Source organism: Eulemur rufifrons, chromosome 14 (assembly GCF_041146395.1).
Source record: "Eulemur rufifrons isolate Redbay chromosome 14, OSU_ERuf_1, whole genome shotgun sequence".
Lineage (NCBI taxonomy): Eukaryota > Metazoa > Chordata > Mammalia > Primates > Lemuridae > Eulemur > Eulemur rufifrons.
The window spans coordinates 22077892-22187921 of NC_090996.1; the positions used below are offsets into that span (position 1 = coordinate 22077892).

Below are 110030 nucleotides of genomic sequence, written 5' to 3' on the forward strand. Positions count from 1 at the left end.
ATTCACAAACACTTAGACTTTTTCTTCCCTCAAATGAATCATTAGAGAGAGACGTTAAAAATGGAACAACAGAGTCACAAAGGGCCATATGCTTTTCAGTATAAAGCATTCTCCTTCACTAGGTTGCTATCACAGTGCAGACCTGACTGCCTGAATATGCTCAGGAGATTTAGTCAATATTGTCTGTATTTGGTTATGGAAAAGGCTCTCTTTTTTTTTTTTTTTTAAATCCAAAGTGCATAGTGAGAACAAATCAAAGCATTTTTTTTCCTTTTCAGCATCAGTTTCATCTAAGCATCTTCCTATGAGAGGACTGCTCAGATGCCTTGCCTTTGTCCTCCCCACCCTCCAAAAATAAAAAAATAAAATAAAATAAAAAATAATGAGAGTCAAGCAATTTAAACATTCATCAGCCTGGTAAACAAACTTTGCCAGCAAATAGAAGTCCTACTATTGTAAAGAAAATGGATAAGACAAAAAGTACATATGATGACCCAACTACTGTGTTGTTGGGTAATTTATAAGGTTGACCTCCGACTTCATTGATGTAAAATCCTATTGGAAATATTAGGGCAGCCATACAGAAAAGGATCACTGTAAAACAAACCAAAACACAACATTAGTAACATGGTTTGATGATTAAAAAACAATGAAAATTTGCCACAAAGGAAAGTTTATAAGAAGGGGTATGGATTGATAACATGGTCAAACCTGCTAAAACATGGATCACTTGTCAAAAGATTTGCATATATTACAGGTTACATAATATCCCTGAAGTCTAACAATTAAATACAGTAAAAGCCAGATTAGCCTTTCATATAAGGTTTAGGACAATTTCGAATATCAGGATTAAGAAAGGCCTTCTTCAAACCTACTAAGTACTCATATATGCTTTTCCTAACCATTTAGAATAGTAACCAAGGACACTAGCCAGATTAAGACAGGGGCTAACTTCTGGCTCTACTACATACTAGGCTGTGTAATCTTAGGCCTCTGGTTCCCTTCTGAAAACGGGGGAAATACTGCAAGGATAAATAAAATAAGGTCAAGTCCCTGACACAGTGACAGTTAATAGTAAGTGCTGAATAAATGTTGCATACTATTTATTTTCACTATAGTTATTCTGCTACTTCTCTGTTCCTCTCAGTATTAGTTAGAAGGAATAAGAGAAAAGGTACAGACAAATGAGTACCATTTATCTTACTCTGATTTGAAATCAGCCAGGTGAAAGAACCTCAGATCTCTAGGATGAACAGTAAATTGTCAGAGTGGTTATTTCTTAGCATGGACAATATTCTAAAAAATCGGTCAAGTTTCTGAATATACAGAGAGGTTAAAGTAGGGAAGGGTGGGAAAACTTCTTTGAGTTTTATATATAAACACAATGAAATATTATTTGCTAAAATGTTTCTAGAAAGATATCAGAAAACCCAGTGTCTGGTTAGAAGTAATTCCACAGACCAATGTTTTGGCAAACAGTGTGCTCCCCAAGCTACCAAAGAAATGCTCTTTTTAGTGAATGAAAATTACCTACAGATAGGATAGCCTTTTTTTTTTTTTTTTTTTTGCTTTTTGAAAGCGTATTGTTCAAATGTTCATAATCCTTCAAATTTCTTTGGAAGCAGAAACATCTCTGCAGTGTAATGTGAAGACAAATTACTAGTCACTTTATATGAAGAGTTGAAGCTTTCTATTATTAACTGAATGAGAAACCTCTTCCTAGTTAAACCTATCCCCAGGAATACTGACAGAGCCCTGGATAAATGTATCAATTGACACTTGTCTCTACATTTTTTTTGTGTGTTAATCAACAAAATTTAATATGAGAGTCCTTAAAAAGCCAATTAGGAATTCTTTCCTGGAAGGAATGTCTCTAGCCAATATACTAAAAAATAAAATTTGCTTAAGCAATACACCAGCTTAAGAAACACACCAGCACTCTTGTTTGTTTTGCACAATTTAGGTAGATTATTTTATATTATACATAGAGTCTATTTCAGTTTGGGTAAATGAACACACCAAATAACATTATATAAGCAAACATGGATTTCTTCAGATAACTACTATTGAACAAATGAAAAATTCAGGTGTAAAGTTTTAGAGTTTTCTGGCCTTTTTGTTGTACAGTCAGCAACAAATAACTTTATTAGTGCTGCCAATCAGTGTTATCTGTCACCAATTTCTAATGGTTCTTATGGCTTAATATGGTTTGGTAAAATAAAACCCCTATCTAGCTGTATACAATCAAAGAAAAAAAAAGAGGACAAAATTACTGTTTTTAAAACAGAATTTTTTCTTAATGTTGACTAATGTAATCTCCAGAAACAAATAATTTAGAAGAAAAGTGCTTTAAAGATGTGTAGATATTGGCCGGGCGCAGTGGCTCATCCCTATAATCCTAGCACTCTGGGAGGCTGAGGCAGGAGGATCGCTCAAGGTCAGGAGTTCAAGACCAGCCTGAGCAAGAGCGAGACCTTGTCTCTACTAAAAATAGCAAGAAATTATCTGGACAACTAAAAAAATATATATAGAAAAAAATTGGCCAGGCATGGTGGCTCATGCCTGTAGTCCCAGCTACTCAGAAGGCTGAGGCAGAAGGATCACTTAAGCCTAGGAGTTTGAGGTTGCTGTGAGCTAGGCTGACGCCACAGCACTCTAGCCTGGGCAACAGAGTGAGACTCTGTCTCAAAAAAAAAAAAAAAGACGTGCAGATATTAAATTTGTCTACTCTGTTAATTGATGTGCCAACTTTATTCCCATTGTTTCCTATTTTCTACTATAAAAATCTATCCTTTATAATGGAGTAAGCTTTTAGTGACTATAAAGTATAATATTTTCAAGAGTGAAATATTTTCCAAATTGGTTAGAAAAAGCCTAATCGTATTTTAAGGGTACAATGAAGTCCTGTTCAGTCTAACCTTGGTTTTAAATTCAAGGAATTAGGTTCTCTATACTTCCTGGGGAGCAGATTTAACAGAGGTAGATGACTTTTTCTTTTAAGATATTGTGAACTATAAAGTTACTTTAGATCTTAAAATATTATTAATGCAGATAATATCTATCAACCTTTGAAGATTAAGTTCTGGGTCCTAAATGAGCTTGTAAAGCCGTAATTTTGTATCTTCCATGGCACAGATTTCTTGGTGGTGAGAGTGAGATACCAGGTGTGCTGACAGATGAAGTTGTAGATCAGGGTGGCAAGGGAAGGAACAAGGGTCAGACTTGAAGGAGACTCATTTTTGTTTCTCCTGCCCTCATAGGCAAGTCCCATCAGGGGGGACTCTACTCTGAGACATATTTCCCCACTGTGCATAGCCATCAGAAAATATTACCTTCACATTATTACGAAAACTGTAGCTCAACTGGACTAGGAATATATGCAATAGAGATAAAGTATCAATACATTTTCAAGAACTGAATAGACTGACTAGAAACACTAGGGGGAGCCCAATCCCTCTAAGAACTGCCGCCCAACCGGACTAGCTTTGGTAACAAAAACAGTATACTAAGAAAGCTAAGAGTAAGGTAGCACTATGCTTGCTTAAATGAAATTAACTCCAAGATATATTAAGTAAAAAACCATATAGAATAGCAAAAAAAAAAAAAAAAAATTTATATAAGTAAGTATTTATAGAACACACACACACATATATGTTTCTACGTATACAACACCTCTAGAAGGAAACTCCAGGAACTCGTAACAATGGTTGCCTCTAGGAAAGGGGTTATTGGATAGTTGGGTGACAAGGCCACACATGAGGCTTTTCACTTGGTTATCTTTTCATAGGCGTCGACTTACGTATCATATGCACATATTATTTCAAAAAGTTAAATTATTTAACTAAAAAATAAAGGAAATTTATTTTTGCATTTGGGGGCAATTATAAAAATATTCTTTGTTGAAGAACAATGAAAAAGATAATCCTAGTTCTTTCCCTTTATTGGGTCCTAAGAACGAATAGTTCATGTGAGCATCTTAATGCTTTCTTTGACTCATTCTACTTAGCTAAATTATACTTTAGATTCTTGGTATTCAGAGGATATGCATCCTCAAATTTCAACTAAATCCAGAAACTAAATCCTTCTTTGATATTATTTTACGCCTTGAAGAGTGAATTCTTTCTGGATAAGTGATTGTATCTGTGAGTAAAAGATTAAGAATCAGATTCTCTTTAAAATCCTCATCAATACACGCAAATTTAACAGCACTGTCTCTACAACTACTTCTAGACCCCACTCTCCAAAAAAGAACTGTCTCAGGAGGTCTGTCTGACAGCAGAAAGATCATCAACTTGTTTCACACTGTAACAAGGATGGAGGAGCTTTTTTTATGACAAAGGCAATTTGATCTAAATTTAAAAATTAAGGGTGATATAGTAACAAAAATAAACAGAGTCAGAAACATACACATTAAAGTTTCACAGAGAGACAGAGAGAAACAGAGACTCATGAAGGAATATCACTATCCTATAGCCTTTAAGGATAAACTGAGTTTTAATTTTAACATTAATAGGGATACACAGGATTATCCCTTACCCCAATCATACTAGTTCTAAAGGAAAATATCAAGTGAAAGTGAGCTGCGTTATAATACTTAATTTTAAAAAATTTATGTAAACCTAAGATGATTTTAATGCACTGACTTAAGTCTCACAGTATTTTTGCATATGTATTGTTATATGGTTTCTTTACAGCAGGGTTTCTCAACAGTGTACTACTGCCATTTTGGACCAGGTAATTCTTTGTTATGGGGAGCTATACTGTGAATTTTTAAGATGTTTAGTAGCAACCCTGGCCTCTAGACATTAAATGCCAGTAGCATCCCCTGTCAACATTTGTGACTATCATCTGTGATTATCAAAAATGTTTTCAGGCCAGGTGTGGTGGCTCACGCCTGTAATCCTAGCACTTTGGGAGGCTGAGGCGGGAAGACCGCTTGAGGTCAGGAGTTCGAGACAAGCCTGAGCAAGACTAAAACCCTGTTTCTACAAAAAAAAAAAAAAAAAAGAAAGAAAGAAAGAAAAGAAAAAGTAGCTGCGTGAGGTGGTGTGCATCTACAGTGCCAGCTACTTGGGAGGCTAAGGCAGGAGGCTCACTTGAACCCAGGAGTTTGCGGTTACAGTGAGCTATGATCACACTACTGCACTCTAGCCAAGGTGACAGAGGAAGACCCTGTCAAGGAAAGGAAGGAAGAAGGGGCGGGGAGGAAGAAGGGGAGAGAGAGGGAGGTGAGAGAGGGGGAAGAGAAGGGGGAGGGGGGAGAGAAAAGAAAAGAAAGAAAGAAAAGAAAAGAAAAAAAGTTTTCAGATATTGTCAAATGTCTCCTGGGGTATAAAACTGCTTTAGAGAGAAAGAAGCAAGAAAGCAGAATTACAGAAGTATCTTTTCTTTTGCATTTTGTTTCTTTTAACTTCAGGTAAGTTTGTGATGTGTTCTAAAATTAAACCAATTTTGCAAAGTACAACAGAATGTGTCATATATAAATTTATCACACCCCTGGGCATAGCTTAATGGAGTAAGAAATGTTGATAATTATTAAATAACCAAATGTGTTGATTTTTCAATGGTTATACAACAACATACAGCAGAAACTCAAACTCAGTGATATTAAACAGCGTATCACCTTCATCCAATTTATATTTTTTATATATTTTTTCTAGATTTATCTTTATTTTGATAGCAGATACCAATACCTTCAAGAAGAAGAAAAGACTCAGACTAGTGGTTAGCCTGAGTCACCAAACCGGAATACTTATGTCACAATCTGAACAAAAATAAAATTCAATAAAATACGATTTCATACAAAGCAATTAAGTTGTTGATGTCCAGGTCTTGTAAGCGTTTTGAAGAACTGATGGGACTGTATAGAGTCCATCTCACAGCCATTTGTCAGTGGTGTTCTTTGATGATTATGGAGTCCTTATTACTGATTCTTGGTTATCTTCATAAAAATACCAGTGTGTGTGCCTTCTAGACAAATTTAGTAAGCATAGGTTACTTACTTCCAGTGAATGCTATCCACCGAGCATATTTTGTAGCTTCTCTTCGCCAGTGGGAAGCCACCAGCAAACCACATGTGACAGTCAATGAAATGATTCCCATGATGATAAAAAACAGTGTGGTGACCCACTCCGGGGGAAGCCGGGGAGGGATGCACGTCCGGTCTCGTCCATGGATTGTTTGACATTGTCGCACAAGGCCCACAGTGAGTGCTCCTGAGGAGATGCAAAAGGTGGGAATACTTTAGTGGGTTTGGGATACCCAGGGAACATTCCCCACCACTACCTCTTTAGTCCTTAAATCCTATTCGTCTCTTCGTGGATCATTCAAGCATTTAATTCCCCTGAATCCTACTCAAGGTAGTTCATAATGTAGTAACACTTGGCTTAACACACAAAGTGAACTTAAAAAAAAACCCCAAAAACCCAACCTCACAAAAGCCATAAAAGGCAGTTCATTCAGTTATTCATTAAACGAGTATGTTTCTGAGTACTTATGTCAGGCATCGTTCTAGGCTCCAGGGAAATAACAGCGATCAAAGTGAGTTTCCTGCCCTTGCTGAGCCTGCACACTAGAGGAAAGAATTGAGTTTTTTCTATTCCCAGATCCCAGACTCACTGTATATTTACTTTATTTTGACCGAGGAGAAAAAACTAGTAGGATTCCCCCCTCCATTTGGTGAATTCACCATTTTTGTGCATTGTACAAGTGTACAAGTGTATACTGCCAAACTATTACTGGCATGCTTCAACAGAAAAGCACAAAGGCAAATTACAAAGGTAATTTTAAAGTATCCCCCCATTTAAATAACATCAATGTGATTTTTGTAAAACATCAAGTACTATTTTTCTACAAACATGTTCTCATGTCAAACCCAAGGACACCTCTCTATCAATTTGGGGGGAATTTATAAAAACTTAGATCAGATGTGTGAAAGAGTAATTATTTCTCTTCTTCCCCACTAAGAAGAATGATTAAAATGTTACTTCTGAATAAAAACTGCTTGTTTTCTCTTGCAAGGGCAACTGCAAATGGGAAGACGGTTACCAAAAATACAGAAACAGAAACTTCAGAAGCCATTGAAAATGTAATAGTTTTTTGGGAGGTCTTTTTTTGGTCTGCATTATTTTCTCAATATAAGCACAAATTAAAAATAAAAAGACACTGACCTCAAAATCATACCACTTGCCATGAACAAGCTCGTTCTATGAGGATAGTCAATTGCTAAAATTCCTAGAGGCATTTTGGGAAGCTGCCTTGATGGCAGAAGACAGAGTAGGGCTGGATCTGTGTGTCTGCATTAAATGCACAGTGGTGGGTGGGGGGATGTTGCTGTTGGAGGGAGGGTGCTTTCCTCAAACTTGCTTGCCTTTTGCCATTGATACATCTTTAGAAATAAAGCAACATGTTGAAAGAAAATGAAACGAGAAATCAGTTCTGCTCTCAAACTTGAGTTGGAATTTTTTCCCCTCTAATGCTAACTCTATCTGACCATGACTCTACGTAGAGTAGAAGATAAATAAACAAGCTGTACTTTTTCTCCCAAATCATCTAATAATTAGGTCCATCTGGTGATCCCTGCATAAGTGCAAACAGCATTGTAATTATAGGGTTGTCAGAGGCAGGATGAAGGCAGATAGGGGACGGAAAGGGACCAAACCTTCATGCCACACACTATGCCTCCCATGAGCTGAGAGACTTCATAGGCCAAAGAGAAGTAAAACAGTAAAAATTTTCTGACACTATTGCTAACCTTTAAAGTTTCACGGTAATTGCTTGAAACCAGAAGAGGGGATGGAGTAGGGGTGAATAGGCACCAGGGAGTTGCTTGTTCTTAAATGGAAACATTAAAAGTCCTTGAAAAGAAAACTTGTGGTGGAGGGAGTGTCTTATTATAATAAAACATTTTATTGTAATTTTGGAAATAAAGAAGGCATTCAAAGCAGTCCCAAGAACTCCTAACAGGAAACTACTTTTGATCATTCAGCAAAAGACTTCTAACAAATTACCTTCTTACAGTTCCACATTTATAAAAGTTGTAACTGCTATAAGAATAAATTATAGGCAATGAAAGACCCTCAGACAAAATGCAGTATTAAGGATTCTTATTATAGCAGCAACTTTCTTCACAACTTAATTTAACACACAAAGAAAGTTTCATTAGTAACTGTATGTACCTAGCGGACGTAGATTTACACTCAAGAATTATTTTTTGCTGGCAAATATTAAACATTATAGATTCAGTAAATCGTAACTAAAATATCTCTCCTTCGAAATATTTGAGTATCATTATGTTGCCTCTCTTATTCTCCCTTAGCAATAGGGATGAAATTTAACTTAACCTTCTGTGCCTGTAGATTGTTAAGCTTTATGAGGATTACTTTTTTTCCTCCTCTCCTGTCTAGCATACCACACCAAGTAAATACAAATAAAACAAGAAAATGAAAATTATAGCTATACTTCCTACAAACACACTGGAAATAACCTGACAGATGTTCAGCTTTAAAAGAAGAGTTATGTTCCTGTATTTATTTTTTTGCTTTGTTAGAGACAGGGTCCATGTTGCCCAGGCTGGTCTCAAACTCCTGGCCTCAAGCAATCCTCCTCCCTTGGCTTCCCAAAGTGCTGGGATTACAGGTATGAGTCAATGCTCCTGTATTTATAAAATTCCATATCACAATAAATCAAGACAAAATATTCAGCAGCTCTATTCTGGAAGAAAAGAAAGCTAATGCTAACTGACAACCAGAAGGAATACTTTATATAAGTAAATCAATAAACAATATTTTACTGAGTGTCTCTCATGTGCTCAGCACTGTTGTAGCAGTTAGAGATTCCAAAACTAATACTCTGTCATGTATTTGGTGGAAATAGACTTTCCTTAAATATATTATACAAGGGCTAGTGGAAACAGTGATTGGTCAACACCGTTGTTCAAATTCATTCGTTTGTGTAAGACTCTAAAATCAACAAAATTTATTTATATTATAGTCACATATTTTCCATAAGCTAACTGGGGAATCTGCAAGGGTAACTGTGCTGCTACTATTAAACCTTGTAAATTCAGATACTGTTTGTACACTAACTTTCACCAGACCTTTAAATTTCATATTTTACTTCAATGAATTATCTTCTCCCTGTAGATTAAAATCCATCACATGCATTGATAGTGAAGGTCTTTTACTTCCTCCAAATTCTTCTTAACACATTTAGCCTGATTCACACAATCATGTACTTGACTTTAAGGTAGCATGAACTTTTCAGAGAGGGAACTGCACCTTCTACTTCACTAGAAACTCCCCCAATGGCCTGTAGCAGTGGAATTAATAAGCATCTGGTGAGCTTAAAGGAATTAAAAACAAGCTAAATTTAAGATCACATTGCATTAAATAGGTTCTCCTGTAGAGCTGTCTTACTCAGTGTGGTTTCCTGCAGCACACTTATTAAGCATAAGCTCAGCCATTCACTGATTTTTGTTTTATCCAACAGGTCTTTCTGCCTCTTGAAGGTGCCAGTAATTACATTCCCCAAACAGCCAACCCATCTTTACCCCACAGCTGTTTCCTAGGTAACCAACCCAGCCAAATAAAAGACATACATAGCAGGAAAAAGGAAACCAAACTAGAAACTATAGCATCCCATATGCCTCTCAGAGTCTCACCTGTGTATCATAAATATACAAAAGTAAAAGTCGTAATGAGTGAGTCTTACCCCACTAAGTGGAGGTATCTTAAGTAAAGAAGTTTTGGACACCCATCATCTGTAGATCCAGACACTGCTGAAATGATTTAACACAGCCAGTCTGGGCATGTCTATTGCCACAATGAGGATGATTATAAAGCATGTCATCACTACATGTGAAAGCAGTGTCACAGAAAATCTGCAACACAGGGCTTGTAAAGCAGAGAAGCACAGACCCACCAGAGTCTGTCAGAGCAAACCATGTGAAGTGCTCATCCACCTGGCCAGAGAGGTTTTCCCATGCAGGGTTGGACCTGAGCAAAAGTGGTGAAGGTAAAATTTGCTATTGCCTTCTCCTATGTCCTCTTTAAGTTTTCCTGCAATCCACGAAGTTCTCTTCCTCTCATGAGGCTCTCCTGTCAGCTCTAGGTATTGTGACCTTGCCTGGCCAATCCCTACCATCAATGGGGATCTCCAGCTCTATTTTCTTTGTAGGGATATAAAAATCTGTTCTTGGCAAGCTATCTTCATTAGTTACAGAGACCAAACAAACACTTTCCCACAGATGTCTTAGTGACTGATAAAGGCTTAACATACTCCCTTCCCAATAGCATTTGTATTTAAGCAAGGGGCAGTATTCCAATTGAACTGAAATTAGAGAGTTTCATGTTTTAGTGACAGGCTGGCTGAAGAAATTTAGGAGAACTGGAGGAAAGATGAGGAGAGGAGGGGAATAGGAAGGGGGAGGGCCCCAATGCAGTGTGCAGTGATGCACACCTCCCTGAGTAAGCCATACTCCATAAGCTCATCCTTTAAAGTAGGTGCACAAGCACAGAAAAGGAAAGCCTATAGGTAACTTAAAAACTTTACATACTTAATTTTTTCCTCCAGGAACATAGCTAGTGGTGATGATTTTTATCTGCCACGATTTCTCGTTCCTACCTTAGGATATAAGTGAATATAAACGGTGAACTGACCAAAAAGAGTGAACAGGTAAAACAAAGAACCTTAATGAACCACACGTGGACAGTATCTGAAAACCTGAGTAACAGAATAGGTTGAGGCTAAGTCTTAGTGTCCACTATAGCAACAGCATTCCCTCCTGTTACCCTTAGCTGTTCTTACACCTCCCTGGCATTTCTAGTCAGTGACCACAGACTGTCTCATCTCTCACTTTCCTATTGTCTTCACTTCTTTCTCTATCTGGGCTAGAGTCTATGATCTATCATATTACCACTTAATTTTTATCCCTTCACTGCACCCACCTGGCAAAAACCATAGCCCTGATTCAATAAAAATTTCTCCCTTCTGCATTTACCTCCAGGCTGCTGAATGCTGATGGAGAAAATCTTAAATTATAGCAGAGGGGTGCTACTGCAAATTTCTAAATTTCAATCTCAGGGCCATCACCTCTGTCCAGAAACTAGTTAGGTCCCCAATCCAGCACTTCCCCATTTTTTACTGTGTCTATTCCAAGTCTCCTGCACTCTCCTTAAATATCAGAACCACCTCTCTTGCATTTAGTAGGTACCAATCTCTACTACTTCTCAGAAAAAAGAGGCCATCAGATTGCATCTCCGCAAGGGCCCAGCATCAAACTTGTGAAGTTATCTGCACACATTCATTCTTCATCCTACTGATCCTCTCTCACATTCTTCGGGATCTTGTCCCACTTATTTTCTTTCTTGTCTCGTATCTATCCCTCTTCTGGATCTCAAAAGTGTGTGAATGTGCTTAAGTTTGCCCTATCACAAAATAAAACTATCCCAGCATGGCTCGTCATCCTCCAGTGGCATCAAGCTTTCTGTTTCTGTCTTGCTCTGCCTAACCTCCCTTGCCCCCAGCTCTATCAAGATGTCCTGCCCCCACTACCCAGAGTCTCCTTTACTCTTTAACCTACTGCAGCCTGGCTTTTGCCCCAACAGCTCTTGCCAAACTCGCTCTCTCCATATCGCCAACTCTATCTAATGGATGCTCCTAAGTCCTTGTCTTAACATTTTAGCAGCATTTGATGCAACTTCTCCAAATACATTTCCTTTGATTTTGGTGATTCCCTCCATATTCTACTGGTTTTCCTCCTGCCTCTTTAGTTTTGTCTTCTCTACCTTTTTTCACACACACGTTTTTTCCTGCCATTCGTTAACATTTGGTGTTCTTTAGGGATCTTTCTGGGATCTGGTTCTTCTACACTCTCTGCTCTAAGTCCAACTTCTTTAAAATGGCCTATAAAAGTCTAGATGATATTGCTTCTACTTTTTCTCAAACCTTACTTTTAATTACTTTTCATACTGGATGCTCAAATTCTTAAATTAATTCTTAAATCTTATGTATCTTTATATGTATCATATACACATACATACACTGACACACATACACACACTAGGCCTTCATATATGCTGTTATTTCTGCCTAAATACTTTTCCAAACCTCTTCTCCTGGCTACTACCTATGTCTCAAAATTTCAGTTGCAGCTTAGAAGTCACTTCTGGGACACCTTCCTTGACAAGTTCTTACACCCTCGTTCTGGGTGCTTCCATGGCTCCTATCAAAGCACTAAACTGAACCTGAGGGGGTCAGTCACGGGAACCCTTGAATTTACAGCTAGTCAGAAGGGCAGGTAGAGCGGAGACGCTCTGAACTTGTAGCAGCATCTGAATTGGGGGCAGTTTTGTGAAGGACTGAGTCCTTGCGAGGTCTGTATAACTTCAGGTTATTAGTGCAGGAAGTGAATTGCAGTGCAGTCAAGGTTGAAAAAGAATACATATCTTTACACAAAAATTTGTAAATGAATGTTTATAGCAGCATCATTCATAATAGCCAAAAAGTAGAAACAACCCAAATGTTCATTAACTGATGATCCATACAATGGATTATTTTTCAGCAAAAAAAAAAAATGAAGTACTAATACATGTTACAACATGGATAAACCTTGAAAACACAATGCTAGTGAAAGAAGCCAGACACAAAAGACCACATATTGTATGATTCCATTTAAGTGAAATGTCCAGAATAGGCAAATCCAGAGAGACAGAAAGTAGATTAATGCTTTCTCTTTCTTGGGGTGATACAATTATTCTGGAATTAGATATTGGTTATAATTGCACAATACTGTGAATATACTAAAAGCTACTAAATTGTACACTGTATTTTCTTTATTTTTGGAGACAGGGTCTCTTCTACTGCCCGGGCTAGAGTACAGTGGCATGATCACAGTTCACTGCAACCTTAAACTCCTGGGCTCAAACAATCCTCCTGCCTCAGCCTCCCACGTAGGTAGGACTATAGGTGTACACCATCATGCCCAGTTAATTTTTACATTTTTTTGTAGAGACAGGGTCTCACTATGTTGCTCAGGCTGTTCTCAAACTCCTGACCTCCAGAGATTCTCTCACCTTGGCCTTCAAAAGTGCTAGGATCACAGGTGTGAGCTACCATGCCTGGCCTGAAGTGTACAGTTCAATATGGTGAATTTTATATCAAAAGCAACTCAGCAATCTAGTTTAGATTAATACCAACATAAATTTAGTAGCATAGAAAAACTTTGCTCAGCATTATTTTTTCCTTCTGTTCCTAAACTGGGATAATCTCAATTGATGTGTCTTCAAGTTTGCTGGTTCTTTCTTAGGCCAATTCATTTCAGCTATTGAACTTTTCAACTTCTGCATTTCTATTTTAAAAAATAATTTCTATCTCTTTATTAGAGATATTCTCTATGTGGTGAAACACTGTGTTTTCATATTTTCCTTTAATTCTTCACACATGGCCTCCTTTATTTTTTGTAGCATATTTATAATAGTTCATTTCAGCTATCTAGTAAATCCAATGTCTGGATTACCTCAGGGACATTTTCTATTGACTTCTTTTAATTTTCCTGTGTTCAAGCCATACTTTCCTGTTTCTCTGCATGTCTTGTAAATTTTAAATAATATAATGTGACAACTACAGAAATCAGATTCCTCTTTCCCCCAGGATTTGTTGTTGTTGTTGTTTATTAACTTTCCTGGAATAATTCTGTAAAGTCTGCATCCTTTGTTGTGTGTGGCCTTGGAAGTCTCTGTTAGACCATTTTAGTAGTCAGCTGATGGTTCAAATGAGATTTCATTAAAGGCCTCGAACCAGTAAGTTGCTCAGCTTTTGCTAAGGCACTTCCTGTGTGTGTTGAAGCACATTCATTATCAATGCTCCAAATGGCAATTTACAACTCTGCCTTGGCCCTCACTTCCTGCTTGCAGAGAGCCCCAATATCAGCTGACGTGAGAGTTTAGGGCCTTCACGGTTCTTTCCCTGGGCATGTGGACAGCCCTGAACATGTGTGTTGTTTTCTAGATTCCAAGGAATCAGTTGAAGCTTTTCAAAGACTCCTATGGACAGTCCATTCTCCAGTTTTTCCGTTATGCTTTTTCATCAGCCTGTTGTTTTAAACAATTGCTGTCGATTGTCTTTAAAAATGCCCTAGGGATAGAACAGAGCAAGCTATGAATCTGGTTAAATATTATAAAGATAAGCCCTGAAAATGGAGATTTTCAGTGAGCTGCCAGACAGCTCAAATAGTAACAATTCTATGAGGGTGGGGCTTTAAGGATTACTAAATCCTCTGTCCTCTCAATTGGTTGCTAGGCTGCTGTTTTTCACAGCTACCACAGTTGTGAGGCTACTGACTTTCCAGGCTACCAGGGACAGGAGGATAGATTTAGCACAATTTAAACTGTCACAAATCTTTCTATTCTTACAAAAATTCAGGCAATTTTCTTGAATACATTTTCCTTGGATTGCTGCAAGCTTTAGTTAATTTCCAGAGTTCTGAAAAAGTTGATCTCATAATTTTTTGCCAATGTTCTTGTTGCTTTTATGGAGGAGCAGATTTTTGGAGGTCCTTACTTCGACATTCCAAAAGTTAAACTCAACAGGTCACAATTTTACTCTCAGTTTTGCCACTAACTTGGGTGAGTCATTTAATCTTTCTAAGCTTGCTTCAGCAGAAAAATAATACAACATACCATTTGGATTTGTGTGGGAATTAAATAAGATAATGAGATAATACCTGGAAAGTAACTGGAACTGTAAGTACTGAATAACAATTACATGTTTTCAGGATAGGAAATAAGATATTGTTTTGGTTAAAAATATATATATACACACAGAACAGGAGACACACTAATTTAACACAATAGTTTACTCATGAAATTCACATTCCAAAATAAAAAAGGGTGACATTGATGGTTGCTAAGGCTGTTAGTCATAAAAAGTACTCAGGACATTATTTCCCTGTTCACTTGCTTTGGTATATCATTCAGGTTGAAGACTACACATAAGGCAAGTTCAGACTTGTTGAAATAAAAGCTCTGGGGAAGGATGTCACAGGAATAGCAATGCTGGGAACCTTGGAATTGAGGATGCTTTGCTAATACAATGAAATCACAAAATGTTTTATTATATAACCAGTAAAAAAAAAAATCATTAACCTTTAAATTTGATTTTCTTCCCTTACATCCTACTGGCTGTTCCCTCTATCCCTATTTAAAGGACAACTATTACCAGCTGTTTGTAAGCAGGTAGTAGTAGTTTGTAAGCTTCTGTAGTACAGAAGCCATATCTCATTTTACAGTTGACTAAATCATACCCAGCACTGCCCTCTCACTATAGCTTATTCTATCAGCTCTTGCTCCCCAAACTGGCCTTGAGTCTAATCTCAGAAAGATATTAAATACAAACCAGCAGTGAATCTCTATTTTAAAATCTGCTTTATTGATAAGTCCAACATGCTACCAGAATCTGTCCTCATTATGACTGTGCTAATCAATGAAGTTCTTAACATATAATGCATGAAGAACTCATTAAAGAAAAGCTTACCACATTTAAGCTGTCCATATAATGTGTAGAAAATACGTGGAAGGATATCTATCATACTGCTAAGATTGGCCTACTCTGATTGAGAAGAATTGGAAGTGAAGTGGGGAGTTGGATGAGACCTTTGTACTTTTTACTCTGTCTTATCTAAGTGTAGATAAATCCATACAATTCTGTCCTTAAAAAAGAAAAAAAGAAAAAAAAAAAAAACACCCACACATTTGCTTTATATTTTAAAATTCTAAAATGTTTATAGAATATTACACATTAAATTTAAGTAAAATGTGCTAACTGCATTTATATTACACACTGTGAAATTTTTCAATTATGCATGAATTTAAGCACATGGTTTGGATCTAAAAGAAATGAAGATTATGCCAAAGAAAAGTAAGCCAAAGTAGATCAGGTAGAGAGCTAAAATAGAATTTAAATTACAATGTCTACATCTTCTATTCCATTTCAATTAGGGTATCATGAGAAACCCCCAGGGAGGAATTCAATAATATCATATTGGATACTTATTGTTGCTTCTCTGATCGATTTGACATGAGAAACACATTTATGGCCGGGCGTGGTGGCTCACGCCTGTAATCCTAGCACTCTGGGAGGCCGAGGTGGGCGGATCGTTTGAGCTCAGGAGTTCGAGACCAGCCTGAGCAAGAGCGAGACCCCATCTCTACTAAAAATAGAAAGAAATTATATGGACAGCTAAAAATATATATAGAAAAAATTAGCCGGGCATGGTGGCTCATGCCTGTAGTCCCAGCTACTCGGGAGGCTGAGACAGGAGGATCGCTTGAGCTCAGGAGTTTGAGGTTGCTGTGAGCTAGGCTGACGCCACGGCACTCACTCTAGCCTGGGCAACAGAGTGAGACTCTGTCTCAAAAAAAAAAAAAAAAGAAAGAAACACATTTATTTCACCTGAATGAATAACCTCCATGTTTTGTATGTAAAACTGAGCTGGCTTATGGTGATTCTGGTAAAGAGAATAAAAGTCAAACAAATTTGGTAGGTCATATAATTTTTGTGGGCAGAAAAGTCCTGTGCAATTATTTGCAAAATATTTTGATGAAAAGGCTGAACATTAATGACCTCACAGCCTCACAGAAAAGGTTTGCCTATGGACAATGATCAAGAAACAAGCAATGTAGCAGATAATAGCAATTCTCAATCATGCAAACCTCCTGGCCAAGAGCTGTCATAAAATTAGGAAATTTAGGCCAGGCGCAGTGGCTCACAGCTGTAATCCTAGCACTCTGGGAGGCCGAGGTGGGAGGGTTGGATCAAGCTCAGGGAGTTTGAGACTAGCCTGAGCAAGAGTGAGACCCTGTCTTTACTAAAAATAGAAAAATTAGCTGGGCATTGTAGTATGTACTTGTAGTCCCAGCTACTGGGGAGGCTGAGGCAGGAGGATCCATTGAGCCCAGGAGTTTGAGGTTGCTGTGACCTAGGGTGATGCCACAGCACTCTACTCAGGGCAACAAAATGAGACTCTATCTCAGAAAAAAAGAGTGAGGAAATTTAGAGCTGGAAGGAATCTCAGAGATCATCTGTCCTAATCTCCCCAAATTAGGGTTCAGAGAATACTGAGGCCCAGAAAGATTAAATGAAAATCCAGGAGTACAAAGTAGCAGTGCTATGACAAAAACCCAGGTTTTCAATTACTCACTTCCAAACTATTCCTATCACACGGTGCTAACTTCCCTGAACACCATTCACTGAATGAAGAAAATGAACAATATTCCTAAAAATACTTCCAGGAAGCATTCAGATTTGCATCAAAGTGGACTTAATTACAACTTTGTAAGCATAGTGATAGTGAGTCTAAGAGGAACTTTCACAGGAGGTCAAAAAAATGTACAAAGAAAGAGATGCCATCTTTGGGTTCCTCCTGTTAGTTCACAGGAGTGACTCTCCTGGGTTCTGTTCACTATAAAACGTAACCCCCTCCCACATTAGCCACTCCTTTCATAAATGTTCAAGGAATACCCTACTGTCAGCTCATCTCCTTAAAGAAAAATCCCAATTTCTTTGTTTCAAGAACAAAAGGATTCCCTGCATCAACTGTAGGCTCTTATCCTATTTCCAAGGAAACTCGGCTATTTATAGTCTACTCTCAAACATCAAAATGAAAACTTCTATTTGTCTTACTTATTTGCATAGTCCAGAAAATGTGCACCACCATCTTCTCACAAAGGAATCTGTAGGGTTAGTCACAATAAATAACTTCCCTGAGGGTATAGCAAAGATTCCATTTTATGATCTCCAGGTCTGTCAAAATAGCTGTTCTTTTTCAACTAGTTGATATCTCAATACTAAACAACTTTAAATCATTTCTCTAATAGACTGTACTCCGTTAACAATTTACATAAGTACAGTAATTCTCTGATACTAAATCAAATTCTAAACTCTTCAGTCATATATCTGTTACCTTAACAGAGAGGCAGTGTATCAGCCGTTAGAGTTCAAGTTCTGGATTAAGACTGAAGTCCAGGCCTACCATTTACTGACAGTGAGATTTTGGGCCAATCAACTTCTGTGTACCTCAGTTTCCTCTGTAAATGCAGAATGACCTGCTAAAACCATGTGGATTAAGAAAGAAAATATACATAAAGCACTTAGAACAAAGTAAGAACTTGATAAATGCTGAATGTTAATATTGTTAATGATATATTGCTATTTCAATAGATGCACTTTTACTTTAAGGAAACAAATATTGAGCCAGCATGGTGGTGCATGCCTGTAGTCCTAGCTACTTGGGAGGGTGGATATGGAATTGCTTGTGCTCAGAAGTTAAAGTCCAGCCTAGACAACAGAGTGAAAACCTCTTTCAAAAAAGGAAAGAAAGAAAAGAGAGAGAAAGAAAAAAAACGAGAAAGAAAGAGAGGGAGGGAGGGAAGAAAGAAGGGAAGGAAGGGAAGGGAGGGAAGGAAGGAAGGGAAGGGAGGGAAGGAAGGAAGGGAAGGGAGGGAAGGGAGCGAAGGGAGGAAGGAAGGCAGGCAGGAAGGAAGAACACAGTCTGCAGGATTCCACCTTCCTCTTAAATCTATTGTTTTCTCATAGTACCTTTGAGTTCCATACTTTCTTGGACTAAGGTGAAAAAAAATCATAAATTTGTGTTCAAATTATGTAGATCAAATTATTTTTAAATGAATCAGAACTGTAAAAGTTTAAAGCCTCACAAATGAGGAAAGTGAGTTTAACACCGAGACAAAAGTGTTTATTCTGTGCCATTAGTATGGTCCCTCAATTACAAAGAGGATGGATTTAAGAGTGGAGAGCTTTGGAGAAAGACAAAAGTTCTGATTCTGACAGCTGTTCTTCCATTTAATCTTCAAGAGGAGCTGTGTGTTCTCATTGTAGTTAACTTTGGTTTCAGATTAAAAATGTAAGATGATATTTCTCTCAACTTTAAATATCAGGAAATACTACCTAAGCTTTTGCAGAAATATATGAAATCAATCCCTTGTTAATTAGCTTACATTTGTGGTAGCTGTGATCTCCTAAGCAAAGAGATAGTGGTCTGGGGAAATCATACATTAGAGAAGGTCTGTGATGAATCTGCGAAGCTTGGCACCATGCCATGAGAAATGCTTGACTTTTCTGTCCAAGTCTGGCAGGCAGCATGGGCTACACCAAGCTTTCATTCATTCAGCAAATATTCACTGAGCACACAATCTGTTCAATACAGTGTGGGATGTATGAAGAATATATACATGATTCCTGTATTCCAATAACTGATTACATAGAGAGCCAAGAGGCACATCCACAGAAAGTTAAAAAGCATGGTACATAGCAAGAAGTGATTTCATGCCAAGGGAACTGTGCAGCCTCCTGGGACCAGGAATCTGGAGATAAGCACTCTATTCACAGGCACACTATTCATGTAATTTTGAGCAAAAACTTCACTACTGGCCCATTTTACAAACGAAGTGTTTCTTAAAAGGTTCCTGATAACCCTTCACAATTGTTTAAATTAGCTTTATTGACGTATAATTTAGATATAATAAAATTCACCATTTTAAAATGTACAATTCAATGATTTCTGACAACTGTATGCAGCCATCTCAATCATAATACAGAATATGTGCATCACCACAAAACAGTTTCCCAGATTCCTTTGCAGTTAATCCCCTCCCTCAAGCTCCCAAGATAGCACCAAGGGTGGCCCCTCAACCGAGTCCAAACTTCACAGAAAAATCCCTTCATTAAAAGGATCTGTTCTGTAAAATTTGGATTCAGTCAAAAGGCACTCAAGGATCCAGAAGGCCACATGTGGCCCCAAGGCCACAGGTTTCCCACCCCTGGCTCTTGTAGAATTTTACATAAATGGAAACATACACTGTTTGCTATTAGGAATAAGGCGGCTATAAACATTTGCATACAGGTATTTGTGTAGACACAATTTCATTTTTCCTGTGTTTACACCTAGGAGTGAAAAATGCTTGATCATATGGTAACTGTATATAGAAAAAATTAGCCGGGCATGGTGATGCATGCCGGTAGTCCCAGCTACTAGGGAGGCTGAGGCAGGAGGATCGCTTAAGCCCAGGAGTTTGAGGTTGCTGTGACCTACGATGACGCCACGGCACTCTAGCCTGGGCAACAGAGTGAGACTGTCTCAGGAAGAAAAAAAAAAAAAAAAAAAATCCTTTCAACAACTAGCCTCCAACTACTCAGTTCGCTTCCCTTGAAGCAACACTGTTATCAGTTTCTTGTGTATCTTTATAGGGAGCGATAATGTATGCACGCATATACACAAGCATGCGTGTGTATCCTTTATTTAAAAAATGACCCACACAATCATGTTAATATATATAATGTTCTACACCTTGTTTTCAACATTTTTAATTAAATAATTAATAAATATAAATATTTATAAAATTACCTGAGGTTTAAAAAGTCCATAATATAATGAATATCCATGCACCCACACACCAGTTTAAGAAAAATATTACTTTTTGAATCCCCCATGTGCCCTCTTCTAATACCTTTCTCTCTCCCCTGAGGTGATCACTCTCCTTGATTTTGTGCTTATTAATTTCCTTGCTTGTAGTTTTACTATGTTTTTTCCCTAAACAACATGTTTCTGAACTTCATAAAAATAGAATCTTCTTTTTTTATTTATTTATTTATTTTTTTTTATTTTATTTATTTATTTTTTTGTTGAGACAGAGTCTCACTTTGTTGCCCAGGCTAGAGTGAGTGCCGTGGCGTCAGCTTAGCTCACAGCAACCTCAAACTCCTGGGCTTAAGCGATCCTACTGCCTCAGCCTCCCGAGTAGCTGGGACTACAGGCATGCGCCACTATGCCCGGCTAATTTTTTCTATATAGATTTTTAGGTGTCCATATAATGTCTTTCTATTTTTAGGAGAGACGGGGTCTCGCTCAGGCTGGTCTCGAACTCCTGACCTTGAGCAATCCACCCGCCTCGGCCTCCCAGAGTGCTAGGATTACAGGCGTGAGCCACCGCGCCTGGCCAGAATCTTCTTATATGTATTTTTCCACAACTTGCTTTTCTTGTTCAACGTGACTGTTAAATGGCACTATGAACATTTCTGTCTCCTGGGAAAAATGAGCAAGAATTCCTTTAGAATCTATTAACAAGTAAACCTGCTAGGTCACAAGGTACATATACATCTTTAAATTTACTAGATAATACCAAATTGTTATCCAGAGGTATTGTACCAATTCACTTTTCTGCCAGCATTAAGCGTTCCAGTTGCTCTACATTCTTGCCAACACCTGCTACCATCTGCATCTTGCTGTTTTACTTAATAATATATTATAGAGAACCTTACAAATTAGTACATACAGCGCTGCCTCACTCTTTTAAATAACTTCATTATAATTTTCTATTGAGGCAACAATCCATCCAGTGTTTCCTTTTATTAGATTATTTCCAGTCTTGTTATTTCAAACAATATTGCAATGGACAGCCTTATAAATTTGCTACAAAATTTATTTCACATATAAATTGTATCTGTAGAATAAATTCTTAGAAATAAAAATTCTAGGTTAAAGAGCATGTGCATTTAAAATTTTGATAGTGCCAAATTATTCTCCATGGAGATTATATCAATTTACCCTTGACCAGCAATTAATTCCTATTTCACCATACCCTCACCAATATAATACTTACCAAACTTTTTGAACTCTGCCAATATGATATATGAAAAATAGTATCTCATTTTAGTTTTAATTTGTATTTCTCTTACCAGAGAGGCTGAAACACTTTAAAGGTAATTTGTAGAAACTCTACTATAACCATCTATTCATATCCTTTGCTTTTTTTTTTTTCCTATGTCCCAAGTCATCAAGCAACCCTTGCTTTTTTTATCGAGTTGTTGGTATTTCCCTTACTGAAGTACAAATGCTCTTTAAATATTACGGAAATCTGCCATTTGTCTGGGATTTGAGCTATAGATATTTTATCCTAGTTTGTCATTTTTCTTTTGTTTGTAAAAAATTTTTCTTTTGGTATGTAGCAATTTTATTTTTGTGTAGAATTAAATTTAACAATCACATCTTTAAGGCTTCTAGGTTTTGTATGATACTTTTGGAAAGGTCTTCTCCCACTCCAATATTAAATTGCCCGTGTTTTCCTCTGTGTATTTATTAAACATACCAGTTGTCAAACTAGATTGCACTAAGAAATGAGTTCTTGGTTTGAGTTTTCTCTACAGTAGCGTTTCTCAACCTCAGCACTACTGACATTTTGGATCAAATAATTCTTTGTTGTTGGGGATGTCCTGGGTGTTGTAGGATATTTAGCAGCATCCCTGCCCTCTAGCCACTAGAAGCCAGTAGCATGCGCTCCCTGCAACAGTTGTGACAATCAAAAATGTCTCGAGACACTGCCAAATGTCCCAGGGAGATGGGACAGCCAAAATCATGCCTGGATGAGAATCTCTTCTCTAGGGATAGGTTTACATTCAATATTTCCCTTTAATCATAGAAATGATTGGATCTTAAGAGTAACATCCAATTACATTTAACCAGAAAAGTGTTCCTTAAACACTGAAACTGGCTGGCTTTCCCTGGGATACCTAGCATAATAGCTGGAATAAAAGAGATGCTCAATAAATAATTCATTGATAAAATACAGAAAGATGTGGCCGGGCGCGGTGGCTCACGCCTGTAATCCTAGCACTCTGGGAGGCCGAGGCGGGTGGATTGCTCAAGGTCAGGAGTTCGAGACCAGCCTGAGCGAGACCCCGTCTCTACTAAAAATAGAAAGACATTATATGGACAACTAAAAATCTATATAGAAAAAATTAGCCGGGCATAGTGGCGCATGCCTGTAGTCCCAGCTACTCGGGAGGCTGAGGCAGTAGGATCGCTTAAGCCGAGGAGTCTGAGGTTGCTGTGAGCTAAGCTGACGCCACGGCACTCACTCTAGCCTGGGCAACAAAGTGAGACTCTGTCTCAACAAAAAAAAAAAAAAAAAATAAAATAAAATACAGAAAGATGAGACAACAGTATGTGAATAGTCTGAGAAAAGATAAGCATCCATGTGAGCAATGTAAAGAGATGTATTTAAGAAAAATAATCCCTGTGTATATCAGATTATAGCAGCGCCAGAAATGGGAATGTATTACTGTGGCTAAAAGATTAAAATGCTGGGTATCATCAGAGTTTAATGAAAACAAAACAGAAAACTTTAAAATTCTTACTATTCATAATTGTTATTTGTTCTCATGAAGAATATGCAGTTCTATGTGCCATGCTAGCAACCTGAAAGGCCTAATGGAGTTAGAAGACCAAAGAAACAGAGGAAAAACTTTTCATATATTAAGTTTCTAATGCTGTATGCCTTTAATTATTCATCTGTACTAGGCAATAAGTTGTTTTCATTAGAAATTGTTATTTAGTCAATAGTCCTACTGTTTATTTTATCTTATGTATAAAAAATATTAAGTGGTTGGACTGTATCCTACTCAATGCAGCACGGTATAAAAAGGAGTATGGGATATAGAATAAGACAAATGTGGGTTTGACTTCCCACTTCTTTGCTCTCCAGGCATCTGAGCCTCAGTTTCCCCATTATAAATAGAAAGATTCTACTGTCTATCTCACAGAATTGTTGAATGTATTAAGTGGAGGGTAGGATAAACAGCACAGTGCCTAGGGGCTCTGCCCTATGTAGTTCCAACTGACTCCCATTTACACAAACCTGGTGAAAACTCAGCAGGTTGGTTTCCTTTGCCCTAACCCAAGGCACTGCATTTACTTGGTGGCAATTAGGTAATGGAGCACTGGCAGGTACCTTTTGGTGCCCAGCTAAAAATAAAAACCCTCAAAAGGGCTGGCCTTAGACATACCAAATTGACTTGTGATCAAAATTCATAAAAACTCAAAGAGTATGGAGAGAATTAATATAAATATGAAGAGAATGAATATAAATATGTTCTGGCAAATCACAGACAGTATCTTTTGAGTTGAAAGGTAAATTTTAGATACTCCATAGAGTAAATATATGAAGTTCATTATTCTATGAAGTGGCATAGACTGAAAACATCAAAAAAGATTTAACTATAGATGATGGAGCCAGGATGAATTATCAAGAGAAGATACATGTTTTCAGGACTATTCCTCACTTAAAAAAATGTCAAATACTGCGGACTGGGTCCACTATAAACTCATGCCACCTACTTAACAGAACCCTAACACTGCTCCGTGATGCTTATGTTCCTCCTCTGCTGACTCTGATGCATCCCCCACAGCAGCTGTTCCAAACCTTTTCACACTCTCCAAGTTCCCTCATGTCTGCCCAGAGTAGATAACCTCTCTTCCCACTTAAAGGAAAAAAATCAAGGTCATGCAAATGAAGCAACCTCATTTGCCTTCCTCTCCACCTGAAAACTGAAAACCTCTCTGAAACTCAGTTTATCATCTCAAAACTTCTCTTATACCATCTCTCTGTTTTAAAGAAGATGAACTCATTCTCCCTCCCAAAGCTTAACCCTTACACTTTGTTGTTTTCTTAAATCTAATTCCCTTCCCACCCGTTTCTATTAACTTCAATTACTCCCTGAAGCAGCTAGTTTTAGTATGGTCTTAGTGTTTAACTATGTCAGAATCTCCTGGGTGTGGGTTGGGGGCTGGGCGGTGGTGGTAGGCTGTTATTTGTTTAAAAAATGTCTTGGTCGCCAGACCTACTGAATAAAATTTTCTGTAAGTGGTGCTAGCAAAATGCATTTTAAACAAAATCTCCAAATGTTGTTCTTGTGCATACTAAAATTTGACAGTTGTCTTTGATTATGGATCTTTCTCTACAAAATATGCTTCTGTGTTTATAAAAAACAAAACAAGGCAAAATACACTTCCCTTAAATGACTCTACCTCAGATTACCATAGTATCTTTCTTCTCTTTAGCTTTGTGGGTGAAGTTTATCCTCATTGTTCACCCATTCCTCACCAACCTTTGTAATGTGACTTTTACTTCATCACTCTATTTAAATTGTTCTTTCCCAGATCATTCATGTCCTCTCAATCTCTAAATCCAAAGTTCTTTTCTTTTCTTTTTTTTTTTTTTGAGACAGAGTCTCACTCTGTTGCCCAGGCTAGAGTGCTGTGGCATCAGCCTAGCTCACAGCAACCTCAAACTCTTGGGCTCAAGTGATCCTCCTGCCAAAGCCTCCCAAGTAGCTGGGACTCAGGCATGCACCACTATGCCCAGCTAATTTTTTTATATTTTTAGTTGCCCAGCCAAATTTCTTTCTATTTTTTAGTAGAGATGGGGGTCTCACTCTTGCTCAGGCTGGTCTCAAACTCCTGAGCTCAAGCAATCCTCCAGCCTCGGCCTCCCAGAGTGCTAGGATTACAGGTGTGAGCCACCACGGCCAGCCACCAATCTAATTTTCTAAGTATTGGCTATGGATTCTGCTTCAACTAACATTTACTGAGTGATTAAAAGGATGTTATCAGGCATAGTGCTTGGCATTTTTTCCCCCAAAAGATACCTAACTGACTATTCCTAACAAGTACTACAATATCCTTTTTGTAGATAAAAAGGAAAGAAACTAAAGGCCACCCAGCTAATAAGTGACAGGACTGGGTCACAAATAATAAAAAAGCTACTGTTAACATTTATTATGTGCTAAACTATGTGTTAAGGGCTTTACTTGTTTGTCTCATTTAATCTCCATTACTGAAAGAGACAGATATTATAATGATTAGGAAACTGAAGCTTAGAGGTTAAGTAATCTGCCTAAGTTACTTAGTCAAGATAAGATTAAAACTGAGAACTGTCTGACTTCAATGTCTATTACAAATCATTAAGCTTAGTTCATTCATTGCTCTTTCTCCTATGTGGGACAAACCCCACCCTTGGATCAACACAATGGTCTTCTTTTCCCACATCTCCACCCAGATTGCTGAACTCTGCTGGGGAAAAAACACATACGCTAAGATTGGCATCATTAAAAAATGTATGCCTTACAGGCTGAACTAGGCCCTCATCACAACCTAGAAATCTTTGTTTTTCTGGCCAGCTCTTGTTTGCTCTCTCTTTCTCTACAGCAGCTAGCTCAACCTTTTTTCCTCTCTTCAAATTTCCTACCTTATCACTCGCTTTTCACTTCCAGCAATTGCCCCTCCTGTTATCTCACAGAGAAAATATAAGCCATCAGATGTAGACTCCCTCAACTTTCTTCCAACCTTTCCATAAACTAACTTAACGTAGATTCATCCTTACTTCCTTTCCTCTTGGCACAAAGGAAAGCGTTTCTTGCTCCCTAAAGTCTACCTCTCTGGTATCGTCAGAGTCCTTGATTGATCAATAATTTCCTCCTTGGTGCATTATTAATCCCTCCCTCTCCACTGGCTTCTTCTCATTATCATGGAGACAGCCCAGTTCCTATCCATCTTAAAATGACCCACACTGGACCCCACATTATTCTCTAGTTAACTAACCTCCCTCTCCCTTACACAGGTAAAATTCCATTTTCATTGTCTTACTTTACCTACCAGTTATTTCTCATCCACATTGTAAGGCTCCTACCCTACTACTTTACTGAAACTTCTCTCACCAGGTTATTAAAAATTTCCTTAAAATCAATATACTTCTTGATTTCATCTTGTTATATTGGGAAATATATATTTAGTTTTTTTTTTTTTTTTTTTTTTTGAGACAGAATCTCACTCTGTTGCCTGGGTTATAGTGCCATGGCGTCAGCCTAGCTCACAGCAACCTCAAACTCTTGGGCTGAAGCCTCCCGAGTAGCTGGACCTACAGGCATGAGCCACCATACCCGGCTAATTTTTTCTATATATTTTTAGTTGTCCGGTTAATTTCTTGCTATTTTTTTAGTAGAGACGGGGTCTCGCTCTTGCTCAGGCTGGTCTCGAACTCCTGACCTGGAACGATCCTCCCACCTCGGCCTACCAGAGCGCTAGGATTACAGGTGTGAGCAACCGTGCCCAGCCTATATTTCATTTTCATCTTGTTTCCTGACATAGCTCCTAAAATCCTTGGGATCTCCAGAGTGATAAGAGTGTCTCTTGTATGCTAATGAGACGTATGCCAGCTGATAGCTGGCAGTTCCTAAGTAGCTTCAGGATGGGGGCTAGTCACAGGAAAGACCAACGCATGATTAGAAGGTTGGGGCTGGCCAGGGCCTACAATCCCAGCATTGTGGAAGGTTGCGACAGAAGGATCACTTGAGGCCAGAAGTTCGAGACCAGCCTGGGCAACATAGTGAGAACCTGTCTCTACAAAAAGTTTTTTTCCAATAATTAGCTGGGTGTGGTGGTATGGTTCTATAGGTACTTTGGGAGCAGCCTAGGTAACAGAGTGAGACCTTGTCTCAAAAAGAAGAAGAAGGAGAGAGGGAGGGCAAGGGGGAGGAAGAGGAGGATGATGAGGGGACTTTAAGTCCCACCCCCCAACCTGTCCGGGGAAAGGAGAGGCTAAAGGTTGAGCCGATCACCAATGGCCAATGATTTAATCAAACATGTCTATGTGAAGGTGCTCCCATAAAAACCCCAAAATGACTGATTTCATAGAGCTTCCAGATAGCTGAACACATTGGGAGGTTCCTAGAGGATAGAGTATACAGAGACACAGCATGGAAGCTCCGTACCTCTTCCCACATCCCTTCCCCTACGCATCCCTTCATCTTTGTAACACCCTTTGTAATAAACCAGTAAACACAAGTGTCTCCCTGAGTTCTGTGAGCAGCCCTAGCAAATTAGGTGAACTGTGGAGGTGGTTATGGGAATGTTGATTTATAGCTGGTTGGGTCAGAAGCACAGGTAAAAACAACCTGGAGCTTGTGACTGCCATCGGAGTTAGGAGCAGTGGGATCTGACAGTATCTCTAGGTAGATGGCATCAGAATTCAGTTGAATTATAGGACACCCAGCTGGTGTTCACTGGAGAACAGCTTGGCGTGTGTGTGGAAAACCCCACACATTTGGTCACAGAAGTGTTCTGTGTTGTGAGAGCATAGTAGGAGAAACTAAATTTGTTTTTTCTATTCACATCTTAATTCCTTTTCGGTATCACTGCTGATGATTTCTTTCTCCTTAAAAACACTTTTCCCCATGGCTTCTACAAAATCAGATTTTCCTTTGGTTTTCCTTTTTTGTTTTTTTGAAATGGGGTCTCACTATGTTGCCCAGGCTGGTCTCAAACTCCTGGCCTCAAGCAATCCTCCTGCCTCAGCTTCCCAAATAGCTGGGAGTACAGGCATGAGACACCATGCCTGGCTTGATTTTTCAAATTTATGATAGTGTGAAATACATATTCAGTAGAAACCATACTTTGATTACCCATACAACCATTCTAGTTTTCACTTTCAGTCCAGGAGTCAATAAATTACATGAGATATTCAACACTTTATTATAAAACAGGCTTTGTGTTAGATGATTCTGGCCCAACTACAGGCTGACATGTTGTAAACATATTTAAGGTAGGCTAGGCTAAACCATGATTTTCAGTAGGTTGGATGTATTACATGAATTTTTGACTTAACAATATTTTTAACTTATGATGAATTTATCAGGATGCAACCCTGTCATAAACCGAGAAGCATCTGTACTTCAAGCTCAAGGTCAACCATTAAAAATGTTTAAAAATAAACACAAGACTATGTGTACACTGAACACTACAAAATGATGCTGAAATTAAAATAGATTTAAATAAATGGGAAGACATTCCATACTCATGGATTGGAAGACTTTAGATAATACTTCCAAATTGATGTACAGATTCAATGCAATTCTTACCAAAAGCCCAGTTAGGTTTTTTTTGTTGTTGTTGCAGAAATTGACAAACCAATCCTAAAATTCATATGGAAATAAAAGGGACTCAAGAATAGCCACAAGAATCTTAAAAAAGAAGTTGGAGTATTCATACTTCTCGATTTCAAAACCTGCTACAAAGCTATAGTAATCAAGATAATATAGCATTGGCACAAGGACACAGCAATGGAAAAAAATTGAGAGTCCAGAAATAAACGCTCACATTTATGGTCAGCTGATTTTCAACAAGGGTGCCATGACTATTCAAGGGGTAAAAATAGTATTTTCAACAAGTGGTGATGGGACAATGGAATATTCACATGCAAAAGAATGAATCTGGACCCTTACCTCACACCATATACAAAATTAACTCATCAAGCAGATGAGAGATCTAAATGTAAGAGCTAACACTTCTAGAAGAAAATCTGGGAAAAAAATCTTTGTGACACTGGATTGGGCAATAGTCACTTAGATAAAACACCAAAAGTGCAAGCAATACAAGAAACAATAGCTAAACTGGAGTTTATCAAAATGAAAACCTTTGTGCATCAAAGGATACCATCAAGAAAGTGAAAAGACAACTCACAGAATGGGAGAAAATATTTGCTAACCATACATCTGACAATGACTTGTACCCAGAACATATAAAGAAGAACTCTTACAATTTGATAATAAAGACAAATAATCCAATTAAAAAATGAGCAGAGGATCTGAATAGACATTTCTCCAAAGAAGATATAGAAATGGCCAATAAGCATATGAAAAGATGCTCTACATCATTAGTAATAGGGAAATGCACATAAAAACCACAACGAGAAACTACTTCATACCCAATAGGATGGCTATAATAAAAAACACAGACAATAAGTGTTAGTGAGGATGTGGAGAAACGGGAACCCTCATACTCTGTTAATAGGGATGTAAAATAGCATGACCACTTTGGAAAACAGTCTGGCAGTACCTCAAAAAGTTAAAGATAGAAGTACCATATGACTCAGCAATTTCACTGCTAGGTGTGTGTGTGTGTGTGTGTGTGTGTATATATATATATATAAGAGAGATGAAAACATATGTCCACACAAAAATGTGTACATGAATGTTCATAGCAGCATTATTCATAATAGCCACAAAAGGTGGAAACAACCCAAATGTCCATTTACTGATGAAAGGATAAATAAAATGTGGTATAGTCACACAACAATATATCATTTGGCGATAAAAATGAAGTACTCATACATGCTACAATTTGAACCTTGAAATTATTATGCTAAGTAAAAGCCAGTCACAAAAGATCACATATTATACCATTCTATTTATATAAAATATCCAGAATAGGTAAATTACATAGAGACAGAAAGTAGATTAGTGTTAGGTCATTAAATATGAAATGTCTCATTTTGAATCAAAAGTTTTTATCTCAAATAAGAAGCAGTAAAATTAATCAAAGTATGAGCCTGAACTATCCACACAGTTTGCCAGCTTAACGGTAGCTTGTTTATGTCAGCAGCGAAGAAGCCTGGAGAGCAAGTGGCAATGAAATTGTGAAAGGCATTTTCCACAGCCTGTTGAGAATTGAATATTCTTCCTTGCAAGAAGTGGTCCAAAGCCTGCAAGAGTCAGTTGGTGCAAAGTCTGGTGAAAACGGTGGGTGACAGAGAGTTTCCAAGGCCAGAGTTGTTTTTTGCAACATGTGGTCTTGTAAGAGGATTGGCCTGTCTCTACTGACCAATCTCAGCTGCTTAATTGCAAGCATCCTCATCATTTTGTCCAACTGGTTGTAGTAGAAATTTGCTGTAATTGATTGACCAGGAAGCTGTAGTGAATACCAGTGCTGGACCACCAAACAGACACCATTAGCTCTTTCTGATGAATATTTGGTTTTGGACTGTGTTTTGGCACTTCATCTTAATCTAAACAAGTGCTGAAACTTACAATTGTCAGAAAGAATCCATTTTTCATCACATGTAACAATAGTGAGGAAATGGTATGCCTTTATGTCATGATAGCAAAGAAAGGCAAGCTTTGAGACGATTTCTCTTCTGTCGTTTAAATCATGAGGTACCCATCTACCCAGCTTTTTTACCTTGCTGATTTGTTTCAAATGGTCCAATATTGTTGGAATAGTAACATCAAACCTTGCTGCTAATGCACGCGTAGGTTGAGATGCATTCACTTTCACTATAGCTTTCAGCTCATCATTATCCACCTTGGTCTCAGGTCACCCGCATGGCATATTTTCAAGATTAAAATCACCAGAACAGAACTTCTAGAACCATCGATGTACTATGCGTTCATTAGCCACATCCTTCCCAAACATTTCACTGATATTTCAAGCTGTTTGTGCAGCACTCATTCCACAACAGAATTCATATTCAAAAATAACACAAAGTTTTGACTTATCCATGGTTTCACAGAAGTTGCTCTAAAAACAATTTGAAAGATACTCACAGGCCAAAAACCACGTGTTTGAAATAATGAGAATGTACCTTCACAGTAAAAATAAAACAAGAAATGTCAAAGTGAAAATGTCAGAGATATCAACTGTCAAACTTAGTACTTAAGGAAATCGGACATTTCATACTTAGTGACCTAACAGTTGCTTAGGGCTGGGGTCCTTGGGGAGGTGATAGCTAAAGGCACAGGGTTTCTTTTTGAAGTGATGAAAATGTTCTAAAATTGATGGTGGGACAAGCCCGAATATACTAAAAAACATTGAATTATACATTTTAAAGGAGGGAACTATATGACATGTGAACTATATCTCAATATACTTTTTTTTTTACAAAAAGGGAAATTGGAAAAATAAACTTCATGATCTAGTCCCCGTTTCCCCATTCAGTGTCATCTGACACCATTTCTTTCTTCAAAATATTACTGCTTATAGGCACACTGAGCTTCCAGGTCCCCTACATATAATTTTTTTTTTTACTTTAAACCTCTGTGGATTTAAACTTGCTTTTCTTTCTACCTGGAATATTCTTATATCCCTTCCTTCTTCGGCCAATTCTTATTTGTTCGTTACATCTATGCTTAGATGTCATTCCTCCATGTAGTCATTTCTAACCTTTTAGCCTGAGTTAAAGGCACCTCTGATATGCTTCGACACCAATAAGCACCTACTACTATTTTAGCACTCTTCTCACTGAATTCCAATTAACTGTTTAATTGTATCTCTCATTAAAACTGGGTATTATTTATTGTATCATGGCCTAGAGAAGGTAAAAAATACTTTTAGAATGTGATAAACCATAAATCATTTGTGATCATTTGTCAGCTCAAAAGAATACTTAAAAAAAAAAAGAGTTCCAAACTATTAGAAATATTCAATTGTAAAGAGAAAAGCACTGATGTACAATTTGCCTAGAAATATGCACGAAGCACTTAATGTTCAGACACTGTGAGTTCTTAAGTGGAAAAATAATGACACTGTCTTATCTGGTTAAGCTTTGTGCAGACATATACATGTTTAATTTGACTGTTTGGAAAATACAGTTTTGATTTTCAAATACTTTGACTGTATTTGAATCACTTTCCGCGGTGACGCATGATGGGCTCTGGATCCCAGTGAAGATCTATCTACAGGAAAGCTGTAAAATCAGACCCAAGAGAGCACTATGGCTCCATGCATTTGTGTCAATTCTAAATCAGAATGAAGGTAGAAGAGATAGTATAGATTCCATCTAAAGTCTAAAATAACATGGTGACACCCTTTGTAAAGTTCTTCTTAAGAATGGGATTCATAAACAATTTTGCCAGGAAATTTTCTGAATTGGGGGAGAAGGGTAGAGAAGCATGGATTTAGGGTGGGAGGAATCTGAGAAAACAGTCTTTTCAGATTCCTATTTTGTGTGACGTTGTTTAGCAATCTGATAATTTAGAAATTTCCACAAGAGATCAAAATAACTGCTTAAAAGCCTTTAAGAACAGCAGATGTAAGTGTTTAAAGTTCCAGGTCAGTGACTGTTAAGCCATATTTTGGTGACAAAAATTAAAGAAGAAAAAGCTTTAAAACAGGAAAGAGAGTTCTGAGGAAAAGGAAAGAATTTTCTCAAACGTAAGATTTACAATATATGTGACAGTAAGGTTTGCTGGATTTATTTCCCAAGACAGATGACAAGGCCAGAACACTCTAAATGGCAACTCAAGAAATAACTACAGGCAACCCTATTTCATTTCATGAATCATACATGTATCTAACAGCCCAGATAAAGAATGCTTTCAAAATTGCAGGTATTTAAAATGTCAAGAATGTACATTAAACAATCTGCCTTTTATGACATTTTAAAATATGAACATACCAGAAAGGATAAAGGAAACAATGCTCTGAAGGTCTGTACTCATTCAAGTATATGAGAGCGAGGGAAAGCAAAGTGGAATATAAATGTAGAACATAAAATATGTAATTTCCATCACTTTTGGAAAAGTAAAGTTTTAGAAAGAGATAAATTAAAGAAAATATGACTAAGTAGATTATATGTAATAATTCCTAATAGGCTTAGGAAAAGGTCAATTAAAAAAGAAAACAGTTGTCCTAGAAATAAGTTTAAAACACCCTTCAGATATTTACAGAGTATGTACTTTCAATGTTAAGATCCTTTTTCTAAATTCCAGGATCCAGCAGCTCCATCCATGATATTGCTAAAATTACTATAGTAAAATAAATATTAAAACTTCTACTTAATGCAGCTGAGTAATCACAATAAAGTTACATTTGTATGTGTGGGTATACACAAATATGCATACATGTGTTTGCTGTAATGATTATATTCTGAAAACCTGAAGGGAAAACTCTAGCAGTTTAACTGAAAATAATTATTTTTTTACTGATTACCGCCTACATACTTAAAATTTTCTAGATAGAAGGACATACATCTCTTTGAAATGGATGGGCACAACCTAGAAAAAGAACTTGATCCCAGTAATTTAAACCATACAAATCTAATGACCTCAAAAATTACAGCCTTTAAAAATGGAAACTGTATCCAGATGTTCTTTCAAAAGGTTACGGTAAGCTAGCCATATTAAAACTCCTGGAGCTTCTTCTGTTGCTTCAGTGAGGCAACACTCTCCAAAGGAATATAGACATTTTCATATTGAGGCAGAGGAATTGAAGGCAAGAGCTAGGGGAAGGAAAAAAATCAGAAAGTCAATCTTCTTGCTACTGCACAAGTGGAGTAGGTGTTTAGCAGTTTTCTTTCTCACTTCCCAAACAGAATCTTAAGTGTTTTGGTTCAGAAAAATCTAGTTTTGTTCTAAACTCTACTTCAAAACCCCGAGATTAAAATAAAGGGCACTCTTATAAGAAATTTCCTTTCTCTATCACTCATAAATCTAAAGGAGGAGGAGAAGGAAAAAGGATAAGTAGTAATAGCTGCCACTATACTGAGTGCTTACTTAGTGCCAGGTATCATATTAAGTGCTTTACATATGCTCATTTCATTGTCAAGACAATTCAATGAGGAAACTGAATAACCAGCTAAATGACTAGGCACTAGCTAGAAAAAGCTGAAGTTAAGATATAAAACAGGTAAGATTCCACAGCTGTGCTCACAGCTGATAAATTGTTTACTATTTAGGAATATTTTTGTACAGTACTGAAATTTTCCTTGAATGTTTGTCAGAGTAGGGGTGGGGAACATGCGGCCTTCTAGGTCCCTAAGTGTGGCCTTTCTACTGAATCCAAATTTTACAGAACAAATCCTTTTATTTTTATTAATACATTCTTGTTTGTCTTTTATATATTTTTTATTTTTAAAATACCAAAGAATAAGTAAGTTTCAACAAAATAATCCTCCCAGATTGACTGGCACAATTAGAACATTAGTAAACCACAAGGGCTAATTGACAGCTGCTACATTCATGATTTAGTTCTAACTTCCTCTGCCTGACTGGCACCACGACCACACAAGGCTGGTTGGTGAGAATTTACTGGGGTCAAGTATACCAGTCTGTTATCAGCTTTTGACAATGGTGCACTGTGTTCCTGTTTGAAGTGGAATTTGTGAATAGTTGCACAGCTTGACGGTATTTTTTAATTCTGTCTGCTTAACAGCCTATCATGTCAAAGAAGACCAAGAGAACACTAAAGGAAGAAAACAGATTTTTTAATGAGGCTTGGGAATTGCAATATTATCTTGTTTCTGCTAAAGATAAGATGATTTGCTTGCTTTGTGATACTGCAATATCAACATTAAAGAAATTCAATGCTCATCAGCACTGTAACACTCATAAGGACCACAAATATTTTAAATTAGAGGGAAAGGTGCAAAAGGTTGTACTGCAGAAATTAAAAGCAAAAGCAAAGACAATTCTTTCAAGCAGCAATAAGACCTGGCAATAATGCCACTGATGCAACTTATAAAGTAGCTTACATACTTGGGAAAAAAGGGAAGCTATGCAGTTATGCAGAAATTGTGAAAGAATGCATTGTTGAAGTTGTAGGATATTTAGACCCCGATAACATTTCAAAGTACAAATAACTGTCTTTTCAAGAACCATAACTCATCGGCAGCATGAATTAGCCTTCAACTTAACAGAACAACTTCATGCAATACTTCAAAATGAAAATGTACATTATTCAATTGCTTTGGATGAATCAACTGATATTACTGACTCAGCACAGATTTTACACTTCACTCAGATCACAACAGATGATTTTCTTTGCTATGAAGAGTTACTTGCTTTTGGCACTCTTGCAAACAGAACACGGGGAATAGGCATCTTTAACAACTTTCAAGATAAATGTAGTGAAGTTGGACTGAATTTGGTAAATTTAATGAGTGTATGTATGGACAGTGCAGGAAAATATGAAGGGTTTATTGCACAGATAAAAAAATATTAACAGATCCAGATGTTCTCATTTCTTTTAATTGTATCTTCCATCAGCAAAATCTCTGTGCTAAAGCTACTATTTTAAGTGACACTTTGCAACAAGTTATAAGTATTGTTAACTATATTCATGCAAATGCAACAAGGCATCATCAGTTTCATAACATACTGAAGTTGAACGATGAGGTATTCAGTGTGGATTTGCCATATCATTCTAAAGTGTGTTGGCTATCACAGCGACAGGTGTTAACAAAAATATCTCTGTGAGAACAGATAGTTAAGTTTTATGAAGAACAGAATCAGCAACATGCATTATCGAAAGAAAACTTCTATAGGAATGCAGCATTTCTGTGTGGTATCATGTCAAATCAAAACTTGAGGCCGGGCGCGGTGGCTCACGCCTGTAATCCTAGCACTCTGGGAGGCCGAGGCGGGTGGATCACTCGAGGTCAGGAGTTCGAGACCAGCCTGAGCAAGAGCGAGACCCCGTCTCTACTAAAAATAGAAAGAAATTATATGGACAACTAAAATATATATATACAAAAAATTAGCCGGGCATGGTGGCGCATGCCTGTAGTCCCAGCTACTCGGGAGGCTGAGGCAGTAGGATCGCTTAAGCCCAGGAGTTTGAGGTTGCTGTGAGCTAGACTGACGCCACGGCACTCACTCTAGCCCGGGCAACAAAGTGAGACTCTGTCTCAAAAAAAAAAAAAAAAAAAAAAAAAAAAAAAACTTGAATATTTCTTTGCAAGGTAAAACTAAATCTATATATGATATATGGTAAAAATCCAAGCATTTTGAAAAAAGCTATCTTTTTTCAAAACACTTCTTCAAAAGGAAATTTCGGATGAACATTTTCTCCAGTTGGCAAAGGTCACTGATGAACAGGATGATATATGCAAATCATCTGAAGAATATGCAGCTATTATAGACCCATTAATTGGAGAACACAGTGAAAGTTTTGCTGACTTTGAGAATCATGACATCATACTCAAATTAGCATTTCAGCCTCACCTAGTCGATACCACCAAGGCACCTAAAGAACTACAGATGGAATTGATTGAGCTCTCAGTAGATGACATTTTAAAGTCATTGTTTGATGCTGAGAAAGATCCAGTTGAAATACGGAAAAATGCAGTAGAGTATCCATGCCTTTGGCAACATGCCTGAAAAATGCTTTCTTGCTTTTCAACCACTTATTGCTGCCAATCTACATTCTCCTACCTAACTCAAACCAAGATGCCCTAAGGTCACAAATGACTGATATTCACCTAGAGCAGTGGTCCCCAACCTTTTTGGCACGAGGAACTGGTTTCATGGAAGACGATTTTTCCATGGACTGGTGCGTGTGGGGAGAAGGCAAGCGACGGGGAGTGGCTGTAAATACAGATGAAGCTTCATTTGCTCATCTCCTGCTATGTGGCCCAGTTCCTAACAGGCCAGGGACTGATGCCGGTCTGTAGCACAGCAGTTGGGGACTGCAGATCTAGAGGATCAAATGAAACTACAGAGCTCAATACTGCAACCAAATAGTCATATGCTTTCCAGTAAAAAGCAGACATAAAAAAGTCATTAAAAGGTTAATTAACTTTAAACTTAACCAATAGTTTTCATTTTTTGAAATTATTAAGGACATAGTAGTTACATTTTTACAAAATAATGTACATTTTAAAGTATATCTAATTGAAGTTTCTTGAATGCAGACTTATTTGATTAAAGCTAAATTAATGCAGCCTTCCAACATAAAAGTTTCCCCACTCCTGGTCCAGAGAGTTAAAACTTTAGAAACATCAACAAAGATGTCTCATTAACACTGATTTCCACAGACAAGTGCCACATTCCCCATAAAGTTATTTTGGACAGACAATACTAAAATAATTTTCTTTATGTGTTTAGAAGCTCAGTTAATCTAATAAAAGGACTGTAACACATTTCACATTCTTAATTCTAATAAAAAGCACTTTTTCAGATTAATATGACTGCCAAACTTACTTCCTTTTAAAATTATACCAAAATTCTGGACCTAGATCTTCTTGACTATTTCTCTGGTATATTATATTAAATTAGATTTTTTATAAAGTCACACACAGGAAAGACAGTTCAGGAGTGATTTAAAAAATAGAATTCCATTTTGATTCTCCTAATTAAGAAGAATCAGGTCTTCAAATGCTATAATTTTAAAAAATGTGTAGAGATTTTCTACACAAAGTATTTTAAACAAGATCTAACTAAATTCCTGAAGAGTTTAATTCCTCCCATCATTTTTACTCAGCAAAATTTCAAATAGCAGCTTGTGTACCCAAGTTATTTACATATTTTCTTCTTTAATCATTCCCTTTTCAAAGGACATAGAGTTCATTTAGCAACCAGTTATTATGTCCTAGTTTCATTGCTATATTTATTTGCCTTCTTTAATGAATGAATCATTTCAAAAATCAAAGTTTATAAAGTAATACTTATTTCTACTATTTCATGTAAAAAATGCCAGGTCCAACAATTTCATTTTTTTTTTTTTTTTCTTCAAGACAGAGTCTCACTCTGTTGCCTGGACTAGAGTGCCATGGCGTCAGCCTAGCTCACAGCAACCTCCAACTCCTGGGCTCAAGCAATCCTTCTACCTCAGCCTCCCAAGTAGCTGGGACTACAGGCATGCGCCACCATGCCCGGCTAATGTTTTCTATATATATTTTTAGTTGCCCAGCTAATTTCTTTCTATTTTTAGTAGAGACAGGGTCTCGCTCTTGCTCAGGCTGGTCTCGAACTCCTGAGCTCAAACGATCCACCCGCCTCGGCCTCCCAGAGAGCTAGGATTACAGGCGTGAGCCACCGCATCTGGCCCCAACAATTTCATTCTTTACCACTCTCCCCCTACATGTCTCACCATCAAATCACCCTAAGATACCTAAATCACAAATAGATTAATGTGTTTAAAAATGCAGCTCTCTCATATACAACTTCCAGGCTTAGTTATCAATATAGACTTTGACACTAACTAAAATTCAGGAAACTAGTTATTAGCAAATTTGGAGGAATGAGAATCTAGAAAAAGAGTTGTCAGGTCATCTTAGAATTTGTAAAGAAAAGAGTGGATAGAGTCAAATACCCTTTAGGAAGGCAGATTTAAAAAAAAAAACTAGGCATGATTACATGGAATCAAATTCTTGGAGAAAAGGAGACTCAAAAGGTTAGGAAGATATTGAAAATGTGCTCCTGACCAATAATTACAGATGATGTCAATAAAAGGGAGGTACCTAAACAAACCAGGGTGGTAGCACAGGACTCAAATGAAATACATAAAAAAAAAAAAAAAAGCAGTGTGGGATAATGAATCCAGCATCATTTAATGCCAGGTAAGTCATTCCCCTCACTGAACATGCTTCCTTCTCAGCAAAATGGGACATTTGCCCTGCAGAACTGTTGTAGGGGGTTTGCTACGTACTAAGTTCAGTATTTCTTTGCAGTTCTTTCTGTCCTTAGGCTATATCCCATTAAGAGAGCACAGTAAGAGTTCTACTAATATGTTCAAAAGTTACTTGAGTTAATTCTTTTGATAGTTACAGTATCAATCTGATATACAGTTATACCCATTGATTTCAATTTGTATGCATATTAGAATTTACTTTTTTTTATTATTTTTAATTTAATTTTTAAACTATGTAATTTCGTGACTATACCTAGTTCAAAGACTACTCTTCCCACTTCATTGTAGTAGTGGTACTATTCTTCATATAAAGTAAATTTTGGCTCATTGTGCATGACTAGAATCTATATGCCAGTATGGTAACATTGACATCTACAATTTAAAAGTACATAGTACTTATGATCAATTTTGAGATAGTTGCTTATGGCTATTTAAAAGATTATAACTAAGAATCATCACAAGTTAGTCCCATTAATTTTGGATGTCACACAGCACTATGTGCCAAGCTTTTTTTTTTTTTGAAACAGAGTCTCACTCTATTGCCTGGGGTAGAGTGCAGTGTCGTCATCATAGCTCACTGCAACCTCCGACTCCTGGGCTCAAGCGATCCTCCTGCCTCAGCCTCCCGAGTAGCTCCAACTACAGGCACGTGCCACCACACCTGGCTAATTTTTTCTATTTTTAGTAGAGACGAGGTCTTGCTCTTCTTGCTCAGACTGGTCTCAAACTCCTGACCTCAAGTGATCCTCCTGCCTTGGCCTCCCAGGGTGCTGGGATTACAGGTGTGAGCCACCGTGCCCAGCCATAATTTTCACATTCTTAATACAAATTTCAAAGATAGCAATCAAATATAGACTAAATCTCTTACAGATATTTGTAAATTCTACTAATATTTAGGCCAAATCAACTGCCCTGCCCAATTACTGATTTCATTCATTCAATTAACATTTATTAAACACCCCTGGGAAGTGAAGTGAGTCACTTTACTTTCCCTCTTTTTCCAAATCCCATTGAAATGACCAAACGTTGGTGACCAATCTGTAATTTTATACAATATACAAGAGAAACTGTCAAAAAGATCTAGGTCCAGGAGTTCAATACAATTTTGAAAGGAAGCAAGGTTGGCAAATCATATTAGTTTGAAAAAGTGCTTTTTATCAGAATTAAAAATGTAAAATAGTGTTACAGTCCTTTTATTAGATTAGCTGAGTTTCTTTAAAAATAAATAAAATTCTATAACAACACAGGAAAATGACAAGAATACCACCAACAAAACAGAATCACTAAAGAATTTCTGTAATATATACAAAGAGAAAATAGGTTCACAAAAAAGGAGTTAGTACTTCCATAATCTACATCAATGCAGTCAAAAAATAGTCTTTATTAGACAAGTGGATGAATTCTCCCAAAAAACTCAGTAAAGCCCCAAGCTCAGAGAAACATGAGCTGAGCAGAGCAGTGGGCTGTGGGTAAAGTCAGTGGGAACCAGCCATGGGAAATGGCTGATGACATATGCACTCTGGACTTTTTTATCTGGATATGAGCTGCTTGAATGGTCAGGCTGGGGAGCTGCCACAGCGGGCTCCTGAAGAGGGAGGGCAGGGGGAGCAGGAGGTGACAGGTAAGAGATACCATATTTTAGTTAATTCTAGGTGAACAAAGAGAACAAAGGCACTGCCCAACAACTTACAGAGGCAAAAAGTAAATAAAAGAAATAGCACAGAACAGGAGACACCCATAATGTACCTAACATCCCTGATAACTGTGAAGATATCACAATAAAGGATAATCAAATCTTAAATACAGGGTATTCCACTTAAAGAAGACATCTCACACAGCTACTGGTGTGATTCTAAATGGTTACTAGATGATAAGTAGGCAGATAACAGAAATAGTCCTCTAAAGTTCCCAAGATTGGTCCTGTATCAGCAACATGTCAACAAAAAAGAGTCTGTCTTCTAATCCTAATCCACTATATCATATCTAGAGTGGGAGTCCAAAAGGTGAGCTGAGATGCTGATATATGACTGTCTACATTTGTTTTAAATATGAATCATTGCTATGGTTTAAGTGAATTAATTTTTTAAAATTTAAACTCTCAAAGTATATTACCTATGGGATAAAAAAATACAAGGAGTTTCACATTTTATTTCATAATAAGAAAACAAATACGAAGATACCAAAAATTATTTCACAGGCTACCTGTGATTATCAATCATCCTTTACTTTAGAACACTTTATCTACACTTGGTTACTGTCTTAGTCCATTTGGGTTGCTGTAATAAAGAACCATAGAAGACTGAGTGGTTTATAAGCAATAAAAAATCATTTCTTACAGTTCTGAAGACTGGAAGTCTGAGATCAGGATGCCAGCATGGTCAGGTAATGGTAAGGGCTCTCTTCTGGGTTGTATCCCCACATGGCAGAAAGAGGGCTAGACCTCTTTCTAATCACCTCCCAAAGGCCCCACTGCCTAATGCCATCACTTGGGGTGGAAGTGGGGTTAGGAATTCAACATATGAATTTAAAGGGGGAAACCACAAACATTCAGTCCATTAACAGTCACTAACCTCAACTAATGATGTTAGTTAGGGTCATGGTTTATATACTTAGCCAGTTGGAGGAAATCTACCCTAGGACCACAGACTACATCCATAATCCACTTAGCAAATGTTAGCTGGCATAAGAAGGTTGAAAGAATGCTAATGGCAGGGCTTCATCAATACTGGAAAATCCCCCAATACATGTTACCTTTGATATGTAGAAAAGCACTTGCAAATGAACATTTGGATAGGCCATCTGGTACTCTTTTGTCTTAGTGCACTAGGGCAGAAGAAGGTAGCAATCCAAGTATCAGGGGCATGGTTACAGCATATACAGTAAAAATGATATGGCCAGGGGCAGTGGCTCACACTTACAATCCCAGCACTTCGGGAGGCCAAGGTGGGAGGATCCCTTGAGTCCAGGAATTCGAGACCAGCATGGGCAACATAGTGAGACCTTATCTCTACAAAAAATAAGAAAAATTAGCCAGGCATGGTGGCACCCGTAGTCCCAGTGACTCAAGAGGCTGAGGCAGGAAGATTTCTTAAGCTCAGGAGTTCGAGACTGAAGTGAGCTACGATGCTATGATGATGTCACTGCACTCCAACCTAGGTGACAGAGTGATAGCCCATCTCTTTAAAAAAAAAAAAAAAGAAAGAAAAAAAGCATAGGTAGCCAAGTATAACACAATGACATATACTAGTTTAAAAATAGCAGATTGCTTTCAGTGACTGCAAATAATCAATTTCAATATTTATATTCTATGTATCAAATGTGATAAGAGATTAATCCATTTAGTTGCTTAATAGCAACAGTTACCATATGTGCCTGTACTGTGGTAGATGTTTCAGGTATATTAACTTTCATTCTTACAACCACCCTTCAAGGTAAGAGGTGTTATCCCCATTTGCAGATGAAAAAAAACTAAAGCTCAAGGAGGCCAACTAATGTGCCCAAAGCCACGCAGCTGGTAAATGGCAGAGGCAGAATCCAAACTGAATTCTAATTTCAACCCCATTCTTTTTCAACTATAACTTTCTAAATAGAATATTTTTCTAAGAATTCAACATATCATATACACTCACTTTATTTTAAACTAAGAGACAGGACTCATGAGGATGAAGCGGGGACAGGAACTATTTTCAGTTGGGGAGAATAAAGAATAAGAATTTAGGTAATTTTTCAGGTATAAACAAAACATGTACAGCAAAGCCAGAATTAGAACTCAGATTTCAATATAGGTACTCTTCAAGTTAAAAATATTCAATTTGCATTGTATCATATCCAAACTGGTATATAAAATACTATTTTCCTCCTTACTCCATCCAACCATGGGGGCCCCTCAACAAATAGCAATCATATTAGCCCATATTAACAGCCCCTCCCATGGGCTCAAACAAGGAGCACGGGATCCAGCGTCTTCTGTTATCATCTTGCTTCCTCAAAAGAGAGATCACTTACCCATTACAAGTTCCTCATCTTCCCCAGGTCCACCCCCACCATAACACGCTACACATATCGCAGGCACATGCATGCCTCATCTCCACAGAGCTAACTCTACCTCCGGTTATTTCACTTCAGGAAATCTCTTAAAATATACATTCTCTATAATGCCTTTAATTTCTTTCTTTTCTTTTCTTTTGCTGGTAGCGCAATTTATAAGCTTCCCCCTCCCTCCCAAAAAACCCCTAAAATATTGTTGACAAATATAAGAAGAGTCTCAGTGAAACACCTATATCACATAGGAGGAATGTTATAAGCTTTGAAGTCAAACAGATGAAGAATTAGAGAAATAAGCTACCCTCTAATTCCTTTGTATCTTTTAAAAATGCTATTAGTAAAGCAACTATATTACTTTCTACTATTTTACTGTTGTTGCAGAAGTAAATATTTCAGCAACAACATGGTCTCATGTGCTAGCCTAGAAACCTAACTTTTGTACCGACCCACAGAATCAACCAATCAACCTACAAATTACCTTTCATCTTACAATATTAAAGTTGGGAATGACTATGCAGTAGCTGGACCTCATTTTCCAAATGAAAACCAACTGATACATCTCAAAAAAATTAAGACTGAATTCTGAGGATATGCAGCTACTGAACAATAATTTGATATATGTAACAATATAAGTATCATACTTGTGAAACGACTGAGAATGCCACATTTTTCTGTCTGCTGAGCTGCAGTCCCTCTCACTTGCATATTATACTCTCACCTCAAACCAGAACACGTCTAAACCAAACTCCTCACTTTTATAATCACCTCACTTTCCAAAATTCCCAGTTCTATTCCCTTGCCCAAGTTCAAAATCTTAGTGTCAACCAGAACATCACTTTTTTCCTGCCACGTACAAGCTTAGACTAAATGCTACCTAAAGTGCAAAGATAAATCATATCTCCTGTTCTCAAGGAACTTGAAAAATCTATACTAGAAAAAAAATATGCTAGAATATAGGCAAGTACCACACAAATAACCAATGACACAGATATGCTACTATAAAATGTGTAAGGTGTTACCAAAGGGGAAAAAAAAATCACTTTAGGTAGGGGATCAAAAAAGGTGTTTATAAAGATGGCAATTGAAATATGCTTAGAAGATGGGTAGGATACTGATAAAACAGGGACTGGGAAGAGTGAGAGGGCATCTCAGGTTGAGAATAAACAACACAAGCAAAGACTTAGAGATGAGAAAACAGATTTAGGCAATAGAAAGTAAGATAGAAGGGGCTAGAATGTTGATCCATGCAGAGAAGGCAGAGTCTAAAGTTGGAAAGGTAAGTTAGAGCCATACTGTAAAAATCCTTGAGTGCCTTTTGTTCTGTGGAATATGAAAAGTCACTGATGGTTTCTGGTACAAGTACATGCAGTGGTTAAGAGCCAGGATCAGCTGTGTGACTTTGGGCAAGTTGCTTAACTTCTCTGTATCTCTGTGGGGCTAACAGCAGCACTTACAGAGGGATGTTGCAGGGACTGAATTAATTAACATGCGTCAAGTGCCTAGAAAAGAATGTCACAAAGTAAATGCTATCTAAGTATTTACTATCATTATTCTATTAGTCGTTTAGAAAGATAAATTTAGCAGCAATGTAGAGAAATGGGCTGGAATGGAAATTTCCCTGTCTTCTCTCTGCCTTTACTCATGCCATTCCATCTACAAGGACAAGTACTGCCCAGATTTTCCTCATTATTAAACACATCATTTGTTAAGCTCAAATTGCACCACCTCTCTGACCACCTTGTCATATATATATAATTTTATTTTCCCAGAGAACAGGTACCTCAAGAATAAAATGTTTTTTTTCGTTTGCTTAAATACAGTCCCTCTGAATATTCAGTACAGGTTCCTTACAGATCACAAATACTTCAATAGCATTTGTTGTGAGACAGTCTGGAATGAAGTCCAGTGGTATAGGATATACTTATGGGAAGATATAAGGAATATTCATAGTAAATTAAAGATTTATTTTATCAAACTAATGGTACTCGATAAATGAAATGGTCACATCTTTGATAGTCTAAAGGGCCTTAATTTTTTTTGCCTTTGGAAGTTAGTTGACTGGTCAGCAGAACTGGTATGAACAGGGCCTATTGTTGAAAAGAACCTCTATTATTGTAGCTAAAAGTAGACCCAACAATGTTCCAGGTAAACAACTTAATGTGGATATGTTGCAAATGGGAAGAGCTAGTGAAATTTCGTTCTTCCCTTCTCCTACTTGACCCACCCAGCTACATTTTTCTTTACTCCTGCTTAATCTCTAACTATAGCATATGATCCCAGTTGAACAGATCTATATTAAAAATCAACAGCTGCCTTTTTGCTCAATATATACAACGGCAAGTGTCAAAATGCCAAATGTGACGTTTTATTTATAGCAAAGCTAGTATAACAAGACACTAGTGCAACCTTTTCCTAATGAAAAAAAAAAAGCAGTGATTCAAAGAAATGTCAGCTTGCTTCAATACTGAATTGGAGTCATACACTGAAACTTCACATAAGCAAACTGTACATGTTGGTTGGTACGTATTCACACATACGTGCAAGTATCACTGATAGCAACACTCAAAGCCATATGCTCTTTATTTTGTCAACTCCTGAAGCAATAAATCCCAAAGGAACATCACACTCTACTTGCTCATTGCATATCTGGCAAGGATTTTCTTCTGTGTAATTTACAGTTTACAAGAGAATATACAGTAAAGTTTATATACACAGAACGTATAAACAAATTACATAGTAAAGATAAATTACTGAAAAGTGATTTTGATCCAGGTATTTATTTTTAGGTGCCTTGATATTCAAAGATCTTTAGGTTTCTTCACGGCTGTTATCTAATCTCTTTAGTGTTTCTACAAGAGCTTTCCCAAACATTACTTTTTTATCAGTCCACAGTGGATAAAGGATGAAATAACCACTATTTCCAATCCGGTTTACCAACTGGATCAGGTTTTTGTAATTATTCAACTTCTTAGTAGCTAGCTGCTTAGTTGGGTAAGGAATTAGAAAGTATGTGGAACAAAATGTACAGCTTCAGAACTTGAAAATAAAACATTCTGACAACCAAATTTAAGATATGAATGTCATGTTTACATAAACCATAACAGGTAAAGCTGTAAATGTGAAATTTATACCTATATAATGTCACTGCTGTCACTGTACAACCTAATCTCCTGGGTTTACTTACAGGAGGATATCAAACAAGGTCACTAAATAAATAATTATCCATTCAGGTTGCATCATTAAGCTCTTACAATGCAACACAATAATTTTAAACAGCAACACTTATTACATGTGTAAATTTCTCCTATAAGATTAAGGAAGCTGGCCCTCTACTTAAAGATGTATTGAAATGGGGTATGGGAAAAACAAACCCACAGTTGCATTATACAAGCTAAAGATAACTAGAAAAAATGTTATTCCAATAAACTAAATCTTCAATTATACTGTTTGTCAGGTTATAAAGAAAAAAGTATCTCACATATTTCAAACATATTTTCAGACTTTGAGGTGAGACAAATTGACGTGATACTCCAACTGTAAAGTGTTCCAGACCACCAGCTATTAGATATATATTCCTGTAAAAATAACCTCAACTAAATGATTTTCACAATTTACTGTGGTTAATACTCTAACCTATAGGAGAACAGAATATTGGGGTCTGAACCTGCATAACTACTGGAAGTGCTGAGAGATGTCTTAATCAGGTCTGAGTGATATAATTTATATTAGTTAAAAAACCCTCGAGTGCAACTTGTTTAAGATCAATTACATGGCTAGTTAGTAGTCACAGGGACTTGACTACATGTTGGTTTGCCCTAAAACCTGTGTGCCCTTTCCACTATGCTAGGCTGTCTTTCACTTAGAAAACCTCTTCAATCTGTTCCAGAAACATATAAACTTGATGTGCTCCTTAGTTTTGGTACTTACATGTGTCCCATTAAGTTTATATTACCACTACAACTGACTATGCAGTCTCTCTTTCCAGATTGGACCCAGCTGGGTTTCAGGAATATTCAAATACAGACACACCATGTTGCCTTAAATACTTTTTTGGAATAAGGCAGGGTATAATAAGACAGATAATACAAAAGGGGAGCACTAAAAAAATTCAGATGTCTTGATCTTTCATATAATAAATAATAACTATGACTAACATTTGAGCATTTACTATGTATCAATGTACTAATCCTTTATATGCCACATTTTCTCACAATTATCCTTTGAGGTGAGTATATCATCTCCATTTTATAGCTGAGAAATCAAATTATATGCCCCAAATCATAAAGGTGATAAAAAGAGAATCTGAGAATCAAATCTAGGTATGTCTGACTCCAAATCCCACAGAACCATTTTACGATACTGCAACTCAAATACAAACACAGCATTTACCAGGAAAGGGATTACAATGACATTGTTTTCAGTCACACTAAACTGAACGGTAGAGGACTGATGTATATGACTATTACCAGGCTAGTTCTGAAAGGGGCTCTGGCAGCCATAAAGAAGGATTCAACTATGGCCAGTCTAATGAATACATCGAGAGTCATCACTCCGTAATTTCTTTTTCTGAGTTTCCTTCTTTTAATGATTTCCATTTACTCATGCCAGCTGTTTACATTCTTAGTCCTAAATTCCCCTTCTTCAAAACCTTTCAACCTACTAGCTTATACCCTTCATCCTGAAGTGGTTATATTATTGTTGGTAAAGGTAAAAAGAGATGACTTTTGGAACTAAGGTTGTAAAAGAAATATTAATGCTTTGTTCAGGAAATCTAATCTTGTATTGGAAAATCTGGCCTACACTGTGAAATTCACAGTATCGTAAATGATTTCAAGCTTTAAGCATGTCATATGAATCCCATAAAAAGATTGGTTTTTGAATTTTTATTGAAAATTCTTATTACTTGGTATGCTGAAATAAACAATATCAATAACATCACTTTAAAAAAAGTTTAAAAAGTCTTTGTACCACTTTACTATTAAGGAATTTTATTCTTGGAAGAAATCAAATGGTCCAAATGTCCACCAATTGATGAATGGATAAAATGTGTTCTACCCATAGAATGGAATATCATTTGGTAATAAAAAGAAAATATAGCTGGTGTCAGTGTCGTACACCTATTGTCCCAGCTACTCAGCTGAGCTGGGAGGATTGCTTGAGGCCAGGAGTTTGAATCCAGCCTGGGCAACACAGTAAGACTCTGCCTCTTGAAAAAAAAAGAAAAGAAAAGAAAAATACTTGCTGTACTCTCTCTCTTTCTTTCTTTCTTTCTTTCTCTCTCTCTCTCTCTCTTCCTCCTCTCTCTGTCTTGCCCTTTAGCCTGCTGTCATGGGATAACGCAGCAAGGAGGCCCTTGCCAGATGTAGGTCCCTGGACCTTGGACTTCCCAACATCCAGAACTGTAAGCAGTAAATTTCTTTTCATCATAAATTTAAAAAAAAAGAAAGAAAAAAATACATGCTATAATATGGAACTTTGAAAATAGTAAGTGAAAGAAGCCAGTCACAAAGGACCACAGAGATTCTGATGATATAAAATGTCCAGAATAGGCAAATCTACAGAAAGTAGATTAGGGTCTGCCTAGGACTATGAGGTTGGGGGGTGACGGCTAAGAGGTATGTGGTTTCTTTTTGGAGTAGTGGTAAAATTGATTGTGGTGACAGTGGTACACAACTCTGTGAATATACTAAAAGTCATTGAATTATATACTTTAAATTGGTGAATTTTATGATTATGTGAATTACATGTTAATAAAGTTATTTAAAAAAGATATTTACTAGAAATAGATGCAAAAGGCCAACGAAGAAATTTTATTAATACTTTTTTTAAATTAAAGGAGAACATAATCTCAAAACTTTTGCTCTCTGAGGTAACTAAAATCTATCTTTCTTTAGAAGGCATATCCAAAGTGATTAACAAAATAAAGTTCTAGATAGGTTTGTGTATCAATTCATGTTACAGAGCTCCTTCATGCCAAAGCATCTTTGAGATCAATGAAGTTGTCACAATTCAGGGAAAAGAGATTATTTAATAATTTTCTAGCATTTAGTAAATGGATCTGCTTGGGCAGCTTGTAACTTTAATATTTCAAACCAGGGATCCTAAATTTGTAAGCCAGGATCTACCTGCAGATCGTGAAACCTTATGAGACAGATGCCAAGCACCACAGTCCCTTGTCTGAAGTTTGCCAAGATTTCCTGTGGAGAAGATAGTAGGTAGCAGAACGGGAAATGACACTTTCACCCCAAGTCTTCCACATCCCCAAGTGCCTGCCAATCTTTAGACTTGAGGAAAAAGAAAGCTCTTCCTCACAAACTGTCAGACATTTCCTGGGTTTTAAACAGGTAAAATTTTCTCTCTATTCCTGATTTTTCTCTCCATGAGGGAGGGGGACCAGCAGGAAAGGAGAGAACCCTGTTACCATAATACTCTTAGCTTATTTGTGTCTCCTTACTCAATCCTTCCCAGGTCAGGAAGAGTGACTTCATTTCACTCGCAGGTTAGGAGACAAAACTGGGCACATGCGGTGTTTGCCCTTGGAAGCATTCATGTCCTCTGTTCTGTCATGCTGGGAGTCATGGGGGCAGGTCTCCCAGTTCTGTCTGGGAAGGGATAGTTCAAGTTTGAAGTTCAGGGGTAGGAAGTTTCTTGCTTCCAAATACAAATGACATTCTCCAATATCCTTTTTATCAATAATAATATTTTAGCCCCTAAATACCTTATTTTTCCCCCTCAACTAGTTCAGAATATAAGCAAAGAAGAGGGTGTCAATTTTTGAGACTCTTAAATACTAACAGCCCATCTAAACAATTTTAAAGAGAACAAGAACGAAAATATTTTCAGGAAGAATACACTAACCTTAACTTAGTTATGACAGACTATACTGTGAATGTGATAACCACTCTAGAGAAACTGATTGGACATAAGGGAGAGTATCATTTTAAGACTGAAACCCAAATCTCTTTTTCCTCTTCTGTAATCTGGCAAAAATTCCAGCCACTGAAGAATTTGAACCTCATTTAAGATAAATAAAAAGTATGCATTGATAAGATATAGGTAATACTTCAATGAAGAGTTTTCTTGAAGGGAGTCTTCACAACACTGAAATAAATCTCATGTGCAAAGCATTGACATGTGGGAAAAAATGTGGAAATGACTATTTTACATCAGCCAAATATAAAAAGCCTAAGGAATTAGATTAAGTAATGGATGTCAAAGTGCTTCAAAAATTATAAAGCACTATATAAAATGAAAGATATTGCTATTCACATCAAGTTCCAGTAACCAGCAGAAATCTGACCTCAGTATAACAGAATTATGTAATTTTGCCATTATATTCATCCACCATTTACTATTTTTGGTTACACTAATAGAAACTGCTAAGGGTACTTATTAGAGTGCCTCCCCCATGTATTCCCCATACATATAAAACCTATGTTTCATCATAGCTTCAAAAATTGTGCATGATCCATCAGCCATTTAGAAAAAGTGCATGAAATATTACCACACATAATAAAAAGAATGTACTTTCTCTGTGTTTGGACCAGTACAATAAAAACAAACTAAGAACTCTGCCAGTTCAGAGTATGGTCCATACCACAGTTTATCAATAGAGATTTTTAAGAAGTTATTCTAGTCAGTTTTTTGATGTTGTTATTTCATTCCCTTCTGTGGTAGTTCAAGTAGAAGCTGAGGAGGACAGAGATTAAAGAACATGGAGATAACAGATTGGAAGATGAGAAACAGTATGGGACTGATGGAGAAAGTCCAAAGCCAACAGGGAAGACATTTATTTCACGTGTTCTAAGCCAATTGCGTCATTTCTCATGGTAACAAATTCTGGGTTTTAATTTCAAAACTCACATTCTGACACCTGTTCTAATAAACTAGAACAATATCTTACTTTTATTGGTGTCAGGTACTGTTCTAAATGTTGTATGTGGACTATCACAGTTAATTATCACAATCGCACATTGAATGGGTAGTACTATTATCTCTATTTTACATAGGAGGAAAGAGTACAGAGAGGCTAAGGAATTTGCCCTGAAGTCACAGAGCTAGTAAGTGATCAATTTTGCAGCTGAAGGCCAGCCCATAATCCTAGCATTCTGGGAAGCCCAGGCAGGACCACTGCTTGAGCTCTGAAGTTCTTGAGCTCTGGAGTTTGAGACCAGCCCGAGCAAGTGCGAGACCCCATCTCTACTAAAAATAGAAAACATTAGCCAGTGGGTTGTGGTGGTGCCTGGAGGCAGGAGGATCCCTTGAGCCCAGGAGTTTGAAGTTGCAGTGAGCTATGATGATGTCACTGCACTCTAGCTGGGGCAACAGAGCAAGACAGACGTTAGCATTTGAATTCTGAAACTTTCCCTTAGTAGTTTGCTGCAGTGGTTTTCCAACTGTATTCTGCAGAACCCCTCAGCTCCAGGAGTTCTACTTGCAAAATATGTTTTATCCATTTAAAAAAGTGTAATGAAAACATCACAATCAAAACTTTTATAGACTGAATATAATACACTGAAGGGAACCAACACATTAACTTTATATGCCAGGATAAGTCACTTTTGTGCAGACCTTGGAATAAAACTAGTCCTGTCACCTCTGGGATCTTATATGAACTTCTTATAAATGTTTCAATGATTTGGAAGGTGTAAATTTATTTTATTTTTTAAACTCAAGACTACACCTGTCTGCTCAGGTAAAACTGTACAGTGAGCACAGAAGCTCAAGCAAATACCAGGCAAAGTTCAGGTGCATCTTATCACAGCGCAAGAGCACAATAGTGAACAAAAGAAAATATTACCCTAGTCGTCCCAAGTTTTGGGAGGTTTAATTGTCTGACATATTTAAGGTAAGAAATATGAGTTAAATTTGATGTTGAAAAATTTCGTACTGTTCCTACTATCTCCTATTATTTCCCTTTCTAGCTACAGAATATTTAACTAAATAAAGGGTATCCTGAGATGGCAAGGGCAACTATTAGAAAAAAAAAAACATCACTCCCTCCCCCCAGCTTCAGCTACACGTCCCCACTGCTACACTCTGGTCCTTATGCCCACAGTCCCCTGCCATTCTACTGTGCTGTACCAATCACTCCCACTCTGACTGGTGTTCAAGTTTATTGGGTCCACTATTTCACTGACCATATACCATCTGCTATTCAACTGACCAAGCCATTTGCTCTTTCCTTTATTTACTTTCACTCTTTATCCAGATATTCCAAGAGCCATCACTACAATACTTTGGCCAGTACCCTAAACACCTTGGCTGCTCTATCTTTTTGTTACCATGTATCTGGCAAACCCCAGTCCTGAATAAAGTCTTCTGTTGGCATTCAGATTATTTTCAATGGTTCCTGATTTCCAAAAACATCTGGAAAATTCACATACCTCAGCTATACCAGTACCAAAGTAGCTGAGCACTACTAGAGAAGGTCAACAGGGCAGACGGGTTATCACACTATATGCTCATGACACCAACAAGGCTTCAGTGCTATTTGACCGGTTGGCATACTCTCTCTGCAACTACTTACTTTTCCCAAACATTTTCTACTTCCTTTAAACCTTGAACTTCCGTCCCTCTCATCTCTGTAGCAACTCACAGCCGATGACTTTGCCTACATATCTGAAGAAGCTGTACTCACTCATTCTATCCTTGCTTTCTTTTGAATATAAGAGGAGTTTGCCCTTTCCCATCTTCTTATGAATACCATGCTACTACTTATCTTTTTTATATAACAGGTCCCTCTCTCCACTATAACTTTCCCACGGATATTTAGTCTATTTTATCTATTAGGATTCCACCTAAAACTTCTTTGCAAAAAGGATCTTTCTGCTAGAACAGTGAAATCCCTTTGCCCTTAAGTACGTAACGCCCCAAATAAAGTCTCATAAAGGGAATCATACACATATAAATAGGATAAAAAAACAACGGGTCATGAACTGGATGTCATAAGTATATACAGTTATATATAGGATCACGAAATTCTAAGCCATCCTGACACTATCTTTATATGCTTTACAATTAAGAGCTCTGCTAAAACTCCATAGGCAAGAAAAGTAGCAGAATCCTTTAGAGTGTTATTTTAATAACCAGCAAATCTGACAGCATGATTTTGTGTTACTAGGTCTAGATTGGGGGAGAGAAGGGAGGGAGGAGGAAGCAACAAATGTCCCAGCTACAGCTTTTTTTAAGAGCTAAAAATATTGCAGGATAAATACAGAACCATAAGTGATACTTAAGAAGTAAGTTTTGACAGCACAGTGATACGTTTTTGTAACAAATTATTCACGGAGGGAGCTTGACATTCCCACCCAATAGTCCCTTCACCTGCACCGAACAAGCAGTTAAAAACAAGACCATTCCTTAATTCAGAGCAGCTCTCCTGACAGCTGTTTACATTAATTAAAGGTTTGGTCTCACAGGTCTGAGAGGGAGGAGGGAGAGGGGAGAGAAGTGGCTCTGGCAAGAGAAAAATCTTGCAAGCGCATGCATCTGGGATACCCTTCAGAAGGATGCCAGCCTCTTTCCTGAGGGCACCACCTTGTCTCTCCTGCCTACAGCTCCGTGGTGTTACAGCAGGCACTGCCACTGATGCTGGGCTGCCTGCAACTCTGATGTGTTATTTAATTTTGTAACTACTATTAAGCTCTCTACAGCATTTTTGTGATGCGCTGGAATGAAAGATGCTCCATAAAACGAGGTTTATTATTAGTATTATTATAGCTCCCGGGCCTAAAATAAAGCAAAATTATAACCACATACACTTCAAAAGGAAAATCCGAAGCCACAAGCGTCTCAAACACTGCCAAGCGGGTAGGGGACGGGCAGGGGCGGGGGAAGCGGGGCTCGGATCTGGCGCCCCTCACCCCCTCTCACGCCCTCCCACCCCCGGCCAACCCCACCGCTCTCCCGGCACCAACCCTTAACCCTGCCTCAGGGGGTCGGCGCCCGCAGCCCCCGCACCTCTCACCCGGCGCAGCGTCCCCGGGTGAGGGGTCTGGACTCGGACCTGATCCCCCTCGGCCTCTCCTCGCCCACCAGCTCTCTGGGTGGCTCTTGCATTGCCCCACGGGCTGCCTCATTCGCAGCCCCAGCCTCGCCGCCTGATTTCTAATTCCCTCCCAGGAGCCTCAGTTTTCTCCCGTCTCCTACCATGACTTTTTTTTTTTTTTCTTAATCCAAAACGTAGCTTGTTCCTCCGCTGTCCCTCAGCTCGGGGTACTGTCCCTCCATCCCGCGTCCGGAACCCACCTGCCCAGCCCAGGTCTCCTCGACCACTTTTCACTCGGCCTGGGGCGCCCCTCCCCTCAGCCTGGGGGTCCCGCTCGCGACCAGCCGCTTCCTCGTCTCCGTCCCCCTTCCCACTCAGCCCCGGCTGCCAGTGTCCCCGGCCCGGGTCTCCTCTCCGCCTCCTTTCTCCTCAGACCAGCCCCAGCCGGGGACCCCCCGGCCTCGGTTTCTCCTCAGCCCGGGGCTCCCTCCCTCCCTTCGCCCTCAGCCAATCCCCCGCCCGGCCCCGCGCGCCCGCCGCTCACCCGCGGACTCCCCGGTGTTGATCCAGTCCGGGTTGGCGATGCTGGCGATGGCGAAGATATCGGCGGCCAGAAAGAGACATCCTGAGATGATGGTCAGTTTATCCATCTCCCCGCCCCGCTCCCCCCACCCCCCGAGCCCCGGGCAGGCCGCGGCCTCACGCCTCCCGCCCCATGGGCCGCCGCCGGGGCCCGGAGTCCCCGCGCCGCCGCCTCGCGCCCCCTCGGCCCCCGCGCGCCGCTCGCGCCCTCCGCGCGCCCGGGACAAGCAGCCGCGGCGCGGCCCGCACAGCCGGAACCGCCGCCCGCCCCGGAACTGCTCGGGCCGCCCGCCCCTCACCCGGAAGCGAAGCCGGGGCGCGGGCGAGGCCGGCCCCAGCTCTCCGACAAGCGGGCCCGCGCCCAGTCCTCCTGGCTCTGCTGCCCTGCGCGCCGCCTAGGCCCGCGGCCTCCGTCCCCAGCCCGCCTCGCTGCACTGAACCCGACCCGACCGCCCCGGCCCCGGTCCCTGCCCCGCTCCCGGCCCCTTCGGCAGGCCACGCCGCCTCTAGGCTGTCTTCCCAGTAATAATACTATTGTTGTTGATGGTTGTTTGGGCACAAACAACCCCCCCCCCCCCGCCCCGTAGCCTTTCAAAAGCGAGACCAGAATGAAGGAGGAGGGAAGCCGCCTGTCTTCGAGCTGGAGACGGCCCCGCACGGCCCTTGTCACCTTGTATTATCATTGCCCGTTCCGTGGCTGGCGGCTCTGAGCATTGCCCCATTTAGGAAATAGCTCTGCGTCAGGCTCTATAGGTGCTGGGGTCACTGGAGTGGACAGAAACAAGGTTCCCGCTCTCGTGAAGCTTACATTCTGGTGGGGAAGAGACAAGAAATACATCAGGAACCTATCTTTAAAATAAAGATAATTTCAAGTGCCGATCCATTAATTAAATGGGGGTCGGTGTGATCAGGGTGTTGATACTTATGGTGGTCAGGGAAGGATACATTGCCACTGAGATCTCCACGATTATAGAGACCTGGCCTTTGAAATCCTGCAGCCGGACCAGACAGAGGGAATAGCCAGTGCAAAGATCACTGGGGAGGAGGGGGAGGGAAGAGATTGGCCTGTGCAAGGAACCGCACAATGGCCTATGTGGCTGGAGAGTGGTATGAGAAGAGGCGGGCAGGGGCCTGGAGTAGGGCTTTGGGACCATGATAGAGAATTTGGCTTTGTACTAAGTGCAACGGGAAGGCACTGGAGGGTTTTCAGCAGGAGAGTCCCATGATCTTAATCTGTAAAGATCCATAGTGTAGCTTGTAAGGGGGAGGGGTGAAAAAGAAAGAAGAGACAATAGTTGGGAGGACAGCTAATCCAGGAGAGAGAACTATAGCTTTGGCTGGGGTGAGAATAGTGAAGACGGAGAAAAATGGACAGATTGCATGTTTTGTAGATAGTTAAAGGGCAGCACTTGCTGATAATGGGGGAGGAGTTGAAAGACAGAACTCAGAAATGACTCCTAAGTCTTTGGCCTGAGCAACCAAGTGTTTAGGAATCCTGTTTGCTGAGTTGAGGTATGGGGAGAGTCTTCAGTTGGATGGATAAACAGGAAAAAATATATATAAGGCATTTGCATAATTTGTTAGCAATACAGATGATGCATCCGTGTACAATTTTGCTATCTAGTAGAGGTTTTCTTTCCTTCTATGGCTCATGGGCCAAATCACTATTAACCCTGACTTTGGATCCAGCTCTCTTTCCCAGACAGTACTCCATGCAGCAAATGGAGATGAGACACTCACTTTCTCATTAAATGCCACATAGGTCATCTCTAGAAAGACCTAGAAGAGTGACATCTGTCTCTATTTTTGGAATGACTACATGTCCACAAAATTCAGCAGGTTTCAAATTCCACCAAATCCAACAGCCTTGCAGAAATGAGCAGAGTATCCATGTCACTACATAAATTGGGGAAGCAGGGCTTTGATTGCTAGTCTATAGACTTTTCTGTCCAAATATTGGTCTCTTGAGGGGGAGGAGAGCTTTTTTTATTATACAATTTATTTTTCCTCTGCCATAGCAATTGACACAAGATGATAAGGATCTAGATATAATGCCTATCACATTACTGGAAGAGGTCTTCACTTTTTTTTTTCTTGTTTTAATAAGTACTGGAGAAGTTCAATAAAGTCATATTCTTGGCTTCTTGTCTGCTGTTTCCATTGTTCACTAATAGAAGAAACCCTAACTACACAGGACTAAATTCCTAAATAATATCCACTGATGTTCACTACTGGCCAACTGATGAGAATCCTAGGGTCAAATGTTAGAACAGTTTGTACCTATTCTAACTCCAGCTCAGTGGAATGATGATAATTTGATTCTTGTGTTTAAAAAAATACACGTATAAATTCTTCCTTTTCCCCAGGCAGTCCTTCCCAGCCCCTCCTGTGTCTGTCCCTCCACAAATGGTTCTGGATCTTAGATTAAAGAACAAAAACAATCAGTGTTGAGTTAACGGAATTTAAAAGAATTTTATCAGATTAATGACTGCACATCACTACACATAGTAGTCACCTATCTCATCCCTTCCTACCAACCAGGATAGGGGTGGGGTTGGCAGGGGCCAAATACACTATTTACAGATTTCCCATTAATCCTTGTTTTTAGTCCCATATCTTATCCTTGCCTTCCAACTTACCTGGTGTTTCAAAGTTCCCAGTCTCTGAGATGTACAGGACATGTCAATTCCCTTCTCCTCTATATCCCAGTCTAGATTTCGGTAGAGGCAGATCCTAAGGGTTTGGGAGAAAAGCGGTGTGCTGGAGCAAAAAGAATACAAAACTATGTACTAGTACCTGCGTGCTACTTACTTGACCTTGAGAAAGTCATGTCACCTCTCTGGGCCTCTTTCCCCTATCTGACGTAACAAACTCCCAGAGTCACCCTGTCTCTGTAATAGAAGCATCCCATCCTCTGACCCACCCCTAAACAAAGCAGCTGGAACTTTTCAGAGATGAGCATGAGGCTCCTTATGGCATAAAGTCCTTGGGGACCCAGAAGAACATAGAAGGCCCCCAGGAGGGAACTATGCTGGCAGCCCGAAGTCATAAATAGCCATTCTGCAGCTGTTAAAGGGCCGTGAACATGGCATGTTTTATTGTGATGGATGGTAAGCCTTGGCCAGAAGAGGCTGAATCCAGATGGGACTTCGGGGAAGGGTATGGAAGGGACTGTAAGATCACTCGTCTCTTTAAGGAGTATCTTTGGCCTGACAGGATAAAGAACACACACACTACCTCCCGGGGGAGGGGGAGGGGGGAGGTGGGGGCGGGGGGGGGGGGGGGGGTCAAGTTTATCACGTGGGCCAAGAGTGTGGTGGATGTACCACACGTGTGTACCTGGGGTTTCTGGGGTTAGAGAAGACAAAGGAGCTAAATCCAGAGGTTAGCCATTTGTGGCTGGGGCTTAAATCTCAGTTTGTCTCGGATCGGTTCCCTTTGAGCTGACTTGGAGACAAGAGACTATCGATTAGTGTACAGGAAATTTATTAGAGAGCCTCTCAGGATCAACTCCTGTGGGGGAAGGGAAGGAACGCAGGATTGGGCAGAGAGAGAAGTCAGGCTGGGATGCAGGCACAGAAGGCTTTGGCAGACCCCAAGGGGAGCTCTGAAGCTGGGATGGCCACCCTGAGTTGCTCTGGGTTGGGGAAAGGGGTCAAGCCTTTACATCCCTGCACTGACGGGTCATTGGATGCTAGCTACCCCAGGAATGGGGTGTGACCTTGGGGAAGGCAGCTCTCTTCAGACAAAGACAATTCCTCAACAAGGCTGGCTGACAGCTGAGATCTGCCAACCTACAACCCTCCAGTAGCTGGGGAATAGTGCTGAAGGAGGACCTAGGCAGCACAGTGCAGCATTTACAGCATGCCACCACAGTGCTGTGCAGATCATCTGCTCCTTCGGAGTGTGGCACCTTCAGGACCCTGGGGGGCATCTTTTCCTGTGGGAAACTTACAGAGGAAGGTTAGTGGGACAAACCACAGCTCCTGCTACTGCTGAAGCTCATCCTGAGGCATAAACAACATACTCATTTTTTCTTTCTTCTCCTATCCATCCAGGATTCCTCTCACCCTCTGCCAGCACCTCTGATGGTCTAGGTGGCATATGCGGTGGGGTGGCCTAGACCTGCATGCCTGAAGAGTTTGAGCCCCTGGTTGCCATGTACTTCTCAGATTGTGGCTGCTGTATTTGTCCATTTACTGTAAAAACAGGACAAAGGAGTACTAAAAGACACCCAAACGGATCACATGGGTGCCAAACATTCCTCCCTCCCCTTGTATGTATTTGCAGCTGGCTTCCTTCCCCTGGTTTGCCATCCCATTTACTACTAGTAGAAAATTTAGCAATCTTAGAGTTTCCCTCTGCCAGAGGCTCCTTATGCTCCTCTTCTACCAGGGATAGGGTCCTCATTATTACCTGAGCATTGGGTGATCCAGCTCCAGAGTCCCATCTTAGCATCCACTCTTTCACATCATTGGCACCAGCTGTTGTGGGCTGGGTTTTCTAGGAAGCAGATTCTGAGCTGCAGGGAGTTTATTAAGGGAGTGTTTTTGGAACTCAGCATTGATGGGGAGAGGGAAGGAAGCAGGACAGGGCAGAGGGCAAAGTTAGCCTGAAAGTACAGCCATGACAGGACCTCAGTGGACCCTGTGGGGAGCTGTGAAGCTGGATGGCCCTGCATGGACCAGTCATTGGATGCTAGCTGCCCAGGGAAGGTGTGATCTTGGGCAAGGGACTCTCTTCAGGTGGCAGCAGAGGTGGGGCTTGGGGGTTGGAGGTGTAAATCTTTCAGCCCTTAAGCGGATCTGGGCAGCACAGCATAGCATCCATGACAGTTTGTATCCTGCAATTCTACCAACCAGCATGGCCCTTTCAGCCTGGGATGGAGGGAAGGCTGAGGGACTCTCTGCATGCCCGGCACTGATAGGCTCCCAACACAGGACCTCCAATGCTGATGAGCTTTATTCCCACAAACTTTATTCCCCTTCCCTACTGATAGGAGAATGGTGGAAAAGGATGTGTTTATGATAGCATTAAGCTGGTATCTGGGTAGACCCTGCCAGACCAGGAAGAGGAAACAGATGACCTAAAACAATAAACCACTGGCAGGAGACTCTTTGAGGTTGAGAGTAGCCCTTTGTATAAGCCTCTGTGACACGGGATTTACCCAGTGAGAAATCAACCCTGGCTTATTGTCTGGGCAAAGCCACAGAAACAGAATAATAAGCTGGGAACTTTGCACAGTGCCCGACACCTAATAGGTGCTTGGTTTCCACTTGTTGAAGGGATGATTGCCCTGGGCCAGGTGTTTAGCCTCTCAGTTGCATCAGAGTGGTGATGCCAATAAGATCTACCTCATCATGTTGTTTTTCTTCTAGAATTTAATTTTGATGATTTATATTTTCCTAAAATTGTCCATTTCATCTGTTCTTTAAATCTAAGTTCCCAGAGGACAGAGCCGTTGTCTGTCTTGTCTACTGTGGTGTCCCTGGCATCAGCACAAACCCTAGATCGGCTTCCTGTAAATACTGGTTGTGTGAGTGAATGTGTGTGGGAGGAAGGATTACTTTGGAGAAAAGAAGGAAGCATTAATAGTGCCTCTCCTAATAGTGACTCATTTTTTTTCAGGCCACCCTTGAGCCCTTTCTCATTCAAAACATCCATGAAAAAAAGTGCAATTCCAAAGCGATTGGTGTAACAATATTTTAAAAATACCACTATTAGGAGCGCAGCAGGGGATACCCCGTCCCAGGTATTCCACGATCTCCGACGATTCTTCGAGCGTCTCCTGTGATCTTCCTCTGCCCGCCGCCTCACGTCTTTCAGACACCCTTTTTCCCTCCCCATTTCCACGGTTCGCCAAGAATGAATGAATGAAGAGCTCACTGTGAGTCGGGCACTGCGCAAGTCCCCACGGAAGTTTTGTTCTTCTCCACCGACGTTTGCACACACTGCACCGGAGTGCAAACCCCACGCCGCGTTTTCCAGGGTGCTCTGGGGCCCCGCGCTGACCTCGCTGTTGCTCAGTTCTGGGCGACGGCGGCGCAGCGCCCCCTGGCGGCCATCTCGAGGCGCGCAGCCCACGGCCCCCTCGTCCCTGCGGTCAGCTCAGGGCTCGGGCGCCTCCAGGGTTCCAAACCGTTGGGAATTGGACCGACTCCAGCCTCGGCTCCGGGAGGCCCTCCGGAGCCGCCCGCATTTCCGGGGCCATGGAGAGGTCCACCCGCAAAACCAGAAATGGTACCTGGGGAGTGGGGAGAGGGCGATGCCCTGGGGACAAAGCCTTCCTCACTGTTCCTCCTCTGTAAAATGGCAACGTCACACTCTTTGCCTGGGAGGTGACCTCTTGTTTATCAAGGTCTAATTTCCATACAGTAAGATCCACCCCCATCCCCCACATCTTTTAGAGCACAGCTGTACGAGTTTTGACGCGCATACAGCCACGTGGAACCACTAACTCAATCCATAGGAAACAGTTCAACCGCCCCCCAAATCACCTTGCCGCTGCCCCTTTGCAGCCAACACTTCCCCCACCCCAGCTTTTCATACACTCCCCGTCTGTTTTTATAGTTTTGCCTTTTCCATGGAGAAGGTCGTGAAAATGCATTCATATAGTAAGGAGCCTTTTGGGTTTGGCTTCCTTCACTTAAGCCCGCTTATTTTTGAAACTGGGCTTCCCAGGAGGTGACATCATGAGCACACTGAATTTGCAAGTTGGGGCTGGAACCAGTCAGAGCCTGCCTAAGATGTGACTTCTCAGTATGCTTAGAAACCAGGCGCTCCAGAAGGGCATGGCCTGCCCCAGATCCTCCCAGAACCCTGAAGGGTCCCTGAGGATAGTATCTTTTTCATACTACATTGTTTTATTTTCCAGACAGAGAGCATCTGTGGTTTGGGGGAAGGTGAGGGTTGGAGCTGGGCTAGGACCTTTGTTTTGAGGAAAGGGCCATAAGTCCCGCCAGCTCCCCACAGCTGGGGGCCAGGATGTGGGGGAGTCCCTTACTCAGTAATGGCTCTAAAAACTCCACAGTCATGTAGGCTTGGCAAGTTGTAGTTGTCAAATTGTCACTTGTCCTTATGGAAAAGAGTTGTGTGTGAAATGCTGGCAAGGTGTGATCTCCCCAGATGCCTCTTGGGTACTGAAAAGGATTCTCCTAGAAGCTCCCTCTCTGGAAAATAACTTGTTGTTTTAAATCAATCCTCAGTCCTTGAAACTTTCCTCGTGAGATTTGGTTCTATAGAAAACATTTTTCAACTCCTACAACTACCCATTGTCCCCAGGGCTCCAGGTGTCTTCCCAAGTGCTTTTTGGTTCCATCTGCTGTGCACCTCTCTACTGTCACTGCCATGACACATGCCATGGCCCTTTCTTTCTTTCTTTTTTTTTTTTTTAAGCCAAGTTAAACTTCCAGACCCCTTCATTTCATTTCTTTTCTCTCTCTCTCTCTTTTTTTTTTTTGAACAGAGTCTCACTCTATCGCTTGGGCTGGAGTGCAGCGGTGTCATTATAGTTCACTGCAGCCTCAAACTCCTGGGCCCAAGCGATCCTCCTGTTTCCATCTTTTGAGTAGCTGGAACTACAGGGACGTGCTCTGTTGCCTGGCTAATTTTTCTATTTTTAGTAGAGACGAGGTCTCGCTTTTGCTCAGGCTGGTCTTGAACTCCTGACCTTGAGCAATCCTCCCGCCTCGGCTTCCCAGAGTGCTAGGATTATAGGCGTGAGCCACCTTGCCGGACCGCAATAGCCCTTTAATGGTCCCATTTAATTCCCAGAACAGCTCTCTGAGGTGGACATTTCTTATCCTCATTCTACCGAGGAGGAAACAGGAATAGGGAGGTTAAATAAATGCCCCAGGGCTCTGGCTTCAGAACCCTGTTGACTACTGCCGTGCTGCTGTCTTGGTGAAGGACTGAAACAAGCTCCCCTCTTTCTATCAGAAAGACAAGTCAGCCTCAAGGTCAAGGCATCTGTGCACAACTTGAGCAAAACGCAGCAGACCAAACTCACCGTGGGCAGCCTGGGATTAGGCCTGATCCTCATCCAGCACGGGCCCTACCTCCAGATCACTCACCTCATTAAGAAAGGGGCTGCAGCGAAGGACGGGAAACTACAGCCAGGTGACTGTGCTCTCCGCATGCCTCCCTCCCATCTGCCTTCAGGGAGACTTGAGTCATGAGGTTTCAGTGTAACCATAAGGACATGACGACACTGGTTGAGAACTTTCTATGGGCCAGCCAATTGCATCACTTGCATAACTCTCCCTATTGGGTGTATTAATTCACTTAATTCTTATAATAACCCCTCAGGTAGCAATGTTATTATCATCCCCTTTTATAGGTGAGCAAACTGAGGCTCAGTGAGATTAAGTTCCTCATCCAGGTTCACCTGCACGTTGCGCGTGTTATACAAACACAGGCACGGTGACTCCAGAGCTTATGGCTCTCTGTGCATGCAGATTTTTTTCTTTTGGAGGCAGTATTAATCACTGCTGACATTTAGATGCATGATCTCATTACATTCTCACAACCTCTGAGGGAGAGTCTGCATTAAACCATCTTACAGACAAGGAATCAGGTATTTAGTAACTTGTCCACAGTCACACTGAGGAGCTGGGATTTGAACCCTCTCTGTCAGACTCTAGAGCCCATCGTCTTTACCAATAGCACCCTGCCTCTCTTTGGGTGAGTGAATTTTCCATCCAGTTCTACATGTGTTTTCCGAGTTCCTGGCCTGAGCCTAGGGCTGTGCTCTGAGTGGGGAAGCCACAATGGATGGTGAAGTGGTGAGAAGGAAAAACTGTTTTATGTTAGCTGGCCTGAATTCAGTCCCCTGCCCTGCCACTTTCTAGTTCTCTGACCTTGGGCAAAGTCACTTAACCTTTAGGCCTCAGTCATCGCATCTCCAAACTGGGATAATCCCATCTTTGTCAGATGTTCTAGAATTTGATGAAACAATTTTCATGAAAGTGCTTTTAAAACTAAAGTTTAAAAAGCTATAAAATTATTGGCAGTAATTTCTGTTAGGCTGTTATTACTTACAGATTCTCTAGACTTGTGTCTTTTTTTTTTAATATGAAAGATGACTGAGATATAGGAGTCCCAGTGGATTAAACCACTGGTTTGCAACCCTAGTTACCTATTAGAATCACCTGGGAAGCTTTTAAAACTAAGACACCTGGGCCCCATGTCCCCAGAGGTTCTGATTGGGATAGGGAAGCTCATGTTTTAAAAGCTCCTTATGTGATTCTAATTTGCAGCTAGGTTGGAAGCAATAGATTAAAGAAGAAAGTAGATAAATTACGCTTTTATGGAACAGTTTGCCTTACCTAAAAATTCAAAGCGTTTCCCCCACATATCACTACTTGGTGCTGGGAAACATTGCCAAAAGGAGAGTTCTGGACTTCCTAGACCAAGAGAACTCCAGGACAGATCCCATGGGCTTTTCTGCTTCTTTTCCTCAGCTTCTCTGGGGTCAGATGACAGATGCTGGTGGATGATCCAGGTACACAATCCCAGGTGCTCGAGTGAGACAGGAGTATGCCTTCATGCCTGTGCCACAGAATCTCACGTTGGAGCCACAGTTAGTGGGCTCTCTGAAGTCAGAGGCAGTCTCGAATTAATCTTTTAAATCCAGGACTTAAGGCTGGGTACAGTGGTTGGCACCAGTAATCCCCATCACTTTGGGAAGCCAAAGTGGGAGGGTTGTTTCAGGCCAGGGGTTCAGACCAGCCTGAGCAAGAGCGAGACCCCGTCTCTACTAAAAATAGGATAATTAGCCAGGCGTGATGGCATGCACCTGTAGGCCCAGCTACTTGGAAGGCTGAGGCAGGATTGCTTGAGCCCGGGAGTTTGAGGTTGCAGTGAGCTATGATGATGCCACTGCACTTTAGCCCAGGTGAGAGAGGAAACCCTGTCTCAAAAAAAATAAAATAAAATAAAATAAAATAAAATCCAGGACTTATCTACAGTACTGGTACATTTATTGTGTCTGTGCTTAATAAATGAATAATAAATGAGTATTTGTCCCGGCCACTGTGCAAGATGTTTTCTTTTTTTTTTTTTTGAGACAGAGTCTCACTCTGTTGCCCAGGCTAGAGTGAGTGCCGTGGCATCAGCCTAGCTCACAGCAACCTCAAACTCCTGAGCTCAAGCGATCCTACTGTCTCAGCCTCCCGAGTAGCTGGGACTACAGGCATGCACCACCATGCCCGGCTAATTTTTTCTATATATATTTTTAGCTGTCCATATAATTTCTTTCTATTTTTAGTAGAGATGGGGGTCTCGCTCTTGCTCAGGCTGGTCTCGAACTCCTGAGCTCAAACGATCCGCCCACCTCGGCCTCCCAGAGTGCTAGGATTACAGGCGTGAGCCACCGCGCCCGGCCTGTGTTTTCACATCTATTATCTAGTGTTTGCAACACTCCTGAAATATAGATAATGAAATATAGGCATTGAGAGATGAATTAACTTGTTTTTCAATATACACAACTAAGTCTGGGGTCGGAGCTAGGATTTGAACCCATGTCTGCTTAGAAAGCCCATACCTTTCTAGCCAATTGCCTAATAACTAGAGATGAGATTTTAATACAGAAATCCAGAGCTCCACGTCTCTTTGTGACAAGTCCACCCCTCCAAAGTCTCTGTAATTCAGTCATTTTTGACAATGAGTCTGAGATTTTGGGAGGCGATAATCATAGAAACTTGCTATTTCTTTGACCCTACTGCCTCCCATTATTTCTCATCCATGTGCTTTAAATTTCTCCCCTTTGGTGTTTGCTGATAGGGTTTCTTCTTGATTTCCTAATTTAGTTTAGTGTTAGCGTATTCTAGCTAAACTTCAAATTCCTTTTTGGTCAGTATGGCTTCAACAGACTCTAATACCCAAAAAGTCTTAAGAAATGAATGTGGCTTTGACAGTAAATACAAGTCATGTACTGGCTACTGCTCTTCCCAGGCCACATGCATCCAATAAGCATTTCCTGAATGCCCGCTGCATGCAGGCACCCAGCTCGGCACTGAGGGTGTAGTCAGTGGTGAGCCAGGCAGATGTGGTCCCCACCCACAGGCAACTTAGGGATCTTACACCTTCATTGGGAGAGATGAAGAAAAATAAATAAAATCTGTTTTTCAGCAGTGGCTTGGCTGCTGCAAGGTTGATTTAATATACATAACTGAGACAAAGTTCACATAATGTCATTCCTACAGCCCCTTAAAACAGAAAACAAATGTGTAATGAGGTTGGTGTTCATAAATACAAAATTGGTGTATCTCTATGAAGGGCATTTTTTTTTTTTTTTGAGACAAGAGTCTCCCTCTGTCACCCTGAGTGCAGTGGTGTCATCATAGTTCACTGTAACCTCAAACTCCTGGGCTCAAGCAATCCTGCCTCAGCCTCCTGAGTAGCTGGGACTACAGGTGTGCGTCACCACGCCTGGCTAATTTTGCTATTTTTAGTAGAGATGGGCTCTCGCTCTTGCTCAGGCCAGTCTCACAACTCCTGAGCTCAAGACATCCTCCTGCCTCAGCCTCCCGGAGTGCTGGGATTACAGGCGTGAGCCACCTCGCCCAGCCCTGTGAAGGGCAATGTTAATATCTATTGCCAGGGTAATCACATTCATACGCTGACACGTTTGGTTTACAGCCAGAACGGTCAGGGAATTAAGCTGTTTATTTTCTGCCCTCTTGATAAAAGTCACCCTATTACAACATAATTAAACAGAATGCCAAGCCATAGCTTTCAGCTATAAACACTCCTTTTAATAGTAGGCAAGAGCTCCTCTAGTGAGGGTTTTTTTTTGCCATTGTAATTAACCTCCCTAGGATGAGCAGCTGTTTCATGCCGCACAATCTGCAGGTAGCCTTGTTTCATTCTCAAGTTAGCTTTAGATATTTGGTGGATTTTTTTTTTTTTTACCCCTAGCTACTTCTTAAAACCAAAGTAGAAGGTTCTTTTCCACCCTTCTAAGTATTCACTTTCTTGAATTCTGGGAACTTTTGTTTCTGGTCGGATTTACAACTATGGAAATTTGTCCTTGGCATCCTTGGAGGCTTTTTTGGGGAGCAGTGCAATTCCTGATTTAAGCCCAGTGTTGCATCAGAGCTGGTCCCTCTCTGTCCTACATTGCTCTAAAGTAGGGGACCTAGCTGTCAAATCCATTCTATCCAGGACAGTTCAGATTATAAGTGGTTTTTAGCCTTTGTCACACCAAGAACTTTGGAAATGTCTCAAAAACATAATGTCTACCATCACACTGCTATTAAGAAACATCTTGCATGCATTCTTCATTATGCACAGGCCACTCATATTACAGAGATGAACATCTTTATTAAATAAAGGTTGATGCCTGGTTTTGGTTCAAAATTAACCAAGAATATGAACCCATAAAATACTTCACAGTAAAGCCAAAGATCAATATCGCCCCTTTCAACCATTATCTTAGTTCTGATAATTTTTTTTTTCACTCTTCAGGTGATGTTCTGATCAGTGTTGGCCATGCCAATGTATTAGGATATACTCTACGGGAATTTTTAAAGCTCTTGCATCATATCACCATAGGAACAGTGCTACAAATCAAGGTTTACCGAGATTTTATTGACATACCCCAAGATTGGCAAGAAATATACGATTTAATCCCGGAGACCAAATTCCCAGTACCACAGTAAGTAGTTCACTTTAGGAATTCTTTGTTACAATACAGAACCCCAGGGGTCTATGAGGTACAGGGTCCTGGTTTAATGTGAGAATTACCTAACGGTAAGGACCATGGTAGGAAGCGTTGGTGACACTGCCGGAATAATTTGCTGGTTTTTGGAAAGGACAATCTGTGGGATCTACTATGAGGCAGCATGATAAAGGCACCTTGGAGTTAAACAAGTCCCCCACTGGGAACTCTGTCCCCACACCTACCTGCATTGTGCCCCTCTTTCCCAAATCAGTCCTTAAAACGTTAGTTGTGAATCCTATTTTCTCTTTTGTCTTTTGCGTATTCAACTTTTTTCTTTCTGGGTCCTTCCCAATAACATTTAAGCCTTCCTTTTAAAGCCTCTCCCATCTTAGCAAACCCTCCCTCAACTCCACTCCCTCTCCCTGCCTGCTCCAGCCACTGCCCTGTCCCTCGCCTCCCCTACCATGCTTGTTGGAAGAGCTGGATTAGACATCTCTGTCTCCTCAGGACACATCAGTGTTTCCCAGACACTCCCCAACCCAGCTCAGTCTGGGCATGGCTTTCACCCCTCGCCGAGAGGCCTTTTCCCAGGGCCACCCACAGCCTTCATACTGCCGATCCTAGTGGACCTTGTGTCTTGATCTTACTTGGCTTCTGAGCAGCCTTAGACACTTTACAACTTCCCACCCTGACTCTTCTTGAAATACTGTCTTCCCCAGGCTTCTGTGATGCCACACTCCCCTGATTCTCCTGTTGTCTCTGGTCATTTCCTCTTGGTCTCCTTTTACCCAACTTTGGGGTTCCTCAAGGTTTTGTTCCCTCGGCTCTCTTCTCTAAATTCCCTAGGCAACCTTCTTGACGCCTGTGGTGTCTATAAACTATCGATACACTAATCACGTCCAAGTTGTGTTATCTCCAAACTTGCATATTTATTTTATTTTTTTAGAAACAGGGTCTCGCTGTCTGAGCCACGCTGGAGTGCAGTGGCACAATCATAGCTCACCGTAACCGTGAACTCCTGGGCTCAAGGATCCTCCCGCCTTGGTCTTCCAAAGTGCTGGGATTACAGGTGTGAGCCACTGTGCCCGGCCCAAACTTATATATTTAAACACCTGCTTGACATATCCATATGGTTGTATCATAAACAACTCAAATTCATTATGCTTAAAATCAAAAGCGAGCTCACCAGTGATCTATCTACCTTCCAGTGATCAAGCCAGAAATGTAGGGCTTGTGCTTGATTTCTCTCTCTCTCCTCCACCCCCGCCCCCACCAATCACCAAGACTTGTCATTTTACCTTCTGTCTTCTCACAAGTGTCTACTTCTCTCCCTGGCCATTGTTACTGCTCCAGTCAAAGCCACCATTTGGTCTCTCCCCACATCTACTCTTGCCCCGTTTTTATTCTCCACACAGGATGATCCTTTTATTGTTGAGCCTAAGAATACTGAGTTGTAGAAATGCCCCCTGTATTTCTGGAGACAGGATTTGATTTCAGAAGTCAAATAAGGCTTTGCCTTAAGGAAAAAATAAATGTGTTAGTTCAAGAGCTGCCTCATCTCAGGAGGGCATCTTGCTGGTCAGTAGAAGCTGCATCTCAAGGAGACAGCTGTAAACTGGGCCTTTGGTTCTCACCTGTTTTGAAAGACAAGGCAGGCCTCCCTTAGGACCAAAGATTGCCGGTGCTGCTGACAGGTGGACCCCCGGAGATGAGAGCTAATCAGATAGATATGCTATTGCCCAAGCCGGGCCCAGATGGAACCATGTGGTTAAAGTAATTAACACAAAGCACAGCCCATGTTGACTTCTGGGATCATCTCTGTCTCCAAGAACACAATCACCAGAGCCAAGATGTCTCTGTTTGTTGCTAAAGTAATAACCTTATCATAAAACTTAGAAGTTTGCCCCAAGACGATTTTATAACCCATTGTTCCCCTGGTTAGAGTTAGTTAAAGGATCTGTAGTAGCCTTTTAGGAGACTTTGACCCTAAAGCAAACTGCCTGTTAGTATCAAAATCCCGTTGCCCTTGGCAACCGGAGCCTGTATGTACCCTATATAATACCTGTGTGGAGTTTCAGTCGGGGAAATATTTGATGCGGGTAAAATATTTCCATCCGGATACCCTCCTTTATCTATTTTCATAAACTTTTACTTTATAAACTATATCTTTGGCTCTATGTATTATTATTGCCATTACTTTATATTTTTATTTCTGTTTCCTACTATATTTTTCATCCTTTGCGATGACCCCTGCCTGAGAGACCTGATCGGAAGAAAAAACCTCTTTGCAGGGAGCGTAGCTAACTCCCTGCAAACTGGCGTAGTCAACTTAGAGATCTGATCAGAACAAAGAGAAAAGGACCTCTTTGCGGGGAGCGTAGCTAACTCCCCGCATTTTATAATGCAAATCTCATCATGGCATGTTCCTACAAAAAGACCTTTTTGTTCTTAGGATAAATGCCAGAATCTTTGTATTGGCCTACAACTTCTCTCCATGGTTCTGCTGGCCTCTGCATACCATTCCAGCTTCATCTCATACTGCTCTCCCCATCCCTCTCCAGCCCACTGTAGCTTTCAGCTTTCTGCCTTGTGTTGCTTGTCACCCCAAGGCCTTTGAACTTCTTTTTCTCCATTTGAAACATGCTTAGAACTCTGCCCCTCAGTACTCATCCTTGAAGGTTCACAATGCACTTTCTCCAAGAGGCTTTCCTAAAAACAGGCCCATCTGTCATATGCTCTCAGCACTCTTGTGTATCTCCTTCACATTTACCCCAATTTTAATTAAATCATCTGTGTAATCAATTGTTTACTGTTTTCCTGGGAGAATGTAAACTCCACGTGTGCAGACTGAGTCTGTCTTGCTTAGTCAAAACTCTCATAGGATTTTCATGTGGTCGATGGCTCATTTATTGAAAGAGTGAGTGAAAAACTGAAATCCAGCTTTGAATCTCAGCTGCTTCTTTATATGTAATGCAGAAATAATAAGGAATCTTCTGAGGATCAGATATATGAGGAAATGTTCCATAGAACATGAGAGCATGTAGAATTTGAGATCCTTTTCTTACAGTGACAAATTCCGTGCTCTGATGCAAGAGTGGCTCTTAATAATTCTTTCAGGATTTCTGAGCACTATTGCACATTTGCTTAGTGGGATGCACTAGAAGAAATATCTAGGGACTTGACAAAGACTAGAAAATGACCCGTATTACATAAACTTACTTCAGAGACTCCAGCTTGTGGCCCAATGGACTGATACGGCCCACAGATGTGCCCTGCTCAGCGCCCACAGAATTTTAAAAACCCGTAAGAGCAGTCACCCATAGAGAGCAAGGAAGATACACGGGGACCAGGGGCCAGTAACAGTCTATTTCTTGACCTGGGTGGTGGTTACCAAGGTATTTATCATTGTTTTCATTAAACTGTTTTTCATACTTTTCTGTATATTTCAGAACTTTATAAATGAAAAATACTTGTATTAGTTGCCAAATTTACAAATCTAAGATTTCAGGGAAAGAACCCGGATGGATGTCTGGTTTCTCCTGAAAAATCAGAAGATGGGCCTGCATTTCCACGTGGTGAGCGTGGGCCAGACCCTGGGTATCAGCTGTCTCCTTCAGATCAGACTGAGGAAATTTTTTCTCCCAGTGACCAAAGCTATCCTAACTTGATTAAAAACCATTAACGATAATAATGAACACATATTCATTGCTTACTATGTGGCGGGGACTGCAACAAATGCTTTACAATACAGAAAAGGAAGCCGAAGCCCAGAGAGGAGAGTGTAAACTTGCAGGTGGCACAGGGCTAAATGGCACAGGCCTGTCTCTAGAGCAGCAACGCTCAGTAAGAACTTCCTGCGGTGGTGGCGACGTTCTTTCTACATCTGCGTTGTCCCATATGATGGCCACTAGCCACACGTTGAAATGTCGGGACTGCAATGGAGGAGTGTTAAATGTTATTCCAGTTTAATCAATTTAAACTTAACAGGCCGGGCGCGGTGGCTCACGCCTGTAATCCTAGCACTCTGGGAGGCCGAGGCGGGTGGATCACTCAAGGTCAGGAGTTCGAGACCAGCCTGAGCAAGAGCGAGACCCCGTCTCTACTAAAAATAGAAAAAAATTATATGGACAACTAAAAATATATATATAGAAAAATTAGCCGGGCATAGTGGCGCATGCCTGTAGTCCCAGCTACTCGGGAGGCTGAGGCAGGAGGATCGCTTGAGCCCAGGAGTTTGAGGTTGCTGTGAGCTAGGCTGACGCCACGGCACTCACTCTAGCCTGGGCAACAAAGTGAGACTCCGTCTCAAAAAAAAAAAAAAAATAAAAAAAAAAAAAATAAACTTAACAGCCCCTGTATTGGAGAGCACAGCTCTAAAGCCTGAGCTCTTAACCGTTTGATTATAGAATAACTATGTTCTAAGCATTTTCATTAGACAGAGGAGTTTGAGATTCGTAATATTAAAATCTAAGGATGGCAGACTGACCACTCAAAAGCAAAAAGATACACACAGAGAGAACAACACAACTTCAGTATGAGGCTAAACCCACCAAATTAAGGAACAGTAACACGCACGTTCTGAATCCCTTTCTTAATTAAGCAAAGTACTTCTATCTAACGCACTTCGGTAACGTATGTGGAAGGTGACAGGGAAAGGGAAGAAGGGAAAGGAAAAGGCTTTTTTTTTACAAAGTCGGTATGATCTTCTTTGAGAGAAAATGGCACTCTGTGCACACTGCAGAGAATATTCCATACAATGCTCTAGGCAGGCCTAGTGGTATAAAAACTTGTTTCTAGCCAACCCTGACCTCTGCTGGCTTGTGGCTTTATTACCTAATGCCAGTTCAATAAAGCCAGCCCTACTACCTGTCTTTTAGGGTTACCTAATAATACACAAGGAGACCCCTTGGAGTCTGAAAAAAAAGTAATCTGCATTTTTTTTTTCATCCATGTGCTATTCAGGAAGACCTGGATGTGTCTGAAGGCAAACTGTTCCCCTCCTGAGATTTTCTGAATCTCTTTGCACAGCTGAAAAATCACACAATTTAAGGATAAAGAAAATCACACAATTTAAGACTAGTGGCTCTCAGTAAAAATGACTCAGTATCAATCGTTTATTACTAGAAGAGATAAACTTTAGGGAAAGCTGTTCAAATTCTTGGAAGCAAATCAGACAGGCAGAATGTCAAGGGTGTCAGTGATAACACTAGCAAGTCTGACAGGTCAGGGGGTGAGAATGTACCAGAGGTTTGTAATGAGAAAGATCTGGTTTTGATTCTACTGGGCACTAGCCAGGATGGAGGCAAGCAGGTGACAGCATTTGTTCTGGAAAGTATTAATAATAGCGAGCACAGGTACTGTAGGCATTAGAAAAGTTCAGAAGCTTGTAGCTGCCAGCAGGTGAGCATCACCCAAGTTTCAATAATCAAGAAAGCCAATAGTTGGGGAAAGTAACAAAAAAAGCCTTTAAAGCTTTTGGATGACAACAGAGAAATGGAATAGTGGATGACAGAAGACATCTGGTTAGAAGGGTGTTCTTCAAATTCACATCTGTAAACCCAAAAGAGAGGCAAAGAATGCTGCTCTGTGTGGCAGCGTCGGCAGAATAAAAGACTGAAAGACTTATGGATGGCGAGCACGTTAAAGATCCCCGAGGCCCACTATTTCCTGAGTCCCCTGGAAATCAGTAATGTCCTCTGCCGTTACCATGGGATCCACGAGAACAGAGTTCTCAGGAGGAGATGGCCAGGTTGAACCTGTCACTCTAGCTGCAGTGAAATTAACCCACCTTTTAATGCCTCTTGACATTCTGGTCAGCAGTTTGGGATAAGTCTGTGGCAAAGCTTTTTAAAGTAGTGTGAAATAATTTAAGGTGGAATTTGATTTCTGTTTAGGAACAGAAAAAAAAAATTAAAGGTACTCTTAAAAACAGAAAGACTTCAACGACACAGAAAGGTAGCGTTCAGGCTAAACTGTATCTTTTATTAGCAAAAGTAAGTTATAAGACATCTTGTTAGGGGATCATAAATGTTCAGACATTAAGAATCCATTATTTCATTCACTATTCTTTTCATTTCAGCACACCAAAGAAAACTGGGCAGGCAAAAGATGAATCTTGCACAAGCAGTGATGACAATGAAGATGTAGTTTTAGATAAAAGACTTAAACACTATAATTATTCACGGTCAACTGGGCATCACTCTGCAAGGAGACCAATATCCATCTCCAGAGAATGGCATGGATATAAAAAGAAGAACCAGACTATTAGTGTAGGAAAAGACATTAACTGTGATGTGATAATTCATGGAGATCACAAGAAAGAAGTGAGAGCCCCTTCTCCATACTGGACCATGGTGAAGCAAGACAATGAGAGCTCCTCCTCCTCGGCTTCCTCAGCCTCAGATGCATTCTGGCTGGAAGACTATGCCCAAGTTGAAAAGGGCAAAGGTCAACCAGTGTCAAAGGCTGATTAGGCAGTGGTTTGCAAATCTGTGATCATACAAGCATTTATATCTTGAAATCATCCAATTTTTGTGCATCACCAGGTGCAGGTTTGCTATACTTACAGTAATATGTACACACTTACCAAATCTCTCCTATGACTGCACTGTAAAGCCTTCAGAGACCTCCCTCAACGTGATTATCTAAAGACATCCCTGGGGTCTTGCAAGCCTCACAAATTTTATTCTCAAAATAGTAACATCATTCAAATCATCAAGACTCTTACTTCCTGTAAAGAATTTCTCATCTTTTAGAAAATGCAGTAGAGGAACCTAATATCAGAATGTCTGAACATAGAGAACTTCACTTAAATACCTCATTTTTTTCTTTAGTTTCTCTCTCTCTCTCTTTTTTTTAAATAAGTCTAGAGATCTAATTTCCCTTCCCCCGCAACTTCAAGAGCCCTACTTAAAAAAAAATAACCAAGATTCACTCTTTGGCTAGCTGTTCACATTACAATTTTTTGCCCTTTTTCAACCATACTTTTACTTTGAATGTTGCACTGAGAGTTTTCTTTCTTTTTTCTCTTTTTTAAATGTATACCATGGAATACTATGCCTCGAGAGTGCATTACTTGAAAAAGACAGGATAGAAACAGACAAGGGAGAGAAGGAAAGGAGAGAAAAACCAAACTCTCCCAATGAAGATAAATCAGACATATAAAATGAAGTAATGGGAATACAGAGTATGATTGATAGGGAATTTATGTTTTTCAGAAACAATTTTAATACAAAGAAGGCAAAAGTGGATAAAAACCAGACCACTTAACTGTACCCCAAATGACAGATTTTGAACTTGCTTTTATCTTAAAAAGCCACTGATAATAATCTGGAACTATTTACCCTGATAGTCACTTGGCCTTAATTTTAATAATTTCTGATGCTTTTGTACTCAATTATATTCTTTTGTCTTTTATAGCATCTAAAACAAAGATATCAGCATACAATAAATACTTGTTGATTAACTGATTAGGAAAAATGCAAGAAAAATTTAAACAGAATGCTTTATTGACTTTAGGTCATCTGGGAAGAATTTATGCTTTAAAGTATTTTACCTCATTAAAAAAAGATAAATATATTAGAGACTTCTGACTTTCATATGTTTGCTGCTCGGGGCAGAGAGAATGTTCAGCTCTCTCCTGTAATATGTGCTTCAATATTACAACTCATCAACGAAAGGTGTATGTCCCAAATTTCCACTTGCTGCCATTGACTTCTGGCCAGAAACAAACTTCTTTGCGGCCTTTAAACAAACAAACAAACAAACAAAGACAGTTAACAGAAATAACAATAAATGTCATCAAGTGGATAAACTTATTTATTCTGTCATTTCAAGAGTTTATGTATAGGACATTCTAAACCAGCAATTCTATAATAGTCGCTTGTGCAAATTAACTACGAGATGCTGGTGTTTATTTTAATATGTGACAACGAGGGAAGGAAGCTCTGCTATTTTTCTGAAGGTTCCACCATACGTGTAACTAAGTGAGCAAGAGCAGTGCTCTAGAAAAGAGGGCAGCTGTTAAAAGGGGGATAAAGAAAACTTCATGACATTGCCAAACAGGGCAGCAAGGCTTCCCGCAGGGCTGTACTTTCCCATGTCTGTATTACAATGCCAAACTATCTGGGTCAATCCAAATACATTGATTGTTAACTGAATAGTCAAACTTTATATCCTAGCATTTTTTTGCACCAGTACTTCAAGTTCAAAGCCTGGTTGTTTAGGTTTAGTGTAATACCATGAGGCAGGTCTAGATAGAGCTACAACCCCCACATTATCTCAGGCCTGCTTTTTTTAATAGAGAAGAAATGGTGTTGGAGGCAGCTGGATGGGACTCCCATAATGATGGTATATAAGGTGAGGGCAGCCATTTGGAAGAGTAAGTAACGATGAACTTAGAGGCCAAAGGAAATCCAGCCAGGGTTACGATCTTGAAATACTCTTCTTTTTTCTAACCCTATTGTCCCTATATAAGGTAGACCTGTTGGTGAGAAGATGGTTGAGACTTCTACAATGGAAGGCAAATTGGCATTTTTAATGTAGAAGGGAATGGGAAAACCTACTGACTTCGAGTTGATTCTGCAGTTCATATGCTTGATAGGCACAGTAGGGAATACAAAGAAGTACAATAGTCCTTGCCCTCAAAACAACTCAGATCTTGTAGAGAAAAATAATATATGTGAGAAAAAAACCCAACAGCAGCAGCAAGAGCAGGAGAAATGTCTTAGGCTGAGAAGAGTAAAGAAAATCTTGAGATGCTGGATAGTGAAGGATTGGCAGGACAGAGTTTATTTCTTGTCGGTGAAAAGGAAAAATAGCAAACCTTACTATTTAGGTTGAAATCATATGAAATTGCCAATATTTCAACTCTTCTTGATCTCTAAGAATTCAAAACAGCTTAACCTAATGGTAATTTATTTGAACAAGGAAGACACAAACACCCTTGATTTGATAAGGAAGCTACCTGCAGATCTGATGGCAAGGAGCCCTCCTGCCTCCACACTAGGTAGACAGGCATCAAACACAGGAATAGCATACACAGCCCGAGGACACTTATATATTCTTTCTGCAATTGGATCATTAAAGTTAAGTTCTCTGCTAAATCATAAGTTTTCATTTGCTTACATTTATGACATCAGCATTAGCCACGGAATCAATCTGTTGAAGGACTGTGGATGGTGGCACGTAAGAACCAGCAACTAGAGCCTGGGACCCAACCTCATCCAGGAAACCCTCAGAAGACTCCACTGACATTAGGTATCCAGCTTTTAGCTTGTTCCTGTTCAATAAAAGACAGGAGTTAGTTTTACAGAGCAAGGCAATTTTTTTAGGGGTGGGAGGAAGCATGAACAACAAAGCTTTATTTAATGGATGGGGGAACAGCGTGTCGTCCCCCTTCCTGAATTCCCCAAGAAAAACACTGCTCCCTGCTCTGGAACATAATAAATAATAAGCCTGAATGGAAGAAATCTCTTCAGGGTTCCAGAAGTCGCTAGTGAAGGCCCATCCTGTGCAGTTCGGCTTCTCATCTGTGGGTCCGTATGCTGCTGCAGATTTGGGGAGGACAGCTAGAAAGGTTCTTGACGTTTCCCAAGGCCTCTGGATCCAGTTGTACAATATGGATCCTCTGCAAGTCACTGGCTAGTAGTAATGGCATGTTCTTTCTGCTGCCCACTGACACAGCGAGGAAGATCTCTTTGCTGTCAGTGACAGGGCTGCCATTCACTGACGTGCAGATGCTCCTCAACTTATGGTGGGGTTATGTCCCGATAGACCCATAGTAAATTGAAAATACTGTAAGTCAAAAATGCATTTAATACATCTAACCTACTACTGAAAATCATAGTTTGGCCTAGCCTACCTTAAACGTACTCAGAGCACTTACATTAGCCTACAGTTGGGCAAAATCATCTAACATGAAGACTATTTTATAATAAAAGTGTTAAATATCACATGTATTGCTGGCGCAGGAAGAGATCAAAATTCAAAGTACAGTCATGTACTGCATAATGACAACTGGTTAGTGATGGACCATATACACAATGGTGGGCCCAGAAGATTATAATGGAGCTGAAAAATTCCTATTGCCTAGTGACACTGTAACATTATAGCCCAATTATTATTTTTTTAAAAATAAATTTAGTGTAGTCCAAGTGTTTATAATCTACAGTAGTGTATAGCAATGTCCTAAGTCTTCACATGCACACACCACTCACTAACCTACCCAGAGCAATTTCCAATCCTGCAAGCTCTATTCATGGTAAGTGCTCTATACAGGTGTACTATTTAAAAAACTCTTATACTATATTTTAACTGTACCTTTTCTGTTTAGCTATGTTTACATACACAAATACCACTGTATTACAATTGCCTTGAGCTGTATAGTACAGTAACATGCTATACAAATTTACAGCCTAGGAGAAACAGGCTATACCACATAGCCTACGAATGTAGAAGGTTATACCATGTAGGTTTGTGTAAGTACAATCTGATGTTTGCACAACGAAGAAGTCACCTAATGACTCATCTCTCAGAACATATCCCTGTTGTTATGCAACGCATGACCGTATGTTGAAATTGTGATGGTTTTGCACCACTGTAAAGTTAAAAAGATCTTAAGTTGAACCACAGTAAGTTAGGGACCGTCTATATTCTAAATCTGCTCTCTGGCTGCTAGGGTGTGCAGGCCAGGAGTCTTGAAGACTCTGTATCAAACTTGGGGGTCAGGCCTGGAGCTGGTTTCATCACAGACAACTCCAAATGGTCCACAGCAGGGTAACAGTGTTATACTGTCTTGACCTTTTGCTTTTGTGTTTTTTTTGGTATGAACTGGGTTCTCTTCTTAGATAGAGAACACCTTTTAACACTTGCAGTTTGAAGATTCTAATGTTTATTTTCTTCTTCTTCAACTATCACTTCATCCACTTATATTACCTTTTGTGTTTGGGCAGATTTCAGGGGTGTCTCAATAACTTCTGCTATTAATTCTGTGATATCCAGGCCAGCTGTTGCTGCCTCTTCCAAGGCCTGTTTGTTTCTTCCAAGGGTAAAGTAGTCAAGCCAGTTCATCTTGGGCCACGGAGCAAGACAATTTTAAAATGCGGTTCCCCAAAACTCTTTAATATGATTTTGGTATACAGGCAAACTAACAGCTTAGAGTGCTAAAGTCCTTCATTCATTTCTTTATTTCATCAAATATTTTATTATTTATATTACCATTTGGAAAACTGTCAGTACAAAACTATACTAAAACCTCAACAGACTGCCCTTTGATTTTAGACTAGAACTTAGATCTAGGTAAAACCATTTTATTTATTTTTTTTTAGAGATAGGGTCTTACACTGTTGCCCAGGCTGGAGTACAGTGGCACGATCATAGCTCACTGCAGCCTGGAACTCCTGGGCTCAAAGTGATCCTCCAGATTAGCTAGGACTACAAGCATGTGCCACCATGCTGGCTAATTTTTTAAAAATTCTTTGTAGAGAAAGGGTCTTGCTATGTTGCCCAGATCGGGCTTGAACTCCTGGTCTCAAGTGATCCTCCTGCCTTAGCCTCCCAAAAAGTACTAGGATTAAAGGCATGAGCCACTGTGCCCAGCCTAGGTAAAACTATTTTAGTGTGAGGTTTTGATTAGTGAAGTTAACTTGTAGCTCCTGATACTTTTTTGTAGCGATAATTTCAGGCACCTCTATTAAAGAAAGACACCTACATGGGTTCTTAAGGCATTGTTCACTCGCAGAATGTTGTATGTTGATTTTATATATATATTTCCTCCCAAACACTATCTCAATGAAGATGGGGCGTGGTGGGGAAGAATAGCACAGGTCTTGTAAGTCCCAGAAGCTTAAATATGGGCACAAAAACATCAATTTGAAATAAAGCAAAACAAAATCCAATTCATAATTCTCGCAGAAAGAAACTGTTATTCCTTATAAAACATGGTGTTCAATAAGCACTTGAGTTATTTAAACCCCAAATAAACTATCATCCTCTGGCACTCTATAGCAAGACTTCCATTTAAACATAATTACAATTTAATGCAGCAATTTTACCACATTGTCAGCTTAATTAAAAAAGGATTTTACCTGCAATAAACTTTAGCAAAAGGTTATTAGTTTGTCCCTACAGCAATGATACTCGACAGACTGCATTTTGTTTTTTTTTCTCTTTCACTATAGTAAGACTAAGAGTCTTATAAGAAAAAGTATCAATTCTACCAATATGGCAGAAAACAAATATATCCTGACATTAGTAAGCAAAATTTCATTTTCTACATATTGCCATACCTTGTAAGCACTATGCTGCACTTATTAAGAAAATTAATTTTGGCCGGGTGCGGTAGCTCACGCCTGTAATCCTAGCACTCTGGGAGGCCGAGGCGGGTGGATCGTTTGAGCTCAGGAGTAAGCGACCACCCTGAGCAAGAGCGAGACCCCGTCTCTACTAAAAATAGAAAGAAAATTAGCTGGACAACTAAAAAAAATATATATAGAAAAAATTAGCCGGGCATGGTGGCGCATGCCTGTAGCCCCAGCTACTCGGGAGGCTGAGGCAGGAGGATTGCTTGAGCCCAGGAGTTTGAGGTTGCTGTGAGCTAAGCTGACGCCATGGCACTCTAGCCCAGGCAACAGAGTGAGACTCTGTCTCAAAAAAAAAAAAAAAAAAAAGAAAATTAATTTTATTAAATAAACAAGTTTTTCTTAAGTTAATCCATTGTTTCTATTTATTCTCATCATGTTTTGTTCTGGTACAAGCAAGGAGAACTGCCTCCTATCAATCCTTGGTTCCATGTATACAATATTTAATAAATTGTGTTGTACTAATACAAGAGATGTAGTTTTGTAATGTGTTCAGTAAAACTAACAATACTAACGGGAATAGAAATGACTAGAGTTATTCCATCCTGGGTTGTAATTCACCCTGTCTTACTTCCCCTGTGGGCAATACTAAATGATCATAAAGACTAATTGAGCTGCAGGATTCACATTTTGAATTGTGCTAAGTAAATGGAGTCAAATTTAAATGTCTTAAAGTGCTGTATGAAAATGCAGGCTGATTTCCAACTTTGTCCGAAGTCTCTTTGTTAGAGAAACTCTCCGAACTACTAATGAACTGGAGGTGCCGTTAGCACTTTTAACATCGATAGTGGGAATTTAAAAATCACCAGATAGCAGACAAGTATTTTAGTCTTTCTTATAAAAAGAATACAAAAGAAAATCAATCCCCCATAACAATAAGATGAAATAAAAAAAAAAAAAAAAAAGAAAGAAAATCAGGTCTCTTTTTTTGGTATAAATCATTCCAGAAAAAAGAAAACAGAAACAGCCAATGGTTATTGCGGAATAGGCATTCTCATATACCAGTGGTGTGATTATAAATTGGTACAACCTTTTCAGATGCGACTTTGATTCATTTGGGAATCTACACCAAGAAAGTAATATGAAATACAAAATTTTTTTTCATTTATACGGAAGGAACTCTTCACAAATTTGTATTATCATCCTTGCATAGGGGCCATGCTAATCTTTTCTGTATCGGTCCAATTTTAATATGTGAGCTGCCAAAGTGAGCACCAAAAATGTCTTAAGCCCAAAGATATCCTTTATAGTTTATACTTTCAAACTGCAGAAAATATACAAGTGTATTTTGACAACACCAATGAATCTTGTTTGGACAAGTTTTAGTAATCCGAATAAAAGGAAACATCATCATAATGTTTAAAAAAGAGGAATAATTGGGAGGGAATCAGATCATTTTTGTCTTTTCATTTATAATTTTCAAATTTCTATTAATATAATAAACATGATAAGATATAACAGTATACAGTCAGTCCCCAACTTACAATTTTTCAACTTTATGAATAGGTTTATTGGGACACAACCCCATAGTAAGTCGAGGTGCACTGGGACATAAATGGTGGTTCAACTTATGATTTTCTGACTTTATGGTGGCTTTATTGGGATATTATATGCATTTTCTACTTAGGATATTTTTGACTTATGATGGGTCTGTTGGGATGTAACTTCATTGTAAATCGAGGAGCATCTGTATATATGATATTAACGATTATGTTTAAAAAATGATGGTCAAGAAAATAAGCAAAATGTTAACAATTATATCTGTAGGTGGTAGGATATGGGTGTATTTCCCTTTTAATACTTTTCTGTACTTCTCAGTCCTTATAAGCATATACTACAACATTGTTCTAACTAGAAAAGTATAACTTTCAAATGACTAAAATATGAAACATACAGTTAATACTGAAACTTACTTGGCAGCTTGCACATCTGTATTGGAAAGGTTTCCTTGAGCAATTGTTTTTACTTGATTATAGGCAGCCTTGATAACCTAGGACAGATAGGTAAAAGTTGGTCATCTTTGGTCAGTGCCAGTCTCCCGCAACAATCAAATGCTCCTCTAGTAAGGCAAAAACACAGGATGGAAGGTTAGTGCCAGAGAAACAGGAGTGTCCATTCAGAATTCTGTGGTCACTATATGTTCCTTATTCTTCCTATGTTCCACAAAGCAGCTGTTTGTAGAACTTAACAGTTTCTAAGTAGCCAAGCTTCCTCCAAAAGTGAAGTGGCAGAGGATGGCTGAAGAGGATGGCTCTTCCTTTAAGGGAGAGCAAACACATGGATCTCTAATCACCTTTAAAGAATAAGCACCTCTTAAATTTCCCCAGACTTTCACAGTGTCATGCAATTAATACTGCTATCTCTTACTATTCACTAAGAAAGTCGTGATCCATACACACCCAATTTGCAAGGCTTGTCCACACTTGCAATGCCAGAGTCTAGAAGGAATCAAGTTCCAGTGCTTGGGTGCTGGGTAAATATTTGTTGGATAAATAAATTAATAAACCTGGCCCACAGTTTTCTCCATCCCAACCCTGGCACCACTCTGGGTCTGTTACTTGCTATTCTCTCTGATCATCTAAATTCTAGGACCTTGATTTCCCCTTCATTTTAGCTGCCCATTTCCATAGCCACATCCCAGGCCTGAACATAACCTAGACTTGCCCTACCTCTGAAACCCTCAATTCCAAGACCCCCGACCTCAGTCTCTAATCATGCTGTCCTTATTGTTTCACTTTATCAAGATCTCTCACTCCTTCATTTGCCCATTTTCTTTCAATTTTTCAGGCCCTCTGGCTTCACTTCTCTATCTAGCCTAGATCCATGAATTGTCCCTTCGGTCACTCTTGCCAGTGCTCCTGACTCCCTTGCTATCCCCTCATGCTCCTGACCCGCTCGCTTTGCAGGATTCCAACCCGGGACTAAGCCTACTACCTGCCTCCTCCATTTCTCTAGTAAACTAGTAAATGCTAATGAAGGAAAATTATAAAGCAGACCTGACTGTAGTACGAATTCATTATCTCTCACTTCAAGGAGACACCTACCCTGCTGGTGATGCCCATCTAGCCCTTCATTTGTCCCAAACCTCATTATTTTCTTTAAACTTTCCTTCCTTCTCTCAAAACACAGCTCAGCTTCCTACCTCACCAAGCATGTACTTCCCTTATCTTCCTGACATCTTCTCCTCCTAACATTAGGCTTTGTTTCCAAATGTCCATTTGTACTTTGGATCCCATTTGCTCTTGCTTTTTTAGACTTGAGCCATTTATAATTTCCTAACTCCTATATCTGCTCCTCTCTTCCAACTTAATCTCTCAATGTAAACTCTCCTAAAACTACCAGTCTACTCCCTGCAAGTCTAAGCTCCACCAGCCCACACCAACCTTTCATTTCTTCTCATTCATTCCTTTTTTTTTTTTTTTTTGAGTCAGAGTCTCACTCTGTTGCCCAGGCTAGAGTGCCGTGGCTTCAGCCTAGCTCACAGCAACCTCAAACTCCTGGGCTCAGGCGATCCTCCTGCCTCAGCCTCCCGAGTAGCTGGGACTATAAGCATGCGCCACCATGCCCGGCTAATTTTTTCTGTATATATTTTTAGTTGTCCATATAATTTCTTTCTATTTTTAGTAGAGACGGGGTCTCGCTCTTGCTCAGGCTGGTCTCGAACTCCTGAGCTCAAACAATCCGCCCACCTCGGCCTCCCAGAGTGCTAGGATTACAGGCGTGAGCCACCGCGCCCGGCCTCATTCCTTAATCACTATAAATTTTAGCTCATTTCCACTACTCTGGTGAAAACTGATAAGATCACCAATGATGTACTAGTTTGCTAAAACTATGAGACCTCTTTGTGGTAACTAAAGAAATGATATTATTCCACAGTGGATCAAAATGTTATTAATGATTCTCTCTTTCCTAGTCTCCAAATATACGTTTCTCTCTCTTCTTTTTCCTACTGTTTTTTGGCCATTTGCCTTAGTCATTTGCTCCTTAAATGGCGGTGTTTCCCAGAACTCGAGCTTCGTTTTCCTCGCCTACCATCTTTCACATAACCCCAACTTTAGCACAATCTCCTTATTAAGGACTCCCAAATATACATCTCAGGCTTGACCTCTCCTGGGTTCTTAATTTAGATGTCTCAGAGCCAACTCAATGCCATTTGTCCAAACAGAACTAAAATACCAAGGAGGCATTTCCTTCCTCTTTCCTGGAAGCACCAGTATAAATTTTTAAGCTTCCCCACAGCAGATGCACTTCAGCAAATCATACTACACAGAGTTCTGATAAATCATGGCATTCAAACATTCCATGTTTTAACTAAAAATATGTTAATGGTGGGGAAAAAAACTTATTTGTGAGAGTTGGTGAGTTTGCAACTTACATCCCCAGCAGCTGCAGCCTGGGAGATAGTGTAAATCCCGAAGAGTCCAGAATCCGAGTAACTGGCATTGAAAGCGGAAACCTGAAACATAGGGTGACTTCACTGTATGACGTTCCACCAGGAAAACAGGGTACAATTTCCCTAAGGTTATCTAGACAAAAACTTGTACCTTCACAGTATAAGAAAAATAGATTAATTAATATTTCACTTAACCAGTTCTGTCAAGGATTGAAGTGTTCTCTTTCAGAACTGCAATGGTTTTAACTGTTTTTTCATTTAAATCTTTCTAAAATGACTGTTCACTTTCCTTTTTGCTGGATACTTTCTCATCTTCCTTTGATGATTAAAGGTTAATAAAAACATTAATTTGCAAACATTGTTATTATACAGACGGGGAACTTGATTGCCTAGTACAGTGTGTAGCAGTGTTTATGTGGACCATTTACATAAAAATTACCTAAGTTGTTATTAAAAATATAGACTTTCAGATTCCTTCAAAAGATTTACTGACTCAGATCCCTGTGGATGCAGCCTGGGAGCCTGCATTTTAACAAGTGTTCCAGAAGTCTAATGTGAGAACCATTGGTTCAGTCCCTGTAAAACGTAAGAAGAAATGTACTTCAATTACTTGAAGTTTAATTATAATTCTGAGACTATCCTACTCACATTCCAAATTTCTCAACTAGGAGTTTCTATTACATTATGTATTGGATTAGGATTAAACTCCAGCCACATAAAACCATCAGTAGCATTCAATGGTGAAAAGTAAAGCACAAAGAAAACAGAGTTGACAATGAACCAAGAGAAAGAAAATCCGGAGGAAATTTAAAAGGCAGCAGTTAAGTCTAATTTAGCACTAATTTAAGATAATTGCTTTCAAATCATGCTCCAGGGAACCCTGGGGCTCTGTACAGAAGATTCAAAAGGTTTCATAGTCAAGTAAGCCTTCAAAATTGGTTTTAAAGTTAAATTTTTGTATTGTGCATTGCAGTTGGGAAATCATGAGATTAAAGAAAAGGTTCCTCAGCTAAAAAAAATTTGAAAACTACCACTCAAGTATTAAACACAAATAAAAACAGAAAAAAGTTGATTTTAATTTGCACTATTAAGTGTCAATGGCCAAAGACTTACTGAAGCGTAAACCTATATTTGTCATGTTCTATAGCTAAAATTATGAACAATGCTCAATACTATAATTTAGTACATTTGTTACCTTTTAAAGGCATTCTATTGAAGGTCATGTAGGATATTACATGGGGCAAACAATGCTCGCTCACTATATAATACTTTTTTGGTTGACATTTTATAGTCTCCTTATTCGAATACCGTTATTTTGAAAGCATTAGCACTTTCTTCACTGTCATACAAAGGTGTCTTCTAAAGAAATGTTTTTTTGTCATGGTTAAATGCCATCATTTTTCTTTTTAAATTTAATCTCAAACTGAAGGAATGGGTCTGTAAACAATTTCTTGGTATATGTATCTTGTCCACTTGGTTGGAAACATAAACAGTGAAATTCAGGAAGTAGCCACAGGAACAGAAGGGGATGGAAAAAAATCTAAAAAAAAGACTGACTGGTTAGAATATAGGGGAATGTTTACCATCTAAAACTTTATTCCAATGAGAACTGAAGTATAAATTTCTTTCTAAGCATTGAATTCCTCTTTCTATTATATATTAGAATAACTGAAAAGACACTAAGTTTTTGATAGATCCACTAAGGTACTAAAATCAACCCTGGCTGTCTCTTTAATTGTACAAAGATTTTCTATGTGTTGGCCTTAAATTTTAAGAGAGGATTAACACTGAGTGCAAATTATCAGAATTATATCATAAATACTGAGGCTTTGAAAACAAAAGGAGAGATACCAACTCCTCAGACTCACATCAAATGGCTGGTGAATTCCCTTGGCAACAGCCTGGTATAGAAGGCTGGTAGCGTTGCCACCCCTCTTGACGTGTGGTCCAGCACCGAGGACATGCTGAAGAACGCTAAATGCATTTGCTTCTGTACTTCCTATGGCAGCACTTTCTGCTACAAGAGCAGCATGGACAAGACTGTCTCCACTCTGTTCTCGAATTTCACCTGGGGCCATGTAAGGATAGGGTGAAGAAGAAAATGGCTTGCTCACCACGGGTTTCATTCTTCAGTATTCCCTACAACACAGTATTAACCCACCAAGACCAAGCTTTTCTGTGGCCCTGTGCTTTCCCCATGCCATTCTGCCCTAACACACACACACATAATCAAACATATGCTTAATATGCAACACCCAAGCCATCCGATTCTAACTGAGACTGTTTGGTAGTAAATAATAAGGCCTATTCCCCGCTCAACATGTTCTGGGGGGGAACTTCCTTCTGATAAATCAATCCTAACAGAACAAAAAATGCTTACCTCCACGGTATCTGGCCTTTGTACCAGCTAAACCAAGCCCACCCCTCATGTTGAGAAACTGTTCTGCAACTTGCTTGAGGGTAGGGTGACTCACACCTGTTTCAACAGAAACAAAAAGCTAGAACCAGAATTTCTAAAACACCACTGTAAAATATCTGGTTTTTCCTTGCTTTAAAAATACATGATTATAAAAGTGAAACATTACAGAAATAGACAGAAAAGAAAACAAGTCTTTCCACCATATGCTATTGTCCCAGACATATTCATTTATAGTTTACTATCACTAAACTATTTACTATCACTAAACTATTTACTATATACTATTAATCTAGAATTTTTTCCTGTGTAGGTATTAATATTATCCTCATTTTATTTTTAAAATGGTATCATTCTATTCGTATTGTTTCTCACTTGTCTTTTGCAATTTGCATCTTTCTAAATGATTAGTCTACATCAAATAGTTATTGGTTATAAAGAATCACATTCTACTGACGTATCACCATTTAATCAATCCCTTCTTGAAGAACATTAGCATGTTTCTAATAGTTGGCTATTAAAACAACATTGCATTGTGCACCAAAGGACACTATCAAGAGAGTGAAAGGACAACCCATGAAATGGAAGAAAATATTTGCAGATTATAAATCTGAGAAGAGATTAGTATCCCAAATATATATAGAACCCATACAACTCAACAATAAACAAACAAACCAGTTGAAAAATGGGCTAACGATTTGAACAGACATTTCTCCAAAGAAGTTATACAAATGCTCCCAAAACACATGAAAACATGTTCAATGTCATTGTCGTTAGGAAAATGCAAATCAAAATCACAATGACCACCTTACACCCACTAGGATGGCCACAATCAGGAAGACAGACAAGTGCTGAATGTGGAGTAAGAATGTGGAGAAATTAAAACCTTTGTGCATTGCTGGCAGGAATGTAAAATGATACACCTACTTTGGAAAACAGTCTGGCAGTTCCTCAAATGGTTAAACAGAGAGTTACCACATGTCTTGGCAACTTTACTCCTACGTATATAATCAAAAGAATTGAAAATTGGTGTTCTAAGAAAAACTTACACATGAATGTTTACATCCACAATAGACAAAAGGTGGAAACAACCCAAATGTCAATGAATGGACAAAGAGAATGTGGTAATAGAGTATTTTTCAGCCACAAAAGGAAATGAAACAATGATACATACTATAATAATGGATGGACCTTGGACCTTGAAAATATTACGCTAAAAGAAGCCAGTTGTATAACTCCATTTATATGAAAAGTCCAGAATAGTCAAATCTATAGAGACAGAAAGTACATTAGTGGATGCCAGAGGCAGGGGGAAGGTGAGAATGGGGAGTGATTGCTAATGGGTATGGGTTTTTTTGGGGGATGATAAAAATGTTCTGAAATTAGACAGTGGTAATAGTTGCACAACTCCCTAAATTACACTAAAAACCACAGAACTGTATACTTTAAAAGGATGAATTTTATGGCATGTAAACTATACCCCAAGCTGTTATATTCCTTTTTCTTTTTTTTCCCTTTCTTTTTCTGTCTCTGCTGCTTGAATCAGAAAAGTTGTTATTCGCAAAACAAACAAAAATCACTGCAAACAATATACTCGTGCAACTATTTTGTAAACTCGATAAAGTGTTTCTGTAGGACAAATTCTTAAAAGTAAAATTGCTGGGTCTAAGAGTATAAACGTTTTGAATTTTAACAGATATATTCAAATAGACCTCCAAAAATGTTGTACTAGTTTATATTCCCATCAGAAATTTTTTTTTTTAAATTTCATCTTATTGTTATGGGGGATATAGAATTGCAGGTTACATACGTTGCCCATGCACCGCCTTTCCCCCCAAGTCAGAGCTCCAGGCGCCATCAGAAATTTTTGAGAGTACCTACTTATCTAAACCCTTCTTAATTTTGGGTGGTATCCATCTTTTAATTTTTTACCAATCTCATGAATTAAAAAATTTTAAATTATTAGTGAGGCTGATTCTCTTTTAAAATAATTTATAAAACAAAGATAATTGAATACACACATATATTAATATATATACATATATATTTACCCCATGAATTGTCTGTTCATGCCCTTTGCCTATTTTTCTATTAAGCTGTACGTTTTTAAAAGATAGTTTGTCAAAGATCTTGGCCAAGAGAAATTCACCCTTGTCACAGATTTTGCAAATACCATGAAGAATTTAAAGCAAATAGCTTGCAAAGTTAAATGTTGGATTCTGCTTTCCAAAACAAATGACTAGCAATTAAAATCCTATCATATACTGCCTGCCTGATGTAAATAGAAAACTACTTTGTTCAATTCCATACTTATATAACTACAGTTTAAGGGACTGCTATTAAGGAGGCAAACTGACATGCAGGTAATGCCCAACTTACCAAGTCCAACCAAAGCCATTCTTGCACTTGTAAAATGGTTCTGAACGAAGTAATGTAACTGAGGAAGTTAAAAACACTTATTAGTTTATATGGTATAAATATAAAAATCTGCAGAAACATAAAAGTAGAGTTTGGTGGGAAATAAATACTCCAGCCTTAAAAATTGCTATAATGAACTATATGGGACTAACTAGTGTTGAATTACACAGGAATTTTATTTAAAGAACTAGAACTCAATTGTGGTCATGGCTGTACAACTCTGTGAATACAATGAAAACCACTGAACTGTGTACTTTAAATAGGTAGGTTGTAAGGTATGTGAATCACATCTCATTAAAACTGTTATTAAAAAAAGGAAGGAAAAGAAACAGCACACACTGGCATGAACTTGAAAAAAATGGGACTAAGTTTACGATTTTTATTATAATGTGGTTTAAGGAGAACATCAGGGGTTTTTTTTTTTTTTGTCTTTATACAGACAATAACTAAGCACTATTAACTTTCTTTTCTTTTTTTTTTTTTTTTTTGAGACAGAGTCTCACTCTGTTACCCGGGCTAGAGTGCCGTGGTGTCAGCCTAGCTCACAGCAACCTGAAACTCCTGGGCTCAAGCAATCCTCCTGCCTCAGCCTCCCTGGTAGCTGGGACTATAAGCATGTGCCACCATGCCTGGCTAAGTTTTCTATATATATTATTTTTAGCTGTCCATATAATTTGTTTCTATATTTAGTAGAGATGGGGTCTCGCTCAGGCTGGTCTTGAACTCCTGAGCTCAAACAATCCGCCTTCCTCAGCTCCCAGAGTGCTAGGATTACAGGTGTGAGCCACCGCGCCCGGCCACTATTAACTTTCTATAACAGGGCAACAGAGTTATAGTACTACAACCCTCTTGCCCATCTGCATGATTTTCTTACCATGAAGCCATTGTCTATACCAGGGTTTCCAACCCAGATGATCATAGAATGACATAGAGAGCTTAAAACACAAAAACTATCAGTGTCCCCCATTCCTGGGACTCATGCTACAGACTGATATAGATTTCAATGTGAAATCTTAGAATCTTTATTTAAAGCCAACTAACTACCTGGCATTTTGCTATGTACAGTCTTTTAGCTACCTTGATGACACATCTTTTTTCCCCTCACTTAAACAGATTCTGACAGAGATCATACCTCTTCATGAAGGTGCATTTGATTTCTGAAAAATTTCAAAACTCATTAGAGGCTAGTCTTATGGGAATTGTTGCCTGTTCAAGTTGTATGGTCAGTTAGAATTTTTAAATAAAAGTGTCATATGAATGGTAGGCATTAAATTATTGATTGGTAAGTGAAAAGAGCAAGGGATGTACAGTTTAGGTTTTCTGTAGCAGCTAATCAGAAATGAAACGAGAATAAAACCTTGAATTTCCAAGTCAAGTATACTTTGAAAGTGTTGATAATTCCAAATTTTTCTCTTAAAATCTTTTGATAAAATTTGTTTTGGGGGTGGGTGGGTGGTAGGAGTAGGAAATTCAGATCATATGCACATCTGCACTTGCAGATTTAACATTCAGTGCTTCCAGTTTTGGAAACAAAGTTCTAAGATATACATGGCCGTGACATATGGCAAATCTGCCAATGAAAGGTGGCTGGTGTGCTGCAGGTGAATGAGCTAGCGAGGGGCTGATGGAAAGGGAGGTAAGGAAGTGGGCTCAGCCTTATCTGTGTGTTCAGAGGGACTAGAGTTTTAGTTAAGGGCCTTATTATGGTATTTAAACATTTAAATACTGTTTAAAAAAGATACATATACACAGAAAAGAGTCTAGAATATAGCAGATATTAACACTGAGTGCCTTTAGATATGTGAGATGTTTTCCTTTTTTTTTTTTTTTTTTTTTTTTTTTTGAGACAGAGTCTCACTCTGTTGCCCAGGCTAGAGTGAGTGCCGTGGCGTTAGCCTAGCTCACAGCAACCTCAAACTCCTGGGCTCAAGCGATCCTCCTGTCTCAGCCTCCCGAGTAGCTGGGACTACAGGCATGCACCACCATGCCCGGCTAATTTTTTTTTTTCTATATATATTTTTAGCTGTTCATATAATTTCTTTCTATTTTTAGTAGAGATGGGGTCTCGCTCTTGCTCAGGCTGGTCTCGAACTTCTGAGCTCAAACGATCCGCCCACCTCGGCCTCCCAGAGTGCTAGGATTACAGGCGTGAGCCACCGCGCCCGGCCTGAGATGTTTTCTTTTCATTTTCCTTTTTTTTTTCTTTTCTTAGGTTCAAGTGGAGCTCAGACCTTCATTTTCCTTGTCTTTATTTTCTGATTTTTCTGCAATGATCGTGTCCCTTTTGTCATAAAAACTTTCTTTAGTTAAAAGATATACAAAAATTGTTTATATAGGATTTTTGTTAAAAAGCTGATGAATTGGCCAGGCGTGGTGGCTCACGCCTGTAATCCTAGCCCTCTGGGATGCTGAGGTGGAAGGATTGCTTGAGCTCAAGAGTTCGAGACCAGCCTGAGCAAGAGAGAGATCCGTCTCTATTATTATTAAAAAAAAAAAAAAGATGATGAATTAGATTTACAATAAAGGAGGACAATAAAAAAAAAAAAGAAAAAAAGCTGATAAAAAAAGCAAGCAAGCTGAATCTCTAAAAATTAGAAGATAAAAAAGAAAAATTAGCTAATGGTAGATGAATGTTCAATTTAATATGAAAACAAGCACATTTTAAAATGTAGTACGTTTTGTCAGTACCTCCTCTGGTGTCACTTTTCCAATCCTATAGTCAGGACAATACAAGGAATTAGCCAGGGCATTCCGGTAAGCTGCAGCATGCAAATTTTCAATAACATCTGTATGATAAGTAAAGAAGCAGTTACTCAAGTATAATTTAAGTAAAGATGAGAACATTTTTAAACGCTAGAAGGCAACAAGACTATACAAATTTAGTTATCCTCTGCTATTCAAGAATTAAGAGGGCTTGAAATTCTGCCAGCCAAATGAGCTGAGAAAAAGGAGATTACATGGAGTAGTTTCTATATGCTGGAGTCCACGAGTCCACCTAAACCACTTCTCTAACTTTAATCTATCTGGTATCATCTGGAAAACACAATGGCCTGGGTTTTGGTAAGTATTAATCTAGTTATGGTTCTGCCACCAATTTGCCATGTGGCCTTAGATAAGTTATTTAATCTGGAATTTTGCTTATTTCTAAGGTTTCCTTTCTAGGTAATAAGGGAGTTGTCAGAATAAGAGGAGATATGAAAGTACCAGTCTTAGGTCATATTGCTGGGCTTTATGGGTCAGATGTTGTCAAACTGGACTTACTCCTGTTAGAGGTGTTCCTACAGGTGCTTTCCCCTGCTTTGCTTTCCTGCTTCAGTGCCTTTGCTTAAGGTATGTTTCCTTCATTTGCTCATTATTTGGGCAAACTCCCTATGCCAGCCACTGTGCTAGGTGCTGGAAACACAGAGATGAGTAACATATAATGCCTACCTCAAAACGTTAAGAGGAAAAACCATGAAATAAAGTATTATGGTGCAATGTCAGCAGTATGTCAAAAGAGCAGCAGGGGCACAAGGGAAAGGCACTGGGAACTGGAACAAAGTAACAGAAGTAAAATCTGGGATAAGTCTTATAGAATGAATAGGTTGTTTCCCAGGCAAATGATTGGGGAACAGCATTTCAGGCAGAGGAAACAGACAAAGCAAAGGCATAAAGAACAACAGTTTGATTCAAAGGGGAATCAAAGCTGGGAGGGGAAGAGGAGTAGAACAAGAAACAAGAGCAGTGGGTTGGGGTCGGATCATGAAAGGCCGTATATATCGCTAAGCTAAAGAGCTTGGCCTTTATCCCAAAGATGATAAGGAGCCTTTAAAGCATTTTCCTGTCAGGATCACTGTAATGGACTGAAGGTGTAAACTTGGAGGCAGAGACACCAGCCAGGAAACTATACAATAACAGTTTAGGCAGAAGGGATGAGGGCTGCAGCCTCATTGCTACCAGTGGGAGAAGAAGCCACTATGGACATATAGGTCATTTTTTCTACAATTTTACCATTCTATTTCTTTGGTAGAAGTCCTGAGCAATAAAGATCACACTTCTCTGTGACACAAAGTATCAACATTAGCAACACCAACCAAGCACTCACTATGTTCCAGACACTTGCCAGACGTGCATTCTGAGGGACGCCTGTCTCATGCCGAGCTCCTGCAGCGGGTCACCTATTTCTCGTCTACCTGCACATTTCTGCTCCCACCAGAAGTTGTATGGCTTCCAGAGAGTCACCAGTGCTTGTTTACAGATTTGTTTTGCCAGTGTACTTATCAAGATTATATAATTAAACATTACTTAAATACAAAATATGAATTAAAAAAGTTCTTATTTTAAAAAAATAAAGTTGCTTACTTTGGAAGGACCGAACAAATGGGGGCTGGATAAGTGATAATAGTAATATATACCAATAAATAATAATAGCAGCAGCAGCAACAATATACTGCTGCTGGATTTGGTGTAAACAAAATAATTGCTAAAAAGCTCTGGGTGGGGGGAAACAGGAAAAACATCTAGGATTCTACAGTCAATTTACTTACCATCAGACATGAAAAATAATAAAAAATATAAATGTTCACAAACAAAAGAATAATGTATTTAAATAACTGAACAAATTTTTGGGAAAGATATTTTCAAACCCATATAGTAAAAAATTTCCACAGCAATTTTTTCTTCTACAAATCCATTGGCTCAAAAAGCCAGTATCTTATTACAGAAACAACTGAATGTAATCTGAAATGTACTTACGAGCCTGTGGATTCTGAAAAGCCACAGCTTTGTCAACCTTTAGCTGAGAGTGAAGGGCGGCTACTTCCCAACGACGAAATTCTGGTGCTGTGGTGACATTGAGCAGGAACTCCATTAGAATTTCACTACAGAAAACATAAAGAAAAGAATCACATGTCAAAGATTTAAAACCAACATTCAAGGTTCTACATAACTGTAGTGCTCTTAATATTAAACTTTAAGCCTTGGGAAAGCATGGTGTTTGTGTGCATAGTTTATGAATAATAATCTAAAATGAAAGTCAGAGGTCATAATGACACATTATAAAGACTAGAACTGTGCAGCTTAATATTTCTTTAAAAGCAGATGTCTCAAACACACGCAGGTACTTACACATCATCCCTCAGGCATTCCACAGTGTAAGCCATGTTCTCCCTTGTTGCAGTCACACTGAAATGGAAATAAATTACAGTAAATTATCTGCAGCAGAAGAATAAGCTTTTGTTTATTCAACCAATTCCTTTGGAAAGAAAATTTTAGAAGTATACAAGAGTGCAAATAATAATATAACAAAACCCCACATACTAATCAACTAAAATTTAAAAATATTAAAAAATATTTTTTAAAGAGTGGCGAATAATTCAACCTTAAAAAGGAATGAAATCCTGTCACGTTATAACACAGATGCACCTTGAGGACATTATGCTAAGTGAAATAAGCCAGGCACAAAAAGACAGAGACAGTAAGATTCCACTTATATGGGGTACCTAGAATAGTCAAATTCAGAGAGACAGAAAACAGAATGGTGGTTGCCAGAGGCTTAGGGGAGGGGAGAATGAGGAGTCATTGTTTATGGGTACAGAGTTTCAGGTGGCGAAGATAAAAAAGTGCTGGAGATGGATAGTGGTGGTAACTGCTAAATGCCACTAAACTACACACTTAAAATGGTAAATTTTATGTTATATATATTTTACCCAGTTTAAAGAAATGGCAAAGTTGGATATCTCTCTGTACCCTTCTCAGGCCAATTCCCTCATTTCTCTCCAACTCTAGAAACAACCATAACTGTAAGCAATACACAGTATTATTTTGCTTAAAAAATTATAATGCATCATACCTTAAAAAAATCTTGAAACTTGCCTTTTCACACAATATTTTAAGTTCTGCTATGTTGATATATAGATCTAGTTCATTCCTTAACTGCTGTGTAGTAGTCCTATCATATGATCATATCATACTTCATCCATTTCCCTAAAGAAGGACATTTAGATAGTTTCTGGTCTTTACAAAGATAAAGAATATCTCTGTGTGTGTGGATTAAAAACCATTGGGTTTTTCAGTATTACTAGATATTCCCTGATTCTTTTCCAAGTCATTGTATCAATTTATACTCCTACCAGAAGAATAACAGATCTTCCATCATCCTTACCACTGCCAACACATAACATATAAAAAATCTGATGCGTATGAAATGGTATCACACTATTGATTACAAGAAAAGACTAGTATTTCTGGCTTTCTCTTCTGAGAATAGCCTGTTCCTATTCTTTGTCCATCCATTTTCTCTGTTCTTTTTTTCTTTCCTGATTTGTAGTTCTTTCTTTTTCCAAATGGTAATTCTTTGCATGTTATATACAGGGATATCTTGTTTTACTGTGCTTCACTTTATTGTGCTTCGAAGATATTATATTTTTCATTTTTTTTTTCTTTTGAGACAGAGTCTCGCTTTGTCACCCTGGGTGGAGTACAGTGGCGTGATCATAGCTCACCACGACCTCAAACTCCTGGGCTCAAGTGATCATCCTGCCTCAGCCTCCTAAGTAGCTGGGACTACAGGCGCATACCACCATGTCTGGCTAATTTTTTCTATTTTTAGCAGAGGTGGGGTCTTGGTCTCGCTCAGGCTGCTCTCAAACTCCTGAGCTCAAGAGATCCTCCCACCTTGGCCTTCCAGAGTGCTAGGATTACAGGTGTGAACCACCACGCCCAGCCTATGTTTTTTACAAATTGAAAGTTTGTGGCAATCCTGTGTTGACCAAGTCTACAGATGCCATTTTTCCAATAGCATGCGCTCACTTTGTATCTGTCACATTTTGATAATTCTCATATTTCAAAATTTTCATTATTATTATATCTGTTATGGTGATCTGTGAATAGTATCTTGATGTTATTGTAATTGTTCTGGGCTGCCACAAACCATGTCCATGTAAAGATGGCAAACTTAATCAATAAATGTTGTGTGTGTTCAACTGCTCCACCACCTGGCCATTCCCCCTCTCCTTGGGCCTCCCTATTCCAAGACACAACAATATTAAAATTAGGCCAATTAATAACCCTACAATGGCCTCTACGTGTTCAAGTGAAGAGTCACACATCTCTCATTTTATATCAGAAGCTAGAAGTGATTAAGCTTAGTGAGGAAGGCATGTCAAAAGCTGACAGAGGCTGAAAGGTAGGCCTCTCGCACCAAGCAGTTACCCAAGTTGTTAATATAAAGGAACAGTTCTTAGAAATTAAAAGTGCTATTCCAATATACACTCAAATAAGTGAAATAACCTTTATTTCCAACCCCCCACCCCCCATTCTGCTAGAGAATGACATAGGCTCATTGCTGGAGAAAGTTTTCGAGGTCTGGATAGAAGATCTAATCAGCCACCACATTCCTGTAAGCTAAAGCCTAATCCAGAGCAAGACCCTAACTCTCTGCAAGTCTACAAAGGCTGAGAGAGGTATGAAAGCTGCAGAAGGAAAGTTTGAAGCTAGCAGAGGTTGGTTCATAAGGTTTAAGGAGAGAAGCTGCCTGCCTCCTTAATATTAAAGTGCAAGGTAAAGCAGCAAGTGCTGATGTAGAAGCTAGGGCAAGTTATCCAAAAGATCTAGTTAGGATCACTGATGAAGGTGGCTACACTAAATAATAGATTTTAAATGTAGATCAAACAGCCTTATACTGGAAGACGTCATCTAAGACTTTCATAGCTAGAGAGAAGTCAATGCCTGGCTTCAAAGGACAGGCTCTCTTGTGAGGGGCTAATGCAGCTGGTGACTTTAAGTTGAAGCTAATGCTCACTTACCATTCTGAAAATCCTAGGGCCCTTAATAATTATGCTAAATCTACTCTGCCTGTGCTCAATAAATGGAACAACAAAGCCTGAATGATAGCACTATTTATTGGATATTTTAAGCTCACTATTGAGACCTACTGCTTAGATTCCTTTCAAAATATTACCTTTTTCTTTTCTTTTTTTTTTTTTGAGACAGAGTTTTGCTCTGTCACCCTGGGTAGAGTGCAGTGACATCATTGTAGCTCAATGCAACCTCAAACTCCTGGCTCAAGGGATCCTCTTGCCTCAGCCTCCTGAGTAGCTGGGACTACAGGCACATGCCACGACACCTGGCTAATTTTTCTATTTTTTGTAGAGATGGGGTCTTGCTCTTGTTCAGGCTGGTCTCACAATCCTGAGCTCAAGCAGTCCTCCTACCTCGGCCTCCCAGAGTGCTAGGATTACAGGCATGAGCCACTATGCCCGGCCTGCCTTTTAATTTTTTAAAAGAGACTGTGTTTTGCTGTTGTCCAGGCTAGAATGCAATGGCATAATCATAGTTCACTGTTAACCTTGAACTCCTGACCTTAAGGAAGCCTCCTGGGTCAGCCTCCAGAGTAGCTAGGACTACAGGCACAAGCTGCCATGCCTGGCTAATTTTTAAAATTTTTTTGTAGAGATGGGATATCACTATTTTGCTCAGGGTGGTCTTAAACTCCTGGCTTTAAGTGATCCTCCTACCTTGGCCTCCAAAAGTGCTGGGATTACGGGTATGAGCTGCCCTACCATTGCTCATTGTCAATGCACCTGGTCACCCAAGAGCTCTGAAGGAGATGTACAAGGAGATGAAAGTTTTCATGCCTGCTAATACAACATCCATTCTGCAGCCCATAGATCAGTGAGTAACTGTGACTTTCAAGTCTTATTAAGAAATACATTTCATAAGGGTATAGCTGCCACAGTGATGGATCTGAGCAAAATAAACTGAAACATTCTGAGAAAGAGTCACCATGTTCTGGATGCCTAAGAATATTAATGATTCATGGGAGGAGGTAAAAATATCAATATTAATACAAGTTTGGAAGAAGTTGATTACAACTCTCACAGATGACTTTAAGGGGTTCAAGACTTCAGTGGAAGAACTGCAGAAGTGGAAATAGCAAGAGAACGAGAATTAGAAGTGGAGCCTGGAGATGTGACTGAAGTGCTACAATCGGTCTCTTGATAAAACTTGAACAGATGAGGAGTTACTTCTTATGGATGAGCAAAGAAAGTGGTTTCTTGAGATGTAATCTACTCCTGGTTAAGATGCTGTGAACGTTGTTGAAATGACAACAAAGGATTTAGAATGTTACATAAACTTAGCTGATAAAGAAGCGGCAGAATTGCACTGACTCCAATTCTGAAAGTTGTTTTACTGTAAGTAATATGTTAGGAAACAGCATCTCAAACTACAGAGAAATCCTGTGGAGTCAGTCAATGCGGCAAACTTCAATGTTGATTTTAAGAAATTGCCACAGCTAACCCGACCCAAGCAACCACCACCCTCATCAGTTGGCAGCCAGGCTAGTTACCCAGTTAAAAGAGACTGGGTCTTGCTGTTACCCAGGCTAGAGCGCAGTGGCATCATCATAGTTCACTGCAACCTCGAACACCTGGACTGAAGGGATCCTCCCGCCTCAGCCTCTCAAGTAGCTGGGACTACAGGGATGTGCCATCATACCCAGCTAATTAAAAAAAAATTTTCTGTAGAGATAGTCTCACTACATTGCCCAGATTAGTCTGGAACTCCTGGGATCAAGCAATCCCCGTCTTGGCCTCCCAAAGTGCTGGGATTACAGTTGTAAGTCACTGTGCCTAGCCTGTGCTCTGTTTAAGAAATCCTCAACCATCATGATAACAGAGAAAAGTTCCCTTATAATTGAATATTTTCTAGCATTTTCACCATTTATTTTCCATTATTAAACACTTCTTTAACAAACCTTAATGTACCACCAACTGCTTCAATTCCACGCGTTATTTTGAAGGATGAAGCTCCTTTTGTAGTCTTGAAAAAGAACAGAACAATTTTCTTAGTTTTTCAATGTCAAGTTTACCAAACATCATACTATATCAAAATCTACTGTCTAATAATTCTCATTAGCAGATTCGAAAGGAACTTTCTTTAATAGTGTATCCTTTTTAGTTAAGAATTATAAAACAAGGCTCAACAAAAAGCCTAAGTATAGATTTTTACATAAAGCATATTTATGTAAAAATTCCACTGTCAAATGCAAGCTTACTGGATTCATTAGTCTATTCTGAAAGAGACTTGCATATGGAAAAAACTAGCAATTTTCCTTCAATTTTTGGTACTTAAAACTTTTTTTTTTTACTGACTTTTTATGCTCTAACACCAACAATCATATAGACACGAATTTAATGCTTTTCTGTGGCAAATATCTTGTGGTTTCTCGGAATTGTCCAGTGTTCCTCTGTGCCCTGCCATTTATGTCTAGCCAGAATCTGACTTTCATCTGGAAATCAGGGCTTTGCAGATGTAAATATTTAAGATGACATCACCAATCGGATATCAGACTGAGGTGGGGGGTGGGGGAGGGGATGGGGGTATGCCTACACAATGAGTGCATCACGCACCGTTTGGGGAATGGTAACGCTTGAAGGTGCTGACTCGGGAAGGGGGGGTGGGGGAGGGAGGGACAGATACCTACATGATGGTGCAACGCGCACTACCTGGGGAACAGACACGCCTGGAGCTCTGACTTGGGGGGAAAGGCGGTACATGGGCAACGTATGTAACCTGCAATTCTGTATCCCCCATAACAATAAGATGAAATAAAAAAAAAAATGACATCATACTGGATTAGCATGGGCCCTACATCCAATATGACTGCTGTCCTTATAAGAGGGAAATTTGGACACAGACAGGAGGAAGGCCATGTGACAACAGAGGCAGACACTGGAGTGACGCCGCTGCAAGCCAGGGAAGGACTGCAGGCAAACACCAGAAGCTAGGAACAGGCAAAGGAGGATTCTTCTCTACAGCAGGGAGCACCGCCCTGCTGACACCTTGACTTAGACACCCTGATTTTGACTTCTAGCCTTTAGAACTGTGACAGGATAATTTCTTTTTTTTTTTTTGTTTAAACCATCTGGTTTGTAGTAATTTTGTCTGGCAGCTCAAGGAAATGAACATAGAGACATTGCTATTAGTTTTTCTTTTTCCTAGTACCAAGACATCACAGCATTTCCGAACACTGAGGTAGTAAAGATACTTACCAAACTGGACGCAAGACGCAGCAAATGAGAGGTTCCTAAGTTGTTGGAGTCCTCATATCTACTGCCTGCTTTAATGAACAAACCAATTCTTGATATAGGAGCATAGTTTTCCAAAGAAGCAATCACTAAACCATTCGGTAATTTGGTGAACTGTATTTAAAATAAAGTGGAGACATAATTAATGTCTTTATATTACCAAGGAGAGTAAGGCATGTATGGGTTTCAGTGAGTAACTCAGTGGGACTAACCTCAAGGTCCTGAGGATGTGGAGGTGCTCCTGCAGGGGCAGCTGTGGCTTTAACTTTGGGGGCAACTTTGAGGGAATAAAATCTCTAAACACACACAAAAAAACCCAGGTTACACACATTTCTCACAAGAACAGTGCTTTGTATAAAGCATTGTATGTTAGTGTACCCAAGCGACAGAGGGTGTTCAGGGGTAAAAAAGAACAATAACCACGTCCATGGAAGGCTTTAGCTGCGTAACTCAATATGGACTTACCACCCACCAGTTGACCCAGGTCATTCTTAAAATCTATTTCTTGGTGATTTATAGAGAATACTGTATCCTCCATGTTCCTTTTTTTACTACATAAAGAATCAATGTATTTTCTTTTACCTATCAATTATCTTATCAAAGTTTCAAGTGGTTCGTTCCAGTTCTAATGCTTTCACATTTTTTGAAAAAGTGTCAGACCGTTTTAGTGCTACTGCATCCCATGTTTGCCCAACAAGTCTCACCTTTTTAGTCTATTTTCCAATTGAAGTGACCATCTCCTTAATCATTTTAGCAACCTTTAAAAAAGACAAAGTATAACAACTTCTTCTGTACCCTCAGTATTTCCTACTGTGTAGTCACTCTCTTTTTTTTTTTTTTTTTTTGGGACAGAGTCTCGCTCTGTTGCCTGGGCTAGAGTGCCATGGCGTCAGCCTAGCTCACAGCAACCTCAAACTCCTGGGCTTAAGCAATCCTCCTGCCTCAACCTCCCGAGTAGCTGGGACTACAGGCATGCCCCATCATGCCCGGCTAATTTTTTCTATATATATATTTAGTTGGCCAGATAATTTCTTTCTATTTTTAGTAGAGATGGGGTCTTGCTCTTGCTCAGGCTGGTCTCGAACTCCTGACCTCGAGCGATCCACCCGCCTCGGCCTCCCAGAGTGCTAGGATTACAGGTGTGAGCCACCGCGCCCGGCCTGTGTCATCACTCTCTTGTATGCTACATTGAGCCCCCACAACCAAGGTCTTAACCTTCTTTGACTAAATAAAAATTTTTATCATCTTAACATTAGCTTCATCCACAGCAGATTCTCAATATGTAACAGGCACCTATTGGTAGGGTAATAGAGTCCTCTTAAATGTCAGATAATGGATCCAAAATGTACTTTATTTAGTTCTTTTTTGGGCAAATATATATTGTATATACAATGGCATAAAAGTCACTCTGATTACGATTAAGGCTCATAAGGTTACTAGTGGAGATGCTGAGTAGATAAAACTACATGCTCCCAAGATCCAATGTTGCTGGAGTTTCCCAGGGACCCCCATTGGAGGCTCTGGGAATGCCCCACTCTGTGGGGGATTCTCTGGGAATGCCCCAGCCTCTGTCCAGAGGCTGTTTGTTGTGCATTCAGCATCAGTGCTGTACTAAGCTGGCTGCTGGTTATCATTTGCTGTTAGTATTTTTAATTATGAATTACAATTAGGTTTGCTTTATCATCATCAATTTAGTTTGCTGGGTATGGTATAGTTAACCCTACTTGTGATTTTGACCTTTGATTTTCCAAAAAGCACATTTTAAGATAAATGGGCATAGGAGCTCAAATACGAATATTCCGTAGTTCCATCCCCAAGTGATATTTAGGTGCTTTCAACTCAAATGTGCCTCAACACTGATACTTTGTTGTCTTATCTGTCCCATTTGAACCAGCAATTATTCTAGTAATTGCCATACAATTACTAAGTTATTGTTTTAATAACAATATGCATAAGTTTATTCTCATGTAAAATAAGCAATATAATTAGAAACAAATAATTGTTTTCAAGTTTACTGAAATTTGTTTACTTTGATCCTCTTCAACTGTTATCTTTGACCTCTTTTTTCTATTGGAAAATGGAATGGAGAAAATTTTGGGGTCTTTTGCTAGTCTAATTGGGCTGCCCTCAAAGGGCTGTTAATCACTGATTTGTCTAGACATTCCAGGAAAGGTGATACAATTACAGCCTAAATTTACATAATCCACAGTATATCTATTTAAACATAAGACACAGTCAAATTCCATTCCCAGGTCTGGTCTTTTGCATATCCCTCTAGCAGGGGTCCTCAACCACTGGCATTTTGGGCTGGAAAATTCTTTGTTGTAGGGGGCTGTTTTTGTGCATTGTAGGTTGTTTAGCAGCACTCCTGGCCTCCAGATGACAGTAGCACCCTCTCCACAACTGATACAACCGAAAATGTCTCCAGACATTACTAACGGTTCCCTGGGGGCATATCGTCCCTCGCTGAAATTTAAGTGTTCCCCATTTCTCCTCTTGATAACCACTGCTCCACAGTGACAATGACCCTTGAATTTTCCCCAAGTAACAGCTTTGTTTAATTTGGGCTTGGAGGGGGAGCCTTAATTAAGCAGCTTTTGAGGACGGTCCATCTCGGAAGAACCCTCTAACGAAAGACCGGAAAAAGCACACCTTATACTGCCAGGACACCGTAATAATTAACAATGAAGTTCCAGGCACTGATAAGCGTAATATCTGCCTTAGCTCATTTCCTATGCTTTTATTCATAGACACACTGATGCTCTGTGATAAACCAAGGAGCGGAGGCTGCAGCTAAGTTAAGGGTGGGGAGCTAGGTCTGCACCGGCCTCCCGTTCCCCGAGTCTCACAGTCTCCTTCTCCGGCGCGTAAGTGCAGGTGTGACCTTCAGAAGTGCCTTCACGGCGTCGCTTCAACTCTGTTCTCAAGTCCTCCTCCCTCCTTTCAGGTTTTCTGGCGTTAGGTTTCTTCTGCTCACAGCACGAGCTGGGCCTCCACTGCATGACCCAGTCTGCAGCCCGCGGGCCCGTAGAGTTCAGCTGAAGGGCAGACCGAAGCCCGAGGCCGGGAACCCCAAACCAAGCACCTCCGGCTCGTATCACCTTGGTGACACACTACTCCCCAGCCCGTCCCCAAGCCCGTCAGCTCTGCTCACCGAGAAGGACCCGGCTCTGCTTAGTAGTTTCATGGCTCAAGATTTCTCTCACCCGCGGTCACTACCGGATTAAGGGAAAGCAAGATGGTGGCGGAGGACAGGAGTTTCCCAGCTTTCCCCGCGAACACTTTCCCACGCCCCCTTCGGGAGGGGGACTCTCTATACCAACCGCGCTCTACTGCTCCTTGGGGTAGGTTGGACCAATCCAATTCCGCCAAGGCGCAGAATAGGGAGACGCGTAATTTCCTAAGCAAATATACCAAAGACAATTCAGGGTATTGCTTTCTAGGCTCTTTTCTTGGCCTGAATATCCAGCCTGTAATCCTTTTCTAGCTGTACCCACGAGAGTCCATCATAACTGCCCCCCCCGCCACTTTGGATTCTTCCGATCTGGACTGTCCAATGAAGCAGCGCCTTTCCCGGGATTCCACGGGCGTTTTCTGGGCTGACGCCTTCTCTGGAGGTCCTCGACTTCCGGTTTCCAGGAGACCGGTGGCTTTTGGAGGGTCTTGGCTGTCTGTCTTTCTGCTTGTTTTTACAAAATCCTGAGGCGAAGGACTGGTAGTGTAGGCGTTACAAGTTATAGGCAAACTTACGACCTTTCTGGCTTGTGTCTGGGTTGCTCTATGCCGACAACTGGCTTTGGCTCTCTTAAGATCCGGTCAAAAACCTGGGCGCCAACCCAATTTTTTGCCTTTCTGGGGCACCCCCAACCCAATTGATACCATGCAGTAGAGTTTCCCCTCCTGTGGCCGACTTACACCTAGTGGTGCATGAGATGATTTTAAGTCGGTACCTGAATGAGTACTTTCTTTTGAATATTCATCTTTTGATGATGACAGGTTGCAACGCTTGTAATTAGTTTCCCCATAAAATATATTTATAAAAGAATAAAAGTTGGTTTAAAAACGTTAAGTAACTATTGGTGTATGGCAAAAATCATGAATGAGTGAAATTTGGGAAGCACTTCTCTAAAATTTTTCATCCACCACCCACATTTTTCAGGATTAAGTTCAAATTCATTAACATGGCATACAAAAGCACTGTCTCCAGTACTTTTTAATCACTACCCTCAAATAAGCTGCACCCTTGAGAGTCCATTATCGGAACTTCATCATCAAACAGTTCAGCGAGGGACAGTCAAGTCCCCACGCTGGAACGCACACGGACACACACACACACACACACCTCCTTAGAATGTCCCCTTATTCTTGGGTTATAACACCACCCACACGTCAAAACTGTGACCAAAATATCAGAAAGGGGGAAAAATTTTCTTCCAAAGGTGAGATAATTTGAAACATAGTAATTCATTATACATAAACCATGAAACCCCAAGTCTATCCAGTGTTTTGCAAAATTGCAAAAATGCCTATTAAGCTTTAAACTACAAAGTAGGAGTGCCATCTTGTGGACAGATAGACCATTTTCACATTGCCATTCCCTACCCAACTTCATGTGGGTTTTCTGCCACAACTGTAACATTTTATTGCAGAAGAAAATAGAGTCCTTGAAATGGGTTTCTACATAGGAGGCACTGAAATCTCTAGGGAGACAAAACAGGCAGACAGGAAGACAGTAGACATGGAAGGCCAGATGAGTGCATTGCTGGAAAGCTCTAATTGTTAGTTTCACTAATGTGGAGTCCAGTGTGACTCCATGGAGCCCAACTCCCTACCCTGCGCTGGAGTGGGAGAAGGAGGTTATAGCGGGGGCGGGGGGAGCGGGGGGGGGGGGCAAAAAAGACCAGAGGAAAGTGGTTTGAGGTTTTTTTTTTTTTTTTTTTTGAGACAGAGTCTCACTCTGTTGCCCGGGCTAGAGTGAGTGCCGTGGCGTCAGTCTAGCTCACAGCAACCTCAAACTCCTGGGCTTAAGCGATCCTGCCTCAGCCTCCCGAGTAGCTGGGACTACAGGCATGCGCCACCATGCTCGGCTAATTTTTTGTATATATATATTTTAGTTGTCCATATAATTTCTTTCTATTTTTAGTAGAGACGGGGGTCTCACTCTTGCTCAGGCTGGTCTCGAACTCCTGACCTCGAGCGATCCACCCGCCTCGGCCTCCCAGAGTGCTAGGATTACAGGCGTGAGCCACCGCGCCCGGCCTGGTTTGAGTTTTTACTTGGGAACATTATCTTGCCCTGTTAAGGCCAGAGGCATTAATCACGGATCCCCCTAATCCATAATTTTGATGTTGGCATTTCCTTCCCCATTCCTCTCGGAATCCTATCCAGTCAAATATGATCTCTGATGAAGTCTTCCCTAGCCACATTAGCCTGGGGGTTTCTCTCCCTTCTCTGAGCTTTAGTGCCTTGCATGGATAATTCACTTGAATTTATACTTTATCTCCCTTAAGTAGATTAAAGAAAAAACATTATTGGAATATTTAGACATAAATAAGTTGAAAGGCTAGTATAATGAACTCTCATTTACCTATTACAGTTTCAACCATAATCGACATTTTTCTTGTCTGTCTTTGATTTTAAGCTCCTTAATCGAGAGAACTACGACTCATAAATATGTTTAAGATGGCTTTAATCATAAGTGAGGGAGCATGGTTTTTATTTATTTATTAATTTTTGTCACGGGGTCTGCTCTGTCACCCAGGCTGGAGTGTAGGCATGATCATAGCTCACTGCAGACTCAAACTCCTGGGCTAAAGTGATCCTACTGCCTCAGCCTCCCAAGTAGCTAGGACTACAGGCATGTGCCACCATGCCTGGGTAATTTTAAACATTTTCTTGTAGAGACAGGGTCTCACTATGTTGCCCAGGCTGGTTTCAAACTCCTGGCCTCAAGTGCTCCTCCTGCCTCAGCCTCCCAAAGTGCTGGGAGTATAGGCATGAGCCACCATACCCAGTCCGTGGTTGTTTTTGACACCTCACTTAAGTGGTCAGGATCTGAAGTCAAAGCTACTCCAGTTAATGTTTTTTCCCCCATTTCTTCTGGGATTGGTGCATTTCCTATTAGATTAAAACAAACACATCCTTTTTGTCTTAAAAACTGTTTCACTTTTCTCTTTAGTATGTGGGACACACACACACCATTTGAAAAAAATGAAGGCTTTATAAAATGGGCAAAGAATTGCAGAACAACTATTGATCTCACATCTCACTTAACAACAGACATCAGGGACTTGTAGAAATAGTAGACTTCCCATAATTAAGTGAGGCATACAAAAGGCTTCTGTGTTAACCCAGAAAACCATGGCTCTTCAGTCAGAGCTTCTTTCTGCTTGCCTCTGTATTTTTCTTTAAGAGAGGACCCTTCCTTTTGCTCGAGAGAAAAACTATTATGAAGCTACCACCAGGGCTGGTGTGCGCTCTCCTCGGAGAAGAGACTTCACAGTGCATAGGCTCCTTATCCCATCTGCTCAGTTGTTTGAAGTCCCTGGGAAGGACACCCAAATTGTGCAGTGGGTGAAAGCTGGTTGCTTAAATTGCAATTCCTTCTGATAATCTGAGTACTTAGGTAAGTTCGGTATACACTTCATCAGTTGATGTCAGATACGAAGGGGAATCTAAGTGACAGCATTTGTGTCATAAGATTGCAAAAATAAGAAAGGATGGGACTTCAGGATTAACACCTTATTCAGAATGAACTTTTGGAGCAAGTCTAGAAGATATCCATGCTGTAGTTCTTATGATGTCCAGTTAGGCTTCATGATATCAAAAAAATCTAAAATTTTATAAGCAAGTTAGGCTGGTCTGTCTTATTTTAAATTATTATTATAATTATTATTATTTGAGACAGAGTCTCACTCTGTTTCCGGGGTTGGAGTGCCATGGCATCAGCCTAGCTCACAGCAACCTCAAACTCTTGGGCTCAAGCGATCCTCTTGCCTCAGCCTCCTGGGTAGCTGGGACTACAGGCATGCGCCACCATGCCCGGCTAATTTTTCTATATATATTTTTTTTAGCTGTCCATATAATTTCTTTCTTTTTTAGTAGAGACGGGGTCTCGCTCTTGCTCAGGCTGGTCTCGAACTCCTGAGCTCAAACAATCCGCCCGCCTCGGCCTCCCAGAGTGCTAGGATTACAGGCGTGAGCCACGGCGCCCGGCCTTATTTTAAATTATTTTAAGATTCAAGTAGGGAAAGCTATTTTGACAAGGAGGTCTCTACAGTGGTAAGTTTAGGACACAATGGAAGAAATTATCATCTGTTCACTAAGGCTTTAGCGTAAGTCTTGTTTGAATGGCAACATGACTAAAGATATGCTGTTACCTGGTGGTACTTTGTACTAAGGTCACAGAAAATTCCTTCCTAATACTATTTAAGTTGCAAACACTAATTTGTAAGAATCTGCTGAAAGGTCTTGCCCATTTTTTCCCCCAAAGCCAAACATGACTCACTTGCATCAGAATTTTATGGTGTACTTGTTAAAATGCAGATTCCTAGGTTACACACCACACCGATTGAAACAGAATCATCATAGTTTAGAATCTAGGAATCTTCATTTTAAACAAATACCCCCATGTGATTCTAGCACACAGTAAAGTTTGGGAACAGCTGGCCTAGCCTCTGCCTCTAGAGTAGTCAGGACATAACAAGAAGACATGTCTTTAAATTCTTGCCTGTTCTCAAAGGAAGTGCAGAAACAGGACATAAAACTTGCCATAATTTTTAGGTTCAGAACTTTCAACTCTATTACCTACTTCTACTGACTTCGTCCTAGATTTTGGATTCTGCTTACTTACTTGTACTTATCTGCTCTTCATTACCAGTTGCTGCCTTCCTGTCCTTTTTGATGTGGGAATTTCACAGATATCTGGGCACAGAAATATTCAAGCACCAAACTTTGACTTCTAGTTGCTTTCCCTTCCTTTTCTTTTTTTTGACACCCAGTGCAATTCCAGCCTTCCCTTCCCGCCCTCCATCCTTTAACACTTGCTGGGTTTTTTGTTTTTTAAATTTTCACTTAGTTTTTAAATATTTCTGCATTTGGAGAGCTTCCTGAGCTAAGAACTGGAGTTACTCCCCATGCTTAGAAATAATGCTTGTAACTAATATTGCACATTCTGCCTAGATGAACATTTTGGGGGCAGGAGGTGGGACTACATGGATTGATATACCCTCTGGTCGATAAGCTACTATAACTAGGGCAAAGATATAATTTATTATCCCAACTGAGACAATTTTGAGAGTAAAGGGGAGAACTATTAGTAATTAACCAGAATAAAATAAGCTGGAACCATATGGCCCAGCAATTCCACCCTTAGATAGAGAAAAGAAACGAAAACATACGGCCACACAAGGGCTTGCATGGGAATGTTCATAGCAGCATTATTCATAATAGCCAAAACGTGCAAACACCACAAATATACATCAACCGGTGAAAGGATAAACAAAATGTAGTATATCTATACCAGTGAATACCATGCAGCAATAAAAAGGAACAAAATCCATATACGTGCTACAACATGGATGAACCTTGTGTAGGCAGAATAAGGGACCCAAAGATATCCATGTCCTAGTTTCTGGAACCTGTGAGTATGTTACACAGCAAAATGGACTTTACAGAGGCGATTAAGGATCTTGAGGTTGTCCTGGTGGACCCAATGTAATCACAAGGGTCCTCATAGGAGGGACAACAGAAGCAGAAGTCAGAGACAAGGAACGTGGGTAGCCTCTAGAAGCTGGAAAAACAAGGAACAGATTCTCCCCTAGAACCTCCAGAAGAAACACAGCTCTGCTGATACCTTGATTTTAGCCCCATAAGTCCCATTTTAGACTTCTGACCTCCAGTATTGTAAGATGAAAAGTTTTGTGTTGTTTTAAGCCACTAATCTGTGGTAATTTGTTACTGCAGCAATAGGAAACTAGTATAAACCGCATAAACATTATACTAAGTGAAAGAATCTTGATACAATAAAACCCCATATATTGTATAAATCCATTTATATGAAACGTCCAGAAAAGTCTATAAAGATTAGTGGTTGCCTAGGGCTGGTGGTGGTAACAGGGACTAACTAAATGGACATGGGGGATCTTACTGGGGTGATGGAAATGTTTTAAAACTGAACTGATGGCTCTATAATTTGGCAAATTTAAGTATACAATTCCATGATTTTTAGTAAAACAGATGAATTATGTGATATATAGATTACACGTCTATAAAGGTGTTAAACAGTGGGGCAGACAGTCACCCTAACTATGAGACAGTAGTTTATCACAATCTCTCAGAAAGCTTGTTAAAAAAGATGCCTTGGTCCTGCTCCTCTACACTCTTATTTATTGGGTTTGAGGGAAGGCCAGGGCATCTGCATCTTACCAAGTTCCCTAGGTATGTCCATATACACCACTGGAATGTTTTGCAACATATGGTTTCTTTGTATCATCTGCATCAACATCACTCTGGGTGCTTACGAAAGATGCTGATGTCTGGGCCCCAGAGTTGTTCTACTGAATCAGAATCTGGGAGTAGGTTCATCATCTGCTCTTCTAACAGGTTTGTGAACCCTTTGCTCTATGTAGTGAGCAATGTCCCCATTTTTGCTCTTAAACTTCCAAATGCTGTCCCGCATGAGACTTTGATCGCTAGATGTATTTGTCCCTCGGAACTCAGGGTTTTTTTTTTTTTTTTTTTTCTTTCTTCTTATCTTCTGATCTGGCTCTGAAATAAAAATCATGGAGATGTTGCTGAAATAGCTCAGAACACTGGTTTCTCCTTTTACATCTCCCATACATCTGAGGGGCATTTTCCATGCATGAGGGCTTGCTTTAGTTCTCAAAGTAAAAGGTAAACTCATTAGGAAACTTCTTTAAAAATAATTATTTTATTCCCAGAGAACACTTTATTACATATATATCAAGGCACATATATACACACACACGTGTATCTGTAAGTATTGTCACTATGTGTCAGTTATAGGCCGAAGGCTGGTGAGGAGGTGTGAGATGGTGGTTGGAATCACT

At 39.8% G+C, this 110030-nt stretch overlaps 3 protein-coding genes and 1 non-coding gene across 4 annotated transcripts; 1 reads left to right on the plus strand and 3 right to left on the minus strand.

The window, feature by feature from the left end:
* Positions 1-396: 396 nt before the first annotated feature.
* MOSMO (modulator of smoothened) lies at positions 397-54709 on the minus strand. The gene is made up of 3 exons (XM_069486376.1): positions 54604-54709; positions 6003-6215; positions 397-594 (listed from the first exon to the last, which is right to left on the minus strand). The coding sequence occupies exons 1-3, from the start codon at positions 54707-54709 to the stop codon at positions 410-412; spliced, it is 504 nt and encodes a 167-aa protein (XP_069342477.1). The 3' UTR covers positions 397-409.
* A 6141-nt stretch (positions 54710-60850) lies between these two features.
* Positions 60851-74392, plus strand: PDZD9 (PDZ domain containing 9). The gene is made up of 4 exons (XM_069486837.1): positions 60851-60881; positions 62580-62759; positions 67110-67299; positions 73385-74392. The coding sequence occupies exons 1-4, from the start codon at positions 60851-60853 to the stop codon at positions 73776-73778; spliced, it is 795 nt and encodes a 264-aa protein (XP_069342938.1). The 3' UTR covers positions 73779-74392.
* Positions 74393-74795: 403 nt separating this feature from the next.
* UQCRC2 (ubiquinol-cytochrome c reductase core protein 2) lies at positions 74796-103210 on the minus strand. Its single transcript, XM_069486836.1, has 14 exons — positions 103115-103210; positions 100173-100256; positions 99925-100074; positions 98628-98692; positions 93998-94054; positions 93626-93750; positions 91580-91677; positions 88853-88910; positions 86438-86533; positions 85926-86125; positions 84040-84120; positions 81578-81654; positions 76432-76585; positions 74796-75048 (listed from the first exon to the last, which is right to left on the minus strand). Exons 1-14 carry the CDS (start codon positions 103145-103147, stop codon positions 74965-74967), a joined length of 1362 nt encoding a protein of 453 aa, XP_069342937.1. The 5' UTR covers positions 103148-103210; the 3' UTR covers positions 74796-74964.
* Positions 80772-80879, minus strand: LOC138394919 (U6 spliceosomal RNA). Its single transcript, XR_011235436.1, has one exon. It is a non-coding gene; the product is annotated as a U6 spliceosomal RNA (small nuclear RNA).
* Positions 103211-110030: the final 6820 nt, after the last annotated feature.

Excerpts from the sequence above, each read along its gene's own strand:
- MOSMO (XM_069486376.1), bottom strand. The coding sequence starts at position 54,709 with ATGGATAAACTGACCATCATCTCAGGATGTCTCTTTCTGGCCGCCGAT. Across the intron at positions 6,216-54,603 it reads CAACACCGGGGAGTCCGCGG|GAGCACTCACTGTGGGCCTT; the intron begins GTGAGCGGCGGG and ends GCATCTCCTCAG. Across the intron at positions 595-6,002 it reads GTGGATAGCATTCACTGGAA|TGATCCTTTTCTGTATGGCT; the intron begins GTAAGTAACCTA and ends TTTGTTTTACAG.
- PDZD9 (XM_069486837.1), top strand. The coding sequence starts at position 60,851 with ATGGAGAGGTCCACCCGCAAAACCAGAAATG. Across the intron at positions 60,882-62,579 it reads CACCCGCAAAACCAGAAATG|AAAGACAAGTCAGCCTCAAG; the intron begins GTACCTGGGGAG and ends TCTTTCTATCAG. Across the intron at positions 62,760-67,109 it reads GGACGGGAAACTACAGCCAG|GTGATGTTCTGATCAGTGTT; the intron begins GTGACTGTGCTC and ends TTCACTCTTCAG.
- UQCRC2 (XM_069486836.1), bottom strand. The coding sequence starts at position 103,147 with ATGAAACTACTAAGCAGAGCCGGGTCCTTCTCG. Across the intron at positions 100,257-103,114 it reads GCAGAGCCGGGTCCTTCTCG|AGATTTTATTCCCTCAAAGT; the intron begins GTGAGCAGAGCT and ends GTGTGTGTTTAG. Across the intron at positions 98,693-99,924 it reads TGCGTCTTGCGTCCAGTTTG|ACTACAAAAGGAGCTTCATC; the intron begins GTAAGTATCTTT and ends TTCTTTTTCAAG.